Consider the following 122604-nt stretch of genomic DNA (forward strand, 5'->3'; position numbering starts at 1 on the left):
TACTTGTTATAGAAGGTTTGAAAAACCACTGGTTGAGTCGAAAGATCTGGTCTTTAACTGGAGTGTTCTTCAGTTTGAATCCCAACAGATCAAGGCCTTAGGTACCTCTGAGCAAGGTACCCATGGCTCCCCATTGATTAGCTTATTTGCTAAACCGTAAAGGCACTAATACTAACAATTTTCATAATAATTAACCAGTTCCCCTCTTGTGTTGGTAAACTAGGTCAAGTATAGTACAGTGATAATGATGAGATCTTGGTCTCAACGGGACTACCCGGTTAAATAAGTCTAATAAATAGGCGCTCATTTAAATGGAAACGTTAGCTCAACCTAACTAGAGACCTAATCTAGAGTTTGCGAGACAAAAATGCACCGAAAACGCTTCATTACCCTGCGTACGTGTGATCTGGAGAAAGTTCACAAACGAGGCCAACAAAAGAGAGACAGTGGGGGGGAACAGAAATGCAGATAGTTCTGCGTGTTGTATTCAAAGTTCTGTGAAAAGGCCCTCGTGGTAATGGGGCTGCGGCGGCTGGCAGAAAGGGGGCAGGTGTAGAGAGTGATAGGGCTGATGTGAGGACGAATGAGCGCGCAGGCAGGCAAAGATGGATGATGGATGGTGTTGATACAGGAGGCAGCCGCCCCTGCTTTATCTAGGCAGCACAAGCCAGACCTGCCGGGTTGATGGGTGAGCTGTCAGCCTTTTGTTTATGGACCACCACCCATCTCCCATCTCCCTTTATGCCCCCGGAAGCCGAGATCACTCAAAAATAGCTACCACTCTGTTGTGTTGTTGTCGCAAAATGTGGACGAAAAAAAACAAAAAAATATCAAAATTAATTGTAATCATTCTAAAAAATGTTGATGATTTTTTTTGTGAGAAAGAGAAGAGGAGACGCAGAGCGGAGGGAAGACGTGAACTTAATCCAACCATATCCCCACGAGTTGCATGCTTCCAATTAACGACCGGTTGGTTTATCAGTCTCCGACGATGATTGCTGTTTTTAATCATTTTCCCTTCTCTACACGGTTTCTTCCACTCTATCAGTTCTTTCCCGCTCTTATCATCTCACCCCCTTCCTCGGCGCTCGTCTCGCTTCCCTCCCCGCTCGTGTGTTCGGCGGCTGCCTCCCGTTTCATCACACGCGCCCGTGCAGCCACCGCACTCTCACGCTGTGTGTGCAGGCGTTAACACGGACGCCCGCGACGTCTCTACGCATAAATCGCAACTTGCACGGGGGAAAAGTTTTGAAATCTGCCGATAGGGTTGTTCTCGCACCGCTGAAACTTCCACCATAGATGATTCGATGTAGTGTTTTACAGAGCAAGCATGTGATCGGGAAGCAACCTTAGCCATATAACTCGTCCTAACCTTAAAGGGATAGTTCGGAATTTTGAACATAAGACCTATTTTCCAACTCAGCCGGTGTGATGGAGACGTCTGGAGACGTTTTCAAGATATTTCATTCAGTTCTTCTAGTTGCCGAGTTCGCTGATGCTATGGCTAGCGCAAGTCAATGATACAAGTTAGCATGGCATTAAAAACACTCATACCGACTCCACAGTGCACCCGAGGCAAATCGATTGTAACGGCGGACTATCGATGTACATATCTGTGTTGATAGAATAATATTTGAAACAAAACTAGCATTAATTTTTGAGGGACTACTTTCTCAGCACTATATTTCCGGCAGCGGAATCAGTCTGCCGTTCCCGGAAGTATGACGCGCTGCTGCTGAGACATAAATCCTTCAAATTGCAAGTTTGGTTTTATTTTAAACATTTTATCAACACAGATATGTACATCGATAGTCTGCCGTTACAATCGATGTGCCTCGGGTGCACTGTGGAGTCGGTATGAGTGTTTTTAATGCCATGCTAACTTGTATCATTGACTTGCGCTAGCCGTAGCATCAGCGAACTTGGCAACTAGAAGAACTGAATGAAATTTCTTGAAAACGTCTCCAGACGTCTCTATCACACCGGCTGAGTTGGAAAATAGGTCTTATGTCCAAAATTCCGAACTATCCCTTTAAGCTAACAACGTTAGGGCTAAGTCTAAGCTAATCAGTTCCTTAGACATTAGTTCTGCCTCGTTAGGCACTGGAGTTTTGGTCTCCATGAAGACCACAGTACGAGCTAAGTATGTCTGACTCCGCCTCCGTAGGTGGCGCTGTATCTATCTTTATAAGCTAGTGCGTATTGAATCAGTTTCCTGTTGACCTTTACGTCACACAAAAACAAACAGCGAATGGACGGTGAGATGGACCGTGCCGCACATGCTAATCGTGGTACAAATTAGATGGCGCATGTGGTCGATGTGTTGTTCGAAGAAAGACGTCGCCGCCGCCAGCACCGCCGTATGATATCCAGTTTGTGCGTCGTCTTCGCCAAAGGCTAACGCTAAGTCTGACTCCAGTCCAACTAAGTGTGAGTAATCAGACTATGAATCGGATTATCCAGATATATAGTATGGTATAATATACCATACTATATATCTGGATAATCCGATTATGTCCGACTAAGACTAACGTTTTGCGTGAGTCAAATCTCAGTGTTTTTTTCCAAGAAATGCTCCTAAAGAGGTAATAAAACAACACACACATATTGTTATGTGAGGACACTCATAGATGTAATGCGTTCCCATTCCAGTCTCCTAACCTTGACTGACACAACTACATCTGCCTAATCCTTAACCTAACCCTAATATAAACCAAATACTAAACCTAAACCAGCTTCCATTGGTTTATAAATCATTTTGGTAACACTGGAGCACATCATTTCACCATTAACTAGGTGCATGCAGGGTTAGGGGTAGCAGCATATAAATAGCATATTAGCCCTTTACTAGTAAATATTAAGCACGTATTAACACCTTATTAAGGAAAAATCTCAATTCATGTCGTAATAGAGTTAGAATAAGGTATTAATACATGTTTAATGTGTGTTGAAATAATGTTGTAAATGCTCGTCAATGAATGATGTTTTTATTTTGATAGTTGCTAATTTAATTGAAATGAGATAGAATTTTCGGTGCCACAGTTTCCTCACATAGTCCAGAAACATGCAGATTACGGAAAGGATTAGGTCAATTGGACACTGTAAATTAAAGGTGCCATATGTAAGAATGTGGCCAAAAAACGGTTACTACATTCAAATTCAAAATACCAAGGTCTTTAAGATTTCGTTTTCTGACGTAACTGGCAACCCGTGGTTTGCTCATCAGCTAAGACTCTACTGACTGCAATGATTCGTAGACGGTGGTAGGTGGCGCCACATGACGCCAAAACATGATTTCAAAACATAAACATGATTTGCAGTCTGCAAAATTTTTTAATGCAAATATTTTGTCTGTACTGTTGTTGTTGGTGAGTTCAGTTTGTTATATGAACATTATTCCTGAGTCTCTGTGACATATTAGTAGGATTTTACGGCCAGTTGATTTAGATTTATTACATAATGCACCTTTAATAATTACTAATAAAGGGCTTTTTGGGGTTTTCATGAATAATAACAGTGTACACACACACAGAGAGAGAGAGATTTGATCAGCCTAAACAAAGCACTATCCTAACCCTTAACCATAACCAGGTGATTCCTAACCCTAACCCTAACATAACCTAACAAATATTATCCGTAAACTAGTTCTGCCTCATTAGGACCAGGTTCTGGTCTCCACGAGGACTGCTTTTCCTGTCAAGGTCAGCGTTTATACCATAGAAGGTCCTAAAGAGGTAACAAATACAAATCCACACCTCACACACACACACGTCTCCACCCCCCCTCCCCTCCCTCTCTCCCTCCGCCCGACAAGAGGTGACTGAGCGTAACCATTATAGCGCCGTGTCACCTTGTTATGAGTCTCTGTCAGCGCGCGGCGTGGAGTAAATTAAAGAAGCTATAACCGCGGCTCCGTCAACCGCCCGTCACCCCTCATTTATTACGGTGCCAGCCGAGCGGAGGGATAAACCCCCTACATCAGGCGCACAGATCGATCAATGTGACACTTCAGGTCTCGGGAACAATCACGCGAACAAAGGCAGGTGAAAGGAAGACGTGGGTTTGGTTTACAGCTACAGTTGTTCCAGGATGAGTCATGATGAGAAAAGGCCTTGGACACACTGTCCCCGCCGGCGTGTGTCCTGAGCCAAAGACTTAAACTTCATCTAACTTCCTGTGCAGTGCGTTAGTGTATCGATCTCTGGCCCTGATGTTCAGCGTGATCGTAAGTGTCTCTATTAAGACACCAGAAGTAGCTGGTGTATCTGGGGAATTTACCCCTCTATTAATGGTGAATGGGTGAATTTATGGCACGGATAAAAAAGACGGCAAAGAATTCAGAATTTTGCCAAAATGAAGATATTGTCACGTTCATCCATTGAGTGAATGCTAATTACAAACCTTTTAAAGCCAGGTTTAATCACAGCCTTTTCTGCACCCAAACACTTAATATTAATTATGCACTATTAATGATTAGTTACGCATTCATAAATATTGAATTCATCATTTATAATAGTTTATAAACACAGTTGTGTCATCATTTATAAACATTACAGGACACGTTAAACGGCGTGAACATTAACGCACGACTTGTTTCCATGACAGCTGACCTGGAAAAGACGCTCGTGACGTCATGTTTTTGTGCCGCGCCACCGGAGTCCAGGCACCGTTTACCAGTTAGCTCCTTTAGCGCCGTTAGCGCCGTTAGCGCCATTAGCGCGCCTACAGTCAAACTGGAGCTGTCTGTTTATTAAAACAAAAAAAGCAGTGCTACAAATAAGCGCTAGCGTACCTGTGTACTGCGTATGTGCCTCTGTTTTTAAAGTTTAGCGCTACTTTAGCGACTCATTTTGACAATCGGGAGTAAACATGACGTCACGCGTGTCTTTTTTTCACGATCGATCGCCATGGAAACACGTCACATGTTAGCGCCTGTGTCGCCGTTAATGACCCGGCACTGGTTTTAATGATTTATTTGTTTATATGGAGCAAAGAAAGCAGAAAATAGTCACATTTCAGAACCTAGCTAGCTTTGGGCTCTAGGTCCGTGCGTCTTTTTCCGGTCAGTCGCCATGGAAACGCGTAATGCGCTAACGTGCATTAGCGTTGACACCGTCCAACACTATTTATAAAGCGTGTTTCTGACGTAAATACCCATTTTAAGATGAGTAAAACATTTATTACTGTGTTTATAAACTATATACTAATGAGTATTAAATGCATTATAAATGATACATTCAATGTTTATTAATGCTTAATAGTGAGTACTTAAAAAGGGAACTTTCCCCATAGGATTATTTTGTTTACATTCAAAAGGATTTCATTGATTCAACAAATGAACTCTGTACACAGTACATATTCCAGGCCTGTGTGTGGCGCTGTGGCGTTGCCACGGTAATACACCGATAACAGAGAGGAAGATGCTCATAAAAGCTCGTTTACAATAATCTCACATACAAACATAAGCGTAAGGGTCATAGAGGTGAAACTATGAAATCACTGTTGTCGCAAAGTTGTATACAGAAAAACACAAGGGTGGTGTTTGTTTGTGATGTTTGACCGTTGATAATAATAATAATAATATCAATAATAATAATGTGTTATTTTAAAGGTCAAGGTCGGGGGTTTTCTTGGCCTGACAGTGAAAATGAATGGAAGTCAAAGCGAGCGCTCGCCCTCACAAGAGTAGTTGTGCGTGTTTGCAAGACTCGCTGATTCGATGTTACCTCCCCGCCCACTGGTCAAGGTGTTATTGAGAGCGGGGGGAGAGGGGGCGGGGGGGGGGGGGGGGGGGGCGGGGGGGGGGCTGTGTTATCTCTGTCCACGAGGTTTTCACCCCCACCGACTCACCGTGCGGCGGCGGAGTACACCGGCACTTCCAATCCCTGCACGGCGAGCAGCCGCGTCCCCGTGGATTGTTGCTCGCCACCTCCTCCTGGGTGGGCTATAACTCATCTCCAGACTGGATGTGGAGAAGGAGTCTTATCTCAGTCCCCCCCCAACACCCCCCCCCCCCCCCCACCTCCACCTCTGCTGCTCTGTCTTAGGGGGGAAAAGATTTCGCGGTGGTGGCCCCGGTGTGTGAGTTATAGCTGGGGTTAAGGGGGAGTGAATGCGCCTGTCGGTTTGCGTTGTCTTTATAAATCTATGTCTGTGCGGCCAGAGGAATGTGTGTGTATTTATTTCTATACAGTACGTATTTGTGTGTCTGTGTAACTGAGATCTATTTAACATGCAAACAAAGCTCCGTCAGCTCATCTTAATGCGCCCTGTCCCATAAGGTGAAACACTATTGTCATAAGTTATTTAATCATGTGAAGGGCATCGTTACAGTTGCATCTCAGTATAACTCCCTCCTCCCACACACACACACACACACACACACCCCTCCACCCACCTACCCCATCCCTGCCGCCTCTCTCTGTCATCTTGGCCTATCAATCAAAAATGTATTAAGTCCAGAGTCGGGCCGATCAAAGGCAGAATTCCTGGGAGGAGAGCAGATAAGGCCTATCTCATTAATAAGTGCTTTACCATCGTCGGGGCCCCGCGCGCCCCCCCGCCCCCCCCCCCCGCCACACCCTGCCTGCCTCCCTTTGATATCTAATTATCCATCCGTTTCATTCTGTCAGAGAGAGGGAGGAGAAGGACGACTCGCGGTGTCATTACATGCAAATACCGTTGCGTGGCTGCGTGTACGGAGATCCGGGAAGAAAAAAAAAAAAAACTCGGTGACACGCAGCAAATCCGAAAAATGTGCAGAGAGTGGCACGTGTAAACAAATGCAAATAAGATGCTTTTTGGGGGGGGGGGGGTTCGTACGACACCCTCTACACCCCTGAAAGGCTGTCATGTGTAACAGTGCAAGCCTGAGGATGGAGATGGAGAGAGTGATCGTGTGTAGGAGCTGCAAAATCAACCTTTTTAGGCCTTCACCTATCATCGAAGACGTGTTCAACCAGATGACAACCCCCCCAATAACCACTCTAAAGGCTGCACATATGCCAGGCCTGTACGTGGCACTATAACACTGTTACGTAATGGTTGTATGCATAAAAACCCCAAAAATCCACTTCCATGTGGATAAAAAACTGAATTAGTTTGGAGGAATTAAGTCGAATATCGACTGATCCCAACCAACCTTCAGAGAATTACACTTGTCCATTTCAATTCGATTCAAATTAAATCACATTATTCGTCACCAAGGGCCAATTTCAAAGCTTGTTTTTACAACAGAGCCTAAATCCCCCAGTCAGCAGATCCATGTGGGCTCCGTAAGGGTCGTATTTGGGGCTGACGCTATATGGGTCCCAAGCAGGTTTACAGGACACTCATTGAAATACTTGCAAATTAAAAACGAGACCCTTTTCCTTGAATGAAAGTAACGTATGGTTCCTTGCCCATATAATGTACGTACAATAATATAGAAGGAAAACACACATAAAGTGAAAGGAACTTTATTTTAGAAGATTCTATAACAGTGTTTCTCAATCCTGGTCCTGGGCGACCACCGTCCTGCATGTTCTACCTGTTTTCCTGCTGACTTAATCAACTTTCTATCGTTGGTTTTTTGAGATATTGCTAATATATGACCTTACTTTTTGCCTTCTGGAACTGCACTTTTTGCACATTTTGAGCGTCGCAGGCCTCCAATGATCGGTCAAGTTTCATGGAAATGTAGTTTCTGGTGTTTCTAGAAGTTGCCACATACAGTTCTTTGCCCAAAATCCACTTTTTTATACATATTATGTGCTCCTGCATTGTCTAGTCGCTGTATAATATTTGTTGTTTCATTTTCGTAGTGTTTCAAAAAGTCATGTAAAATAACATGGTCGCGGGCCACGGTTGCATAGCCACTGTTAGCAGCGAGACGCCATGTTTCTACGGGAGCCTGTAAGGACAAACGCGAGAGAACAAATCAAGCGTCTCTTTACTTGTAGCGGAAGTCCCGCCTCCTCTCTCTCCGCTTCGTCTGCTACGGCCGCGGTAGCTCGCCCTCTCCCTCGCCTCACGAACCTCATCTGCTGACGCGGAGAAAGACGACGAGGACGACATTTGACCGGCTGCGGACACCGTAGCGCTCAGGGAAGGGAGGGGGTGAGCAGAGGAGCAGTTCTTTGTTGTAAATTTCAGCCTCTCCTCTAGATGGCACTATAAACTACTTACTTCACCTTTAATAGCGATGTCCAAGATCACGCCAAGGTTCCTCGCAAAAAAAAGACGCAAGTGAGGAGGGGACAGAAAATATTAAAACATCAAGGCGAGATAGCGAGGAAGACGTCGCGGACAATGGACGGAGAGCAAGGGTTAAGAGGATTTTTTTTCTTAAAGAAAGACTGATGGACAAAGGAAGAAGAAGAAATGAAGAAGGAAGGGGAGAGACAGACAGGAGAAATGAGAGAATGGGGAAACGGGAGGGGAGGGAAAGAGCGGGGCATTCTTTTGCCTTCTCTCCTTGGTTTTCTGTAAGAGTAGCTCGGGAAGATAAGGCTAAAAGGTCCGTCAGTCTGTTGTGGAACAATCACGTTCTGTGTCTCTCAGCCTTTTTTTTTCTCTTCTCTTTCTCGCTCTCGAGATACCGCCTTTTCTCTCCGTCTAATGGCACAACTCGGATTTCGAGCGATGCCTCGCCGCGATACGGCTCATCTCTGGTGGCGCGGTTTACTGACATCACTCCACATCAAAATAATACGACGTGGCCCCCGCGTGCCTCCGTAAAAGAGGCCCCCGAACAAGCCTCCGAGTCTAACGTGACCGAGTGGGGAAAAAGTCTGCAGAAACACTTTGGGGCTAATTGTCTCTCAGAGAGCAAAAAGCCTCTTCCACTGTATCTCATGTTCAAACCGGTGTCATTTATTGATATAAAGGAGCACGGGATTCAAAGCGGCAACAAAAGGGGGGACGGAATTATGTCTTCGTTTAACGGCGCCGTTCAAAAACCCCGTCGTTCCCTAATCGCTCAAAGCGCAGCGTTCGAGACAAACACAAAACCTCCGAGGAGGATTTAGAAGAACAAAAAAAATAAAAGGGAAAAAAAAGCACACATACGTAGGCCCGTGTGCCTCAAAGTCTGCCGTCCAATCCGGTGTCCTCTTTTAAAAAGAGACCTTCATCTCTTTCTAGAGACGTTCTTCAACGGGAGGAAGGCGGCGTGTCAAAGACACGGGTCACAGCGTTTACAAAGACTAATCCGAACACGGCGTCCGCGGCGCCCGTTTCATGGGATTAGAATTAAATAAAACATAATAATAAATACATTTGAAAAAAAGCAGAAAATTAATTTATGCTTGAATAACTTATTTTCTGTTTTTTTTTTTAAGGGATGGCTTTAACAACTCTACAGAGGAAATAATTAAAGTCAAAGCAGCAAATTAATTTGCTTGACTTTAAATTTCTTCCATTTTTTTTTCTTTCTCCCCTCGAGGAATTTTTTTCGACGCAATAACGGAACATTATCCCAAAAAAAAAGACGACACGGCGTCTCTGTTCTGTCTTTTCAAAGAGCAGCGGAGTCCATGCACGAGTCAAGATACGATTAAATCAGCCAATAATCAGCTGCTCCCTCTCTCTCTCTCTTTCTCTTTCTTTCTCACACTCACTCTCTCTACCTCTCTCCAGCTTTCCGTTTCTCTCTCTGACCTGTTGTTGTGAAGCCGCCTCAGGGTTTGAATAACTGTCTGGTGCCAGGCTGCCTCACCCCAAGGCCTTATGGGAGATGAAGAAGAGGTCACAGAGGTGGGGGGGGGGGGGTGTGTGTGTGTGTGTGTGTGTGTGTGTGTGTGTGTGTTTGTTGTCTCTTGAGGACCTTTAGGACCTGGCATAAACACTGAGCCAGAGTCTCATTTTCTAAGTGTAGGACTAAGATTTTTGAGTGATGAGTTGTGGTTGTGTAAAGGTTAGGGATAAGGCTTCGTTTGGTCGTCCGAATGAAAGGAAGTCGATGAACGTCCTCAGTAGGACATCCGTACAAAACCTGTGAGTGTGCGTACCTGTGTTTATGTCTTTGTGAGGTCCGCACAAACCCGTCTTTTATTTTGACGCCGCAATTTAGAGGTTTAAAGGTGCCATATGTAAGAATGTGGCCAAAAATGGTTACTGCGTTCAAATTCAAAATACCGAGGTCTTTTGGGTTTGGTTTTCTGACGTAACTGGCAACCCGTGGTTGCTCGGCAGCTGAGACTGCAATGATTGGTAGACAGCGGTAGGTGGCGCCACATGCCAAAAACATGATTTCAAAACATAAACATGATTTGCAGTCTGCAAAATATATATTTTTTAATGCAAATATTTTGTCTGTACTCTCTGTGACATGAACAATCCTACTAATATTATTAGGAGGATTTTATGGCCAGTTGCTTTAGATTTATTACATAATGCACCTTTAAGATTGGGTTTTAGAGTTAGCGTTAGCCATTTAGCAGTGTTCTCACTAAGATATAAAAATGTGTGTGTGTGTGTTGGTGCTTGTATTTGTGGCTTTTCCATACAGAGTGAGGACATTTTGGCTGGTCCTCACTTCTTTTAAAGGGCTTTTTCAGGGTTAAGACCTGATTTTAGTGCTTAGGGATAGAATTGGGTTTAGCTTAGCATTAGGGTAAGGGTTAAGCCAAATGTATACTCCTGCGTAAAGTGCCCTACGTCGCTTACGGAAACCCCTCTGCGTCGTCTCCGGCTGCGCGAAGACGACAGAAACAGAACGTGACTCGACAACTTGCTTCCTTATTGGCATCTCCAGAGTCACCTGACGTTTAAAGTCATTTGTTTTTTTTGCTCTATTGTTTGTTTGCTTGCTGCGTCCTTCATCTGAAAACTGAAAACGCACCTGACGGAGGGAGCGTTTGTGCGTATACAGCAGCAGCGCGAGAGTGGGCGGTGCGCGAAAAAGCATTGATCCCATCGATCAAATCAAATTTAAGTCGTCAATCAAATCGCACAACGCACGTTACGTCAATGCACTAAAATGACGAATCAAAGCCATAAGCCACATCTTTGTGCGCCTTGTACAGCAGTGTATATTTGTATGTCACAGCGCACCCTGCTGTTAAAGACTGGAAACTGCAGCCATTCGCATGAACTTTGAGCAAAACAGAAGTTGTTCTACCTTAATGGTTTTTTCATTTCTTACTTAGTTTTTATATTATTGTATATAAGGGCATATAGTGTTGTTTTAGAGATAGACTGATTAATTTGCCTTTTTTATTCAATTTAATTCAATTTAAAATTTGAATACATTTTTATTTAAAAATACATAAATAAATAAAACTAATTTTGTAGAAACTTTAATTAATAAATATTGCTAAGTAACAAAAACATTTTTTATGTTTCATGTATTTCAGATTTAGTGTATGCAGTATTTTTCATTTGAAATACTGTATAAATACACAAAATATTGGCAAAACTTGGTTACTGAGGTTGAGCAATTTTTAATCATTAAATCTGATTAAATCAGATGAAAATATGGGCCAAAATCAACTGTCCCTGATTTGTATAAATCAACCACAGAAAAAGTTCCATCAAAAGCAATTAAACATGGCTTCTGGATTTATATATATATATATATATATATATGTATATATATATATATATATATATATATATGTAATAATTTAAACTTCACTACTAAAATCCCGCGACAACAGTAAACAACATACGAATGAAAAAGGACAGCAGTTCTAAAGCCCAATTTATACTCCTGCGTAAAGTGCTCTGCGTAGCTACGCAGAGTCCTCTGCGTCGACGCAGAACCTGTCGAAGAGCCTCTGCGTCGTCTCCGGGTGCACGGAATATTTTTTAAGTGTCCGTCACTCCGTCAAGGGACTACGGAGACGGCAAGAGCTGCGATTGGTCCTCAGGACAGGCCGAGCTAAGCTGCTCTGTGCCGGCTCTCAGTGCGCTCCGGGCGTCCTGACAGAGGCGGAGCTGATCCCCGCCGATAACGCCGCTGCCGAACTATAAATACGTCATATCTTAACACACACAGCACATGTTTAGACTCTAAATGGCCAATTTCTCGCCTCAAATTATCTTAAAACTGCGTTCCGTGACACAGAAAAGTGAGAAACGGCCACTTTTTCAACAACAACAGTCTTTCTCTATCTTTCTTTCTCGGACGCCATTGCTCACTGTAGCCAGAAGCACAACAACCTTGCGCAGCGACCCCTACTGATCGGGCGGGAAATTGCAGCGAGTGTCCGTCACCACGACGCAGAAGTATAAATGCTCGAGGCGTCTCCGTGGTGACGCAGACGGATAACGCATACGCAGTCGGAGAAGTATAATGTGGCCTTTACAGTAAAAACACCTTTAGCCTGCAGCTCTGCTGAGGTGTCAGAGAACACCTTCAGACCCACAGGCAGATGAAAGAGAGGTCAAACTGCTGGGGATGAACCAGGTCCAGGTCTGACCAGGGCTGCAGGGGCCGCCTGCCTGGGTGGCTCTGCCCATAACCCCACGACGGATGAAGTTGGTCTGGTTGTGATTTGGTTCAGTAGACGCTAAGACACGAGGGGACTCTTCCTCCGTTTTCCTCTCTTTTTTAGCTATCAAAAGGGGGGTGACGGAGAGGTCAGGGGGGCTCCAGTCGACTGAGCCCTGAGGGGGAATCGTGGGGAGGGATAGTGGAGTGGTAGTTGGGAGGGTGTGGGGTGGTGGTGGTGGTGGGGGTGTCCCTCAGGAGCCTGGCCCGTCCCAAATCAAAACAAACAAACAGAGTGGTTCTCTGATCTAATCTGCTTGAACTAAAGCCCTCTCCAAACAGACTCCGACACACAACAGCAGCACATTGAAGACGCACCGTAACTGTTTCATTTGCACAACTGGAATGAGACTCATTTACATGGAGGACAATGAAGCTCGGGGGGGGGGGGGGGGGGATCCATGTTCTCTGCTTTGACCTGGAGTTTGGCCCCCAACCGATGATGTATTACACGATACTTTTTCGTATGACGTAGGAAATGTAATCGAATTATCGAGCGAGTCCAAGTAAAACAGGACATTTAAAGCAACACAATGCAGGATTTCGACGTTCAAATCGTGTCTCTGAGGTTGTTTTGATCAACTTAGGGTGAAGGTCACTTCTGGCATGATGGAACTTCTGGTTATGGGGTCTGTGCCACAAAAACAACAATGTACTAGTACAATGTAATCAAATGTGTATAAAATACAGTAACATAGGCTGTTGTACCTGGTCTGAAGACATGGTTGTACATTAGAAGTGTAGTGAAATAATACTGTTTATCAGCTGTGGGCATCACCCAGACAACAAATCCTACATTGTGTTGATTTGAAATACATGGAAACTAGTACTGGGAACGTTAAAGGGATAGTTCGGAATTTTGAACATAAGACCTATTTTTCAACTCAGCCGGTGTGATGGAGACGTCTGGAGACGTTTTCAAGAAATTTCATTCAGTTCTTCTAGTTGCCGAGTTCGCTGATGCTATGGCTAGCGCAAGTCAATGATGCAAGTTAGCATGTCATTAAAAACACTCATACCAGCGTCTCCAGACGTCTCCATCACACCGGCTGAGTTGGAAAATAGGTCTTATGTTCAAAATTCCGAACTATCCCTTTAACGCAATAAAGGCGTCAACGTTAACACATGATATGTTTCCATGACGAAAAAAGATGCACGTGACCTTGAGCCCAAAGCTAGCTAGCTTCTGAAATTTGACTTTTTTATGCTTTCTTTGCTCCATATAAACAAAGAAATCATTCAAACTAGTGCCGGGTCATTAACGGCGCTACAGACGCTATCATATGACACGTTTCCATGACGACTGATCGGAAAAAAAGACCTGCGCGACGTCATGTTTTACGTGACTCCAGATTGTTAAAATGAGTCTCGCTAAAGTAACGCTAAACTTTAAAAAACAGAGGCACACATATGCAGTACTGGTTATTTGTAGTGCTGCTGCTCTTTTCCTTTAATAAAAAGACCGTTCCAGTTCGCTAACAGCGCTAAAAGGAGCTAACGGAGCTGACTGGTAAACGGTGCCCGGACACCTAAAAATGATGTCACGCTGGGTTTTTTTCAGTTAGTCGTCATGGAAACGTGTCACACGCTAACGTGCGTTAACGTTGACGGCGTTAACGTGCCCAGCAGTAGCTGAAACATGTTAGCGCCACTGAAATTGGGTTGGATTACTTGAGTTTGAGTGCGAGCTCTGACACGAGAATCAATAAAATTAATAAATGCAGAGTTAAAAAGACGTAAAAGTCGTGGAAAAAAGATGCTTTAATCTCCGACATTTAGCAAAGACAATTTCAGGTTTTTTCCAGGTGTGTTTTCATAGTGCTGGGCACGTTAACGGATGACGCGTCGACGCGTAGCGTATCTCCTTGACGACTGACTAGAAAAAGACGCCCGTGTCGTAGTGTTTACGTGCCGCAGCAGTGTTTACCAGTTAGCTCCGTTAGCTGGGTTAGCTCCTTTAGCGCCATTAGTGTGCCTACAGTCGAACTGGAGCGGTCTGTTTATCAAAAGAAAAGAGCAGCGTTACTTTAGAGATTAATTTTAACAATCGGGAGGCACGTAAACATGGCATCACGCTCCTCTTTTTCCGGCCAGTCGTCATGGAAGCGTGTCATGCGTTAACGTTGACACCGCTAACGTACCCTAGTACTAGTTTTCCAGGATGCCAGTGTTTGGATCATGTCACCGGGAATCAAGAATTTTATTGTCAAGAAAAACCGCAACATTGCTCTAGTAAAGTAAAGACAGCAAACAGGTTGGCGTACGACTGAAAACACGAAGAATAACACGTTGGTTCATCAGTTTGACGACATCGACGTGTCTTGCCCCACCCGCCCTTTTTGCCGCTGGTGCATACGCACAAACGCTCCCTCAGTCAGGGTCTGATAGTTTTGCTTGACAGAGCCTGTTGTCAGACGAAGGACGCGGCTTAAACAGTCAGCCTTGCACCCTGTTTTTGTTCGTGAGAACCAAATCAGAGGGAGGATGATAACGGTGACGACAAAGGTTACGTACTGCGGCTTTAACTGTGCATACAGAAGCACACAGACTGTCAGCAGTGTAGTAAACACAATACGTGTGTGTGTGTGTTTGTGTTTACCGGCGTCCAGGCACGCTCGCGCACACCGAGAAGGGAACACAACAGGATTATTTTAAGGCCACTGCCTGGGAAAACCAACATGTTTGGCTCTTTGTTTTCTCGCCCTCGTGTTTCTGTGTGCTTTTTTTTCGGCCTGTAGACTAAACTCCTCGCCGCCCTTCGAACTGTTACCCAAACACAATGCTAAACAAAATCCCCTCTTCCTCAGCGCCGCTCTCTCTCTCTCTCTCTCTCCACCTCCACCCGCCAATCGCCGCGCTGCCTCTCCGTCAGCTGACCAAAAAACCCAGAGAAGATGTGGGCGAGATTAGACCAATCAGGGGTCAGGCCGAGGTTATCACAACCGCTCCAAAAACGAAAACAGATGGCGAGCGCGGAGAGCGCGGCACGTTCCGGCGTCTACTGTTGGACTCGTATCTCTTTTAGGTCGCTCGTATTCTCCCGCTCCGCTGGACTGGAAGAATGTCAGACTTAGTTTTTTGTTTGTTTGTTTGTTTTAATTCTGGGTGACGTTGCTTTAGCGAAATCGTGCGAGGATCGGCGAGTCAGCACGAGGTGCGCGATACTCGATAAGCTGTGCACTACCGGGTCACCTATGCAATTTTTGTTGTGTTTTCTATTAAAAGTCACACTTTTTTGCATCAAAAGAGTTGCAAAATGAATTAGAAAAAATCGAAAATACTGTTTTCAGCTGTTCTAACATCACTGCACAAGGGTTTTCTAATCATCCAATAGCCTTCAAACGCCAATAGCTAACACAATTAGCATTTGAACACTGGAAATGGGCCTCTATACAGCTAGAATAGTCGTTTACCACATTAACGATGTATAGAGTGTATTTCTGATTCATTTATTGTTATATAAGTGCTTTTCCTTCAGAAATAAGGACATTTCTAAGTGAGCCCAAACTTTTCTATATGAAGCGTAGCCTCCGTGCAGCCTTTTTGCCATTTTGTCACATGTACGACCGATAAAATATGTATATTTTCACCAGGGCTGACACACTTTCAAAGTTAGAGCAAGTTTTACTGCCCCCGATCATTATTTATAACCTTGTCAATGTCTTCACTCTATTTCCTATCCATCAGGGCCGGGCCCAAGGCACAAGCGAACTAAGCCACTGCTTTAGGGCCCTGTGACCACTAGAGGGCCCCCAAGAGCAATTAACTCAAACAAATAAATCAATAATAGTTTGTAGTTGCTGTAGTTTATTTAGAATTTTTCTCCCCATATTTTACCAAAGCTTTTTCACATAGTTGTCAGATGTGATTATTTCACTTTATATTGTATTTATAAACCATTTTTATGACCTTGTTCCGGGTGCCTCTGTTGATTTACATTATTATTGAAGTATTTGTTTGTTTATGTTAATTAAGATTGTGCACATTTTTAGATTTTCAGACCTTAATATCTTAATATTTTATTCATAAACAGTTTGGTTTTATGTATTGATTCTCTGTGTCGCCAGTAGGGGGAGTTGCTGAGTTTTGCAAATATTTGTTGAAAGATTTTTCTGGAAGTTTGCAAATCTGGTGTCTGCTTCCATGCAACAAAAAAGTTCTCACGTGTAGTTTTACAAGTGTATTTGTATTCGTGACAGAGTAGAATAAGTAGAATCCCTTTAGTATAGTAGGTGTGTGAATGATCAATAATCGTTATTATTGGCAGTAACAGAGGGGCCCATTTTGCTTAGGGCCCCATGGAGGCTTGGGCCGGCCCTGCTGTTCATTTTGCAACTCTTTTGATGAATAAAAGTGTGACTTTTAACGGAAAACACAACAAAAATTGTATAGGCGAGCCCACACTTTTGAACAGTAGTGTATATAAAAAAAAATAACTGCTGTTTACAGTCGTCCTATACTTGAACAAACTTATATTCATGTCTGTGATTGAAATAAACTTAAATACTGCGTAGGTAGCAGAGATTTAAATTATATTCCCTCTATTATCCTTCCAGACTTTCCCTCTCATTAACGCAGACCTGTATTAAACGTGGCCTTTTGCCCCACGGACGGCATCACCGTCGTCTGTTAGTCTGCTCTTTGTTTTTTTTTGTTTTTTCCACCAACGTTTGTCTATTTTTGCATAATTGTTTGCTTGTTTTGCTTATTATCGCTCCATCTGAAATCCAACCTCCCCTCTGTGGTAAACACCAGGCCCCTCTCAGTCTCTAGCTCGGTCTCTAACTCCCTGCACCTCCGCGAGATGTGATTGTGGCCAACGTCGCCGTGACAACGGGGACACGAGACTTTTCGTCACGACACGGAAAAACAAACAAGCAAACACAGGACGAGATAAAATGATTGAAATGTGTACAAACGTCTTATCACAGATGGTAATTGTTTCCGTGTGGGAGGGGAGGCTGAGGGAGGGATGGAGGGATGGAGGGATGGAGGGGGAAGAGGAACTTGAGAATATCCTCCCTCTGCCTTTGGCCTGCGCCTGACTTCAGAGCTAAGCCTTCTCTCAAGAGAAAGGTCAACACCAGGTTCAACTTTTCACCTCAGCAGCCCGAGAGAACACACTAAATACCAAGGATTACGCCACGGTGCGCTGCAATATCACGCGGCCCTTCCCTTCCCCTCTCCTCCCCTCCCTCTCCCTCTCCCTCCCTCTCTCTCTGTGCCTGCACGGCACTTTTCAATACCACGAAAAAATCCAATAAATGCAACTCTTCAATATGAAGTAAATGCCACAGCTGTGCGTGTGTTGCCATGTTGGGCTGTGGACACACGCTGGGTTTAGCTCAAATATATGAGAGAGAGAGCGTGTGAATGAATGTGCAACAGATGGAAATAAAAGTCGGGGTTAGTGTTAGGGGGAGTTATTCAGAGCTCTTTATTGTCCCTGGAGGTGAAGTGATGTACACAACAAACAAAGAAAAACTACGTTTACACAAAAGGCACAACCTGATTCAAAAATAATCCCAAATTAAATGTCAAGTTTGAGTAAAGAGCTGCGCATAAAGTGCAGTAAAACAATAACAGTGCAATCGATCTATAATGATATATATGTATGTATATATAGTGTATTTGTATGTATGTATGTATGCATATATATATGCATACATACATATATATATATACATATATATACAGTAAAACAATAACAGTGCAATCGATATATAATGATATATATATGTGTATATATAGTGTATTTGTACGTATGTGTATATACATATTGTATATACATATACATATATATGTATATATATGTATATGTATATATATGTGTATATGTATGTATATGTATATATAGGTGTATATGTATATGTGTATACATATATATGTATACATATATGTATGTATATGTATATATGTATACATATATGTATGTATATGTATATATGTATGTATGTGTATATATATGTGTATATGTATACATGTATATATGTATACATATATATATGTATGTATATATATGTATACGTATATATATATGTATACATATATATATGTATATATATATGTATACATATATATATATATATATATACATATATATGTATACATATATATATGTATATATATATGTATACATATGTATACATATATATGTATACATATATATATGTGTATATATATACATATATATATATTTAGTGTATATGTATGTATGTATGTATGAATATATGTATGTGTATATGTATATATAGTGTATATGTATGTATATATATATATATATATACACAATAAAACAATAACAGTGCAATCGATATATAATGATATATATATATATATATATATATAGTGTATATGTATATATGTATGTATAAATATATACATACATATATACTATATATATCATTATATATCGATTGCACTGTTATTGTTTTTATATGGACAGCTGTTGAAATTTAAATATATGTATATATATATATTTATATGTGTGTGTATGTGTACATACATACATATATATATATATATATATACATACATGTATGTGTGTATATATATATGTGTGCATATGTATATATATATATATTTTATAATGTTATAATATAGGTAACAACACTCAATATAGTAGTGATCATAAACTATCATAGTAAGTGTACAATAGTGGACTTTGGGTCCCATGTCCAATCAAAGTGTGTGTGTGTGTGTGTGTGTGTGTGGGCTCTGGTCAGGTGTAACCTAACATGGTGCCAGACACACAGACAGACAGGTAGGCGGCGGGCCCGGCGTCAGGGGCCACACGCCTGTCACGACACACCGCGCCACCACATACAGCAGCTCCAGCAGCAGCAGCAGCAGCAGCAACAGCAGCAGCTCCCACACTGCGTGTGCACAATGAGCGCTCAGTGCTCAGCATCACGCACCAGCGGCAGCAGCAATGTGAAATATTCACACAGGGAGAGACAGAGGAGGAGGAGGAGGAAAGTTGTATAAAGTACCTTAAATGTTTTTTTACTTCAGTAAAAGTACAAGTATGTTACAACAAAATGAAGTCAGTAAAAGACTTAAAGTATAAGATATGTCATGAACTTAAGTATCAAATGTCGTCTTCCCGATTTCAAATCTTGTCTAGTTGTTGCTCAGCTGGAAGGTTGTGTGTTCAATTCCTGCCTCTGCTATCGTCTCATATGTGTGCCCTTGAGCAAAGACACTTAACCCCATGTTGCAGCGCTGTGTATAAATACAGACCATAATACCAACTCCTCTTCTTCTACTGATTTTATTTGGTAGTAACGAGCAACAGACAGTTAGAGGAAGTAAAAGTAAAAAAATTATACAAATAACAAAGTAAAGTACAGATATGTGAGTTTTGTACTTAAGTACAGTAACAACATTGTCTTCATATAACGTGCTCATATTAGTTTGAATGATCTTAATTTGTCAACTTACTTATACTTCCTTACACTTATATTTACCCTTAAATCACTTAAGGTGTTTCTTACTAAAACATTTTCCTTTTTTTAAGTGGAATCTAAGTGATTTTTTATAAACCTTCTGCTTTTCTTTGAAGGAACTTTATTCATGTAAGTGTATTGTTTAAGTACCTTAACGGTTTTCCTTTGTTTTGTATAATATAATATAATATAAGTGTGTTCCCTTCATATAAGTTACTAACATTAGTTTTGAATTTCTTTTTTTTAGGGTCATGTAACTTATTAACATGAAGTTAATTCCTAAAGTCTCCTCAAATCAAGTCATTATTTTAAGTTTAAGTTCATTAAGTGTGTTTTTATTTTTTAAGTTTGTTTACCGTTGTCCTTTATTTTGTATAATATAGTAAGCAGTAAAGTTCCCTTCATATAACTTAAGATTAGTTTGAATTAACTTAATGTGTTGTTTGTTTGTTAAACAATTATAAGTAAGTTGTTTAACTATTCATTTGTTTAAGGTGTTCCTATTTTTAAAGTTAAACCTTTCCTTATATTTCAGTTCCCTTCATAAAACCTGCTAACGTTGGTTTGAATTCACTTCATTCGTTTAAGTTTAATCCTGTTCACCTTCAGTTTCCCTTAAATTTTAAAACACCTTAAAAACACCTAAATAAATCAAAGTTTATCAAACTAAAATAATAATTCAGTGTTGGTTCTTTTCTTATAACTTGCTCATATTATTTAGAATTAACTTGTTTACTTGAGTAGTGTAAGCACGGTTTAGTTAATTGTAGTTTATTAATAATAATAATAATAATAATAATAATAATAATAACAATAGTTTAAAGTCCTTAATAATAATAAAGAATATACAAAGACTTTGATTAAGTAAATCTATATTCCGTTAATACTGACCTGCAGTTAATGAATACTTGTATATTATTGCAGTGTTTTGTTTTTATATTCACTTTTTTAAGGTAAACACCTTTTCTTAAATAGTTTTTGTTTTTTTTGCACAATAATATCAAACTAATCCCCTCTGTCCTGTTGTGGGACAAAAAAGTAAATTCAATTCTTTTGATTTTGACTTTGAACACAGATGTTTCACGGCTCTCTCCTGCCCTCTGGTGGAGCAGGAGTAGACCTGCATTAAGCTCATGCTTGAACTGCACATTCAAATCCGTCAAATTCAAATGTGTACATACTCAAACATACTTACAGTATTTCTCGATTGTTTACACACATTTTCTGAAAGCATGCCTCATGCTCTCACAACTCTACACACAAATCCAAAAAACACAATGGGCAAAACCCCTCAATTCTCCTGCAAAATGAAACTTTACATTCAAAACAATGGTGTGAGAGTGTGAGTGAATGGTTGTTTGTCTCTATATGTGGCCCTGTGATGGACTGGCTAACTGTCCAGGGTGTGACCCCACCGATCGCCCTATGTCACCCTGCGACCCTCCAATGGAGGATGAAGCTGTAGATAATGAATGGATTGTTTTTATACTCAAAACACACAAAAACACAGTAACACATATATTTTATTCCTATTTATTTTCCACAAAAACAATGTACACACTGTACATCCCAACCAACACAAAGTTGCACATACAGTGGTCTACGTACAAAACAGAACCCTTTTATGCTAACATACTGATTGCAAATTGTAAACCTGTGTGAAAGGTGTTTTCCCATGTGATGAGTCAGTTTGCGTAGTAGGGAAATTAACTTTAGAATTTTGAATGACTGTGTGTTCCTTGTGAAAACAAGAGATTTTCTTCATGAAAATTGTGCCAAATGCAGAGAATTGTGTGTAGTGTTTTGAAAAAGGTGTGTTTTACAGCTGCAATTTGAGTGTAAAGCAGGAATTGTGCTTGTAGTTTAGCAGTGTTGGTTCAGGGGGTTGGTGCATGAGTTACCTGTTGTGGTCATAGTGTCTCAAGTACCAGAATTTGTGTGTAAACAATTGAGAAAAACTGTAATAATAATAATAATTTACATTTATATATATATGTATATATATATATATATATGTGTGTGTGTATAGTTACATAAAATTTCCCGAAACTTGGTGGGAAGATGTTATAGAGCGAGATGAACCAAAAAGTCGACCGTAACCATGGCCTGCGTTCAACAGGAAGTCGGCCATTTTGAATTTTGCCGTCCATTTTGGCGATTTTCACCCTACGTAAATGAGCGAACTCCGTTCGAGCGCGTTTGTCGTACCGATACGCCAAAATCATTTGTATTCGATGCATCAAAGATGTGAAAATTTGTCCAAAATGGCCACAGCTACCCTTGGCCTTTTTGGCGAATTTCGACCATTCGTCAATTTCGACCATTCGCCAAGAAACAGGAAGTGCCCTATGACCTCGGCATACATTGACTTCCGCAGAATTCCCCGAAATTTGGTGGGAAGATGTTAAAGACCAAGATGAACAAAAAAGTCCACCTCAACTCGATAGGAAGTCTGCCTTTTTAGAATTTTGGCCTCCATTTTTGCCATTTGCACCCTACGTTGATACCCATGAATTTTCAAACAAACTATAGTAAAGCACATTATTATTTTTATTATTGCCAAATTATAGTGGTTTACTTTACATTCCTGAACAGAAACATCACTTTCATGGTGGCTAAATAAATAACGGTAACATTTTTAGTTTTAAACATGTTTTGGAAAGATTTCTAAAATTCTTCTTGTTTTTAATGTATGACAGGTGGTCTAATATATACGTGTTAAGCACTGATATACACATATATATACTAGTATGTGTGTATTTGTGTGTGTATATATGTCCATGTATTACTGTCAACCATGTTTAAAGAAGACACCTCAGCATGTTCTGTGTAACCTGGGTTACGCGGAGTCGAGAGGAGGCCCCGTGAAAACTTTCACTGACACCCTGAGCCGCGCACATCTGCTGTTAATCAGCAAGTCTTACACACACACACAAACACACACACACACACATACACACACACACACACACACACACACACACACACACACACACACACACACTGCTGCAGAGGTCGCCCTCAAGAAAATCCCTCTCAACTCCTGAACTTCCGACATGACCGGGGTCAACACACTTGCCCTGGATCTATTAGTGCAAACGCCACAGCCGTGTAATAAGACGTGGTGACCTGTTCACACACACACAAACACAGGTTTGCACACCTATTCTTGTGAGGACACTGCACGTAAAGCTGTACCAAAGCCTTTAAATGGTAAAGCTGCAGTACGTAACTTTTGGCAATTTCTGTGTTAATAATGTTGTTGTTATCCTGCCTCTGTTTGTTTGTTTTTGGCCAAAAACAATGTAACATCACAGCCAGCACCCTGCCAGCAGGTGGCACTGTGCCCCTTGACGTGCCCCACTTCCTCTTACTTTTACCTGTCCTTGCCTAAAGTACATACACTATAAGGGATTTTTCTAATGTGACAAAAACCAAGCTACTTTTATTTTAAAGCAGTGTAAATGTTGTGTTTTCATTCAGGTGTGAATGTTCTTGTGTTTTCAAGTGGAAATGTTCTTGTGTTTTCAGGTGTGAATGTTCTTGTGTTTTCAAGTGTGAATGTTCTTGTGTTTTCAAGTGTGAATGTGCGTTTAAGTGTGAATGTTCTTGCGTTTTCAAGTGTGAATGTTCTTGTGTTTTCAAGTGTGAATGTTCTTGTGTTTTCAGGTGTGAATGTTCTTGTGTTTTCAAGTGTGAATATTCTTGTGTTTTCAAGTGTGAATGTTCTTGTGTTTTCAAGTGTTGAATGTTCTTGCGTTTTTAAGTGTGAATGTTCTTGTGTTTTCAAGTGTGAATGTTCTGGTGTGTTCAAGAGTGAATGTGCGTTCAAGTGTGAATGTTCTTGCGTTTTCAATTGTGAATGTTCTTGCGTTTTCAATTGTGAATGTTCTTGCGTTTTCAGGTGTGAATTTTCTTGTGGTTTCAGGTGTGAATTTTCTTGTGTTTTCAGGTGTGAATGTTCTTGTGGTTTCAGGTGTGAATGTTGTGTTTTCATGTGTGAATGTTCTTGTGTTTTCAAGTGTGAATGTTCTTGTGTTTTCAAGTGTGAATGTTCTTGTGTGTTCAAGAGTGAATGTGCGTTTAAGTGTGAATGTTCTTGCGTTTTCAAGTGTGAATTTTCTTGTGTTTTCAGGTGTGAATGTTCTTATGTTTTCAAGTGTGAATGTTCTTGCGTTTTTAAGTGTGAATGTTCTTGTGTTTTCAAGTGCGAATGTTGTGGTTTCAAATGTGAATGTTCTTGTGGTTTCAGGTGTGAATGTTATTGTGGTTTCAGGTGTGAATGTTGTGTTTTCATGAGTGAATATTCTTGCAGTTTCAGGTGTGAATGGTCTTGTGTTTTCAAGTGTGAATCTTCTTGTGTTTTCAAGTGTGAATGTTCTGGTGTGTTCAAGTGTGAATGTTGTGGTTTGAAATGTGAATGTTCTTGTGATTTCAGGTGTGAATGTTCTTGTGGTTTCAGGTGTGAATGTTGTGTTTTCATGTGTGAATGTTCTTGCGTTTTCAAGTGTGAATGTTCTTGTGTTTTCAAGTGTGAATGTTCTTGTGTTTTCAAGTGTGAATTTTCTTGTGTTTTCAGGTGTGAATGTTCTTATGTTTTCAAGTGTGAATGTTCTTGCATTTTTAAGTGTGAATGTTCTTGTGTTTTCAAGTGTGAATGTTGTGGTTTCAAATGGGAATGTTCTTGTGGTTTCAGGTGTGAATGTTATTGTGGTTTCAGGTGTGAATGTTGTGTTATCATGAGTGAATATTCTTGCAGTTTCAGGTGTGAATGGTCTTGTGTTTTCAAGTGTGAATCTTCTTGTGTTTTCAAGTGTGAATGTTCTGGTGTTTTCAAGTGTGAATGCTGTGGTTTCAAATGTGAATGTTCTTGTGATTTCAGGTGTGAATGTTCTTTTGGTTTCAGGTGTGAATGTTGTGTTTTCAAGTGTGAATGTTCTTGCGTTTTCAAGTGTGAATGTTCTTGTGTTTTCAAGTGTGAACGTTCTTGTGTTTTCATGTGTGAATGTTCTTGTGTTTTCAAGTGTGAATGTTCTTGTGGTTTCAAGTATGAATGTTCTTGTATTTTCAAGTGTGAATGTTGTTTTGTTTTCAAGAGTGAATGTTCTTGTGTTTTCAAGAGTGAATGTTCTTGCGGTTTCAAGTGTGAATGTTCTTGTGTTTTCAAGTGAGAATCTTCTGGTGGTTTTAGGTGTGAATGTTCTTTTGTTTTCAAGAGTGAATGTTCTTGTGGTTTCAAGTATGAATGTTCTTGTATTTTCAAGTGTGAATGTTCTTTTGTTTTCAAGAGTGAATGTTCTTGTGTTTTCAAGAGTGAATGTTCTTGCGGCTTCAAGTGTGAAAAACAAAACAAACATACCTATTTCTGTACAATAATCTCTCTTGAATGTAAATACACTCATTCCAGAGAATGAGTGTATGAGTGTGACAGATTATGTGGGAGTTTCTTGGGAGTATCTCCCCCCACATTTCCCAGCATAAAGACTTTGTTTATGCCAGACATTGGAGGACATTTGTGTTTTTTACCTATATCCTGACTAACATATGACAGTTGACTGACCGTCTGAAGTGCAAAGAGCAACCAGCCTTTGTTTGTTCACCAGGTTCACAGTGCAGTCAAAATTTGTATGTTTGTCAGTGTAATCTGTTTTTTTTAATCCCACCTACGTGTTTGTAAATACAGGCACCTTTATTTGTTTAAAGTTAAGTTTTTTGTTTTTTTTTCTGCTGAAAGTAGTCGACTGTTTATTGAAATGAAAGCAGCACAGACTGCTGAGGAAAAGAGTCCAGTGGAGGGGGCGCAAAATAAATACACAAATTATAGTGGTTTACTTTACATTCCTATTCCTTTACATTCTTGTGTTTTCAAGTGTGAATGTTATTGTGTTTTCAGGTGTGAATTTTCTTGTGGTTTCAGGTGTGAATGTTGTGTTTTCATGTGTGAATGTTCTTGTGTTTTCAAGTGTGAATGTTCTTGTGTTTTCAAGTGTGAATGTTCTTGTGTGTTCAAGAGTGAATGTGCGTTTAAGTGTGAATGTTCTTGCGTTTTCAAGTGTGAATTTTCTTGTGTTTTCAGGTGTGAATGTTCTTATGTTTTCAAGTGTGAATGTTCTTGCGTTTTTAAGTGTGAATGTTCTTGTGTTTTCAAGTGTGAATGTTGTGGTTTCAAATGTGAATGTTCTTGTGGTTTCAGGTGTGAATGTTATTGTGGTTTCAGGTGTGAATGTTGTGTTTTCATGAGTGAATATTCTTGCAGTTTCAGGTGTGAATGGTCTTGTGTTTTCAAGTGTGAATCTTCTTGTGTTTTCAAGTGTGAATGTTCTGGTGTGTTCAAGTGTGAATGTTGTGGTGTGTTCAAGTGTGAATGTTGTGGTTTGAAATGTGAATGTTCTTGTGATTTCAGGTGTGAATGTTCTTGCGTTTTCAAGTGTGAATGTTCTTGTGTTTTCAAGTGTGAATGTTCTTGTGTTTTCAAGTGTGAATTTTCTTGTGTTTTCAGGTGTGAATGTTCTTATGTTTTCAAGTGTGAATGTTCTTGCGTTTTTAAGTGTGAATGTTCTTGTGTTTTCAAGTGTGAATGTTGTGGTTTCAAATGGGAATGTTCTTGTGGTTTCAGGTGTGAATGTTATTGTGGTTTCAGGTGTGAATGTTGTGTTATCATGAGTGAATATTCTTGCAGTTTCAGGTGTGAATGGTCTTGTGTTTTCAAGTGTGAATCTTCTTGTGTTTTCAAGTGTGAATGTTCTGGTGTTTTCAAGTGTGAATGCTGTGGTTTCAAATGTGAATGTTCCTGTGATTTCAGGTGTGACTGTTCTTGTGGTTTCAGGTGTGAATGTTGTGTTTTCAAGTGTGAATGTTCTTGCGTTTTCAAGTGTGAATGTTCTTGTGTTTTCAAGTGTGAATGTTCTTGTGTTTTCATGTGTGAATGTTCTTGTGTTTTCAAGTGTGAATGTTCTTGTGGTTTCAAGTATGAATGTTCTTGTATTTTCAAGTGTGAATGTTGTTTTGTTTTCAAGAGTGAATGTTCTTGTGTTTTCAAGAGTGAATGTTCTTGCGGTTTCAAGTGTGAATGTTCTTGTGTTTTCAAGTGAGAATCTTCTGGTGGTTTTAGGTGTGAATGTTCTTTTGTTTTCAAGAGTGAATGTTCTTGTGGTTTCAAGTATGAATGTTCTTGTATTTTCAAGTGTGAATGTTCTTTTGTTTTCAAGAGTGAATGTTCTTGTGTTTTCAAGAGTGAATGTTCTTGCGGCTTCAAGTGTGAAAAACAAAACAAACATACCTATTTCTGTACAATAATCTCTCTTGAATGCAAATACACTCATTCCAGAGAATGAGTGTGACAGATTATGTGGGAGTTTCTTGGGAGTATCTCCCCCCACATTTCCCAGCATAAAGACTTTGTTTATGCCGGACATTGGAGGACATTTGTGTTTTTTACCTATATCCTGACTAACATATGACAGTTGACTGACCGTCTGAAGTGCAAAGAGCAACCAGCCTTTGTTTGTTCACCAGGTTCACAGTGCAGTCAAAATTTGTATGTTTGTCAGTGTAATCTGTTTTTTTTTTTAATCCCACCTACGTGTTTGTAAATACAGCCACCTTTATTTGTTTAAAGTTAAGTTTTTTGGGTTTTTTTCTGCTGAAAGTAGTTGACTGTTTATTGAAATGAAAGCAGCACAGACTGCTGAGGAAAAGAGTCCAGTGGAGGGGGCGCAAAATAAATACACTGATGTAATATTTGAGAATGATAAATGGGTCAGAAGTCCATTCTTTTCGCCAACATCTTGTACATGCAAGTTTTTACACAATTACGATATCTGAGATTCAATAAATGCTCGATAAATTGCACAAAACATCTAAAAATTGAGTTTGCTGATGGCATCCTTCATGCACTTGGTGAAATTAACAGTTTTCATACTCACGTCGCAGCAGATCAATAAACAAACTAGAGGGGTGATAGTCGATGACTACTAATGCCCCGCGCTGAGTCCATGCGCCCACATTTTAATGCCAAAATTTGCATAGGCAATGAAGGCCACTTTGGACATGTGGTGTGCAGCTGTGACCTTGGAAAGTAGGTCAAGGTCACCGATCTTCGAACTTGTTCAAGATACTTGTAAGAGGCATCCACAGTGCCAGTTTGGCAGCAATACAATAAATATTTGTCAAGTTATCGCGTTGACAAGCTTGAAAAGTGATGGTTTTTGGCTATTTTCTAGTTTCAAGTGCAGCTGTGACCTTGGAAAGTAGGTCAAGGTCACCCATCTTCGAAATTGTCCAAGATACTTGTAAGAGGCATGGACAGTGCCAGTTTGACATCAATATGTCGAATATTTGTCAAGTTATCGTGTTGACAAGCTCGTAAAGTGCCGTTTACACATTTCTCACATTTCCCCGCAAGAAAACCACGTAAAAATTCAGTAAAAATTCACGAAAAGAAAATGGAGATATTCATCCACTAAACAATCCTGCAAAATGTGAAGGACGTACGCTCACAGGAAGGTATTCATTTTAGTCCGGACGGACGGAACGGTGCGAACGCTATAAAGAATAATAATGTTAGAGGGCGCTAGCATAGAAGTTAAGTAGGTAGCAGTTTCTTTGGCAGCAAATTTTGCCACTACCAATGTTGTGCCAATAATATTGCGCATCCCTCATTTATATCGAGTTTAATACATTAAAAAAAAACTACTTGACGTATAGTGATACCCAGTGGTGAAACCTTGGTACTGCAATAAAAAACAAAACAAAGCGCAAACACATAAATGGCTGTTTAATCATGTTGCCGTCATTCTTTTGCTCTTTTTGGAAGTAATAATGTAACAATGGACTTGTTGTTGTGTTGTGAATCGTTTTATTGAATCCACGGTTGTTGTGCAATGATGTGTCAGCATTTCTACCTCAGGGTCTCCAGAGCACAGAGCACAGAGCTCAGGTCTGTATGTCAACATACACACACACTTTCTGACCCTCCCCCTGGACAGAGAGCTTTTCCCCCCCTCAGTACTGAAGTCAGTTAGTGTTCAGTGGACGTTTGGTCATGTCTGGACTGCTGCGTGTTCATCTGCTGCTGCTGCTGTCGGGCTGCGTCTGCCTCTGGCTGCCCAGTCTGAGCCGGGCAGCTCTGGTCATCTCTGAGGACCATGAAGCTCCACAGGTGAACTCACTCACTCTGGTACTTTTTATCTGTCTTTTTTTTATAAAGTAAATAATTCAGTTAAAGGCAGTGTGCGAAATATCCATTTGTTGGTCAATACTGTTTCACCACCGGTGCCACCCTGCAGTATCGGCTATCATCCCTGTCAGATGTGGGCTTGTGTAGGGCCTTTTTCCACAGCGCCATTTGGAAAGCAATTATTAAAACGTTAGAAATACACAATGCGAAATACAAGACCCCCCTGTGTTTCGCACAGTGGTTAAAGCTATAAAAGTGTATAAAATTTTGCATGATTTATTCAGGGTTCCCACACCTTGGTTGACATACATTGAAGGGTTTTTCAAGGACTTTCCAGGACCTCGTCCCTCAAAGTCAAGGACTTAAGATTTCACATCATAAGGCCACTTGTCAACAAGTGATTGCCTTTCAAGCAGCTGAAATATGAAAGAGCTTTTTTTCAAACAGTACTGATTAATTATCGATGAATCTTCAAGCAAAAATATTTCACAATGTTTGTTAAAGAGTTGTTTACTGCAGTTTAACTGTAGAGTGTGGGGGTGTGTTTGTCTTGTGTGGGGGCGTCATGGCCGTTGAACTCACTCAGCTGTGTTTGCGCTTCAGGAGACGAGAGGCGCTGCCAGGTCACTGCAGGTATTTGATAGAAACGTATTCGCACAATATTAAACCACAATACAAAACTGAAAAATACTCAAATACTTTGTTTTTCTTACAGAAAAGAAGCACCAATGAGGCTACGGTAAGATAATTATGCTTGTTGTGTCGGGTCTCTTGTGTCACGTGTGAAGTTTCGAGGCGATGGGTTTCATGGCGTTGTTAACCAAAATTCGGATGGTTGCCGTCGCCCTTTTGAATCTGAGAAACCTTTCTTACCTTTTAATGTTGGTATTTACGCATTTACGAAACCTGAAAATCGCCAAAAGATGGACACCCAAATTCAAAACTTCCTGTTGAGTTGAGTTGAGGCCATGGCCATGGGACTCGCAACTTTATTGATCAATCGCGTCATCGTTTGGTGCGGAAAATGTCAAAAGAAAAACGGTATTGATCGGTGTATGTCGAACCTGGAAACGATGACGTTCTCAAACGTCTTGTTTTGTCCTCAAACCAAAACGATTCAGTTTTTTATTAATTTTTTGTTCATGTGGAGCAAAGAAACCAGGAAATATTCACACTCAGAAGCTGAAACGATCAGAAATCCTGTTCAAATCCATCCATCCATCAAATACCGCTTTATCCTCCACCAGAGGGTGGATGTGCCCCCTGTAGACGGATTGTAGACCAGGCGCAACCACCGCGTTCGGGACCATCTGTAGTGGTTTCACAGCACAGGGCGTTGCAGTAGTCAAGGCAGGAAACGACCAAAGCCTGTGCTAGGATCTGGGTAGCCTGTTGAGTTCAGTACGGTCTGATTTGTCTTGTATTGAATGCTGCAACACGTGGTAGAAAGTCATCTCTAGTTAAAATGTACTGAGATTAATTTTATTAATAGATAATATAATATTATTTTGTCGGTCTTTCCATGTCCTTCTCCTTCTGCGTCAGGTGGAGGTTCACAGCGTCACCGTGGACTGCACTGTGACGTCTCGTTTCGCCCGCACCGTCATGACGTCCGTGGCTCTGAACAAAGCAAACACCTCGCAGGAAATCTTCTTTGAAGTGGACCTGCCCAAGACGGCCTTCATCACCAACTTCAGCATGTCTGTGCCTCTGCACACTCTCACTTCCACTGTCTCCACACTCAATATTTAAGCTCTGTGTCCTCCCAACAGCTCTAAAGCAGATCTTTTCTTCCTGGAAAACAAGCTGAATTTTATTGTCTTATGGCGTCTTTGTCCGTCTTTGTGCCTCGCAGGGAAATTGAAGGTCGGGTGTATGTTGGGGATGTGAAGGAGAAAGAAAAAGCCAAGAAACAATACGAGAAAGCTGTTTCCTCTGGACAGACTGCTGGACTGGTCAAGTGAGTCGGTCAAGATGAAAATACATAAAAATGAAACAACAAAATAGGGCCAATTCCTATCTTAACCCTCAAGCTCAACCCTTAATCTTAGCTGGCCCTCAAAACCAAGTGTTATTATTTTGTCACTTAGAAATGGGACACCCCTTAAATGCAGATATGTCTTCAGACTGTAGGGGGCAGAATAACGCGGAAGCTGCGTCGAGTCTGTCAACTCCAAAAAAGAAGAAGAAGAACACATTTACGTCACGATTATTTATAACGATCCGTTTGTCAGTCAAGTTATTAGGTTGTCAGTTAGTTATAAGATGATACTCATACAAATACCTTTACCTCTTTACTAAAACCGCTGTAATTTCACTCTGCTTCATTTCAACAGCATCAGACTTTGCACAGCTCATGTCCACATGTTGTTACATGACCTCCATGTGTTTTTAATGTCCTACTGCATATTTCAGGGCCTCTGGGAGAAAGATGGAGAAGTTTTCAGTGTCTGTCAACATCGCGGCTCAAAGTAACGTGACTTTCGTTCTGACCCACGAGGAGCTGCTTCAGAGGAAACTGGGCCAATATGAGATTCTAACACGAGTTAAACCCAAATCACGGGTGCAGAAATTCCAGGTGTGTCTCTGCTCGTGATTCAAATCTCACGCTGAATTCATTCACAATGGTCACTTTAAGACTTGATAGTGGGTGGACCTAACACTTGTTGCTAGTGGTAGCTAGCTAAGTTAGCAGGGCAGTGTCTGTCATGGCTAACTACCCAGCAAGAGTTGCTCACGTTGCTATAGTTGTTGGATACACATTTTCTGACAACAAACCTCAGTCATGGTGTTTTAGCATGATATTTATCGTGATTTGATTAACTTGACCTGATCAGCTGACACTCACTGGAAAGTTGTGCTAAACACAACGTGAGCAAAGCAAAACAACGGACCCACAAGTTTCTGGTTATACCGCCACTAAGCGTCACAGGGGTTTTATTTGTTTCTGTGTTGAAACAGATCATGGCAAACATCTACGAGCCACAGGGCATCTTGTTTGTTGATGCACACGCAACCTTCCTCAGCAATGACCTGCTCCCCCTGGTGGAGAAAACTGTCACAGACAAAAAGGTGAGCAATAAGAAAGGCCTTCAAATATTCATAGTTTCCTTTAATTTTGTCTTCACATTTACTACGTTTTGTGTTCATGTCCTCCTCAGGCACATATCTCCTTCTCACCAACGATGGAGCAGCAGAGGAAGTGTCCAGACTGTGATGGAACGCTCATCGATGGAGATTTCATCATCAAATACGACGTAAACAGAGGAAAGAGCTTTGGGGACCTTCAGGTCAGCTGTCAATCAACAATCTGTGATGACATGTAACTGTAGAGCGAGGTTTGCTGTCAGAGCCATGATGGCTGACAAAGCTCCTGAAAAAATTAATGGTACCAGTGCCAGTTTGAGGTTCTCTGTGCACTTTACATTGATAGAGATTGAGCAAAGTCTCACAGAACCTGACAAACTGAATATATCTGAACATTATTATATCTGACGTTATTCCAGACCTGCATCGCTGTGACATCTTCAGCTTTCTAATAAAATCTCCCTCATTCTACACTGGAGATCATCACAATAAAAGCATGCAAAATAAACATGCCCTGAACTTTGTCAAAAAACATTGAGGTTTTATTCAAGTGTAACTAAACCCGTTCTTCAGAGGCTAACTCCACCCAACGTCATTTTAATTCTTATATTTGGGACTCTGGAGGCCTCACTCATGTTTCTGTGGTCCGCCTCAGTCTAAGTACAGGAGATAAAACACTCGATATTGACTTCCGCACTCATTGTTAAGTCACAATGAGACATTCCTGGAATTGTTGTATCGCAGAGCTCCGCTTTGTCCCTAAAAAACGCGAGAGTGCAGGCGAGGGCAATAATATCCGGAAGATCTGAAGTCTGCAAAGTGTTCTATTCTTGTCTGCACAGTGCAGCACAGAGTTCTACACAAACTGTTTACGTAACCGGACCGGGTTTTTTCAGAGATCTCGATGAGCCCGAGATTACGATAAAACACAGCGTTCTCAGCAGTGGCTTAACTGTTGGTTTTGAACCTTCAGGGCTTCATAAACAAGGTAATGACGCAGACAACACTAAAAAACAGCGCTAATTGGAACGCGCGGTCTAGGTCCACTTTAAGGTATTTTTACCAAAGCATGTCACAGACATGTCCATTAGGACACCAGGGAACTCTGTTAACTTGTAGAAATAGAGTTTAATATGTCTACTTTAACCTCTTCTTCCCTGACCCGCTTTTTGGAGTCCCTGCTCGAAAATGACATGCCCAAACTAAATAGAGTAAACCTCTGCAGTTACAAGCTCAATGTGGTATCAGATAACACTTGTGAGATTCCACCAGAGGTGTACGTTTCACTGTAGATGCCACTGTGTCAGAGTAAATGCACATGGAACACAGCATAACTGAAGGACTTTTTTTTCTCTCTCGCCTAAAAAAATATTGCATTTTAAAGCAAATAACACCTTTAAAATATGCAGTAGGAGCTTAAAAACACATGGAGGTCATGTAACAACATGTGGACATGAGCTGTGCAAAGTCTGATGCTGCTGAAATTAAGCAGAGTGAAATTACAGAGGTTTTAGTAAAGAGATGTCTGGGCGTTCTCACTTTTGGCTCAGCTTGGCACCATCTGTGCCATTTGAGATTTCTTAGGTACCAAATTATTAAAAACCCATTTAATTTTATTTACATGTCAATATTGGTCTAAAAAGTACTTGTTTTAAAAAAAAAATAATAATAATCGAGTGTGCGGTGCGTAATAACAACTCTGTGGCTCTGCAGCACCTTCAGTTACACAGCGCCATAGCTCTGGCTTACCTTGGTCAATTAGGGTGATTGACAGCTCATTTTAAACCTCTAAACCGGTAGCTGAGTTTCTGACCTTTCTGTGGGTATGCAGCATGTCTGTGTTTGTTAAAGTTAGATATGGTTTTATGACGCTTTTGTCGCTGCGTCTGACGCTGCCCCCGATCCCGGGGGCAACCGTGAAGAAGAGGTTAAACAATTTGTTTGTGATTCTCTTTCCCTCAGATTGTGAACGGGTATTTTGTCCACTTCTTTGCGCCTCCTGACCTGCGCAGAGTCCCTAAGAATGTGGTATTTGTAATAGACATAAGCGGATCGATGCATGGGAGAAAGATGGATCAGGTGAGCGACTGCTGAGGCGACTGTAAAAATATCAACGCACACACTTGTACCTCTGACCTTTGATCTCTGACCCTTTCTAGACACGAGAGGCGATGTTGCAAATCGTCAAAGACCTCCACGAGGACGACCACTTTGCCCTCATCAAGTTTGATGACACCATTTACACCTGGAGGGACTCACTCAGCAAAGCAACCAAAGAAAATTTAACTGAGGCCATTAAATATGTGGAGGGCCTCCAGAGCTACGGAGGTCAGTTTAGAAATATGACTTGGGCTCCAAACGCTGTCCTTCTGTGTCACAAACAATATATTTTGACTCTCGATTGCATGTTTTACTTTCAGGGACCAACATCAACGACGCAGTGTTAAGAGCAGTGAACATGCTGATCAAAGACAGGCAGGAGAAGAAGCTCCCTGAGAGGAGCGTTGATATTATCATTTTACTGACTGATGGGATGCCAAATGTTGGTGAGTAACTGGAGTTTGTACGTGAATACTCACATTTTAATGATGAGCTTTATGGACCTTAGTTTAGAAGTAACTAAGTAAGGACTTTCTTATTTTTGTGTGGCACAACTAGCATTCACGTCCTTCACGTATCACAAAGGAACACTTTAAACTATTGCTCTTAAGCCACTTTGCTCGTGCTTTGCTTGTGGACGGTTTAATGAATTCAACGAAATAAAGAATGAATAAAAGTAGGCAATATCATAGGACTGCAATGATTAAACTCGAAAAACTCTGCCTCGAATATTATTTTAATTTCTATCTCGTGCAGCCTGTTCCACAGGCGCAGGGATCATTGTTCCACACGGGCCGTTTTAGCAGACGCACACCCGGATTTCAGCTGTCGCGATGGCGGAGACGGAGAGTGAAACAGGCCGTAAAACTGGCGTACCACAACAGCACGTCCTCAATGATTCAGCATCTGAGCCGAGAGTATCCAGTCGCTAATGCTAACGTAAACGTTGATGTTAGCCGATTTAATGTAGCTTACTAGGGCTGCAGTTATCGAATAGTTTCGTAATCGAGTATTCTGCCGAGTAATCAGATTTATTTATTTTTTTTATTAAAAGGAACAATAATAATAGTTTTGCATTTTCCATCTGCGATTAATCGAATAATAATTGTTCGAATACTCACATAACTATATCAACTGTAACTTGGGACACAAACTTAGACCAAAAACAACACTTGATCGTAATTAGCTGTGTGTTTACCAGCAGCATCGATCAGTCATCTTCTGTATCTTCTGTTATCTGTAGGTCGTACCTATGTTTCCCGGATCCTATGTTCCCCGGGTCCTATGTTCCCCGATCGGGGAGCATCGGACCTTTTTTTTAAAAAAGGGTCGATGTTCCCCACTTTGTGGAAGCCTGGGTGTGGAGCTCCAGGGTAAAGGGGTAGGTTAGGGTTAGGGTTAGGGTTAGGGTAAGGGTAAGGGTAAGGGTAAGGGGTAGGGTCCTATGTTCCCCGGGTCCTTTTGGGTGAACAGCGGGGAACATAGAACCCTTTTTTAGAGAAAGGGTCCTATGTTCCCCGCTTTGTATGAGACCGGGGAACATAGGACCCGGGGGAACGATTTTCGCGAGATGTTTTCTTCATCCAAAAGGGGGCATAACAGAAAATAATTGAGAAGCACTGGATTAGACCAAGTGCTGACTGCGCACAAGATGCCTGTTTCTCTAGAAGTTAGAGCTTAGATTGGGCCCAAAAAATCAGGCCCGACCCGAGCCTGTGCACGTTTTCTCCGAGCCCGACCCGGACCCGACACATTAACCGTAATTGAACGCATATGTTGCTAATGACGATACACTTCCTGGTTTTTAAATGACGCGTTCACGGCTGCAGGTTTTTACACCTTCACACAATACGACGTGCTATACCATACACACGGACACGACGAGGGAGAAAAAATACAAATGCTTGATCAAGGGCCTGACCCGAGGATAGTGGCGGGAAATATTGGTCGGGCTCGGGAACGGAATCTAAACTCTACTAGAAGTTGTGTTATCTTCCAAATGTGCTGTCCTAAACCTACCAAACAACTGACTTCAAGTGGAAGCCTTAGACAAATATACATATATATATATGTAAATGTCGGATTTTAAACCGTTGTATGTTGTATCTGTGACTTTAAAGGAGAGTCAAACACTCTTAATATCCAGGACAATGTGCGCTCTGCAACTGGAGGGAAAATGTCTCTGTTCTCTCTTGGATTTGGTAACAGCGTGGATTACGCTTTCCTGGACGTGATGAGCAAACAAAACAAAGGGCTCGCCCGCAGAATATACGAAGCTTCAGATGCAACGCTTCAACTCCAGGTGAAAGCTTTAGAATATGATTAATAGTTTTCTCTTCATTGTGGACAGTGCTTTATGAGTCACTTGTCAAGGTTGAAGCCTGTCAAGGAAACCGTTTGAAAGATGTGCAATAAACTGTATGTTACATTTCTACCAATAACTTATCCAAACACCATCAAGTGGGCACTGGCCTTAGTTATTTACCTGCTCATGTTGAAGCCTGTCAAAATTGTTGGACAGTTTTGCAAGTACAGGTACCTGGCCAATCACAAGACAGTTGAGAAAGCTGTCGTTGGCTGGCCAATCACAACACAGTCTGTCTTCTGGGGTGAGATTTCAGTCTGAAACAGCGCGGCTGACTAGAGCTTCAGTGAGGAGAGATTTTGATCGGCTCGTTTGAAGCAGCTAGGAGGTTTTTGACCATGAAAACAAGTTAATGTATGTAAGTAGACCTCCATAACTCACATATATGTGCGACAGGACCACTCTATGGGAGCTTTAATAAACACAGAGTTACCAAATAAGGAAGTAGCAGACCAGCAGTGAAATCTATATGTCAGTAAAAATACTTTATTATCTCTTTAAATCACATTGTACCAGCTTCGTCACCTTCATCCACAATTAAAAACATCTGTAAAAACCTGTGTACAAACTTTGTGTTTATTTCAGGGTTTCTATGATGAAGTTGCCAGTCCTCTGCTTCTGGAGGTGGACCTGCGTTATCCTGACAACACAGTGGATATGTTGACCACAAACCACTTCAGCCAGTTGTTTAACGGCTCAGAGATCGTGGTGGCTGGTCGGCTGACCGACAACGACCTGGACAACTTCATGGTGGACGTGATGGGTCAGGGGGTGAGAAGAAGAAGAAGACAACTGCAGAAATGACTGCTGTGTCTGTTATTTACTTTGGTGACGTCATTTATTCCCTGTAGTTTGAGGAGGAGTACAAAGCACAGGGTCTGGCCAATCCTGTGAACTGGACCGACATATACCCAGATGAGGAGTACATCTTTGGGGATTTCACAGAGCGTCTGTGGGCCTATCTGACCATCCAGCAGTTACTGGAGACGAGGTATTATTGAAATAATTTTACAAAGGTCTCTACCAATAAAATTTATGTCTGCTTGAGTCCATGATGGCTCACGAACGTGTCGCCACTTTCTTAAAAAATCAGACTCTCGTGCACCGAAGTCCACGGAGAAAATCAATGATTTTACATCAGAGCACAGAGGCATTATTGATCATGTCAAATTTTGGTCAAAAAACATTAAAACTTTTTGTCAAATGTTGGACGTGTTTTTTTTTTGACAAATTTGGGACAAAATTTTCTTTTTTTTCCTTTTGTCAAATTTTGGAGAGCGTATCAGTGTCTCAGGCTGGTTCACCGCTATTTCACTGCCATAACCTTTTGTTTTTACTTTTTTGTCAAATTGTATAAGTCATACTAATGTATACTTTTTTTGGTCAAATTATAGAAACATTTTTTTTTTACTTTTTTTGTCAGATTTTGGACAAAACATTTTTTTTTCTTTTACTTTGTTGTCAATTTTTGGAGAGAGCCTATCAGCGCCTCAGGCTATTTCACTGCCACTGCCTTTTGTTGCAACCTTAAACAGCCATATTTGTCACTCCTGCAGTAAGAGTGGTCCCTCAGATGAGAAGGAAAACGCCACAGCCAGGGCATTGGACATGTCTCTGAAGTACAGCTTCGTCACCCCTCTCACCTCCATGGTGGTCATCAAGCCTGAGACTGAGGATGGAACAGACAGCCCTCTTATTGCAGACAAGCTGACTGAAGGTGAAGATGGAAATGAACGTTATTAGTATTATTATTATTATATTATGAACCTGCACCACTGGCTGTTGAATTGATATTTTCCAACATTATTTCTCTTTGCTCGACTATAACAGTGGTGGTTCGTGCTTCACTGTGAACTGTGGAAAGTAATAAGCTGTTGTTTTCTTTTATTTGGCAGAACAAAGACAAGCGGCAGAAAGAAGAGGTGAAACGGTCATTTGTTTTTACCATAAAGCAAAAAAGATTTCTAGATTTATGTTAATGGACTGCACCAACTAACTTGGTTTTATCATTCCTGTATATAGGGTATTATACAAGCCCTCCAGTGTACAGTCACTATCTTCCACCATCACCAACATATTTTGGTCAGTCATTTTTTGTTTTTCTCATACTGTGTTATTTGAATGCTTTGTGAAAGTTTATTTACAGACATACATGTTCCTCAGAAGCTGACTTTAGTCATCCTCTGCGAAGGAGCTTGGCTGCTGTCTCTTAGCAGTGTTGTCTGTCCTCTACTGTTATTGTGATCATTTGCAGTGGATGGAGATCCTCATTTCATGATAGAGCTGCCAGAGAAAGAAGACGCTCTGTGCTTCAACATTAACGACAAACCAGGAACCATTTTCTCTCTGGTTAAAGACCCAGAATCAGGTCAGTCCTGAGTCCTGATCATCATCAAGACTACCTGGTCTCCTTCTTTTTGACCAATATTTGAATATTTATATGACTGAACATATCGTTTCCCTCAGGTATTTTGGTCAACGGCCAGATAATCGGAGACAAGAAAATCCCTCCTGATGGTCAAATTAACACGTATTTCTGGCGGTTTGGCATCGTCCACCAGACTCTGGGGGTGAGGCTGGAGGTGAGCACTCGTGACATCTCAGTGTTCCAGGACAGCAAATGGGTCAAACTGCTGTGGTCGGACTCTGCCTCTCTCAAAGGAGTCAAGTGAGCGGCTGCACCATCACTTTCTCTTAGTGAGAGAAACATTTTCCTTTAACCAGTTCAGAATAATCTCCTCCTCCTCCTCCTCCCACAGTGTGGATCTTCTTGTGACCAAGGATCGCAGCCTGACGGTGACTCTGAAAGATTCGGTCAAGTTTGTCATCCTGCTACACAAAGTGTGGGAGAAGCATCCGTACCATCGGGACTATTTAGGTTTCTACACAGTGGACAGTCATCTCCTCCCCTCTGGTGTTCACGGCCTGCTGGGTACAAACATGACACTCTTAGCAGGAAGTAGATCATCACATGGTTTAAGATTATAGCAGCTCAAGAGTTATCCTGGTTATTCTGACATCCCTTTGTCAAGCACGTCAGAGAACTACAGTGGCTCAGCCCTAAAAAAGATGTTGACCTTCTTTGTTTGGGTAGTTAGTTTCTGCTTTAAATACTAAAAAGCACACTCCGACTGGTTTGTCTGTTTGGGCGACTGTAGAAACATGGTGGTGCAAGATGGTGGCCTCCATAAAGCAAGAAGCTTAGACTTACGGACAGTAGATTTAAGTTCTGACAATACACACTACCAAATGTAGTTTCCCTTCAAAGGGTTCGAGAATATTTACTCATTTATGAATCGGCTTGTCCTACAGGTCAGTTCTACCACGGGATTGAATATGAGGTGTCTGAGCTGCGTCCAGGTGAAGTCCCAGAGAAACCGGACGCCACCATGTTTGTGAAAGGCCAGCAGCTCAATGTGACCAGGTACATGCCTCAGATTGGTGGTTCCCAAACACTGAGTCGAGACCCACAGATGGGTTGCAGGAGATTTAGCCAAAAGGTCGCTATATTCTGTTTTAATCCAGTTTTTTTCCGTCCACAGAGGCTGGCAGAGAGACTTCAGGAACGACGTGAAGAACGGGGAAAACGTTCCCTGCTGGTTCATTCACAATAACGGAACCGGCCTCATCGATGGAGACGCGACAGACTACGTTGTGTCAGGACTTTTCAAAACTGTCTAAAACCAGGTTAAACATCGTTACCTACCGAAGACGTCATCAAAATGTAATGAAATGAACATTTCATATGTCGATAAAATTTCTCCGTTATCCGAGTCATAATCTTCTTCAATAATTAGCTGTAGGCGACAGGACAGAACAGCACATTATGTAAAGAGAAACATTTTTGGAAATATGAGAATGGGAAGAATAGTGAAAGGCCCCATTCACACCTGGCATTAAACCCTAACCCATACCCATGCATTGAGAGCAGATTGTTATCCAATCTGCCAAACCACTTCGGGAGGTGGTTGAAGAACGGAAGTGTAAATACAACGATTCTCCGATGCTGGGGAAGATCAGATAGCAATCAGATCTTGATGTGGACACCGAACGACGCATGTTAATACCAAATTCAAACTCAATTCAAATTCATCTCATTGTCGGCTTCACGACAAAAAATCCTTGTTCTTCCTTTTCACATTTGTTGTGGGAATACTTGAATGTTTTGTGACAAATGCTGTGGCTCTGCTCTCGATGCTTACATTTAAATCCCTTTCTTTCGCAGTGTGGGCCAATGATTAAAACAACCACTGAAAGACAAATGCCAATGTAGTGGGAAACTCATTCCTCGATGGTCAAAGATAAAATTTCTCTGTGTTCCAGGTGTCTCTTTGTCACTCTTTTACTCCACAAACATTCTTCACGTGACGTGTCGAGAAGATGATTTGTGGAAATGTTAGCGGTGACGTGCTAAATGCATAACGTAGCGGGCAAGTCAGGACTGGCTGCACCCACACACACAATGTATGGGAAAACCACTTCACCCAAAATCTATCTGTAAGGCTGACCGTTAGTCAGATCGAAGATTTTGGATATGGGTTGAGCATGGCTCGATGGTGTGCATCCTTGATTTTCACTTTCGCTGATTTGTCACGCTACACCAGGCAGCAGCTCATCAGCAGTAGCTGCGCTGTGTGGAGCGAAGAGGGTGGGGGTGAAGAGGCTGTCGGCTCACGGTGGGTGAGACATTTTGACACGGTTCACCGCCGAACATGGTGTTATACTGAAACAACGAGGTGTCCAGTCACCAATACGCGAGCACATGTTTATTTTGCATTAGCATGCTACTACTTTTGCGGCTAACATGACGAACCTGTTTCCAAAGTTAAGCTAGCGAGGCCACAATTAGCATTAGCGTAACCCTGGATTTCCACTGGACGCGTTACGCGCGGTCGCCGTTGCTGATCGCTTCCGTTCTAATCAATGACAGCATTTCCACCGGACGCAAGAAGAAGAGTTAAAGAAGCGTCTTTCGATACATAGCAGTTCTATTCTTGCCGTTGCTGCTGCTGAACCGTGTAAAAATCTCAACAGAGCAGATCGCACCAGACAGGAAGTCCGACAGAGACTCAAAGTAAAACACTTCCGCCCCCCCCCCCTTTCGAAATAAAACACAATATGCAGGTCATATAGCCTATCACCACCTAACATCAACATTACGCCGTGACCGTTGCTACCAGGTCAACGGTCAGTTAATCAGAGCGTCTCGGAGAGTCATAATGTACGACGAGAGACCGTTAAAGTGGAGTTGAAGTGGGGAAACATAAAATCATTTATGACACCAGATCAACAGTTCTTCCACGTCGGAGAATGAATGTTGTTGTTTCCTTTATACGCTCAGTCTATCGTGGGATCTCACAAACTCGTTCGAGATTATCAGGCGATCTTCTGTGAATACCACTGGCTCCCAAGGCCGCTGCTGGAACGCGCCCGGTGGGGATTGACGCCGGGCAGAGGTCGAAGCAGAACCGCAGCACGTAACGTGTCCAGTGGAAATCCGGGGAAGTGCTAACATAATACAAACACTGTGCAACCTCATAGTGTAGCTAGATGTTGTGAGCGTCAGCCCGGTGGCGTGGCTAATCGAAAATGGAAACATTTGCGTTGTGCCTAATGAGGTTGCACAGTATTTATATTATGTTGGCCTTTACGTTCCTTATAATGCATGGGACCGTAACTATGTTCCCAGGTCCTATGTTCCCCGGGTCCTAGGTTCCCCGGGTCCTAGGTTCCCCGGGTCCTATGTTCCCCGCTTAGTTATGTGACCGGGGAACACAGGACCCTTTCTCTAAAAAAGGGTTCTATGTTCCATGTTCAATAAATGCGTTGTTTGCCAAATATCCGAAAAATACATTTTAAATCCAATATCTGCTGCCGACACCAATGTTGAGACGATAATATTGCGCATCTCTAATTTATATCGAGTTAAATGAATGAAAAAAATAATATTGACTTACAGTGAGTGGTTTAACCCAGTGGTGAAACCTTGGTACTGCAATAAAAAAAACAAAAAAAACAAAGCACAAACAGATAAATGGCTGTTTAATCATGTTACCGTCATCCATTTGCTCTTTTTGGAAGTAATAATGTAACAATGGACTTGTTGTTGTGTTGTGAATCATTTTATTGGATCCACGGTTGTTTTGCAATGATGCGTCAGCATTTCTACCTCAGGGTCTCCAGAGCACAGAGCTCAGGTCTGTATGTCAACATACACACACACTTTCTGACCCTCCCCCTGGACAGAGAGCTTTTTTCCCCCTCAGTACTGAAGTCAGTTAGTGTTCAGTGGACGTTTGGTCATGTCTGGACTGCTGCGTGTTCATCTGCTGCTGCTGCTGTCGGGCTGCGTCTGCCTCTGGCTGCCCAGTCTGAGCCGGGCAGCTCTGGTCATCTCTGAGGACCATGAAGCTCCACAGGTGAACTCACTCACACACACACACACACACACACACACTGATCTTTTTGTTCCCTGACTTTAATCCAAACCTTTTTCAGAAATTGAGTTTAACTCTGTCCCTATTTGTTTTTAGCGAGTACTTTCCAGGACCAATTCCCTCAAAGTCAAGGACTTAAGATGGGAGGGCGACTTGTCAACAAGTGATTGTCTTTCAAGCAGCTGAAATATGAAAGAGCTTGTTTTCAAACGCTACGATTCATTTAATTATCGATTAATAATTAATGAATCTTTACAGCCCATAATTACAATTAGTAAAATATTTCACTATTACATTTACTGCAGTTTAACTGTAGAGTGTGGGGGTGTGTTTGTCTTGTGTGGGGGCGTCATGGCCGTTGAACTCACTCTGCTGTGTTTGCGCTTCAGGCGACGAGAGGAGCTGCCAGGTCACTGCAGGTATTTGATAGAAACGCATTCACACACAGAAATTCAGTTGGCTTAAACCACAATATTGTAAATAAACTGAAAAATACTCAAATACTTCGTTTTTCCTTTGTTTTTCTTACAGAAAAGAAGCGCCAACGAGGCTACGGTAAGATAATTTTGCTTGATGTTCATGTCGGGACTCTTGTGTCACATATGAAGTTTCGAGGCGATCGATCAATGTATGGCGAAGTTATGGGGCGCTTCCTGTTTCATGGCGAATGGATGCAATTCACCAAATCTGAGAAAACCTTTGATGCATGGATAAAAAAAATTATGCATTTTTTATGTTGGTATTTACGAAACGTGCAAATCACCAAGATATATTGTGAGCTTTCCACTCACTGGGGTTCCGGAAGGACGACGAGATGGCTGAGAGTGAGTAAATTGACCAGTTTATTGCAACAGAAATAACCAAAACAAACAAAGGTAGACAGAGTTGCTGCGTCCGCGCTCTGCTGCGCTTTCTCCGCAAATGTTCACTTTTCTTCTCTCCGTCTCTCCGTCTCTCCGTCTCTCTCTCTCTCTCTTTCTCTCTGTCCGTGTGTGGACCCAGCCTACTGCAAGAGACCAGAACCAGGTTACAAACGTGCTTATATAGCTGACTGATTATCTGATTCTGTCCAGCTGTCTGATCACCGGCTGAGCCACTCCTCCCTTCTCTCCAGCAGCCGTCGCTCTAACCAAGCCCCACTGCCACATATATACATATATATATATATATATATATATATATATATATATATACATATATATATATATATATACATATATATATATATATATATATATATATATATATATATATATATATATATATATATATATATATATATATATATATATTCAATGGCTTTAATGGCTAGAAAAACATCTGTGTCAGACTCTGGTATCAGCACTGGTTTTTGCTGAAAGACACATTGACATTGAAGCATTTAGGATTTTCAGCTTTTACCCAAAGCGACTTCCAAACAGGAAGAAACTGCATAAAAGAAGTCTTGGAAAGAAATCCACTAGATAGGAAGTGAGTGGACTGACAGAGGGTGAGGGTGCCGGGGTGGATCCAAGTGCAGAAGGAGATAAGGGTTAAGGTAAGTGCTAGGACAGACAATGCTCTTGGGACACCCCTGTTCTGGTGGCACTCCGTAGGTCATTCTACCAGCGTGGAAAGACACATGAAGTAATCGAGGGGCAACATAAGCCTTTATACCCATGAAGGACTTTGTAGGCTAGCATCAGTTATTTGAATTGGACGCGGGCGGCTAACAGTAGCCAGTGGAGCTCAGTTAACAGAGGGGTGTGGCATGTGCCCTTGTAGGCCGATTGAAGACCAGGCGCGGCCACCACGTTCTGGACCATCTGTAGTGGTTTCACAGCACAAGTCAGGAGACCTGTTATCAGGGCGTTGTAGTAGTCAAGGCAGGAGACGATCAAAGCCTGTGCTAGGATCTGGGTAGCTTGTTGAGTTCAGTACGGTCTGATTTGTCTTATATTGAATGCAACACATGGTACAGAGTCCTCTCTAGTTAAAAGGTCCTGAGATTGACTGACCAGAATGCAAAATTGTCTTTGCTGAGCAGCCAACATGTTGTGTCCATGTCCTTCTCCTTCTGCGTCAGGTGGAGGTTCACAGCGTCACCGTGGACTGCACTGTGACGTCTCGTTTCGCCCGCACCGTCATGACGTCCGTGGCTCTGAACAAAGCAAACACCTCGCAGGAAATCTTCTTTGAAGTGGACCTGCCCAAGACGGCCTTCATCACCAACTTCAGCATGTCTGTGCCTCTACACACTCTAAACTTCCACTGTCTCCACACTCGCAGAACTTTTCTTCCTGAAAACAAGCTGAATTTTATTGTCTTGTGGCGTCTTTGTCCGTCTTTGTGCCTCGCAGGGAAATTGAAGGTCGGGTGTATGTTGGGGATGTGAAGGAGAAAGAAAAAGCCAAGAAACAGTACGAGAAAGCTGTTTCCTCTGGACAGACTGCTGGACTGGTCAAGTGAGTCGGTCAAGATGAAAATACATAAAAATGGAACAACAAAATATGAGTCAAAAGCAATAGGGCCAATTCCTATCTTAACCCTCAAGCTCAACCCTTAATCTTAACTGGCCCTCAAAACCAAGTGTTATTATTTTGTCACTTAGAAATGGGACACCCCTTAAATGCAGATATGTCTTCAGACTGTAGGGGGCAGAATAACGCGGAAGCTGCGTCCAGTCTGTCAACTCCAAAAAAGAAGAAGAACACATTTACGTCACGATTATTTATTACGATCTGTCAGTCAAGTTATTAGGTTGTCAGTTAGTTATAAGATGATACTCATACAAATACCTTTACCTCTTTACTAAAACCGCTGTAATTTCACTCTGCTTCATTTCAACAGCATCAGACTTTGCACAGCTCATGTCCACATGTTGTTACATGACCTCCATGTGTTTTTAATGTCCTACTGCATATTTCAGGGCCTCTGGGAGAAAGATGGAGAAGTTTTCAGTGTCTGTCAACATCGCGGCTCAAAGTAACGTGACCTTCGTTCTGACCCACGAGGAGCTGCTTCAGAGGAAACTGGGCCAATATGAGATTCTAACACGAGTTAAACCCAAATCACGGGTGCAGAAATTCCAGGTGTGTCTCTGCTCGTGATTCAAATCTCACGCTGAATTCATTCACAATGGTCACTTTAAGACTTGATAGTGGGTGGACCTAACACTTGTTGCTAGTGGTAGCTAGCTAAGTTAGCAGGGCAGTGTCTGTCATGGCTAACTACGCAGCAAGAGTTGCTCACGTTGCTATAGTTGTTGGATACACATTTTCTGACAACAAACCTCAGTCATGGTGTTTTAGCCTGATATTTATCGTGATTTGATTAACTTGACCTGATCAGCTGACACTCACTGGAAAGTTGTGCTAAACACAACGTGAGCAAAGCAAAACAACGGACCCACAAGTTTCTGGTTATACCGCCACTAAGCGTCACAGGGATTTTATTTGTTTCTGTGTTGAAACAGATCGTGGCAAACATCTACGAGCCACAGGGCATCTTGTTTGTTGATGCACACGCAACCTTCCTCAGCAATGACCTGCTCCCCCTGGTGGAGAAAACTGTCACAGACAAAAAGGTGAGCAATAAGAAAGGCCTTCAAATATTCATGGTTGTTCATTAGTTTCCTTTAATTTTGTCTTCACATTTACTACGTTTTGTGTTCATGTCCTCCTCAGGCACATATCTCCTTCTCACCAACAATGGAGCAGCAGAGGAAGTGTCCAGACTGTGATGGAACGCTCATCGATGGAGATTTCATCATCAAATACGACGTAAACAGAGGAAAGAGCTTTGGGGACCTTCAGGTCAGCTGTCAATCAACAATCTGTGATGACATGTAACTGTAGAGCGAGGTTTGCTGTCAGAGCCATGATGGCTGACAAAGCTCCTGAAAAAATTAATGGTACCAGTGCCAGTTTGAGGTTCTCTGTGCACTTTACATTGATAGAGATTGAGCAAAGTCTCACAGAACCTGACAAACTGAATATATCTGAACATTATTATATCTGACGTTATTCCAGACCTGCATCGCTGTGACATCTTCAGCTTTCTAATAAAATCTCCCTCATTCTACACTGGAGATCATCACAATAAAAGCATGCAAAATAAACATGCCCTGAACTTTGTCAAAAAACATTGAGGTTTTATTCAAGTGTAACTAAACCCGTTCTTCAGAGGCTAACTCCACCCAACGTCATTTTAATTCTTATATTTGGGACTCTGGAGGCCTCACTCATGTTTCTGTGGTCCGCCTCAGTCTAAGTACAGGAGATAAAACACTCGATATTGACTTCCGCACTCATTGTTAAGTCACAATGAGACATTCCTGGAATTGTTGTCTCGCAGAGCTCCGCTTTGTCCCTAAAAAACGCGAGAGTGCAGGCGAGGGCAATAATATCCGGAAGATCTGAAGTCTGCAAAGTGTTCTATTCTTGTCTGCACAGTGCAGCACAGAGTTCTACACAAACTGTTTACGTAACCGGACCGGGTTTTTTCAGAGATCTCGATGAGCCCGAGATTACGATAAAACACAGCGTTCTCAGCAGTGGCTTAACTGTTGGTTTTGAACCTTCAGGGCTTCATAAACAAGGTAATGACGCAGACAACACTAAAAAACAGCGCTAATTGGAACGCGCGGTCTAGGTCCACTTTAAGGTATTTTTACCAAAGCATGTCACAGACATGTCCATTAGGACACCAGGGAACTCTGTTAACTTGTAGAAATAGAGTTTAATATGTCTACTTTAACCTCTTCTTCCCTGACCCGCTTTTTGGAGTCCCTGCTCGAAAATGACATGCCCAAACTAAATAGAGCAAACCTCTGCAGTTACAAGCTCAATGTGGTATCAGATAACACTTGTGAGATTCCACCAGAGGTGTACGTTTCACTGTAGATGCCACTGTGTCAGAGTAAATGCACATGGAACACAGCATAACTGAAGGACTTTTTTTTTTCTCTCGCCTAAAAAAATATTGCATTTTAAAGCAAATAACACCTTTAAAATATGCAGTAAGAGCTTAAAAACACATGGAGGTCATGTAACAACATGTGGACATGAGCTGTGCAAAGTCTGATGCTGCTGAAATTAAGCAGAGTGAAATTACAGAGGTTTTAGTAAAGAGATGTCTGGGCGTTCTCACTTTTGGCTCAGCTTGGCACCATCTGTGCCATTTGAGATTTCTTAGGTACCAAATTATTAAAAACCCATTTAATTTTATTTACATGTCAATATTGGTCTAAAAAGTACTTGTTTTAAAAAAAAAATAATAATAATCGAGTGTGCGGTGCGTAATAACAACTCTGTGGCTCTGCAGCACCTTCAGTTACACAGCGCCATAGCTCTGGCTTACCTTGGTCAATTAGGGTGATTGACAGCTCATTTTAAACCTCTAAACCGGTAGCTGAGTTTCTGACCTTTCTGTGGGTATGCAGCATGTCTGTGTTTGTTAAAGTTAGATATGGTTTTATGACGCTTTTGTCGCTGCGTCTGACGCTGCCCCCGATCCCGGGGGCAACCGTGAAGAAGAGGTTAAACAATTTGTTTGTGATTCTCTTTCCCTCAGATTGTGAACGGGTATTTTGTCCACTTCTTTGCGCCTCCTGACCTGCGCAGAGTCCCAAAGAATGTGGTATTTGTAATTGACATAAGCGGATCTATGTCCTGGAGAAAGATGGATCAGGTGAGCGACTGCTGAGGCGACTGTAAAAATATCAACGCACACACTTGTACCTCTGACCTTTGATCTCTGACCCTTTCTAGACACGAGAGGCGATGTTGCAAATCGTCAAAGACCTCCACGAGGACGACCACTTTGCCCTCATCAAGTTTGATGACACCATTTACACCTGGAGGGACTCACTCAGCAAAGCAACCAAAGAAAATTTAACTGAGGCCATTAAATATGTGGAGGGCCTCCAGAGCTACGGAGGTCAGTTTAGAAATATGACTTGGGCTCCAAACGCTGTCCTTCTGTGTCACAAACAATATATTTTGACTCTCGATTGCATGTTTTACTTTCAGCGACCAACATCAACGACGCAGTGTTAAGAGCGGTGAACATGCTGATCAAAGACAGGCAGGAGAAGAAGCTCCCTGAGAGGAGCGTTGATATTATAATTTTACTGACTGATGGGATGCCAAATGTTGGTGAGTAACTGGAGTTTGTACGTGAATACTCACATTTTAATGATGAGCTTTATGGACCTTAGTTTAGAAGTAACTAAGTAAGGACTTTCTTATTTTTGTGTGGCACAACTAGCATTCACGTCCTTCACGTATCACAAAGGAACACTTTAAACTATTGCTCTTAAGCCACTTTGCTCGTGCTTTGCTTGTGGACGGTTTAATGAATTCAACGAAATAAAGAATGGATAAAAGTAGGCAATATCATAGGACTGCAATGATTAAACTCGAAAAACTCTGCCTCGAATATTATTTTAATTTCTATCTCGTGCAGCCTGTTCCACAGGCGCAGGGATCATTGTTCCACACGGGCCGTTTTAGCAGACGCACACCCGGATTTCAGCTGTCGCGATGGCGGAGACGGAGAGTGAAACAGGCCGTAAAACTGGCGTACCACAACAGCACGTCCTCAATGATTCAGCATCTGAGCCGAGAGTATCCAGTCGCTAATGCTAACGTAAACGTTGATGTTAGCCGATTTAATGTAGCTTACTAGGGCTGCAGTTATCGAATAGTTTCGTAATCGAGTATTCTGCCGAGTAATCAGATTTTTTATTTTATTTTATTAAAAAGAAACAATAATAATAGTTTTGCATTTTCCATCTGCGATTAATCGAATAATAATTGTTCGAATACTCACACAACTATATCAACTGTAACTTGGGACACAAACTTAGACCAAAAACAACACTTGATCGTAATTAGCTGTGTGTTTACCAGCAGCATCGATCAGTCATCTTCTGTATCTTCTGTTATCTGTAGGTCGTACCTATGTTCCCCGGGTCCTATGTTCCCCGATCGGGGAGCATCGGACCTTTTTTTTAAAAAAAGGGTCGATGTTCCCCACTTTGTGGAAGCCTGGGTGTGGAGCTCCAGGGTAAAGGGGTAGGGGTAGGTTAGGGTTAGGGTTAGGGTTAGGGTAAGGGTAAGGGGTAGGGTCATAGCGGGGAACATAGAACCCTTTTTTAGAGAAAGGGTCCTATGTTCCCCGCTTTGTATGAGACCGGGGAACATAGGACCCGGGGGAACGATTTTCGCGAGATGTTTTCTTCATCCAAAAGGGGGCATAACAGAAAATAATTGAGAAGCACTGGATTAGACCAAGTGCTGACTGCGCACAAGATGCCTGTTTCTCTAGAAGTTAGAGCTTAGATTGGGCCCAAAAAATCAGGCCCGACCCGAGCCTGTGCACGTTTTCTCCGAGCCCGACCCGGACCCGACACATTAACCGTAATTGAACGCATATGTTGCTAATGACGATACACTTCCTGGTTTTTAAATGACGCGTTCACGGCTGCAGGTTTTTACACCTTCACACAATACGACGTGCTATACCATACACACGGACACGACGAGGGAGAAAAAATACAAATGCTTGATCAAGGGCCTGACCCGAGGATAGTGGCGGGAAATATTGGTCGGGCTCGGGCACGGAATCTAAACTCTACTAGAAGTTGTGTTATCTTCCAAATGTGCTGTCCTAAACCTACCAAACAACTGACTTCAAGTGGAAGCCTTGCACAAATATATATATATATATATGTATATGTAGGATTTTAAACCGTTGCATGTTGTATCTGTGACTTTAAAGGAGAGTCAAACACTCAGAATATCCAGGAGAATGTGCGCTCTGCAACTGGAGGGAACATGTCACTGTTCTCTCTTGGATTTGGTAACAGCGTGGATTACGCTTTCCTGGACGTGATGAGCAAACAAAACAAAGGGCTCGCCCGCAGAATATACGAAGCTTCAGATGCAACGCTTCAACTCCAGGTGAAAGCTTTAGAATATGATTAATAGTTTTCTCTTCATTGTGGACAGTGCTTTATGAGTCACTTGTCAAGGTTGAAGCCTGTCAAGGAAACCGTTTGAAAGATGTGCAATAAACTGTATGTTACATTTCTACCAATAACTTATCCAAACACCATCAAGTGGGCACTGGCCTTAGTTATTTACCTGCTCATGTTGAAGCCTGTCAAAATTGTTGGACAGTTTTGCAAGTACAGGTACCTGGCCAATCACAAGACAGTTGAGAAAGCTGTCGTTGGCTGGCCAATCACAACACAGTCTGGCTACTGGGGTGAGATTTCAGTCTGAAACAGCGCGGCTGACGAGAGCTTCAGTGAGGAGAGATTTTGATCGGCTCGTTTGAAGCAACTAGGAGGTTTTTGACCATGAAAACAAGTTAATGTATGTAAGCAGACCTTCATAACTCACATATATGTGCGACAGGACCACTCTATGGGAGCTTTAATAAACACAGAGTTACCAAATAAGGAAGTAGCAGACCAGCAGTGAAATCTATATGTCAGTAAAAATACTTTATTATCTCTTTAAATCACATTGTACCAGCTTCGTCACCTTCATCCACAATTATATACATCTGTAAAAACCTGTGTACAAACTTTGTGTGCGTGCTTTTATTTCAGGGTTTCTATGATGAAGTTGCCAGTCCTCTGCTTCTGGAGGTGGACCTGCGTTATCCTGACAACACAGTGGATATGTTGACCACAAACCACTTCAGCCAGTTGTTTAACGGCTCAGAGATCGTGGTGGCTGGTCGGCTGACCGACAACGACCTGGACAACTTCATGGTGGACGTGATGGGTCAGGGGGTGAGAAGAAGAAGAAGACAACTGCAGAAATGACTGCTGTGTCTGTTATTTACTTTGTTGATTTGACGTAAACTCTTCCCTGTAGTTTGAGGAGGAGTACAAAGCACAGGGTCTGGCCAGTCCTGTGAACTGGACCGACATATACCCAGATGAGGAGTACATCTTTGGGGATTTCACAGAGCGTCTGTGGGCCTATCTGACCATCCAGCAGTTACTGGAGACGAGGTATTATTGAAATAATTTTACAAAGGTCTCTACCAATAAAATTTATGTCTGCTTGAGTCCATGATGGCTCACGAACGTGTCGCCACTTTCTTAAAAAATCAGACTCTCGTGCACCGAAGTCCACGGAGAAAATCAATGATTTTACATCAGAGCACAGAGGCATTATTGATCATGTCAAATTTTGGTCAAAAAACATTAAAACTTTTTGTCAAATGTTGGACGACATACTATAGGATGACTTTTCTGTCAAATTTTGGACAATTATTTATTTATTTATTTTGTTGTTTGTCAAATATTGGACATGTTTTTTTTTTGACAAATTTGGGACAAAATTTTCTTTTTTTTCCTTTTGTCAAATTTTGGAGAGAGCCTATTAGTGTCTCAGGCTGGTTCACCGCTATTTCACTGCCACTGCCTTTTGTTGCAACCTTAAACAGCCATATTTGTCACTCCTGCAGTAAGAGTGGTCCCTCAGATGAGAAAGAAAATGCCACAGCCAGGGCATTGGACATGTCTCTGAAGTACAGCTTCGTCACCCCTCTCACCTCCATGGTGGTCATCAAGCCTGAGACTGAGGATGGAACAGACAGCCCTCTTATTGCAGACAAGCTGACTGAAGGTGAAGATGGAAATGAACGTTATTAGTATTATTATTATTATATTATGAACCTGCACCACTGGCTGTTGAATTGATATTTTCCAACATTATTTCTCTTTGCTCGACTATAACAGTGGTGGTTCGTGCTTCACTGTGAACTGTGGAAAGTAATAAGCTGTTGTTTTCTTTTATTTGGCAGAACAAAGACAAGCGGCAGAAAGAAGAGGTGAAACGGTCATTTGTTTTTACCATAAAGCAAAAAAGATTTCTAGATTTATGTTAATGGACTGCACCAACTAACTTGGTTTTATCATTCCTGTATATAGGGTATTATACAAGCCCTCCAGTGTACAGTCACTATCGTCCACCATCACCAACATATTTTGGTCAGTCATTTTTTGTTTTTCTCATACTGTGTTATTTGAATGCTTTGTGAAAGTTTATTTACAGACATACATGTTCCTCAGAAGCTGACTTTAGTCATCCTCTGCGAAGGAGCTTGGCTGCTGTCTCTTAGCAGTGTTGTCTGTCCTCTACTGTTATTGTGATCATTTGCAGTGGACGGAGATCCTCATTTCATGATAGAGCTGCCAGAGAAAGAAGACGCTCTGTGCTTCAACATTAACGACAAACCAGGAACCATTTTCTCTCTGGTTAAAGACCCAGAATCAGGTCAGTCCTGAGTCCTGATCATCATCAAGACTACTTGGTCTCCTTCTTTTTGACCAATATTTGAATATTTATATGACTGAACATATCGTTTCCCTCAGGTATTTTGGTCAACGGCCAGATAATCGGAGACAAGAAAATCCCTCCTGATGGTCAAATTAACACGTATTTCTGGCGGTTTGGGATCGTCCATCAGACTCTGGGGGTGAGGCTGGAGGTGAGCACTCGTGACATCTCAGTGTTCCAGGACAGCAAATGGGTCAAACTGCTGTGGTCGGACTCTGCCTCTCTCAAAGGACTCAAGTGAGCGGCTGCACCATCACTTTCTCTTAGTGAGAGAAACATTTTCCTTTAACCAGTTCAGAATAATCTCCTCCTCCTCCTCCTCCCACAGTGTGGATCTTCTTGTGACCAAGGATCGCAGCCTGACGGTGACTCTGAAAGATTCGGTCAAGTTTGTCATCCTGCTACACAAAGTGTGGGAGAAGCATCCGTACCATCGGGACTATTTAGGTTTCTACACAGTGGACAGTCATCTCCTCCCCTCTGGTGTTCACGGCCTGCTGGGTACAAACATGACACTCTTAGCAGGAAGTAGATCATCACATGGTTTAAGATTATAGCAGCTCAAGAGTTATCCTGGTTATTCTGACATCCCTTTGTCAAGCACGTCAGAGAACTACAGTGGCTCAGCCCTAAAAAAGATGTTGACCTTCTTTGTTTGGGTAGTGAGTTTCTGCTTTAAATACTAAAAAGCACACTCCGACTGGTTTGTCTGTTTGGGCGACTGTAGAAACATGGTGGTGCAAGATGGTGGCCTCCATAAAGCAAGAAGCTTAGACTTACGGACAGTAGATTTAAGTTCTGACAATACACACTACCAAATGTAGTTTCCCTTCAAAGGGTTCGAGAATATTTACTCATTTATGAATCGGCTTGTCCTACAGGTCAGTTCTACCACGGGATTGAATATGAGGTGTCTGAGCTGCGTCCAGGTGAAGTCCCAGAGAAACCGGACGCCACCATGTTTGTGAAAGGCCAGCAGCTCAATGTGACCAGGTACATGCCTCAGATTGGTGGTTCCCAAACACTGAGTCGAGACCCACAGATGGGTTGCAGGAGATTTAGCCAAAAGGTCGCTATATTCTGTTTTAATCCAGTTTTTTTCCGTCCACAGAGGCTGGCAGAGAGACTTCAGGAACGACGTGAAGAACGGGGAAAACGTTCCCTGCTGGTTCATTCACAATAACGGAACCGGCCTCATCGATGGAGACGCGACAGACTACGTTGTGTCAGGACTTTTCAAAACTGTCTAAAACCAGGTTAAACATCGTTACCTACCGAAGACGTCATCAAAATGTAATGAAATGAACATTTCATATGTCGATAAAATTTCTCCGTTATCCGAGTCATAATCTTCTTCAATAATTAGCTGTAGGCGACAGGACAGAACAGCACATTATGTAAAGAGAAACATTTTTGGAAATATGAGAATGGGAAGAATAGTGAAAGGCCCCATTCACACCTGGCATTAAACCCTAACCCATACCCATGCATTGAGAGCAGATTGTTATCCAATCTGCCAAACCACTTCTTCCTTTTCACATTTGTTGTGGGAATACTTGAATGTTTTGTGACAAATGCTGTGGCTCTGCTCTCGATGCGTACATTTAAATCCCTTTCTTTCGCAGTGTGGGCCAATGATTAAAACACCCACTGAAAGACAAATGCCAATGTAGTGGGAAACTCATTCCTCGATGGTCAAAGATAAAATTTCTCTGTGTTCCAGGTGTCTCTTTGTCACTCTTTTACTCCACAAACATTCTTCACGTGACGTGTCGAGAAGATGATTTGTGGAAATGTTAGCGGTGACGTGCTAAATGCATAACGTAGCGGGCAAGTCAGGACTGGCTGCACCCACACACACAATGTATGGGAAAACCACTTCACCCAAAATCTATCTGTAAGGCTGACCGTTAGTCAGATCGAAGATTTTGGATATGGGTTGAGCATGGCCCGATGGTGTGCATCCTTGATTTTCACTTTCGCTGATTTGTCACGCTACACCAGGCAGCAGCTCATCAGCAGTAGCTGCGCTGTGTGGAGCGAAGAGGGTGGGGGTGAAGAGGCTGTCGGCTCACGGTGGGTGAGACATTTTGACACGGTTCACCGCCGAACATGGTGTTATACTGAAACAACGAGGTGTCCAGTCACCAATACGCGAGCACATGTTTATTTTGCATTAGCATGCTACTACTTTTGCGGCTAACATGACGAACCTGTTTCCAAAGTTAAGCTAGCGAGGCCACAATTAGCATTAGCGTAACCCTGGATTTCCACTGGACGCGTTACGCGCGGTCGCCGTTGCTGATCGCTTCCGTTCTAATCAATGACAGCATTTCCACCGGACGCAAGAAGAAGAGTTAAAGAAGCGTCTTTCGATACATAGCAGTTCTATTCTTGCCGTTGCTGCTGCTGAACCGTGTAAAAATCTCAACAGAGCAGATCGCACCAGACAGGAAGTCCGACAGAGACTCAAAGTAAAACACTTCCGCCCCCCCCCCCCCTTTCGAAATAAAACACAATATGCAGGTCATATAGCCTATCACCACCTAACATCAACATTACGCCATGACCGTTGCTACCAGGTCAACGGTCAGTTAATCAGAGCGTCTCGGAGAGTCATAATGTACGACGAGAGACCGTTAAAGTGGAGTTGAAGTGGGGAAACATAAAATCATTTATGACACCAGATCAACAGTTCTTCCACGTCGGAGAATGAATGTTGTTGTTTCCTTTATACGCTCAGTCTATCGTGGGATCTCACAAACTCGTTCGAGATTATCAGGCGATCTTCTGTGAATACCACTGGCTCCCAAGGCCGCTGCTGGAACGCACCCGGTGGGGATTGACGCCGGGCAGAGGTCGAAGCAGAACCGCAGCACGTAACGTGTCCAGTGGAAATCCGGGGAAGTGCTAACATAATACAAACACTGTGCAACCTCATAGTGTAGCTAGATGTTGTGAGCGTCAGCCCGGTGGCGTGGCTAATCGAAAATGGAAACATTTGCGTTGTGCCTAATGAGGTTGCACAGTATTTATATTATGTTGGCCTTTACGTTCCTTATAATGCATGGGACCGTAACTATGTTCCCAGGTCCTATGTTCCCCGGGTCCTAGGGGAACACAGGACCCTTTCTCTAAAAAAGGGTTCTATGTTCCCCGCTGTTCACCCAAAAGGACCCGGGGAACATAGGACCCTACCCCTTACCCTAACCCCTAACCCTTTACCCTGGAGCTCCACACCCAGGCTTCCACAAAGTGGGGAACATAGGACCTTTTTTTAAAAAAAAAAAAGGTCAGATGCTCCCCGATTGGGGAACACAGGACCCGGGGAACATAGGTACGACCCCTCAATGCATACTTCCTACTGGCACTGCACTAGTTGCATAAACAAAGCAAAAGGGACCCTCCTCCAGCAGCACGATGTGGGCGGGGTGTAAGTCTAACGGGACTCGGATTCTTTCCACACTTGTTTTCAGCCATGCCGGAGCAGGGGCTTTTCAATGTCGCAGGGATGACTGTGGTGTCACACACTTCTGTTCTCTGGGGTTCAATAAATGCGTTGTTTGCCAAATATCCGAAAAATACATTTTAAATCCAATATCTGCCGACAACCAATGTTGAGACGATAATATTGCGCATCTCTAATTTATATCGAGTTAAATGAATGAAAAAAATAATATTGACTTACAGTGAGTGGTTTCACCCAGTGGTGAAACCTTGGTACTGCAATAAAAAAAACAAAAAAAACAAAGCACAAACACATAAATGGCTGTTTAATCATGTTGCCGTCATTCTTTTGCTCTTTTTGGAAGTAATAATGTAACAATGGACTTGTTGTTGTGTTGTGAATCGTTTTATTGGATCCACGGTTGTTGTTGTGCAATGATGCGTCAGCATTTCTACCTCAGGGTCTCCAGAGCACAGAGCTCAGGTCTGTATGTCAACATACACACACACTTTCTGACCCTCCCCCTGGACAGAGAGCTTTTTTCCCCCTCAGTACTGAAGTCAGTTAGTGTTCAGTGGACGTTTGGTCATGTCTGGACTGCTGCGTGTTCATCTGCTGCTGCTGCTGTCGGGCTGCGTCTGCCTCTGGCTGCCCAGTCTGAGCCGGGCAGCTCTGGTCATCTCTGAGGACCATGAAGCTCCACAGGTGAACTCACTCACACACACACACACACACACACACACTGATCTTTTTGTTCCCTGACTTTAATCCAAACCTTTTTCAGAAATTGAGTTTAACTCTGTCCCTATTTGTTTTTATCGAGTACTTTCCAGGACCAATTCCCTCAAAGTCAAGGACTTAAGATGGGAGGGCGACTTGTCAACAAGTGATTGTCTTTCAAGCAGCTGAAATATGAAAGAGCTTGTTTTCAAACGCTACGATTCATTTAATTATCGATTAATAATTAATGAATCTTTACAGCCCATAATTACAATTAGTAAAATATTTCACTATTACATTTACTGCAGTTTAACTGTAGAGTGTGGGGGTGTGTTTGTCTTGTGTGGGGGCGTCATGGCCGTTGAACTCACTCTGCTGTGTTTGCGCTTCAGGAGACGAGAGGAGCTGCCAGGTCACTGCAGGTATTTGATAGAAACGCATTCACACACAGAAATTCAGTTGGCTTAAACCACAATATTGTAAATAAACTGAAAAATACTCAAATACTTCGTTTTTCCTTTGTTTTTCTTACAGAAAAGAAGCGCCAACGAGGCTACGGTAAGATAATTTTGCTTGATGTTCATGTCGGGACTCTTGTGTCACATATGAAGTTTCGAGGCGATCGATCAATGTATGGCGAAGTTATGGGGCGCTTCCTGTTTCATGGCGAATGGATGCAATTCACCAAATCTGAGAAAACCTTTGATGCATGGATAAAAAAAATTATGCATTTTTTATGTTGGTATTTACGAAACGTGCAAATCACCAAGATATATTGTGAGCTTTCCACTCACTGGGGTTCCGGAAGGACGACGAGATGGCTGAGAGTGAGTAAATTGACCAGTTTATTGCAACAGAAATAACCAAAACAAACAAAGGTAGACAGAGTTGCTGCGTCCGCGCTCTGCTGCGCTTTCTCCGCAAATGTTCACTTTTCTTCTCTCCGTCTCTCCGTCTCTCTCTCTCTCTCTTTCTCTCTGTCCGTGTGTGGACCCAGCCTACTGCAAGAGACCAGAACCAGGTTACAAACGTGCTTATATAGCTGACTGATTATCTGATTCTGTCCAGCTGTCTGATCACCGGCTGAGCCACTCCTCCCTTCTCTCCAGCAGCCGTCGCTCTAACCAAGCCCCACTGCCACATATACATATATATATATATATATATATATATATATATATATATATATATATATATATATATATATATATATATATATATATATATTCAATGGCTTTAATGGCTAGAAAAACATCTGTGTCAGACTCTGGTATCAGCACTGGTTTTTGCTGAAAGACACATTGACATTGAAGCATTTAGGATTTTCAGCTTTTACCCAAAGTGACTTCCAAACAGGAAGAAACTGCATAAAAGAAGTCTTGGAAAGAAATCCACTAGATAGGAAGTGAGTGGACTGACAGAGGGTGAGGGTGCCGGGGTGGATCCAAGTGCAGAAGGAGATAAGGGTTAAGGTAAGTGCTAGGACAGACAATGCTCTTGGGACACCCCTGTTCTGGTGGCACTCCGTAGGTCATTCTACCAGCGTGGAAAGACACATGAAGTAATCGAGGGGCAACATAAGCCTTTATACCCATGAAGGACTTTGTAGGCTAGCATCAGTTATTTGAATTGGACGCGGGCGGCTAACAGTAGCCAGTGGAGCTCAGTTAACAGAGGGGTGTGGCATGTGCCCTTGTAGGCCGATTGAAGACCAGGCGCGGCCACCACGTTCTGGACCATCTGTAGTGGTTTCACAGCACAAGTCAGGAGACCTGTTATCAGGGCGTTGTAGTAGTCAAGGCAGGAGACGATCAAAGCCTGTGCTAGGATCTGGGTAGCTTGTTGAGTTCAGTACGGTCTGATTTGTCTTATATTGAATGCAACACATGGTACAGAGTCCTCTCTAGTTAAAAGGTCCTGAGATTGACTGACCAGAATGCAAAATTGTCTTTGCTGAGCAGCCAACATGTTGTGTCCATGTCCTTCTCCTTCTGCGTCAGGTGGAGGTTCACAGCGTCACCGTGGACTGCACTGTGACGTCTCGTTTCGCCCGCACCGTCATGACGTCCGTGGCTCTGAACAAAGCAAACACCTCGCAGGAAATCTTCTTTGAAGTGGACCTGCCCAAGACGGCCTTCATCACCAACTTCAGCATGTCTGTGCCTCTACACACTCTAAACTTCCTCTGTCTCCACACTCGCAGAACTTTTCTTCCTGAAAACAAGCTGAATTTTATTGTCTTGTGGCGTCTTTGTCCGTCTTTGTGCCTCGCAGGGAAATTGAAGGTCGGGTGTATGTTGGGGATGTGAAGGAGAAAGAAAAAGCCAAGAAACAGTACGAGAAAGCTGTTTCCTCTGGACAGACTGCTGGACTGGTCAAGTGAGTCGGTCAAGATGAAAATGAATTTAAATTGATCATTATGTGTGAATGGTTGTTTGTCTCTCTCTGTTTTGGCCCTGCAATAAACTGGCAACCTGTCCACGGTGTGAGCCTTGCCTTTTGCCCGGTGTTCCCAGATGCCCTCGTGTGGAGGATGAAACGGTAGAAAATGAACGAATGAAACCGACACAGTGATCATGACTGTGTTTTATTTCAGGGCCTCTGGGAGAAAGATGGAGAAGTTTTCAGTGTCTGTCAACATCGCAGCTCAAAGTAACGTGACCTTCGTTCTGACCCACGAGGAGCTGCTTCAGAGGAAACTGGGCCAATATGAGATTCTAACACAAGTTAAACCCAAGTCACGGGTGCAGAAATTCCAGGTGTGTCTCTGCTTGTGATTCAAATCTCACGCTGAATTCATTCACAATGGTCACTTTAAGACTTGATAGTGGGTGGACCTAACACTTGTTGCTAGTGGTAGCCAGCTAGGTTAGCAGGGCAGTGTCTGTCATGGCTAATTACGCAGCAAGAGTTGCTAACGTTGCTATAGTTGTTGGATAAAACATTTTCTGACAACAAACCTCAGTCATGGTGTTTTAGCCCGATATTTATCGTGATTTGATTAACTTGACCTGATCAGCTGACACTCACTGGAAAGTTGTGCTAAACACAACGTGAGCAAAGCAAAACAACGGACCCACAAGTTTCTGGTTATACCTCCACTAAGCGTCACAGGGATTTTATTTGTTTCTGTGTTGAAACAGATCATGGCAAACATCTACGAGCCACAGGGCATCTTGTTTGTTGATGCACACGCAACCTTCCTCAGCAATGACCTGCTCCCCCTGGTGGAGAAAACTGTCACAGACAAAAAGGTGAGCAATAAGAAAGGCCTTCAAATATTCATGGTTGTTCATTAGTTTCCTTTAATTTTGTCTTCACATTTACTACGTTTTGTGTTCATGTCCTCCTCAGGCACATATCTCCTTCTCACCAACGATGGAGCAGCAGAGGAAGTGTCCAGACTGTGATGGAACGCTCATCGATGGAGATTTCATCATCAAATACGACGTAAACAGAGGAAAGAGCTTTGGGGACCTTCAGGTCAGCTGTCAATCAACAATCTGTGATGACATGTAACTGTAGAGCGAGGTTTGCTGTCAGAGCCATGATGGCTGACAAAGCTCCTGAAAAAATTAATGGTACCAGTGCCAGTTTGAGGTTCTCTGTGCACTTTACATTGATAGAGATTGAGCAAAGTCTCACAGAACCTGACAAACTGAATATATCTGAACATTATTATATCTGACGTTATTCCAGACCTGCATCGCTGTGACATCTTCAGCTTTCTAATAAAATCTCCCTCATTCTACACTGGAGATCATCACAATAAAAGCATGCAAAATAAACATGCCCTGAACTTTGTCAAAAAACATTGAGGTTTTATTCAAGTGTAACTAAACCCGTTCTTCAGAGGCTAACTCCACCCAACGTCATTTTAATTCTTATATTTGGGACTCTGGAGGCCTCACTCATGTTTCTGTGGTCCGCCTCAGTCTAAGTACAGGAGATAAAACACTCGATATTGACTTCCGCACTCATTGTTAAGTCACAATGAGACATTCCTGGAATTGTTGTCTCGCGGAGCTCCGCTTTGTCCCTAATAAACGCGAGAGTGCAGGAGAGGGCAATAATATCCGGAAGATCTGAAGTCTGCAAAGTGTTCTATTCTTGTCTGCACAGTGCAGCACAGAGTTCTACACAAACTGTTTACGTAACCGGACCGGGTTTTTTCAGAGATCTCGATGAGCCCGAGATTACGATAAAACACAGCGTTCTCAGCAGTGGCTTAACTGTTGGTTTTGAACCTTCAGGGCTTCATAAACAAGGTAATGACGCAGACAACACTAAAAAACAGCGCTAATTGGAACGCGCGGTCTAGGTCCACTTTAAGGTATTTTTACCAAAGCATGTCACAGACATGTCCATTAGGACACCAGGGAACTCTGTTAACTTGTAGAAATAGAGTTTAATATGTCTACTTTAACCTCTTCTTCCCTGACCCGCTTTTTGGAGTCCCTGCTCGAACATGCCCAAACTAAATAGAGTAAACCTCTGCAGTTACAAGCTCAATGTGGTATCAGATAACACTTGTGAGATTCCACCAGAGGTGTACGTTTCACTGTAGATGCCACTGTGTCAGAGTAAATGCACATGGAACACAGCATAACTGAAGGACTTTTTTTTTTCTCTCGCCTAAAAAAATATTGCATTTTAAAGCAAATAACACCTTTAAAATATGCAGTAGGAGCTTAAAAACACATGGAGGTCATGTAACAACATGTGGACATGAGCTGTGCAAAGTCTGATGCTGCTGAAATTAAGCAGAGTGAAATTACAGAGGTTTTAGTAAAGAGATGTCTGGGCGTTCTCACTTTTGGCTCAGCTTGGCACCATCTGTGCCATTTGAGATTTCTTAGGTACCAAATTATTAAAAACCCATTTAATTTTATTTACATGTCAATATTGGTCTAAAAAGTACTTGTTTTAAAAAAATAATAATAATAATCGAGTGTGCGGTGCGTAATAACAACTCTGTGGCTCTGCAGCACCTTCAGTTACGCAGCGCCATAGCTCTGGCTTACCTTGGTCAATTAGGGTGATTGACAGCTCATTTTAAACCTCTAAACCGGTAGCTGAGTTTCTGACCTTTCTGTGGGTATGCAGCATGTCTGTGTTTGTTAAAGTTAGATATGGTTTTATGACGCTTTTGTCGCTGCGTCTGACACTGCCCCCGATCCCGGGGGCAACCGTGAAGAAGAGGTTAAACAATTTGTTTGTGATTCTCTTTCCCTCAGATTGTGAACGGGTATTTTGTCCACTTCTTTGCGCCTCCTGACCTGCGCAGAGTCCCTAAGAATGTGGTATTTGTAATAGACATAAGCGGATCGATGCATGGGAGAAAGATGGATCAGGTGAGCGACTGCTGAGGCGACTGTAAAAATATCAACGCACACACTTGTACCTCTGACCTTTGATCTCTGACCCTTTCTAGACACGAGAGGCGATGTTGCAAATCGTCAAAGACCTCCACGAGGACGACCACTTTGCCCTCATCAAGTTTGATGACACCATTTACACCTGGAGGGACTCACTCAGCAAAGCAACCAAAGAAAATTTAACTGAGGCCATTAAATATGTGGAGGGCCTCCAGAGCTACGGAGGTCAGTTTAGAAATATGACTTGGGCTCCAAACGCTGTCCTTCTGTGTCACAAACAATATATTTTGACTCTCGATTGCATGTTTTACTTTCAGGGACCAACATCAACGACGCAGTGTTAAGAGCAGTGAACATGCTGATCAAAGACAGGCAGGAGAAGAAGCTCCCTGAGAGGAGCGTTGATATTATCATTTTACTGACTGATGGGATGCCAAATGTTGGTGAGTAACTGGAGTTTGTACGTGAATACTCACATTTTAATGATGAGCTTTATGGACCTTAGTTTAGAAGTAACTAAGTAAGGACTTTCTTATTTTTGTGTGGCACAACTAGCATTCACGTCCTTCACGTATCACAAAGGAACACTTTAAACTATTGCTCTTAAGCCACTTTGCTCGTGCTTTGCTTGTGGACGGTTTAATGAATTCAACGAAATAAAGAATGAATAAAAGTAGGCAATATCATAGGACTGCAATGATTAAACTCGAAAAACTCTGCCTCGAATATTATTTTAATTTCTATCTCGTGCAGCCTGTTCCACAGGCGCAGGGATCATTGTTCCACACGGGCCGTTTTAGCAGACGCACACCCGGATTTCAGCTGTCGCGATGGCGGAGACGGAGAGTGAAACAGGCCTTAAAACTGGCGTACCACAACAGCACGTCCTCAATGATTCAGCATCTGAGCCGAGAGTATCCAGTCGCTAATGCTAACGTAAACGTTGATGTTAGCCGATTTAATGTAGCTTACTAGGGCTGCAGTTATCGAATAGTTTCGTACTCGAGTATTCTGCCGAGTAATCAGATTTTTTTTTTTTTTTATTAAAAAGAAACAATAATAATAGTTTTGCATTTTCCATCTGCGATTAATCGAATAATAATTGTTCGAATACTCACACAACTATATCAACTGTAACTTGGGACACAAACTTAGACCAAAAACAACACTTGATCGTAATTAGCTGTGTGTTTACCAGCAGCATCGATCAGTCATCTTCTGTATCTTCTGTTATCTGTAGGTCGTACCTATGTTTCCCGGATCCTATGTTCCCCGGGTCCTATGTTCCCCGATCGGGGAGCATCGGACCTTTTTTTTAAAAAAGGGTCGATGTTCCCCACTTTGTGGAAGCCTGGGTGTGGAGCTCCAGGGTAAAGGGGTAGGGGTAGGTTAGGGTTAGGGTTAGGGTTAGGGTTAGGGTAAGGGTAAGGGTAAGGGTAAGGGGTAGGGTCCTATGTTCCCCGGGTCCTTTTGGGTGAACAGCGGGGAACATAGAACCCTTTTTTAGAGAAAGGGTCCTATGTTCCCCGCTTTGTATGAGACCGGGGAACATAGGACCCGGGGGAACGATTTTCGCGAGATGTTTTCTTCATCCAAAAGGGGGCATAACAGAAAATAATTGAGAAGCACTGGATTAGACCAAGTGCTGACTGCGCACAAGATGCCTGTTTCTCTAGAAGTTAGATTGGGCCCAAAAAATCAGGCCCGACCCGAGCCTGTGCACGTTTTCTCCGAGCCCGACCCGGACCCGACACATTAACCGTAATTGAACGCATATGTTGCTAATGACGATACACTTCCTGGTTTTTAAATGACGCGTTCACGGCTGCAGGTTTTTACACCTTCACACAATACGACGTGCTATACCATACACACGGACACGACGAGGGAGAAAAAATACAAATGCTTGATCAAGGGCCTGACCCGAGGATAGTGGCGGGAAATATTGGTCGGGCTCGGGAACGGAATCTAAACTCTACTAGAAGTTCTTCCAAATGTGCTGTCCTAAACCTACCAAACAACTGACTTCAAGTGGAAGCCTTAGACAAATATACATATATATATATGTATATGTAGGATTTTAAACCGTTGTATGTTGTATCTGTGACTTTAAAGGAGAGTCAAACACTCTTAGTATCCAGGAGAATGTGCGCTCTGCAACTGGAGGGAAAATGTCTCTGTTCTCTCTTGGATTTGGTAACAGCGTGGATTACGCTTTCCTGGACGTGATGAGCAAACAAAACAAAGGGCTCGCCCGCAGAATATACGAAGCTTCAGATGCAACGCTTCAACTCCAGGTGAAAGCTTTAGAATATGATTAATAGTTTTCTCTTCATTGTGGACAGTGCTTTATGAGTCACTTGTCAAGGTTGAAGCCTGTCAAGGAAACCGTTTGAAAGATGTGCAATAAACTGTATGTTACATTTCTACCAATAACTTATCCAAACACCATCAAGTGGGCACTGGCCTTAGTTATTTACCTGCTCATGTTGAAGCCTGTCAAAATTGTTGGACAGTTTTGCAAGTACAGGTACCTGGCCAATCACAAGACAGTTGAGAAAGCTGTCGTTGGCTGGCCAATCACAACACAGTCTGTCTTCTGGGGTTAGATTTCAGTCTGAAACAGCGCGGCTGACGAGAGCTTCAGTGAGGAGAGATTTTGATCGGCTCGTTTGAAGCAGCTAGGAGGTTTTTGACCATGAAAACAAGTTAATGTATGTAAGCAGACCTCCATAACTCACATATATGTGCAACAGGACCATCAGTGAAATTTATATGTCAGTAAAAATACTTTATTATCTCTTTAAATCACATTGTACCAGCTTCGTCACCTTCATCCACAATTATATACATCTGTAAAAACCTGTGTACAAACTTTGTGTGCGTGCTTTTATTTCAGGGCTTCTATGATGAAGTTGCCAGTCCTCTGCTTCTGGAGGTGGACCTGCGTTATCCTGACAACACAGTGGATATGTTGACCACAAACCACTTCAGCCAGTTGTTTAACGGCTCAGAGATCGTGGTGGCTGGTCGGCTGACCGACAACGACCTGGACAACTTCATGGTGGACGTGATGGGTCAGGGGGTGAGAAGAAGAAGAAGACAACTGCAGAAATGACTGCTGTGTCTGTTATTTACTTTGTTGATTTGACGTAAACTCTTCCCTGTAGTTTGAGGAGGAGTACAAAGCACAGGGTCTGGCCAGTCCTGTGAACTGGACCGACATATACCCAGATGAGGAGTACATCTTTGGGGATTTCACAGAGCGTCTGTGGGCCTATCTGACCATCCAGCAGTTACTGGAGACGAGGTATTATTGAAATAATTAAAGGTCTCTACCAATAAAATGTATGTCTGCTTGAGTCCATGATGGCTCACGAACGTGTCGCCACTTTCTTAAAAAATCAGACTCTCGTGCACCGAAGTCCACGGAGAAAATCAATGATTTTACATCAGAGCACAGAGGCATTATTGATCATGTCAAATTTTGGTCAAAAAACATTAAAACTTTTTGTCAAATGTTGGACGACATACTATAGGATGACTTTTCTGTCAAATTTTGGACAATTATTTATTTATTTATTTTGTTGTTTGTCAAATATTGGACATGTTTTTTTTTTGACAAATTTGGGACAAAATTTTCTTTTTTTTCCTTTTGTCAAATTTTGGAGAGCGTATCAGTGTCTCAGGCTGGTTCACCGCTATTTCACTGCCATAACCTTTTGTTTTGACTTTTTTGTCAAATTGTATAAGTCATACTAATGTATACTTTTTTTGGTCAAATTATAGAAACATTTTTTTTTTACTTTTTTGTCAGATTTTGGACAAAACATTTTTTTTTCTTTTACTTTGTTGTCAATTTTTGGAGAGAGCCTATCAGCGCCTCAGGCTATTTCACTGCCACTGCCTTTTGTTGCAACCTTAAACAGCCATATTTGTCACTCCTGCAGTAAGAGTGGTCCCTCAGATGAGAAGGAAAACGCCACAGCCAGGGCATTGGACATGTCTCTGAAGTACAGCTTCGTCACCCCTCTCACCTCCATGGTGGTCATCAAGCCTGAGACTGAGGATGGAACAGACAGCCCTCTTATTGCAGACAAGCTGACTGAAGGTGAAGATGGAAATGAACGTTATTAGTATTATTATTATTATATTATGAACCTGCACCACTGGCTGTTGAATTGATATTTTCCAACATTATTTCTCTTTGCTCGACTATAACAGTGGTGGTTCGTGCTTCACTGTGAACTGTGGAAAGTAATAAGCTGTTGTTTTCTTTTATTTGGCAGAACAAAGACAAGCGGCAGAAAGAAGAGGTGAAACGGTCATTTGTTTTTACCATAAAGCAAAAAAGATTTCTAGATTTATGTTAATGGACTGCACCAACTAACTTGGTTTTATCATTCCTGTATATAGGGTATTATACAAGCCCTCCAGTGTACAGTCACTATCGTCCACCATCACCAACATATTTTGGTCAGTCATTTTTTGTTTTTCTCATACTGTGTTATTTGAATGCTTTGTGAAAGTTTATTTACAGACATACATGTTCCTCAGAAGCTGACTTTAGTCATCCTCTGCGAAGGAGCTTGGCTGCTGTCTCTTAGCAGTGTTGTCTGTCCTCTACTGTTATTGTGATCATTTGCAGTGGACGGAGATCCTCATTTCATGATAGAGCTGCCAGAGAAAGAAGACGCTCTGTGCTTCAACATTAACGACAAACCAGGAACCATTTTCTCTCTGGTTAAAGACCCAGAATCAGGTCAGTCCTGAGTCCTGATCATCATCAAGACTACTTGGTCTCCTTCTTTTTGACCAATATTTGAATATTTATATGACTGAACATATCGTTTCCCTCAGGTATTTTGGTCAACGGCCAGATAATCGGAGACAAGAAAATCCCTCCTGATGGTCAAATTAACACGTATTTCTGGCGGTTTGGGATCGTCCACCAGACTCTGGGGGTGAGGCTGGAGGTGAGCACTCGTGACATCTCAGTGTTCCAGGACAGCAAATGGGTCAAACTGCTGTGGTCGGACTCTGCCTCTCTCAAAGGACTCAAGTGAGCGGCTGCACCATCACTTTCTCTTAGTGAGAGAAACATTTTCCTTTAACCAGTTCAGAATAATCTCCTCCTCCTCCTCCTCCCACAGTGTGGATCTTCTTGTGACCAAGGATCGCAGCCTGACGGTGACTCTGAAAGATTCGGTCAAGTTTGTCATCCTGCTACACAAAGTGTGGGAGAAGCATCCGTACCATCGGGACTATTTAGGTTTCTACACAGTGGACAGTCATCTCCTCCCCTCTGGTGTTCACGGCCTGCTGGGTACAAACATGACACTCTTAGCAGGAAGTAGATCATCACATGGTTTAAGATTATAGCAGCTCAAGAGTTATCCTGGTTATTCTGACATCCCTTTGTCAAGCACGTCAGAGAACTACAGTGGCTCAGCCCTAAAAAAGATGTTGACCTTCTTTGTTTGGGTAGTGAGTTTCTGCTTTAAATACTAAAAAGCACACTCCGACTGGTTTGTCTGTTTGGGCGACTGTAGAAACATGGTGGTGCAAGATGGTGGCCTCCATAAAGCAAGAAGCTTAGACTTACGGACAGTAGATTTAAGTTCTGACAATACACACTACCAAATGTAGTTTCCCTTCAAAGGGTTCGAGAATATTTACTCATTTATGAATCGGCTTGTCCTACAGGTCAGTTCTACCACGGGATTGAATATGAGGTGTCTGAGCTGCGTCCAGGTGAAGTCCCAGAGAAACCGGACGCCACCATGTTTGTGAAAGGCCAGCAGCTCAATGTGACCAGGTACATGCCTCAGATTGGTGGTTCCCAAACACTGAGTCGAGACCCACAGATGGGTTGCAGGAGATTTAGCCAAAAGGTCGCTATATTCTGTTTTAATCCAGTTTTTTTCCGTCCACAGAGGCTGGCAGAGAGACTTCAGGAACGACGTGAAGAACGGGGAAAACGTTCCCTGCTGGTTCATTCACAATAACGGAACCGGCCTCATCGATGGAGACGCGACAGACTACGTTGTGTCAGGACTTTTCAAAACTGTCTAAAACCAGGTTAAACATCGTTACCTACCGAAGACGTCATCAAAATGTAATGAAATGAACATTTCATATGTCGATAAAATTTCTCCGTTATCCGAGTCATAATCTTCTTCAATAATTAGCTGTAGGCGACAGGACAGAACAGCACATTATGTAAAGAGAAACATTTTTGGAAATATGAGAATGGGAAGAATAGTGAAAGGCCCCATTCACACCTGGCATTAAACCCTAACCCATACCCATGCATTGAGAGCAGATTGTTATCCAATCTGCCAAACCACTTCGGGAGGTGGTTGAAGAACGGAAGTGTAAATACAACGATTCTCCGATGCTGGGGAAGATCAGATAGCAATCAGATCTTGATGTGGACACCGAACGACGCATGTTAATACCAAATTCAAACTCAATTCAAATTCATCTCATTGTCGGCTTCACGACAAAAAATCCTTGTTCTTCCTTTTCACATTTGTTGTGGGAATACTTGAATGTTTTGTGACAAATGCTGTGGCTCTGCTCTCGATGCGTACATTTAAATGCCTTTCTTTCGCAGTGTGGGCCAATGATTAAAACAACCACTGAAAGACAAATGCCAATGTAGTGGGAAACTCATTCCTCGATGGTCAAAGATAAAATTTCTCTGTGTTCCAGGTGTCTCTTTGTCACTCTTTTACTCCACACACATTCTTCACGTGACGTGTCGAGAAGATGATTTGTGGAAATGTTAGCGGTGACGTGCTAAATGCATAACGTAGCGGGCAAGTCAGGACTGGCTGCACCCACACACACAATGTATGGGAAAACCACTTCACCCAAAATCTATCTGTAAGGCTGACCGTTAGTCAGATCGAAGATTTTGGATATGGATTGAGCATGGCCCGATGGTGTGCATCCTTGATTTTCACTTTCGCTGATTTGTCACGCTACACCAGGCAGCAGCTCATCAGCAGTAGCTGCGCTGTGTGGAGCGAAGAGGGTGGGGGTGAAGAGGCTGTCGGCTCACGGTGGGTGAGACATTTTGACACGGTTCACCGCCGAACATGGTGTTATACTGAAACAACGAGGTGTCCAGTCACCAATACGCGAGCACATGTTTATTTTGCATTAGCATGCTACTACTTTTGCTAACATGACGAACCTGTTTCCAAAGTTAAGCTAGCGAGGCCACAATTAGCATTAGCGTAACCCTGGATTTCCACTGGACGCGTTACGCGCGGTCGCCGTTGCTGATCGCTTCCGTTCTAATCAATGACAGCATTTCCACCGGACGCAAGAAGAAGAGTTAAAGAAGCGTCTTTCGATACATAGCAGTTCTATTCTTGCCGTTGCTGCTGCTGAACCGTGTAAAAATCTCAACAGAGCAGATCGCACCAGACAGGAAGTCCGACAGAGACTCAAAGTAAAACACTTCCGCCCCCCCCCCCCTTTCGAAATAAAACACAATATGCAGGTCATATAGCCTATCACCACCTAACATCAACATTACGCCGTGACCGTTGCTACCAGGTCAACGGTCAGTTAATCAGAGCGTCTCGGAGAGTCATAATGTACGACGAGAGACCGTTAAAGTGGAGTTGAAGTGGGGAAACATAAAATCATTTATGACACCAGATCAACAGTTCTTCCACGTCGGAGAATGAATGTTGTTGTTTCCTTTATACGCTCAGTCTATCGTGGGATCTCACAAACTCGTTCGAGATTATCAGGCGATCTTCTGTGAATACCACTGGCTCCCAAGGCCGCTGCTGGAACGCGCCCGGTGGGGATTGACGCCGGGCAGAGGTCGAAGCAGAACCGCAGCACGTAACGTGTCCAGTGGAAATCCGGGGAAGTGCTAACATAATACAAACACTGTGCAACCTCATAGTGTAGCTAGATGTTGTGAGCGTCAGCCCGGTGGCGTGGCTAATCGAAAATGGAAACATTTGCGTTGTGCCTAATGAGGTTGCACAGTATTTATATTATGTTGGCCTTTACGTTCCTTATAATGCATGGGACCGTAACTATGTTCCCAGGTCCTATGTTCCCCGGGTCCTAGGTTCCCCGGGTCCTATGTTCCCCGCTTAGTTATGTGACCGGGGAACACAGGACCCTTTCTCTAAAAAAGGGTTCTATGTTCCATGTTCAATAAATGCGTTGTTTGCCAAATATCCGAAAAATACATTTTAAATCCAATATCTGCTGCCGACACCAATGTTGAGACGATAATATTGCGCATCTCTAATTTATATCGAGTTAAATGAATGAAAAAAATAATATTGACTTACAGTGAGTGGTTTCACCCAGTGGTGAAACCTTGGTACTGCAATAAAAAAAACAAAAAAAACAAAGCACAAACACATAAATGGCTGTTTAATCATGTTGCCGTCATTCTTTTGCTCTTTTTGGAAGTTATAATGTAACAATGGACTTGTTGTTGTGTTGTGAATCGTTTTATTGGATCCACGGTTGTTGTTGTGCAATGATGCGTCAGCATTTCTACCTCAGGGTCTCCAGAGCACAGAGCTCAGGTCTGTATGTCAACATACACACACACTTTCTGACCCTCCCCCTGGACAGAGAGCTTTTTTCCCCCTCAGTACTGAAGTCAGTTAGTGTTCAGTGGACGTTTGGTCATGTCTGGACTGCTGCGTGTTCATCTGCTGCTGCTGCTGTCGGGCTGCGTCTGCCTCTGGCTGCCCAGTCTGAGCCGGGCAGCTCTGGTCATCTCTGAGGACCATGAAGCTCCACAGGTGAACTCACTCACACACACACACACACACACACACACTGATCTTTTTGTTCCCTGACTTTAATCCAAACCTTTTTCAGAAATTGAGTTTAACTCTGTCCCTATTTGTTTTTAGCGAGTACTTTCCAGGACCAATTCCCTCAAAGTCAAGGACTTAAGATGGGAGGGCGACTTGTCAACAAGTGATTGTCTTTCAAGCAGCTGAAATATGAAAGAGCTTGTTTTCAAACGCTACGATTCATTTAATTATCGATTAATAATTAATGAATCTTTACAGCCCATAATTACAATTAGTAAAATATTTCACTATTACATTTACTGCAGTTTAACTGTAGAGTGTGGGTGTGTTTGTCTTGTGTGGGGGCGTCATGGCCGTTGAACTCACTCTGCTGTGTTTGCGCTTCAGGCGACGAGAGGAGCTGCCAGGTCACTGCAGGTATTTGATAGAAACGCATTCACACACAGAAATTCAGTTGGCTTAAACCACAATATTGTAAATAAACTGAAAAATACTCAAATACTTCGTTTTTCCTTTGTTTTTCTTACAGAAAAGAAGCGCCAACGAGGCTACGGTAAGATAATTTTGCTTGATGTTCATGTCGGGACTCTTGTGTCACATATGAAGTTTCGAGGCGATCGATCAATGTATGGCGAAGTTATGGGGCGCTTCCTGTTTCATGGCGAATGGATGCAATTCACCAAATCTGAGAAAACCTTTGATGCATGGATAAAAAAAATTATGCATTTTTTATGTTGGTATTTACGAAACGTGCAAATCACCAAGATATATTGTGAGCTTTCCACTCACTGGGGTTCCGGAAGGACGACGAGATGGCTGAGAGTGAGTAAATTGACCAGTTTATTGCAACAGAAATAACCAAAACAAACAAAGGTAGACAGTGTTGCTGCGTCCGTGCTCTGCTGCGCTTTCTCCGCAAATGTTCACTTTTCTTCTCTCCGTCTCTCCGTCTCTCTCTCTCTCTCTTTCTCGCTGTCCGTGTGTGGACCCAGCCTACTGCAAGAGACCAGAACCAGGTTACAAACGTGCTTATATAGCTGACTGATTACCTGATTCTGTCCAGCTGTCTGATCACCGGCTGAGCCACTCCTCCCTTCTCTCCAGCAGCCGTCGCTCTAACCAAGCCCCACTGCCACATACCCCCACCGCCCGACTTAGGCCGGCACCCCGCCGGCCGCAAGCCCACTCCCCCCCCCCCTCCGCAGAGCGGGAGAGGAAGTCGGCCACGGCCATGCGGTTCCCCGGCCTATGGATCACCTTGAACCGGAAAGGCTGTAACGCCAGATACCAGCGAGTGATCGGCGCGTTGGCATCTTTCATGCGGTGGAGCCATTGGATCGGGGCATGGTCCGACCAGAGGGTGAATGGGCGTCCCAGGAGATAGTAGCGGAGGGCACCGACCGCCCACCGTATGGCGAGGCACTCTTTCTCCACCGTACTGTAGCTCACCTCCCGCTGAGCTAGCTTCCGGCTGATGTACAGTACGGGGCGGTCGACCCCCTCCACCTCCTGGGACAAAACAGCCCCCAGCCCGCTGTTCGAGGCGTCGGTCTGCAGGATGAAAGGGAGAGAAAAGTAAGGTGTATATAAAAGTGGCTCCCCACAGAGGGCTTGCTTTACCCTCTCAAACGCCAGCTGACACGGCTCCGTCCACTGGACCGGATCTGAGGCACCTTTTCGGGTCAGGTCGGTTAGGGGGCTGACCAGCTCCGAGAAGGCCGGGATGAACCTCCTATAGTAACCGGCCAGCCCCAGAAACCTCCTAACCTCTTTTTTGGACTTGGGTCTTGGGCAGGCTGCAACCGCTGCGGTCTTTTGTATCTGTGGCCGCACCTGCCCTCCCCCCAAGTGGTACCCCAAATACCGTACCTCCCTCCGTCCAACTGCACACTTCCTTGGATTGGCCGTGAGCCCCGCCTTCCTCAGGGACTGCTCCCACCTGCTGCATATGCTGCTCCCAGGTCTCACTATGGATGATGACATCATCCAAGTAGGCCGCAGCATATGCAGAGTGAGGCCGCAACACCCGGTCCATGAGGCGCTGGAACGTAGCTGGGGCCCCGAACAAACCAAACGGAAGCGTGACAAATTGGTACAAACCATACGGAGTGGAGAAGGCCGTTTTCTCCCTGGACTCTGGCGACAAGGGAATCTGCCAGTAGCCCTTGGTCAAATCCAGTGTCGTGAAAAAGCGAGCCGTGCCCAGCCGATCCAGGAGTTCGTCGACCCGGGGCATTGGATAGGCATCGAATTTGGACACCTCGTTGACTCTACGGTAGTCCACACAGAACCGTATTGACCCATCGGACTTGCGAACCAGTACAATGGGGCAACACCAGTCACTGTTGGACTCTTCTATTACCCCCATCTCTAACATGGCCTGAAGTTCTGCCTGAACAGTTTTCCTCTTGTGTTCTGGCAGCCGATAGGGTCGTGAACGCACTGTCACACCCGGGGAAGTTTCTATGTGGTGGTGTATGAGGTTCGTGCGCCCTGGCAGGGGAGAGAACACGTCGGCAAACTGCCGCTGCAACGAAGCCACGTCTGCTCTCTGGCCCGGCGAGAGATGATCGTCAACGGGGACCGGCGCCGACCTGTTTGATTTAGTCACCTCCGGTCCCAGTTCATCTCTCTCAATCACCGTGGTGGCCAGAGAAACAGACGCCACCTCCCTCCAGGCTTTGAGGAGGTTAAGGTGGTAAATCTGTGTTGCTCCGCCCCTGTCAGAACGCACAACTTCATAGTCGACATCCCCCACTCGCCGTGTGACCACAAAGGGCCCTTGCCACTTGGCGAGTAATTTGGAGCTAGACGATGGTAGCAATAGAAGCACTTTATCTCCCGGTGAAAACTGTCTAAGTTTAGCCCCTCTGTTGTACAGCCGCTGTTGACGTCCCTGGGCCTGGAGCAAATTCTCCCGTGATAACTGACCCAGTGAATGGAGCTTTCGCAGGTCCAGGACGTGCTGTACGTCGTTTTTACTGGTGCTTGGACCTGCCTCCCAGTTTTCCTTAACCAGGTCCAAGACACCCCGAGGTTTTCTGCCAAACAAGAGTTCAAAGGGCGAAAAACCCTTGGAGGCCTGGGGCACCTCCCTCACTGCAAACAACAGAGGGTCCAACCATTTATCCCAATTACGACTATCCTCGTGCACGAACTTACGAATCATGTTCTTTAGTGTTTTGTTAAACCGCTCCACCGGGCCGTCAGTCTGGGGATGGTACACACTAGTCCGAATTGAGCGGACGCCCAGTAATTCGTATAGTTCGCGTAGTGTACGTGACATAAACGATGTGCCCTGGTCAGTCAGGATCTCTTTCGGGATCCCAACTCGGGAGATGACCTGAAACAGTGCCTGTGCAACACTCTTCGCCGAGATGCTGCGCAGGGGCACTGCCTCGGGATAGCGCGTTGCATAGTCCACTAGAACTAATACAAAGCGATATCCCCGTGCGCTCCGGTCTAATGGCCCGATGAGGTCCATGGCAAGTCTATCAAAAGGGACCTCCATTAACGGTAATGGGCGCAAGGGCGCTTTTGGGGTGGCCGGAGGGTTGAGTAATTGACATTCGCGGCAGGATGCACACCACCGACTTACATCCGCCCGAATGCCCGGCCAATAAAATCGGGCCATGATCCGGTTCAGTGTCTTATCATATCCGAGGTGACCCGCCATGGGGTTGTGGTGAGCCGCCTGGAAAATAGTTTCTCGGCGGCTTTTTGGGACTAACAACTGGGAGAGCTCTTCCCCTGTTTGAGTGTCACGACTCACTCTGTATAATCGGTCTTTAACGACCACAAAGTAGGGGTGAGTGAGTGCTGCGTTAGGGTGAACCGGACAACCATCAATTTCCATCACTTGGTCAAAGGCGTGGCGGAGGGTCTCATCCCGAGACTGTGCAAGTGGAAAATCTTCCATGGGAGCCATCTGTGCCCCCCCCCCAGCAGCGTCGGGACGCGGCACCTCCGCCTCACCACAAAGGACAGCACATAACCCACATTTCCCTGACTTACGTGACCGCTCCCTCATGGTTTCCCCCGCTAAGCTCGTAAACCCCGGCCAATTTGTTCCCAAAATTAGAGGGTGCGTGAGGCGAGTACTAACTCCAGCCTTTACTCTATGTTTTTTTCCCTTAAAATAAATTTCCAGAGCCACCACTGGATAATCGTGAATATCCCCATGCACACACCTCACCCTCACCCACGATGCCTCCAACAATGCCCCGGGTCGAACCAAGCGCTGATGGATCATGGTCTGTTCACAACCAGTATCCGGCAGAGCTTGGTGTGTACCCCCTTGTATACATACCGGTATACGGTACGTCCCTCCCGAACCGGGGGAGGCGGCCGGCGGCCCAGCAACCCGAACCACTTGCCCCACTTCCATGAGTGGGCACTCAGCTCTGATGTGGCCGGGCTGCCCACACCGCCAGCACACCTGCCCTGGCGTCTGAGGAGCCCCCCGGGGTGCCAGGTGATCAGACACGTAGGCTGGGCCCTGTGGGAAAGACGGCAGAGAGTAATTAGTGGACCGGAGCGATGCATGCTCCGGCTGTGTGTGTGTGGGGTTGTGTGTGTGTGGGTGTGGGTGTGGTGCAGGAGCCACTGCCGCTGCCGCTGGGAACCTCCTCCTCGGGGCTGGGGTAGGACGGCCTGCAGGGGTCGTCGCTGGCTTGGTTTCCTCCCTCATGCTCCGCCGGGGAAGAGAGAGATGGTCCTCCGCGAGGACGATCGCTGCCTCGATGTTGGCGGGGCGGTGGCACTGGACCCAATTGGCCGTAGATGATGGTAATCCCGCGATGAACTGCTCCAGTGCCACCTGTCCAACGACGTCCTCGGCGGAGTGGGTCCCCGGCTGGAGCCAGCGCCTCGCTGCGTCCAGGAGCTGCTGCGCATATGCAAAGGGGCGCCCGGCTTCTTCAAACGAGAGCCCCCTGAACCGCCACCGGTGTCCCTCCGACGTACTGCCCAGCCGGTCCAGGATGGCTCTCCTCAGCTGTGTGTAGTTGTGGCGCGCGGCCGCCGGCAGGCTGTGCACGGCCAGCTGCGCCACGTCGGTGAGCAGTGGAAGAAGCCGGACCGCTCTCTCCTCCTCCGGCCACCCACACGCATCCGCCGTGCCATCAAATATGTCCAAATATGCCTCCGGATCATCTTCTGCGGTCATCCGCTGTAGGGCGATGGGCGGAGATCGGCCCCGACCGGGCTCCGGATCAGCGCTGTGGGCAGCCGGGCGTTGCAGCAGCTCCCGCAGGAGTGCACGATTGTCCCGATGTGATGCCGCAATGTCGGCGAGGAGCTGGGACTGCTGCTGCTGCAGCGTTGTAGTGCTCTCCTGCATTGCAGCGAGGTGCTGAAGGGCCAGCGACAGCGGAGATTGTCCTTCCATGGTCCCTGCTCAGGTGCCAATGTGAGCTTTCCACTCACTGGGGTTCCGGAAGGACGACGAGATGGCTGAGAGTGAGTAAATTGACCAGTTTATTGCAACAGAAATAACCAAAACAAACAAAGGTAGACAGAGTTGCTGCGTTCGCGCTCTGCTGCGCTTTCTCCGCAAATGTTCACTTTTCTTCTCTCCGTCTCTCCGTCTCTCTCTCTCTCTCTTTCTCTCTGTCCGTGTGTGGACCCAGCCTACTGCAAGAGACCAGAACCAGGTTACAAACGTGCTTATATAGCTGACTGATTATCTGATTCTGTCCAGCTGTCTGATCACCGGCTGAGCCACTCCTCCCTTCTCTCCAGCAGCCGTCGCTCTAACCAAGCCCCACTGCCATATATATATATATATATATATATATATATATATATATATATATATATATATATATATATATTCAATGGCTTTAATGGCTAGAAAAACATCTGTGTCAGACTCTGGTATCAGCACTGGTTTTTGCTGAAAGACACATTGACATTGAAGCATTTAGGATTTTCAGCTTTTACCCAAAGCGACTTCCAAACAGGAAGAAACTGCATAAAAGAAGTCTTGGAAAGAAATCCACTAGATAGGAAGTGAGTGGACTGACAGAGGGTGAGGGTGCCGGGGTGGATCCAAGTGCAGAAGGAGATAAGGGTTAAGGTAAGTGCTAGGACAGACAATGCTCTTGGTACACCCCTGTTCTGGTGGCACTCCGTAGGTCATTCTACCAGCGTGGAAAGACACATGAAGTAATCGAGGGGCAACATAAGCCTTTATACCCATGAAGGACTTTGTAGGCTAGCATCAGTTATTTGAATTGGACGCGGGCGGCTAACAGTAGCCAGTGGAGCTCAGTTAACAGAGGGGTGTGGCATGTGCCCTTGTAGGCCGATTGAAGACCAGGCGCGGCCACCACGTTCTGGACCATCTGTAGTGGTTTCACAGCACAAGTCAGGAGACCTGTTATCAGGGCATTGTAGTAGTCAAGGCAGGAGACGATCAAAGCCTGTGCTAGGATCTGGGTAGCTTGTTGAGTTCAGTACGGTCTGATTTGTCTTATATTGAATGCAACACATGGTACAGAGTCCTCTCCAGTTAAAAGGTCCTGAGATTGACTGACCAGAATGCAAAATTGTCTTTGCTGAGCAGCCAACATGTTGTGTCCATGTCCTTCTCCTTCTGCGTCAGGTGGAGGTTCACAGCGTCACCGTGGACTGCACTGTGACGTCTCGTTTCGCCCGCACCGTCATGACGTCCGTGGCTCTGAACAAAGCAAACACCTCGCAGGAAATCTTCTTTGAAGTGGACCTGCCCAAGACGGCCTTCATCACCAACTTCAGCATGTCTGTGCCTCTACACACTCTAAACTTCCACTGTCTCCACACTCGCAGAACTTTTCTTCCTGAAAACAAGCTGAATTTTATTGTCTTGTGGCGTCTTTGTCCGTCTTTGTACCTCGCAGGGAAATTGAAGGTCGGGTGTATGTTGGGGATGTGAAGGAGAAAGAAAAAGCCAAGAAACAGTACGAGAAAGCTGTTTCCTCTGGACAGACTGCTGGACTGGTCAAGTGAGTCGGTCAAGATGAAAATACATAAAAATGGAACAACAAAATATGAGTCAAAAGCAATAGGGCCAATTCCTATCTTAACCCTCAAGCTCAACCCTTAATCTTAACTGGCCCTCAAAACCAAGTGTTATTATTTTGTCACTTAGAAATGGGACACCCCTTAAATGCAGATATGTCTTCAGACTGTAGGGGGCAGAATAACGCGGAAGCTGCGTCCAGTCTGTCAACTCCAAAAAAGAAGAAGAACACATTTACGTCACGATTATTTATTACGATCTGTCAGTCAAGTTATTAGGTTGTCAGTTAGTTATAAGATGATACTCATACAAATACCTTTACCTCTTTACTAAAACCGCTGTAATTTCACTCTGCTTCATTTCAACAGCATCAGACTTTGCACAGCTCATGTCCACATGTTGTTACATGACCTCCATGTGTTTTTAATGTCCTACTGCATATTTCAGGGCCTCTGGGAGAAAGATGGAGAAGTTTTCAGTGTCTGTCAACATCGCGGCTCAAAGTAACGTGACCTTCGTTCTGACCCACGAGGAGCTGCTTCAGAGGAAACTGGGCCAATATGAGATTCTAACACGAGTTAAACCCAAATCACGGGTGCAGAAATTCCAGGTGTGTCTCTGCTCGTGATTCAAATCTCACGCTGAATTCATTCACAATGGTCACTTTAAGACTTGATAGTGGGTGGACCTAACACTTGTTGCTAGTGGTAGCTAGCTAAGTTAGCAGGGCAGTGTCTGTCATGGCTAACTACGCAGCAAGAGTTGCTCACGTTGCTATAGTTGTTGGATACACATTTTCTGACAACAAACCTCAGTCATGGTGTTTTAGCCTGATATTTATCGTGATTTGATTAACTTGACCTGATCAGCTGACACTCACTGGAAAGTTGTGCTAAACACAACGTGAGCAAACACAACGGACCCACAAGTTTCTGGTTATACCGCCACTAAGCGTCACAGGGGTTTTATTTGTTTCTGTGTTGAAACAGATCATGGCCAACATCTACGAGCCACAGGGCATCTTGTTTGTTGATGCACACGCAACCTTCCTCAGCAATGACCTGCTCCCCCTGGTGGAGAAAACTGTCACAGACAAAAAGGTGAGCAATAAGAAAGGCCTTCAAATATTCATGGTTGTTCATTAGTTTCCTTTCATTTTGTCTTCACATTTACTACGTTTTGTGTTCATGTCCTCCTCAGGCACATATCTCCTTCTCACCAACGATGGAGCAGCAGAGGAAGTGTCCAGACTGTGATGGAACGCTCATCGATGGAGATTTCATCATCAAATACGACGTAAACAGAGGAAAGAGCTTTGGGGACCTTCAGGTCAGCTGTCAATCAACAATCTGTGATGACATGTAACTGTAGAGCGAGGTTTGCTATCAGAGCCATGATGGCTGACAAAGCTTCTGAAAAAATTAATGGTACCAGTGCCAGTTTGAGGTTCTCTGTGCACTTTACATTGATAGAGATTGAGCAAAGTCTCACAGAACCTGACAAACTGAATATATCTGAACATTATTATATCTGACGTTATTCCAGACCTGCATCGCTGTGACATCTTCAGCTTTCTAATAAACTCTCCCTCATTCTACACTGGAGATCATCACAATAAAAGCATGCAAAATAAACATGCCCTGAACTTTGTCAAAAAACATTGAGGTTTTATTCAAGTGTAACTAAACCCGTTCTTCAGAGGCTAACTCCACCCAACGTCATTTTAATTCTTATATTTGGGACTCTGGAGGCCTCACTCATGTTTCTGTGGTCCGCCTCAGTCTAAGTACAGGAGATAAAACACTCGATATTGACTTCCGCACTCATTGTTAAGTCACAATGAGACATTCCTGGAATTGTTGTCTCGCAGAGCTCCGCTTTGTCCCTAAAAAACGCGAGAGTGCAGGCGAGGGCAATAATATCCGGAAGATCTGAAGTCTGCAAAGTGTTCTATTCTTGTCTGCACAGTGCAGCACAGAGTTCTACACAAACTGTTTACGTAACCGGACCGGGTTTTTGATGAGCCCGAGATTACGATAAAACACAGCGTTCTCAGCAGTGGCTGAACTGTTGGTTTTGAACCTTCAGGGCTTCATAAACAAGGTAATGACGCAGACAACACTAAAAAACAGCGCTAATTGGAACGTCCGGTCTAGGTCCACTTTAAGGTATTTTTACCAAAGCATGTCACAGACATGTCCATTAGGACGTCAGGGAACTCTGTTAACTTGTAGAAATAGAGTTTAATATGTCTACTTTAACCTCTTCTTCCCTGACCCTCTTTTTGGAGTCCCTGCTCGAAAATGACATGCCCAAACTAAATAGAGTAAACCTCTGCAGTTACAAGCTCTATGTGGATTATCTTGGTATCAGATAACACTTGTGAGATTCCACCAGAGATGTAAGTTTCACTGTAGATGCCACTGTGTCAGAGTAAATGCACATGGAACACAGCATAACTGAAGGACTTTTTTTTCTCTCGCCTAAAAAAATATTGCATTTTAAAGCAAATAACACCTTTAAAATATGCAGTAGGAGCTTAAAAACACATGGAGGTCATGTAACAACATGTGGACATGAGCTGTGTAAAGTCTGATGCTGCTGAAATTAAGCAGAGTGAAATTACAGAGGTTTTAGTAAAGAGATGTCTGGGCGTTCTCACTTTTGGCTCAGCTTGGCACCATCTGTGCCATTTGAGATTTCTTAGGTACCAAATTATTAAAAACCCATTTAATTTTATTTACATGTCAATATTGGTCTAAAAATTACTTGTTTTGAAATAAAAAAATAAATAATCGAGTGTGCGGTGCGTATAACAACTCTGCAGCTCTGCAGCACCTTCAGTTACGCAGCGCCATAGCTCTGGCTTACCTTGGTCAATTAGGGTGATTGACAGCTCATTTTAAACCTCTAAACCGGTAGCTGAGTTTCTGACCTTTCTGTGGGTATGCAGCATGTCTGTGTTTGTTAAAGTTAGATATGGTTTTATGACGCTTTTGTCGCTGCGTCTGACGCTGCCCCCGATCCCGGGGGCAACCGTGAAGAAGAGGTTAAACAATTTGTTTGTGATTCTCTTTCCCTCAGATTGTGAACGGGTATTTTGTCCACTTCTTTGCGCCTCCTGACCTGCGCAGAGTCCCAAAGAATGTGGTATTTGTAATTGACATAAGCGGATCTATGTCCGGGAGAAAGATGGATCAGGTGAGCGACTGCTGAGGCGACTGTAAAAAATATCAACGCACACACTTGTACCTCTGACCTTTTGACCTCTGACCCTTTCTAGACACGAGAGGCGATGTTGCAAATCGTCAAAGACCTCCACGAGGATGACCACTTTGCCCTCATCAAGTTTGATGACACCATTTACACCTGGAGGGACTCACTCATCAAAGCAACCAAAGAAAATTTAACTGAGGCCATTCACTATGTGGAGGGCCTCCAGAGTGAAGGAAGTCAGTGGCGAAATATGACTTGGGCTCCAAACGCTGTCCTTCTGTGTCACAAACGATATATTTTGACTCTCGATTGCATGTTTTACTTTCAGTGACCAACATCAACGACGCAGTGTTAAGAGCGGTGAACATGCTGATCAAAGACAGGAAGGAGAAGAAGCTCCCTGAGAGGAGCGTTGATATTATCATTTTACTGACTGATGGGATGCCAAATGTTGGTGAGTAACTGGAGTTTGTACGTGAATACTCACATTTTAATGATGAGCTTTATGGACCTTAGTTTAGAAGTAACTAAGTAAGGACTTTCTTATTTTTGTGTGGCACAACTAGCATTCACGTCCTTCACGTATCACAAAGGAACACTTTAAACTATTGCTCTTAAGCCACTTTGCTCGTGCTTTGCTTGTGGACGGTTTAATGAATTCAACGAAATAAAGAATGGATAAAAGTAGGCAATATCATAGGACTGCAATGATTAAACTCGAAAAACTCTGCCTCGAATATTATTTTAATTTCTATCTCGTGCAGCCTGTTCCACAGGCGCAGGGATCATTGTTCCACACGGGCCGTTTTAGCAGACGCACACCCGGATTTCAGCTGTCGCGATGGCGGAGACGGAGAGTGAAACAGGCCGTAAAACTGGCGTACCACAACAGCACGTCCTCAATCATTCAGCATCTGAGCCGAGAGTATCCAGTCGCTAATGCTAACGTAAACGTTGATGTTAGCCGATTTAATGTAGCTTACTAGGGCTGCAGTTATCGAATAGTTTCGTACTCGAGTATTCTGCCGAGTAATCAGATTTTTTTTTTTTTTTATTAAAAAGAAACAATAATAATAGTTTTGCATTTTCCATCTGCGATTAATCGAATAATAATTGTTCGAATACTCACATAACTATATCAACTGTAACTTGGGACACAAACTTAGACCAAAAACAACACTTGATCGTAATTAGCTGTGTGTTTACCAGCAGCATCGATCAGTCATCTTCTGTATCTTCTGTTATCTGTAGGTCGTACCTATGTTTCCCGGATCCTATGTTCCCCGGGTCCTATGTTCCCCGATCGGGGAGCATCGACCTTTTTTTAAAAAAAGGGTCGATGTTCCCCACTTTGTGGAAGCCTGGGTGTGGAGCTCCAGGGTAAAGGGGTAGGGGTAGGTTAGGGTTAGGGTTAGGGTTAGGGTTAGGGTTAGGGTAAGGGTAAGGGGTAGGGTCCTATGTTCCCCGGGTCCTTTTGGGTGAACAGCGGGGAACATAGAACCCTTTTTTAGAGAAAGGGTCCTATGTTCCCCGCTTTGTATGAGACCGGGGAACATAGGACCCGGGGGAACGATTTTCGCGAGATGTTTTCTTCATCCAAAAGGGGGCATAACAGAAAATAATTGAGAAGCACTGGATTAGACCAAGTGCTGACTACGCACAAGATGCCTGTTTCTCTAGAAGTTAGAGCTTAGATTGGGCCCAAAAAATCAGGCCCGACCCGAGCCTGTGCACGTTTTCTCCGAGCCCGACCCGGACCCGACACATTAACCGTAATTGAACGCATATGTTGCTAATGGCGATACACTTCCTGGTTTTTATATGACGTTCACGGCTGCAGGTTTTTACACCTTCACACAATACGACGTGCTATACCATAGCACACGGACACGACGAGGGAGAAAAAATACAAATGCTTGATCAAGGGCCTGACCCGAGGATAGTGGCGGGAAATATTGGTCGGGCTCAGGCACGGAATCTAAACTCTACTAGAAGTTCTTCCAAATGTGCTGTCCTAAACCTACCAAACAACTGACTTCAAGTGGAAGCCTTGCACAAATATATATATATATATATGTATATGTAGGATTTTAAACCGTTGCATGTTGTATCTGTGACTTTAAAGGAGAGTCAAACACTCAGAATATCCAGGAGAATGTGCGCTCTGCAACTGGAGGGAACATGTCACTGTTCTCTCTTGGATTTGGTAACGGCGTGGATTACGCTTTCCTGGACGTGATGAGCAAACAAAACAAAGGGCTCGCCCGCAGAATATACGAAGCTTCAGATGCAACGCTTCAACTCCAGGTGAAAGCTTTAGAATATGATTAATAGTTTTCTCTTCATTGTGGACAGTGCTTTATGAGTCACTTGTCAAGGTTGAAGCCTGTCAAGGAAACCGTTTGAAAGATGTGCAATAAACTGTATGTTACATTTCTACCAATAACTTATCCAAACACCATCAAGTGGGCACTGGCCTTAGTTATTTACCTGCTCATGTTGAAGCCTGTCAAAATTGTTGGACAGTTTTGCAAGTACAGGTACCTGGCCAATCACAAGACAGTTGAGAAAGCTGTCGTTGGCTGGCCAATCACAACACAGTCTGTCTTCTGGGGTGAGATTTCAGTCTGAAACAGCGCGGCTGACTAGAGCTTCAGTGAGGAGAGATTTTGATCGGCTCGTTTGAAGCAGCTAGGAGGTTTTTGACCATGAAAACAAGTTAATGTATGTAAGTAGACCTCCATAACTCACATATATGTGCGACAGGACCACTCTATGGGAGCTTTAATAAACACAGAGTTACCAAATAAGGAAGTAGCAGACCAGCAGTGAAATCTATATGTCAGTAAAAATACTTTATTATCTCTTTAAATCACATTGTACCAGCTTCGTCACCTTCATCCACAATTAAAAACATCTGTAAAAACCTGTGTACAAACTTTGTGTGCGTGCTTTTATTTCAGGGTTTCTATGATGAAGTTGCCAGTCCTCTGCTTCTGGAGGTGGACCTGCGTTATCCTGACAACACAGTGGATATGTTGACCACAAACCACTTCAGCCAGTTGTTTAACGGCTCAGAGATCGTGGTGGCTGGTCGGCTGACCGACAACGACCTGGACAACTTCATGGTGGACGTGATGGGTCAGGGGGTGAGAAGAAGAAGAAGACAACTGCAGAAATGACTGCTGTGTCTGTTATTTACTTTGTTGATTTGACGTAAACTCTTCCCTGTAGTTTGAGGAGGAGTACAAAGCACAGGGTCTGGCCAGTCCTGTGAACTGGACCGACATATACCCAGATGAGGAGTACATCTTTGGGGATTTCACAGAGCGTCTGTGGGCCTATCTGACCATCCAGCAGTTACTGGAGACGAGGTATTATTGAAATAATTTTACAAAGGTCTCTACCAATAAAATTTATGTCTGCTTGAGTCCATGATGGCTCACGAACGTGTCGCCACTTTCTTAAAAAATCAGACTCTCGTGCACCGAAGTCCACGGAGAAAATCAATGATTTTACATCAGAGCACAGAGGCATTATTGATCATGTCAAATTTTGGTCAAAAAACATTAAAACTTTTTGTCAAATGTTGGACGACATACTATAGGATGACTTTTCTGTCAAATTTTGGACAAATATTTATTTTGTTGTTTGTCAAATATTGGACATGTTTTTTTTTTGACAAATTTGGGACAAAATTTTCTTTTTTTTCCTTTTGTCAAATTTTGGAGAGAGCCTATTAGTGTCTCAGGCTGGTTCACCGCTATTTCACTGCCACTGCCTTTTGTTGCAACCTTAAACAGCCATATTTGTCACTCCTGCAGTAAGAGTGGTCCCTCAGATGAGAAGGAAAACGCCACAGCCAGGGCATTGGACATGTCTCTGAAGTACAGCTTCGTCACCCCTCTCACCTCCATGGTGGTCATCAAGCCTGAGACTGAGGATGGAACAGACAGCCCTCTTATTGCAGACAAGCTGACTGAAGGTGAAGATGGAAATGAACGTTATTAGTATTATTATTATTATATTATGAACCTGCACCACTGGCTGTTGAATTGATATTTTCCAACATTATTTCTCTTTGCTCGACTATAACAGTGGTGGTTCGTGCTTCACTGTGAACTGTGGAAAGTAATAAGCTGTTGTTTTCTTTTATTTGGCAGAACAAAGACAAGCGGCAGAAAGAAGAGGTGAAACGGTCATTTGTTTTTACCATAAAGCAAAAAAGATTTCTAGATTTATGTTAATGGACTGCACCAACTAACTTGGTTTTATCATTCCTGTATATAGGGTATTATACAAGCCCTCCAGTGTACAGTCACTATCTTCCACCATCACCAACATATTTTGGTCAGTCATTTTTTGTTTTTCTCATACTGTGTTATTTGAATGCTTTGTGAAAGTTTATTTACAGACATACATGTTCCTCAGAAGCTGACTTTAGTCATCCTCTGCGAAGGAGCTTGGCTGCTGTCTCTTAGCAGTGTTGTCTGTCCTCTACTGTTATTGTGATCATTTGCAGTGGACGGAGATCCTCATTTCATGATAGAGCTGCCAGAGAAAGAAGACGCTCTGTGCTTCAACATTAACGACAAACCAGGAACCATTTTCTCTCTGGTTAAAGACCCAGAATCAGGTCAGTCCTGAGTCCTGATCATCATCAAGACTACTTGGTCTCCTTCTTTTTGACCAATATTTGAATATTTATATGACTGAACATATCGTTTCCCTCAGGTATTTTGGTCAACGGCCAGATAATCGGAGACAAGAAAATCCCTCCTGATGGTCAAATTAACACGTATTTCTGGCGGTTTGGGATCGTCCACCAGACTCTGGGGGTGAGGCTGGAGGTGAGCACTCGTGACATCTCAGTGTTCCAGGACAGCAAATGGGTCAAACTGCTGTGGTCGGACTCTGCCTCTCTCAAAGGACTCAAGTGAGCGGCTGCACCATCACTTTCTCTTAGTGAGAGAAACATTTTCCTTTAACCAGTTCAGAATAATCTCCTCCTCCTCCTCCTCCCACAGTGTGGATCTTCTTGTGACCAAGGATCGCAGCCTGACGGTGACTCTGAAAGATTCGGTCAAGTTTGTCATCCTGCTACACAAAGTGTGGGAGAAGCATCCGTACCATCGGGACTATTTAGGTTTCTACACAGTGGACAGTCATCTCCTCCCCTCTGGTGTTCACGGCCTGCTGGGTACAAACATGACACTCTTAGCAGGAAGTAGATCATCACATGGTTTAAGATTATAGCAGCTCAAGAGTTATCCTGGTTATTCTGACATCCCTTTGTCAAGCACGTCAGAGAACTACAGTGGCTCAGCCCTAAAAAAGATGTTGACCTTCTTTGTTTGGGTAGTGAGTTTCTGCTTTAAATACTAAAAAGCACACTCCGACTGGTTTGTCTGTTTGGGCGACTGTAGAAACATGGTGGTGCAAGATGGTGGCCTCCATAAAGCAAGAAGCTTAGACTTACGGACAGTAGATTTAAGTTCTGACAATACACACTACCAAATGTAGTTTCCCTTCAAAGGGTTCAAGAATATTTACTCATTCATGAATCGGCTTGTCCTACAGGTCAGTTCTACCACGGGATTGAATATGAGGTGTCTGAGCTGCGTCCAGGTGAAGTCCCAGAGAAACCGGACGCCACCATGTTTGTGAAAGGCCAGCAGCTCAATGTGACCAGGTACATGCCTCAGATTGGTGGTTCCCAAACACTGAGTCGAGACCCACAGATGGGTTGCAGGAGATTTAGCCAAAAGGTCGCTATATTCTGTTTTAATCCAGTTTTTTTCCGTCCACAGAGGCTGGCAGAGAGACTTCAGGAACGACGTGAAGAACGGGGAAAACGTTCCCTGCTGGTTCATTCACAATAACGGAACCGGCCTCATCGATGGAGACGCGACAGACTACGTTGTGTCAGGACTTTTCAAAACTGTCTAAAACCAGGTTAAACATCGTTACCTACCGAAGACGTCATCAAAATGTAATGAAATGAACATTTCATATGTCGATAAAATTTCTCCGTTATCCGAGTCATAATCTTCTTCAATAATTAGCTGTAGGCGACAGGACAGAACAGCACATTATGTAAAGAGAAACATTTTTGGAAATATGAGAATGGGAAGAATAGTGAAAGGCCCCATTCACACCTGGCATTAAACCCTAACCCATACCCATGCATTGAGAGCAGATTGTTATCCAATCTGCCAAACCACTTCTTCCTTTTCACATTTGTTGTGGGAATACTTGAATGTTTTGTGACAAATGCTGTGGCTCTGCTCTCGATGCGTACATTTAAATCCCTTTCTTTCGCAGTGTGGGCCAATGATTAAAACAACCACTGAAAGACAAATGCCAATGTCGTGGGAAACTCATTCCTCGATGGTCAAAGATAAAATTTCTCTGTGTTCCAGGTGTCTCTTTGTCACTCTTTTACTCCACAAACATTCTTCACGTGACGTGTCGAGAAGATGATTTGTGGAAATGTTAGCGGTGACGTGCTAAATGCATAACGTAGCGGGCAAGTCAGGACTGGCTGCACCCACACACACAATGTATGGGAAAACCACTTCACCCAAAATCTATCTGTAAGGCTGACCGTTAGTCAGATCGAAGATTTTGGATATGGGTTGAGCATGGCCCGATGGTGTGCATCCTTGATTTTCACTTTCGCTGATTTGTCACGCTACACCAGGCAGCAGCTCATCAGCAGTAGCTGCGCTGTGTGGAGCGAAGAGGGTGGGGGTGAAGAGGCTGTCGGCTCACGGTGGGTGAGACATTTTGACACGGTTCACCGCCGAACATGGTGTTATACTGAAACAACGAGGTGTCCAGTCACCAATACGCGAGCACATGTTTATTTTGCATTAGCATGCTACTACTTTTGCGGCTAACATGACGAACCTGTTTCCAAAGTTAAGCTAGCGAGGCCACAATTAGCATTAGCGTAACCCTGGATTTCCACTGGACGCGTTACGCGCGGTCGCCGTTGCTGATCGCTTCCGTTCTAATCAATGACAGCATTTCCACCGGACGCAAGAAGAAGAGTTAAAGAAGCGTCTTTCGATACATAGCAGTTCTATTCTTGCCGTTGCTGCTGCTGAACCGTGTAAAAATCTCAACAGAGCAGATCGCACCAGACAGGAAGTCCGACAGAGACTCAAAGTAAAACACTTCCGCCCCCCCCCCCTTTCGAAATAAAACACAATATGCAGGTCATATAGCCTATCACCACCTAACATCAACATTACGCCGTGACCGTTGCTACCAGGTCAACGGTCAGTTAATCAGAGCGTCTCGGAGAGTCATAATGTACGACGAGAGACCGTTAAAGTGGAGTTGAAGTGGGGAAACATACAATCATTTATGACACCAGATCAACAGTTCTTCCACGTCGGAGAATGAATGTTGTTGTTTCCTTTATACGCTCAGTCTATCGTGGGATCTCACAAACTCGTTCGAGATTATCAGGCGATCTTCTGTGAATACCACTGGCTCCCAAGGCCGCTGCTGGAACGCGCCCGGTGGGGATTGACGCCGGGCAGAGGTCGAAGCAGAACCGCAGCACGTAACGTGTCCAGTGGAAATCCGGGGAAGTGCTAACATAATACAAACACTGTGCAACCTCATAGTGTAGCTAGATGTTGTGAGCGTCAGCCCGGTGGCGTGGCTAATCGAAAATGGAAACATTTGCGTTGTGCCTAATGAGGTTGCACAGTATTTATATTATGTTGGCCTTTACGTTCCTTATAATGCATGGGACCGTAACTATGTTCCCAGGTCCTATGTTCCCCGGGTCCTAGGTTCCCCGGGTCCTATGTTCCCCGCTTAGTTATGTGACCGGGGAACACAGGACCCTTTCTCTAAAAAAGGGTTCTATGTTCCATGTTCAATAAATGCGTTGTTTGCCAAATATCCGAAAAATACATTTTAAATCCAATATCTGCTGCCGACACCAATGTTGAGACGATAATATTGCGCATCTCTAATTTATATCGAGTTAAATGAATGAAAAAAATAATATTGACTTACAGTGAGTGGTTTCACCCAGTGGTGAAACCTTGGTACTGCAATAAAAAAAACAAAAAAAACAAAGCACAAACACATAAATGGCTGTTTAATCATGTTGCCGTCATTCTTTTGCTCTTTTTGGAAGTAATAATGTAACAATGGACTTGTTGTTGTGTTGTGAATCGTTTTATTGGATCCACGGTTGTTGTTGTGCAATGATGCGTCAGCATTTCTACCTCAGGGTCTCCAGAGCACAGAGCTCAGGTCTGTATGTCAACATACACACACACTTTCTGACCCTCCCCCTGGACAGAGAGCTTTTTTCCCCCTCAGTACTGAAGTCAGTTAGTGTTCAGTGGACGTTTGGTCATGTCTGGACTGCTGCGTGTTCATCTGCTGCTGCTGCTGTCGGGCTGCGTCTGCCTCTGGCTGCCCAGTCTGAGCCGGGCAGCTCTGGTCATCTCTGAGGACCATGAAGCTCCACAGGTGAACTCACTCACACACACACACACACACACACACACTGATCTTTTTGTTCCCTGACTTTAATCCAAACCTTTTTCAGAAATTGAGTTTAACTCAGTCCCTATTTGTTTTTATCGAGTACTTTCCAGGACCAATTCCCTCAAAGTCAAGGACTTAAGATGGGAGGGCGACTTGTCAACAAGTGATTGTCTTTCAAGCAGCTGAAATATGAAAGAGCTTGTTTTCAAACGCTACGATTCATTTAATTATCGATTAATAATTAATGAATCTTTACAGCCCATAATTACAATTAGTAAAATATTTCACTATTACATTTACTGCAGTTTAACTGTAGAGTGTGGGGGTGTGTTTGTCTTGTGTGGGGGCATCATGGCCGTTGAACTCACTCTGCTGTGTTTGCGCTTCAGGAGACGAGAGGAGCTGCCAGGTCACTGCAGGTATTTGATAGAAACGCATTCACACACAGAAATTCAGTTGGCTTAAACCACAATATTGTAAATAAACTGAAAAATACTGAAATACTTAGTTTTTCCTTTGTTTTTCTTACAGAAAAGAAGCGCCAACGAGGCTACGGTAAGATAATTTTGCTTGATGTTCATGTCGGGACTCTTGTGTCACATATGAAGTTTCGAGGCGATCGATCAATGTATGGCGAAGTTATGGGGCGCTTCCTGTTTCATGGCGAATGGATGCAATTCACCAAATCTGAGAAAACCTTTGATGCATGGATAAAAAAAATTATGCATTTTTTATGTTGGTATTTACGAAACGTGCAAATCACCAAGATATATTGTGAGCTTTCCACTCACTGGGGTTCCGGAAGGACGACGAGATGGCTGAGAGTGAGTAAATTGACCAGTTTATTGCAACAGAAATAACCAAAACAAACAAAGGTAGACAGTGTTGCTGCGTCCGTGCTCTGCTGCGCTTTCTCCGCAAATGTTCACTTTTCTTCTCTCCGTCTCTCCGTCTCTCTCTCTCTCTCTTTCTCTCTGTCCGTGTGTGGACCCAGCCTACTGCAAGAGACCAGAACCAGGTTACAAACGTGCTTATATAGCTGACTGATTACCTGATTCTGTCCAGCTGTCTGATCACCGGCTGAGCCACTCCTCCCTTCTCTCCAGCAGCCGTCGCTCTAACCAAGCCCCACTGCCACATACCCCCACCGCCCGACTTAGGCCGGCACCCCGCCGGCCGCAAGCCCACTCCCCCCCCCCCTCCGCAGAGCGGGAGAGGAAGTCGGCCACGGCCATGCGGTTCCCCGGCCTATGGATCACCTTGAACCGGAAAGGCTGTAACGCCAGATACCAGCGAGTGATCGGCGCGTTGGCATCTTTCATGCGGTGGAGCCATTGGATCGGGGCATGGTCCGACCAGAGGGTGAATGGGCGTCCCAGGAGATAGTAGCGGAGGGCACCGACCGCCCACCGTATGGCGAGGCACTCTTTCTCCACCGTACTGTAGCTCACCTCCCGCTGAGCTAGCTTCCGGCTGATGTACAGTACGGGGCGGTCGACCCCCTCCACCTCCTGGGACAAAACAGCCCCCAGCCCGCTGTTCGAGGCGTCGGTCTGCAGGATGAAAGGGAGAGAAAAGTAAGGTGTATATAAAAGTGGCTCCCCACAGAGGGCTTGCTTTACCCTCTCAAACGCCAGCTGACACGGCTCCGTCCACTGGACCGGATCTGAGGCACCTTTTCGGGTCAGGTCGGTTAGGGGGCTGACCAGCTCCGAGAAGGCCGGGATGAACCTCCTATAGTAACCGGCCAGCCCCAGAAACCTCCTAACCTCTTTTTTGGACTTGGGTCTTGGGCAGGCTGCAACCGCTGCGGTCTTTTGTATCTGTGGCCGCACCTGCCCTCCCCCCAAGTGGTACCCCAAATACCGTACCTCCCTCCGTCCAACTGCACACTTCCTTGGATTGGCCGTGAGCCCCGCCTTCCTCAGGGACTGCTCCCACCTGCTGCATATGCTGCTCCCAGGTCTCACTATGGATGATGACATCATCCAAGTAGGCCGCAGCATATGCAGAGTGAGGCCGCAACACCCGGTCCATGAGGCGCTGGAACGTAGCTGGGGCCCCGAACAAACCAAACGGAAGCGTGACAAATTGGTACAAACCATACGGAGTGGAGAAGGCCGTTTTCTCCCTGGACTCTGGCGACAAGGGAATCTGCCAGTAGCCCTTGGTCAAATCCAGTGTCGTGAAAAAGCGAGCCGTGCCCAGCCGATCCAGGAGTTCGTCGACCCGGGGCATTGGATAGGCATCGAATTTGGACACCTCGTTGACTCTACGGTAGTCCACACAGAACCGTATTGACCCATCGGACTTGCGAACCAGTACAATGGGGCAACACCAGTCACTGTTGGACTCTTCTATTACCCCCATCTCTAACATGGCCTGAAGTTCTGCCTGAACAGTTTTCCTCTTGTGTTCTGGCAGCCGATAGGGTCGTGAACGCACTGTCACACCCGGGGAAGTTTCTATGTGGTGGTGTATGAGGTTCGTGCGCCCTGGCAGGGGAGAGAACACGTCGGCAAACTGCCGCTGCAACGAAGCCACGTCTGCTCTCTGGCCCGGCGAGAGATGATCGTCAACGGGGACCGGCGCCGACCTGTTTGATTTAGTCACCTCCGGTCCCAGTTCATCTCTCTCAATCACCGTGGTGGCCAGAGAAACAGACGCCACCTCCCTCCAGGCTTTGAGGAGGTTAAGGTGGTAAATCTGTGTTGCTCCGCCCCTGTCAGAACGCACAACTTCATAGTCGACATCCCCCACTCGCCGTGTGACCACAAAGGGCCCTTGCCACTTGGCGAGTAATTTGGAGCTAGACGATGGTAGCAATAGAAGCACTTTATCTCCCGGTGAAAACTGTCTAAGTTTAGCCCCTCTGTTGTACAGCCGCTGTTGACGTCCCTGGGCCTGGAGCAAATTCTCCCGTGATAACTGACCCAGTGAATGGAGCTTTCGCAGGTCCAGGACGTGCTGTACGTCGTTTTTACTGGTGCTTGGACCTGCCTCCCAGTTTTCCTTAACCAGGTCCAAGACACCCCGAGGTTTTCTGCCAAACAAGAGTTCAAAGGGCGAAAAACCCTTGGAGGCCTGGGGCACCTCCCTCACTGCAAACAACAGAGGGTCCAACCATTTATCCCAATTACGACTATCCTCGTGCACGAACTTACGAATCATGTTCTTTAGTGTTTTGTTAAACCGCTCCACCGGGCCGTCAGTCTGGGGATGGTACACACTAGTCCGAATTGAGCGGACGCCCAGTAATTCGTATAGTTCGCGTAGTGTACGTGACATAAACGATGTGCCCTGGTCAGTCAGGATCTCTTTCGGGATCCCAACTCGGGAGATGACCTGAAACAGTGCCTGTGCAACACTCTTCGCCGAGATGCTGCGCAGGGGCACTGCCTCGGGATAGCGCGTTGCATAGTCCACTAGAACTAATACAAAGCGATATCCCCGTGCGCTCCGGTCTAATGGCCCGATGAGGTCCATGGCAAGTCTATCAAAAGGGACCTCCATTAACGGTAATGGGCGCAAGGGCGCTTTTGGGGTGGCCGGAGGGTTGAGTAATTGACATTCGCGGCAGGATGCACACCACCGACTTACATCCGCCCGAATGCCCGGCCAATAAAATCGGGCCATGATCCGGTTCAGTGTCTTATCATATCCGAGGTGACCCGCCATGGGGTTGTGGTGAGCCGCCTGGAAAATAGTTTCTCGGCGGCTTTTTGGGACTAACAACTGGGAGAGCTCTTCCCCTGTTTGAGTGTCACGACTCACTCTGTATAATCGGTCTTTAACGACCACAAAGTAGGGGTGAGTGAGTGCTGCGTTAGGGTGAACCGGACAACCATCAATTTCCATCACTTGGTCAAAGGCGTGGCGGAGGGTCTCATCCCGAGACTGTGCAAGTGGAAAATCTTCCATGGGAGCCATCTGTGCCCCCCCCCCAGCAGCGTCGGGACGCGGCACCTCCGCCTCACCACAAAGGACAGCACATAACCCACATTTCCCTGACTTACGTGACCGCTCCCTCATGGTTTCCCCCGCTAAGCTCGTAAACCCCGGCCAATTTGTTCCCAAAATTAGAGGGTGCGTGAGGCGAGTACTAACTCCAGCCTTTACTCTATGTTTTTTTCCCTTAAAATAAATTTCCAGAGCCACCACTGGATAATCGTGAATATCCCCATGCACACACCTCACCCTCACCCACGATGCCTCCAACAATGCCCCGGGTCGAACCAAGCGCTGATGGATCATGGTCTGTTCACAACCAGTATCCGGCAGAGCTTGGTGTGTACCCCCTTGTATACATACCGGTATACGGTACGTCCCTCCCGAACCGGGGGAGGCGGCCGGCGGCCCAGCAACCCGAACCACTTGCCCCACTTCCATGAGTGGGCACTCAGCTCTGATGTGGCCGGGCTGCCCACACCGCCAGCACACCTGCCCTGGCGTCTGAGGAGCCCCCCGGGGTGCCAGGTGATCAGACACGTAGGCTGGGCCCTGTGGGAAAGACGGCAGAGAGTAATTAGTGGACCGGAGCGATGCATGCTCCGGCTGTGTGTGTGTGGGGTTGTGTGTGTGTGGGTGTGGGTGTGGTGCAGGAGCCACTGCCGCTGCCGCTGGGAACCTCCTCCTCGGGGCTGGGGTAGGACGGCCTGCAGGGGTCGTCGCTGGCTTGGTTTCCTCCCTCATGCTCCGCCGGGGAAGAGAGAGATGGTCCTCCGCGAGGACGATCGCTGCCTCGATGTTGGCGGGGCGGTGGCACTGGACCCAATTGGCCGTAGATGATGGTAATCCCGCGATGAACTGCTCCAGTGCCACCTGTCCAACGACGTCCTCGGCGGAGTGGGTCCCCGGCTGGAGCCAGCGCCTCGCTGCGTCCAGGAGCTGCTGCGCATATGCAAAGGGGCGCCCGGCTTCTTCAAACGAGAGCCCCCTGAACCGCCACCGGTGTCCCTCCGACGTACTGCCCAGCCGGTCCAGGATGGCTCTCCTCAGCTGTGTGTAGTTGTGGCGCGCGGCCGCCGGCAGGCTGTGCACGGCCAGCTGCGCCACGTCGGTGAGCAGTGGAAGAAGCCGGACCGCTCTCTCCTCCTCCGGCCACCCACACGCATCCGCCGTGCCATCAAATATGTCCAAATATGCCTCCGGATCATCTTCTGCGGTCATCCGCTGTAGGGCGATGGGCGGAGATCGGCCCCGACCGGGCTCCGGATCAGCGCTGTGGGCAGCCGGGCGTTGCAGCAGCTCCCGCAGGAGTGCACGATTGTCCCGATGTGATGCCGCAATGTCGGCGAGGAGCTGGGACTGCTGCTGCTGCAGCGTTGTAGTGCTCTCCTGCATTGCAGCGAGGTGCTGAAGGGCCAGCGACAGCGGAGATTGTCCTTCCATGGTCCCTGCTCAGGTGCCAATGTGAGCTTTCCACTCACTGGGGTTCCGGAAGGACGACGAGATGGCTGAGAGTGAGTAAATTGACCAGTTTATTGCAACAGAAATAACCAAAACAAACAAAGGTAGACAGAGTTGCTGCGTTCGCGCTCTGCTGCGCTTTCTCCGCAAATGTTCACTTTTCTTCTCTCCGTCTCTCCGTCTCTCTCTCTCTCTCTTTCTCTCTGTCCGTGTGTGGACCCAGCCTACTGCAAGAGACCAGAACCAGGTTACAAACGTGCTTATATAGCTGACTGATTATCTGATTCTGTCCAGCTGTCTGATCACCGGCTGAGCCACTCCTCCCTTCTCTCCAGCAGCCGTCGCTCTAACCAAGCCCCACTGCCACATATATATATATATATATATATATATATATATATATATATATATATATATATATATATATATATATATATTCAATGGCTTTAATGGCTAGAAAAACATCTGTGTCAGACTCTGGTATCAGCACTGGTTTTTGCTGAAAGACACATTGACATTGAAGCATTTAGGATTTTCAGCTTTTACCCAAAGCGACTTCCAAACAGGAAGAAACTGCATAAAAGAAGTCTTGGAAAGAAATCCACTAGATAGGAAGTGAGTGGACTGACAGAGGGTGAGGGTGCCGGGGTGGATCCAAGTGCAGAAGGAGATAAGGGTTAAGGTAAGTGCTAGGACAGACAATGCTCTTGGTACACCCCTGTTCTGGTGGCACTCCGTAGGTCATTCTACCAGCGTGGAAAGACACATGAAGTAATCGAGGGGCAACATAAGCCTTTATACCCATGAAGGACTTTGTAGGCTAGCATCGGTTATTTGAATTGGACGCGGGCGGCTAACAGTAGCCAGTGGAGCTCAGTTAACAGAGGGGTGTGGCATGTGCCCTTGTAGGCCGATTGAAGACCAGGCGCGGCCACCACGTTCTGGACCATCTGTAGTGGTTTCACAGCACAAGTCAGGAGACCTGTTATCAGGGCATTGTAGTAGTCAAGGCAGGAGACGATCAAAGCCTGTGCTAGGATCTGGGTAGCTTGTTGAGTTCAGTACGGTCTGATTTGTCTTATATTGAATGCAACACATGGTACAGAGTCCTCTCTAGTTAAAAGGTCCTGAGATTGACTGACCAGAATGCAAAATTGTCTTTGCTGAGCAGCCAACATGTTGTGTCCATGTCCTTCTCCTTCTGCGTCAGGTGGAGGTTCACAGCGTCACCGTGGACTGCACTGTGACGTCTCGTTTCGCCCGCACCGTCATGACGTCCGTGGCTCTGAACAAAGCAAACACCTCGCAGGAAATCTTCTTTGAAGTGGACCTGCCCAAGACGGCCTTCATCACCAACTTCAGCATGTCTGTGCCTCTACACACTCTAAACTTCCACTGTCTCCACACTCGCAGAACTTTTCTTCCTGAAAACAAGCTGAATTTTATTGTCTTGTGGCGTCTTTGTCCGTCTTTGTGCCTCGCAGGGAAATTGAAGGTCGGGTGTATGTTGGGGATGTGAAGGAGAAAGAAAAAGCCAAGAAACAGTACGAGAAAGCTGTTTCCTCTGGACAGACTGCTGGACTGGTCAAGTGAGTCGGTCAAGATGAAAATACATAAAAATGGAACAACAAAATATGAGTCAAAAGCAATAGGGCCAATTCCTATCTTAACCCTCAAGCTCAACCCTTAATCTTAACTGGCCCTCAAAACCAAGTGTTATTATTTTGTCACTTAGAAATGGGACACCCCTTAAATGCAGATATGTCTTCAGACTGTAGGGGGCAGAATAACGCGGAAGCTGCGTCCAGTCTGTCAACTCCAAAAAAGAAGAAGAACACATTTACGTCACGATTATTTATTACGATCTGTCAGTCAAGTTATTAGGTTGTCAGTTAGTTATAAGATGATACTCATACAAATACCTTTACCTCTTTACTAAAACCGCTGTAATTTCACTCTGCTTCATTTCAACAGCATCAGACTTTGCACAGCTCATGTCCACATGTTGTTACATGACCTCCATGTGTTTTTAATGTCCTACTGCATATTTCAGGGCCTCTGGGAGAAAGATGGAGAAGTTTTCAGTGTCTGTCAACATCGCGGCTCAAAGTAACGTGACCTTCGTTCTGACCCACGAGGAGCTGCTTCAGAGGAAACTGGGCCAATATGAGATTCTAACACGAGTTAAACCCAAATCACGGGTGCAGAAATTCCAGGTGTGTCTCTGCTCGTGATTCAAATCTCACGCTGAATTCATTCACAATGGTCACTTTAAGACTTGATAGTGGGTGGACCTAACACTTGTTGCTAGTGGTAGCTAGCTAAGTTAGCAGGGCAGTGTCTGTCATGGCTAACTACGCAGCAAGAGTTGCTCACGTTGCTATAGTTGTTGGATACACATTTTCTGACAACAAACCTCAGTCATGGTGTTTTAGCCTGATATTTATCGTGATTTGATTAACTTGACCTGATCAGCTGACACTCACTGGAAAGTTGTGCTAAACACAACGTGAGCAAACACAACGGACCCACAAGTTTCTGGTTATACCGCCACTAAGCGTCACAGGGGTTTTATTTGTTTCTGTGTTGAAACAGATCATGGCCAACATCTACGAGCCACAGGGCATCTTGTTTGTTGATGCACACGCAACCTTCCTCAGCAATGACCTGCTCCCCCTGGTGGAGAAAACTGTCACAGACAAAAAGGTGAGCAATAAGAAAGGCCTTCAAATATTCATGGTTGTTCATTAGTTTCCTTTAATTTTGTCTTCACATTTACTACGTTTTGTGTTCATGTCCTCCTCAGGCACATATCTCCTTCTCACCAACGATGGAGCAGCAGAGGAAGTGTCCAGACTGTGATGGAACGCTCATCGATGGAGATTTCATCATCAAATACGACGTAAACAGAGGAAAGAGCTTTGGGGACCTTCAGGTCAGCTGTCAATCAACAATCTGTGATGACATGTAACTGTAGAGCGAGGTTTGCTGTCAGACTGACTATATCTGAACATTATTATATCCAACGTTATTCCAGACCGGCATCGCTGTGACATCTTCAGCTTTCTAATAAAATCTCCCTCATTCTACACTGGAGATCATCACAATAAAAGCATGCAAAATAAACATGCCCTGAACTTTGTCAAAAAACATTGAGGTTTTATTCAAGTGTAACTAAACCCGTTCTTCAGAGGCTAACTCCACCCAACGTCATTTTAATTCTTATATTTGGGACTCTGGAGGCCTCACTCATGTTTCTGTGGTCCGCCTCAGTCTAAGTACAGGAGATAAAACACTCGATATTGACTTCCGCACTCATTGTTAAGTCACAATGAGACATTCCTGGAATTGTTGTCTCGCAGAGCTCCGCTTTGTCCCTAAAAAACGCGAAAGTGCAGGCGAGGGCAATAATATCCAGAAGATCTGAAGTCTGCAAAGTGTTCTATTCTTGTCTGCACAGTGCAGCACAGAGTTCTACACAAACTGTTTACGTAACCGGACCGGGTTTTTTCAGAGATCTCGATGAGCCCGAGATTACGATAAAACACAGCGTTCTCAGCAGTGGCTTAACTGTTGGTTTTGAACCTTCAGGGCTTCATAAACAAGGTAATGACGCAGACAACACTAAAAAACAGCGCTAATTGGAACGCGCGGTCTAGGTCCACTTTAAGGTATTTTTACCAAAGCATGTCACAGACATGTCCATTAGGACACCAGGGAACTCTGTTAACTTGTAGAAATAGAGTTTAATATGTCTACTTTAACCTCTTCTTCCCTGACCCTCTTTTTGGAGTCCCTGCTCGAAAATGACATGCCCAAACTAAATAGAGTAAACCTCTGCAGTTACAAGCTCTATGTGGATTATCTTGGTATCAGATAACACTTGTGAGATTCCACCAGAGGTGTAAGTTTCACTGTAGATGCCACTGTGTCAGAGTAAATGCACATGGAACACAGCATAACTGAAGGACTTTTTTTTTCTCTCGCCTAAAAAAATATTGCATTTTAAAGCAAATAACACCTTTAAAATATGCAGTAGGAGCTTAAAAACACATGGAGGTCATGTAACAACATGTGGACATGAGCTGTGTAAAGTCTGATGCTGCTGAAATTAAGCAGAGTGAAATTACAGAGGTTTTAGTAAAGAGATGTCTGGGCGTTCTCACTTTTGGCTCAGCTTGGCACCATCTGTGCCATTTGAGATTTCTTAGGTACCAAATTATTAAAAACCCATTTAATTTTATTTACATGTCAATATTGGTCTAAAAATTACTTGTTTTGAAATAAAAAAATAAATAATCGAGTGTGCGGTGCGTATAACAACTCTGCAGCTCTGCAGCACCTTCAGTTACGCAGCGCCATAGCTCTGGCTTACCTTGGTCAATTAGGGTGATTGACAGCTCATTTTAAACCTCTAAACCGGTAGCTGAGTTTCTGACCTTTCTGTGGGTATGCAGCATGTCTGTGTTTGTTAAAGTTAGATATGGTTTTATGACGCTTTTGTCGCTGCGTCTGACGCTGCCCCCGATCCCGGGGGCAACCGTGAAGAAGAGGTTAAACAATTTGTTTGTGATTCTCTTTCCCTCAGATTGTGAACGGGTATTTTGTCCACTTCTTTGCGCCTCCTGACCTGCGCAGAGTCCCAAAGAATGTGGTATTTGTAATTGACATAAGCGGATCTATGTCCGGGAGAAAGATGGATCAGGTGAGCGACTGCTGAGGCGACTGTAAAAAATATCAACGCACACACTTGTACCTCTGACCTTTTGACCTCTGACCCTTTCTAGACACGAGAGGCGATGTTGCAAATCGTCAAAGACCTCCACGAGGACGACCACTTTGCCCTCATCAAGTTTGATGGCAGAATTTACACCTGGAGGGACTCACTCAGCAAAGCAACCAAAGAAAATTTAACTGAGGCCATTAAATATGTGGAGGGCCTCCAGAGTGAAGGAAGTCAGTGGCGAAATATGACTTGGGCTCCAAACGCTGTCCTTCTGTGTCACAAACGATATATTTTGACTCTCGATTGCATGTTTTACTTTCAGTGACCAACATCAACGACGCAGTGTTAAGAGCGGTGAACATGCTGATCAAAGACAGGCAGGAGAAGAAGCTCCCTGAGAGGAGCGTTGATATTATCATTTTACTGACTGATGGGATGCCAAATGTTGGTGAGTAACTGGAGTTTGTACGTGAATACTCACATTTTAATGATGAGCTTTATGGACCTTAGTTTAGAAGTAACTAAGTAAGGACTTTCTTATTTTTGTGTGGCACAACTAGCATTCACGTCCTTCACGTATCACAAAGGAACACTTTAAACTATTGCTCTTAAGCCACTTTGCTCGTGCTTTGCTTGTGGACGGTTTAATGAATTCAACGAAATAAAGAATGGATAAAAGTAGGCAATATCATAGGACTGCAATGATTAAACTCGAAAAACTCTGCCTCGAATATTATTTTAATTTCTATCTCGTGCAGCCTGTTCCACAGGCGCAGGGATCATTGTTCCACACGGGCCGTTTTAGCAGACGCACACCCGGATTTCAGCTGTCGCGATGGGGGAGACGGAGAGTGAAACAGGCCGTAAAACTGGCGTACCACAACAGCACGTCCTCATTGATTCAGCATCTGAGCCGAGAGTATCCAGTCGCTAATGCTAACGTAAACGTTGATGTTAGCCGATTTAATGTAGCTTACTAGGGCTGCAGTTATCGAATAGTTTCGTAATCGAGTATTCTGCCGAGTAATCAGATTTTTTTTTTTTTATTTATTAAAAAGAAACAATAATAATAGTTTTGCATTTTCCATCTGCGATTAATCGAATAATAATTGTTCGAATACTCACACAACTATATCAACTGTAACTTGGGACACAAACTTAGACCAAAAACAACACTTGATCGTAATTAGCTGTGTGTTTACCAGCAGCATCGATCAGTCATCTTCTGTATCTTCTGTTATCTGTAGGTCGTACCTATGTTTCCCGGATCCTATGTTCCCCGGCTCCTATGTTCCCCGATCGGGGAGCATCGACCTTTTTTTAAAAAAAGGGTCGATGTTCCCTACTTTGTGGAAGCCTGGGTGTGGAGCTCCAGGGTAAAGGGGTAGGGGTAGGTTAGGGTTAGGGTTAGGGTTAGGGTTAGGGTTAGGGTAAGGGGTAGGGTCCTATGTTCCCCGGGTCCTTTTGGGTGAACAGCGGGGAACATAGAACCCTTTTTTAGAGAAAGGGTCCTATGTTCCCCGCTTTGTATGAGACCGGGGAACATAGGACCCGGGGGAACGATTTTCGCGAGATGTTTTCTTCATCCAAAAGGGGGCATAACAGAAAATAATTGAGAAGCACTGGATTAGACCAAGTGCTGACTGCGCACAAGATGCCTGTTTCTCTAGAAGTTAGAGCTTAGATTGGGCCCAAAAAATCAGGGCCGACCCGAGCCTGTGCACGTTTTCTCCGAGCCCGACCCGGACCCGACACATTAACCGTAATTGAACGCATATGTTGCTAATGACGATACACTTCCTGGTTTTTAAATGACGCGTTCACGGCTGCAGGTTTTTACACCTTCACACAATACGACGTGCTATACCATACACACGGACACGACGAGGGAGAAAAAATACAAATGCTTGATCAAGGGCCTGACCCGAGGATAGTGGCGGGAAATATTGGTCGGGCTCGGGCACGGAATCTAAACTCTACTAGAAGTTGTGTTATCTTCCAAATGTGCTGTCCTAAACCTACCAAACAACTGACTTCAAGTGGAAGCCTTGCACAAATATATATATATATATATGTATATGTAGGATTTTAAACCGTTGCATGTTGTATCTGTGACTTTAAAGGAGAGTCAAACACTCAGAATATCCAGGAGAATGTGCGCTCTGCAACTGGAGGGAAAATGTCTCTGTTCTCTCTTGGATTTGGTAACAGCGTGGATTACGCTTTCCTGGACGTGATGAGCAAACAAAACAAAGGGCTCGCCCGCAGAATATACGAAGCTTCAGATGCAACGCTTCAACTCCAGGTGAAAGCTTTAGAATATGATTAATAGTTTTCTCTTCATTGTGGACAGTGCTTTATGAGTCACTTGTCAAGGTTGAAGCCTGTCAAGGAAACCGTTTGAAAGATGTGCAATAAACTGTATGTTACATTTCTACCAATAACTTATCCAAACACCATCAAGTGGGCACTGGCCTTAGTTATTTACCTGCTCATGTTGAAGCCTGTCAAAATTGTTGGACAGTTTTGCAAGTACAGGTACCTGGCCAATCACAAGACAGTTGAGAAAGCTGTCGTTGGCTGGCCAATCACAACACAGTCTGTCTTCTGGGGTGAGATTTCAGTCTGAAACAGCGCGGCTGACTAGAGCTTCAGTGAGGAGATATTTTGATCGGCTCGTTTGAAGCAGCTAGGAGGTTTTTGACCATGAAAACAAGTTAATGTATGTAAGCAGACCTCCATAACTCACATATATGTGCGACAGGACCACTCTATGGGAGCTTTAATAAACACAGAGTTACCAAATAAGGAAGTAGCAGACCAGCAGTGAAATCTATATGTCAGTAAAAATACTTTATTATCTCTTTAAATCACATTGTACCAGCTTCGTCACCTTCATCCACAATTATAAACATCTGTAAAAACCTGTGTACAAACTTTGTTTGCGTGCTTTTATTTCAGGGCTTCTATGATGAAGTTGCCAGTCCTCTGCTTCTGGAGGTGGACCTGCGTTATCCTGACAACACAGTGGATATGTTGACCACAAACCACTTCAGCCAGTTGTTTAACGGCTCAGAGATCGTGGTGGCTGGTCGGCTGACCGACAACGACCTGGACAACTTCATGGTGGACGTGATGGGTCAGGGGGTGAGAAGAAGAAGAAGACAACTGCAGAAATGACTGCTGTGTCTGTTATTTACTTTGTTGATTTGACGTAAACTCTTCCCTGTAGTTTGAGGAGGAGTACAAAGCACAGGGTCTGGCCAGTCCTGTGAACTGGACCGACATATACCCAGATGAGGAGTACATCTTTGGGGATTTCACAGAGCGTCTGTGGGCCTATCTGACCATCCAGCAGTTACTGGAGACGAGGTATTATTGAAATAATTTTACAAAGGTCTCTACCAATAAAATTTATGTCTGCTTGAGTCCATGATGGCTCACGAACGTGTCGCCACTTTCTTAAAAAATCAGACTCTCGTGCACCGAAGTCCACGGAGAAAATCAATGATTTTACATCAGAGCACAGAGGCATTATTGATCATGTCAAATTTTGGTCAAAAAACATTAAAACTTTTTGTCAAATGTTGGACGACATACTATAGGATGACTTTTCTGTCAAATTTTGGACAATTATTTATTTATTTATTTTGTTGTTTGTCAAATATTGGACATGTTTTTTTTTTGACAAATTTGGGACAAAATTTTCTTTTTTTTCCTTTTGTCAAATTTTGGAGAGCGTATCAGTGTCTCAGGCTGGTTCACCGCTATTTCACTGCCATAACCTTTTGTTTTTACTTTTTTGTCAAATTGTATAAGTCATACTAATGTATACTTTTTTTGGTCAAATTATAGAAACATTTTTTTTTTACTTTTTTGTCAGATTTTGGACAAAACATTTTTTTTTCTTTTACTTTGTTGTCAATTTTTGGAGAGAGCCTATCAGCGCCTCAGGCTATTTCACTGCCACTGCCTTTTGTTGCAACCTTAAACAGCCATATTTGTCACTCCTGCAGTAAGAGTGGTCCCTCAGATGAGAAGGAAAACGCCACAGCCAGGGCATTGGACATGTCTCTGAAGTACAGCTTCGTCACCCCTCTCACCTCCATGGTGGTCATCAAGCCTGAGACTGAGGATGGAACAGACAGCCCTCTCATTGCAGACAAGCTGACTGAAGGTGAAGATGGAAATGAACGTTATTAGTATTATTATTATTATATTATGAACCTGCACCACTGGCTGTTGAATTGATATTTTCCAACATTATTTCTCTTTGCTCGACTATAACAGTGGTGGTTCGTGCTTCACTGTGAACTGTGGAAAGTAATAAGCTGTTGTTTTCTTTTATTTGGCAGAACAAAGACAAGCGGCAGAAAGAAGAGGTGAAACGGTCATACGTTTTTACCATAAAGCAAAAAAGATTTCTAGATTTATGTTAATGGACTGCACCAACTAACTTGGTTTTATCATTCCTGTATATAGGGTATTACCACACGCCTTCAAGCCCTCCAGTGTACGGTTTCTATCGTCTACCATCACCAACATATTTTGGTCAGTCATTTTTTGTTTTTCTCATACTGTGTGTTATTTGATGCTTTGTGAAAGTTTATTTACAGACATACATGTTCCTCAGAAGCTGACTTTAGTCATCCTCTGCGAAGGAGCTTGGCTGCTGTCTCTTAGCAGTGTTGTCTGTCCTCTACTGTTATTGTGATCATTTGCAGTGGATGGAGATCCTCATTTCATGATAGAGCTGCCAGAGAAAGAAGACGCTCTGTGCTTCAACATAAACGACAAACCAGGAACCATTTTCTCTCTGGTTAAAGACCCAGAATCAGGTCAGTCCTGAGTCCTGATCATCATCAAGACTACCTGGTCTCCTTCTTTTTGACTAATATTTGAATATTTATATGACTGAACATATCGTTTCCCTCAGGTATTTTGGTCAACGGCCAGATAATCGGAGACAAGAAAATCCCTCCTGATGGTCAAATTAACACGTATTTCTGGCGGTTTGGCATCGTCCACCAGACTCTGGGGGTGAGGCTGGAGGTGAGCACTCGTGACATCTCAGTGTTCCAGGACAGCAAATGGGTCAAACTGCTGTGGTCGGACTCTGCCTCTCTCAAAGGACTCAAGTGAGCGGCTGCACCATCACTTTCTCTTAGTGAGAGAAACATTTTCCTTTAACCAGTTCAGAATAATCTCCTCCTCCTCCTCCTCCCACAGTGTGGATCTTCTTGTGACCAAGGATCGCAGCCTGACGGTGACTCTGAAAGATTCGGTCAAGTTTGTCATCCTGCTACACAAAGTGTGGGAGAAGCATCCGTACCATCGGGACTATTTAGGTTTCTACACAGTGGACAGTCATCTCCTCCCCTCTGGTGTTCACGGCCTGCTGGGTACAAACATGACACTCTTAGCAGGAAGTAGATCATCACATGGTTTAAGATTATAGCAGCTCAAGAGTTATCCTGGTTATTCTGACATCCCTTTGTCAAGCACGTCAGAGAACTACAGTGGCTCAGCCCTAAAAAAGATGTTGACCTTCTTTGTTTGGGTAGTGAGTTTCTGCTTTAAATACTAAAAAGCACACTCCGACTGGTTTGTCTGTTTGGGCGACTGTAGAAACATGGTGGTGCAAGATGGTGGCCTCCATAAAGCAAGAAGCTTAGACTTACGGACAGTAGATTTAAGTTCTGACAATACACACTACCAAATGTAGTTTCCCTTCAAAGGGTTCGAGAATATTTACTCATTTATGAATCGGCTTGTCCTACAGGTCAGTTCTACCACGGGATTGAATATGAGGTGTCTGAGCTGCGTCCAGGTGAAGTCCCAGAGAAACCGGACGCCACCATGTTTGTGAAAGGCCAGCAGCTCAATGTGACCAGGTACATGCCTCAGATTGGTGGTTCCCAAACACTGAGTCGAGACCCACAGATGGGTTGCAAGAGATTTAGCCAAAAGGTCGCTATATTCTGTTTTAATCCAGTTTTTTTCCGTCCACAGAGGCTGGCAGAGAGACTTCAGGAACGACGTGAAGAACGGGGAAAACGTTCCCTGCTGGTTCATTCACAATAACGGAACCGGCCTCATCGATGGAGACGCGACAGACTACGTTGTGTCAGGACTTTTCAAAACTGTCTAAAACCAGGTTAAACATCGTTACCTACCGAAGACGTCATCAAAATGTAATGAAATGAACATTTCATATGTCGATAAAATTTCTCCGTTATCCGAGTCATAATCTTCTTCAATAATTAGCTGTAGGCGACAGGACAGAACAGCACATTATGTAAAGAGAAACATTTTTGGAAATATGAGAATGGGAAGAATAGTGAAAGGCCCCATTCACACCTGGCATTAAACCCTAACCCATACCCATGCATTGAGAGCAGATTGTTATCCAATCTGCCAAACCACTTCGGGAGGTGGTTGAAGAACGGAAGTGTAAATACAACGATTCTCCGATGCTGGGGAAGATCAGATAGCAATCAGATCTTGATGTGGACACCGAACGACGCATGTTAATACCAAATTCAAACTCAATTCAAATTCATCTCATTGTCGGCTTCACGACAAAAAATCCTTGTTCTTCCTTTTCACATTTGTTGTGGGAATACTTGAATGTTTTGTGACAAATGCTGTGGCTCTGCTCTCGATGCTTACATTTAAATCCCTTTCTTTCGCAGTGTGGGCCAATGATTAAAACAACCACTGAAAGACAAATGCCAATGTAGTGGGAAACTCATTCCTCGATGGTCAAAGATAAAATTTCTCTGTGTTCCAGGTGTCTCTTTGTCACTCTTTTACTCCACAAACATTCTTCACGTGACGTGTCGAGAAGATGATTTGTGGAAATGTTAGCGGTGACGTGCTAAATGCATAACGTAGCGGGCAAGTCAGGACTGGCTGCACCCACACACACAATGTATGGGAAAACCACTTCACCCAAAATCTATCTGTAAGGCTGACCGTTAGTCAGATCGAAGATTTTGGATATGGGTTGAGCATGGCTCGATGGTGTGCATCCTTGATTTTCACTTTCGCTGATTTGTCACGCTACACCAGGCAGCAGCTCATCAGCAGTAGCTGCGCTGTGTGGAGCGAAGAGGGTGGGGGTGAAGAGGCTGTCGGCTCACGGTGGGTGAGACATTTTGACACGGTTCACCGCCGAACATGGTGTTATACTGAAACAACGAGGTGTCCAGTCACCAATACGCGAGCACATGTTTATTTTGCATTAGCATGCTACTACTTTTGCGGCTAACATGACGAACCTGTTTCCAAAGTTAAGCTAGCGAGGCCACAATTAGCATTAGCGTAACCCTGGATTTCCACTGGACGCGTTACGCGCGGTCGCCGTTGCTGATCGCTTCCGTTCTAATCAATGACAGCATTTCCACCGGACGCAAGAAGAAGAGTTAAAGAAGCGTCTTTCGATACATAGCAGTTCTATTCTTGCCGTTGCTGCTGCTGAACCGTGTAAAAATCTCAACAGAGCAGATCGCACCAGACAGGAAGTCCGACAGAGACTCAAAGTAAAACACTTCCGCCCCCCCCCCCTTTCGAAATAAAACACAATATGCAGGTCATATAGCCTATCACCACCTAACATCAACATTACGCCGTGACCGTTGCTACCAGGTCAACGGTCAGTTAATCAGAGCGTCTCGGAGAGTCATAATGTACGACGAGAGACCGTTAAAGTGGAGTTGAAGTGGGGAAACATAAAATCATTTATGACACCAGATCAACAGTTCTTCCACGTCGGAGAATGAATGTTGTTGTTTCCTTTATACGCTCAGTCTATCGTGGGATCTCACAAACTCGTTCGAGATTATCAGGCGATCTTCTGTGTATACCACTGGCTCCCAAGGCCGCTGCTGGAACGCGCCCGGTGGGGATTGACGCCGGGCAGAGGTCGAAGCAGAACCGCAGCACGTAACGTGTCCAGTGGAAATCCGGGGAAGTGCTAACATAATACAAACACTGTGCAACCTCATAGTGTAGCTAGATGTTGTGAGCGTCAGCCCGGTGGCGTGGCTAATCGAAAATGGAAACATTTGCGTTGTGCCTAATGAGGTTGCACAGTATTTATATTATGTTGGCCTTTACGTTCCTTATAATGCATGGGACCGTAACTATGTTCCCAGGTCCTATGTTCCCCGGGTCCTAGGTTCCCCGGGTCCTATGTTCCCCGCTTAGTTATGTGACCGGGGAACACAGGACCCTTTCTCTAAAAAAGGGTTCTATGTTCCATGTTCAATAAATGCGTTGTTTGCCAAATATCCGAAAAATACATTTTAAATCCAATATCTGCTGCCGACACCAATGTTGAGACGATAATATTGCGCATCTCTAATTTATATCGAGTTAAATGAATGAAAAAAATAATATTGACTTACAGTGAGTGGTTTCACCCAGTGGTGAAACCTTGGTACTGCAATAAAAAAAACAAAAAAAACAAAGCACAAACACATAAATGGCTGTTTAATCATGTTGCCGTCATTCTTTTGCTCTTTTTGGAAGTAATAATGTAACAATGGACTTGTTGTTGTGTTGTGAATCGTTTTATTGGATCCACGGTTGTTGTTGTGCAATGATGCGTCAGCATTTCTACCTCAGGGTCTCCAGAGCACAGAGCTCAGGTCTGTATGTCAACATACACACACACTTTCTGACCCTCCCCCTGGACAGAGAGCTTTTTTCCCCCTCAGTACTGAAGTCAGTTAGTGTTCAGTGGACGTTTGGTCATGTCTGGACTGCTGCGTGTTCATCTGCTGCTGCTGCTGTCGGGCTGCGTCTGCCTCTGGCTGCCCAGTCTGAGCCGGGCAGCTCTGGTCATCTCTGAGGACCATGAAGCTCCACAGGTGAACTCACTCACACACACACACACACACACACACACTGATCTTTTTGTTCCCTGACTTTAATCCAAACCTTTTTCAGAAATTGAGTTTAACTCTGTCCCTATTTGTTTTTAGCGAGTACTTTCCAGGACCAATTCCCTCAAAGTCAAGGACTTAAGATGGGAGGGCGACTTGTCAACAAGTGATTGTCTTTCAAGCAGCTGAAATATGAAAGAGCTTGTTTTCAAACGCTACGATTCATTTAATTATCGATTAATAATTAATGAATCTTTACAGCCCATAATTACAATTAGTAAAATATTTCACTATTACATTTACTGCAGTTTAACTGTAGAGTGTGGGTGTGTTTGTCTTGTGTGGGGGCGTCATGGCCGTTGAACTCACTCTGCTGTGTTTGCGCTTCAGGCGACGAGAGGAGCTGCCAGGTCACTGCAGGTATTTGATAGAAACGCATTCACACACAGAAATTCAGTTGGCTTAAACCACAATATTGTAAATAAACTGAAAAATACTCAAATACTTCGTTTTTCCTTTGTTTTTCTTACAGAAAAGAAGCGCCAACGAGGCTACGGTAAGATAATTTTGCTTGATGTTCATGTCGGGACTCTTGTGTCACATATGAAGTTTCGAGGCGATCGATCAATGTATGGCGAAGTTATGGGGCGCTTCCTGTTTCATGGCGAATGGATGCAATTCACCAAATCTGAGAAAACCTTTGATGCATGGATAAAAAAAATTATGCATTTTTTATGTTGGTATTTACGAAACGTGCAAATCACCAAGATATATTGTGAGCTTTCCACTCACTGGGGTTCCGGAAGGACGACGAGATGGCTGAGAGTGAGTAAATTGACCAGTTTATTGCAACAGAAATAACCAAAACAAACAAAGGTAGACAGAGTTGCTGCGTCCGCGCTCTGCTGCGCTTTCTCCGCAAATGTTCACTTTTCTTCTCTCCGTCTCTCCGTCTCTCTCTCTCTCTCTTTCTCTCTGTCCGTGTGTGGACCCAGCCTACTGCAAGAGACCAGAACCAGGTTACAAACGTGCTTATATAGCTGACTGATTATCTGATTCTGTCCAGCTGTCTGATCACCGGCTGAGCCACTCCTCCCTTCTCTCCAGCAGCCGTCGCTCTAACCAAGCCCCACTGCCACATATATATATATATATATATATATATATATATATATATATATATATATATATATATTCAATGGCTTTAATGGCTAGAAAAACATCTGTGTCAGACTCTGGTATCAGCACTGGTTTTTGCTGAAAGACACATTGACATTGAAGCATTTAGGATTTTCAGCTTTTACCCAAAGTGACTTCCAAACAGGAAGAAACTGCATAAAAGAAGTCTTGGAAAGAAATCCACTAGATAGGAAGTGAGTGGACTGACAGAGGGTGAGGGTGCCGGGGTGGATCCAAGTGCAGAAGGAGATAAGGGTTAAGGTAAGTGCTAGGGCAGACAATGCTCTTGGTACACCCCTGTTCTGGTGGCACTCCGTAGGTCATTCTACCAGCGTGGAAAGACACATGAAGTAATCGAGGGGCAACATAAGCCTTTATACCCATGAAGGACTTTGTAGGCTAGCATCAGTTATTTGAATTGGACGCGGGCGGCTAACAGTAGCCAGTGGAGCTCAGTTAACAGAGGGGTGTGGCATGTGCCCTTGTAGGCCGATTGAAGACCAGGCGCGGCCACCACGTTCTGGACCATCTGTAGTGGTTTCACAGCACAAGTCAGGAGACCTGTTATCAGGGCGTTGTAGTAGTCAAGGCAGGAGACGATCAAAGCCTGTGCTAGGATCTGGGTAGCTTGTTGAGTTCAGTACGGTCTGATTTGTCTTATATTGAATGCAACACATGGTACAGAGTCCTCTCTAGTTAAAAGGTCCTGAGATTGACTGACCAGAATGCAAAATTGTCTTTGCTGAGCAGCCAACATGTTGTGTCCATGTCCTGCTCCTTCTGCGTCAGGTGGAGGTTCACAGCGTCACCGTGGACTGCACTGTGACGTCTCGTTTCGCCCGCACCGTCATGACGTCCGTGGCTCTGAACAAAGCAAACACCTCGCAGGAAATCTTCTTTGAAGTGGACCTGCCCAAGACGGCCTTCATCACCAACTTCAGCATGTCTGTGCCTCTACACACTCTAAACTTCCACTGTCTCCACACTCGCAGAACTTTTCTTCCTGAAAACAAGCTGAATTTTATTGTCTTGTGGCGTCTTTGTCCGTCTTTGTGCCTCGCAGGGAAATTGAAGGTCGGGTGTATGTTGGGGATGTGAAGGAGAAAGAAAAAGCCAAGAAACAGTACGAGAAAGCTGTTTCCTCTGGACAGACTGCTGGACTGGTCAAGTGAGTCGGTCAAGATGAAAATGAATTTAAATTGATCATTATGTGTGAATGGTTGTTTGTCTCTCTCTGTTTTGGCCCTGCAATAAACTGGCAACCTGTCCACGGTGTGAGCCTTGCCTTTTGCCCGGTGTTCCCAGTGGCCCTCGTGTGGAGGATGAAACGGTAGAAAATGAACGAATGAAACCGACACAGTGATCATGACTGTGTTTTATTTCAGGGCCTCTGGGAGAAAGATGGAGAAGTTTTCAGTGTCTGTCAACATCGCAGCTCAAAGTAACGTGACCTTCGTTCTGACCCACGAGGAGCTGCTTCAGAGGAAACTGGGCCAATATGAGATTCTAACACGAGTTAAACCCAAATCACGGGTGCAGAAATTCCAGGTGTGTCTCTGCTCGTGATTCAAATCTCACGCTGAATTCATTCACAATGGTCACTTTAAGACTTGATAGTGGGTGGACCTAACACTTGTTGCTAGTGGTAGCCAGCTAGGTTAGCAGGGCAGTGTCCGTCATGGCTAATTACGCAGCAAGAGTTGCTAACGTTGCTATAGTTGTTGGATAAAACATTTTCTGACAACAAACCTCAGTCATGGTGTTTTAGCCCGATATTTATCGTGATTTGATTAACTTGACCTGATCAGCTGACACTCACTGGAAAGTTGTGCTAAACACAACGTGAGCAAAGCAAAACAACGGACCCACAAGTTTCTGGTTATACCGCCACTAAGCGTCACAGGGGTTTTATTTGTTTCTGTGTTGAAACAGATCATGGCAAACATCTACGAGCCACAGGGCATCTTGTTTGTTGATGCACACGCAACCTTCCTCAGCAATGACCTGCTCCCCCTGGTGGAGAAAACTGTCACAGACAAAAAGGTGAGCAATAAGAAAGGCCTTCAAATATTCATGGTTGTTCATTAGTTTCCTTTAATTTTGTCTTCACATTTACTACGTTTTGTGTTCATGTCCTCCTCAGGCACATATCTCCTTCTCACCAACGATGGAGCAGCAGAGGAAGTGTCCAGACTGTGATGGAACGCTCATCGATGGAGATTTCATCATCAAATACGACGTAAACAGAGGAAAGAGCTTTGGGGACCTTCAGGTCAGCTGTCAAGCAACAATCTGTGATGACATGTAACTGTAGAGCGAGGTTTGCTGTCAGAGCCATGATGGCTGACAAAGCTCCTGAAAAAATTAATGGTACCAGTGCCAGTTTGAGGTTCTCTGTGCACTTTACATTGATAGAGATTGAGCAAAGTCTCACAGAACCTGACAAACTGAATATATCTGAACATTATTATATCTGACGTTATTCCAGACCTGCATCGCTGTGACATCTTCAGCTTTCTAATAAACTCTCCCTCATTCTACACTGGAGATCATCACAATAAAAGCATGCAAAATAAACATGCCCTGAACTTTGTCAAAAAACATTGAGGTTTTATTCAAGTGTAACTAAACCCGTTCTTCAGAGGCTAACTCCACCCAACGTCATTTTAATTCTTATATTTGGGACTCTGGAGGCCTCACTCATGTTTCTGTGGTCCGCCTCAGTCTAAGTACAGGAGATAAAACACTCGATATTGACTTCCGCACTCATTGTTAAGTCACAATGAGACATTCCTGGAATTGTTGTCTCGCAGAGCTCCGCTTTGTCCCTAAAAAACGCGAGAGTGCAGGCGAGGGCAATAATATCCGGAAGATCTGAAGTCTGCAAAGTGTTCTATTCTTGTCTGCACAGTGCAGCACAGAGTTCTACACAAACTGTTTACGTAACCGGACCGGGTTTTTTCAGAGATCTCGATGAGCCCGAGATTACGATAAAACACATCGTTCTCAGCAGTGGCTGAACTGTTGGTTTTGAACCTTCAGGGCTTCATAAACAAGGTAATGACGCAGACAACACTAAAAAACAGCGCTAATTGGAACGTCCGGTCTAGGTCCACTTTAAGGTATTTTTACCAAAGCATGTCACAGACATGTCCATTAGGACACCAGGGAACTCTGTTAACTTGTAGAAATAGAGTTTAATATGTCTACTTTAACCTCTTCTTCCCTGACCCTCTTTTTGGAGTCCCTGCTCGAAAATGACATGCCCAAACTAAATAGAGTAAACCTCTGCAGTTACAAGCTCAATGTGGTATCAGATAACACTTGTGAGATTCCACCAGAGGTGTACGTTTCACTGTAGATGCCACTGTGTCAGAGTAAATGCACATGGAACACAGCATAACTGAAGGACTTTTTTTTTCTCTCGCCTAAAAAAATATTGCATTTTAAAGCAAATAACACCTTTAAAATATGCAGTAGGAGCTTAAAAACACATGGAGGTCATGTAACAACATGTGGACATGAGCTGTGTAAAGTCTGATGCTGCTGAAATTAAGCAGAGTGAAATTACAGAGGTTTTAGTAAAGAGATGTCTGGGCGTTCTCACTTTTGGCTCAGCTTGGCACCATCTGTGCCATTTGAGATTTCTTAGGTACCAAATTATTAAAAACCCATTTAATTTTATTTACATGTCAATATTGGTCTAAAAATTACTTGTTTTGAAATAAAAAAATAAATAATCGAGTGTGCGGTGCGTATAACAACTCTGCAGCTCTGCAGCACCTTCAGTTACGCAGCGCCATAGCTCTGGCTTACCTTGGTCAATTAGGGTGATTGACAGCTCATTTTAAACCTCTAAACCGGTAGCTGAGTTTCTGACCTTTCTGTGGGTATGCAGCATGTCTGTGTTTGTTAAAGTTAGATATGGTTTTATGACGCTTTTGTCGCTGCGTCTGACGCTGCCCCCGATCCCGGGGGCAACCGTGAAGAAGAGGTTCAACAATTTGTTTGTGATTCTCTTTCCCTCAGATTGTGAACGGGTATTTTGTCCACTTCTTTGCGCCTCCTGACCTGCGCAGAGTCCCTAAAAATGTGGTATTTGTAATAGACATAAGCGGATCGATGCATGGGAGAAAGATGGATCAGGTGAGCGACTGCTGAGGCGACTGTAAAAATATCAACGCACACACTTGTACCTCTGACCTTTGATCTCTGACCCTTTCTAGACACGAGAGGCGATGTTGCAAATCGTCAAAGACCTCCACGAGGACGACCACTTTGCCCTCATCAAGTTTGATGACACCATTTACACCTGGAGGGACTCACTCAGCAAAGCAACCAAAGAAAATTTAACTGAGGCCATTAAATATGTGGAGGGCCTCCAGAGCGACGGAGGTCAGTTTAGAAATATGACTTGGGCTCCAAACGCTGTCCTTCTGTGTCACAAACAATATATTTTGACTCTCGATTGCATGTTTTACTTTCAGCGACCAACATCAACGACGCAGTGTTAAGAGCGGTGAACATGCTGATCAAAGACAGGCAGGAGAAGAAGCTCCCTGAGAGGAGCTTTGATATTATCATTTTACTGACTGATGGGATGCCAAATGATGGTGAGTAACTGGAGTTTGTACGTGAATACTCACATTTTAATGATGAGCTTTATGGACCTTAGTTTAGAAGTAACTAAGTAAGGACTTTCTTATTTTTGTGTGGCACAACTAGCATTCACGTCCTTCACGTATCACAAAGGAACACTTTAAACTATTGCTCTTAAGCCACTTTGCTCGTGCTTTGCTTGTGGACGGTTTAATGAATTCAACGAAATAAAGAATGAATAAAAGTAGGCAATATCATAGGACTGCAATGATTAAACTCGAAAAACTCTGCCTCGAATATTATTTTAATTTCTATCTCGTGCAGCCTGTTCCACAGGCGCAGGGATCATTGTTCCACACGGGCCGTTTTAGCAGACGCACACCCGGATTTCAGCTGTCGCGATGGCGGAGACGGAGAGTGAAACAGGCCGTAAAACTGGCGTACCACAACAGCACGTCCTCAATGATTCAGCATCTGAGCCGAGAGTATCCAGTCGCTAATGCTAACGTAAACGTTGATGTTAGCCGATTTAATGTAGCTTACTAGGGCTGCAGTTATCGAATAGTTTCGTAATCGAGTATTCTGCCGAGTAATCAGATTTTTTTTTTTTTTATTAAAAAGAAACAATAATAATAGTTTTGCATTTTCCATCTGCGATTAATCGAATAATAATTGTTCGAATACTCACACAACTATATCAACTGTAACTTGGGACACAAACTTAGACCAAAAACAACACTTGATCGTAATTAGCTGTGTGTTTACCAGCAGCATCGATCAGTCATCTTCTGTATCTTCTGTTATCTGTAGGTCGTACCTATGTTTCCCGGATCCTATGTTCCCCGGGTCCTATGTTCCCCGATCGGGGAGCATCGGACCTTTTTTTAAAAAAAGGGTCGATGTTCCCCACTTTGTGGAAGCCTGGGTGTGGAGCTCCAGGGTAAAGGGGTAGGGGTAGGTTAGGGTTAGGGTTAGGGTTAGGGTAAGGGTAAGGGGTAGGGTCCTATGTTCCCCGGGTCCTTTTGGGTGAACAGCGGGGAACATAGAACCCTTTTTTAGAGAAAGGGTCCTATGTTCCCCGCTTTGTATGAGACCGGGGAACATAGGACCCGGGGGAACGATTTTCGCGAGATGTTTTCTTCATCCAAAAGGGGGCATAACAGAAAATAATTGAGAAGCACTGGATTAGACCAAGTGCTGACTACGCACAAGATGCCTGTTTCTCTAGAAGTTAGAGCTTAGATTGGGCCCAAAAAATCAGGCCCGACCCGAGCCTGTGCACGTTTTCTCCGAGCCCGACCCGGACCCGACACATTAACCGTAATTGAACGCATATGTTGCTAATGACGATACACTTCCTGGTTTTTAAATGACGCGTTCACGGCTGCAGGTTTTTACACCTTCACACAATACGACGTGCTATACCATACACACGGACACGACGAGGGAGAAAAAATACAAATGCTTGATCAAGGGCCTGACCCGAGGATAGTGGCGGGAAATATTGGTCGGGCTCGGGAACGGAATCTAAACTCTACTAGAAGTTGTGTTATCTTCCAAATGTGCTGTCCTAAACCTACCAAACAACTGACTTCAAGTGGAAGCCTTAGACAAATATACATATATATATATGTATATGTAGGATTTTAAACCGTTGTATGTTGTATCTGTGACTTTAAAGGAGAGTCAAACACTCAGAATATCCAGGAGAATGTGCGCTCTGCAACTGGAGGGAAAATGTCTCTGTTCTCTCTTGGATTTGGTAACAGCGTGGATTACGCTTTCCTGGACGTGATGAGCAAACAAAACAAAGGGCTCGCCCGCAGAATATACGAAGCTTCAGATGCAACGCTTCAACTCCAGGTGAAAGCTTTAGAATATGATTAATAGTTTTCTCTTCATTGTGGACAGTGCTTTATGAGTCACTTGTCAAGGTTGAAGCCTGTCAAGGAAACCGTTTGAAAGATGTGCAATAAACTGTATGTTACATTTCTACCAATAACTTATCCAAACACCATCAAGTGGGCACTGGCCTTAGTTATTTACCTGCTCATGTTGAAGCCTGTCAAAATTGTTGGACAGTTTTGCAAGTACAGGTACCTGGCCAATCACAAGACAGTTGAGAAAGCTGTCGTTGGCTGGCCAATCACAACACAGTCTGTCTTCTGGGGTGAGATTTCAGTCTGAAACAGCGCGGCTGACTAGAGCTTCAGTGAGGAGAGATTTTGATCGGCTCGTTTGAAGCAGCTAGGAGGTTTTTGACCATGAAAACAAGTTAATGTATGTAAGTAGACCTCCATAACTCACATATATGTGCGACAGGACCACTCTATGGGAGCTTTAATAAACACAGAGTTACCAAATAAGGAAGTAGCAGACCAGCAGTGAAATCTATATGTCAGTAAAAATACTTTATTATCTCTTTAAATCACATTGTACCAGCTTCGTCACCTTCATCCACAATTAAAAACATCTGTAAAAACCTGTGTACAAACTTTGTGTGCGTGCTTTTATTTCAGGGTTTCTATGATGAAGTTGCCAGTCCTCTGCTTCTGGAGGTGGACCTGCGTTATCCTGACAACACAGTGGATATGTTGACCACAAACCACTTCAGCCAGTTGTTTAACGGCTCAGAGATCGTGGTGGCTGGTCGGCTGACCGACAACGACCTGGACAACTTCATGGTGGACGTGATGGGTCAGGGGGTGAGAAGAAGAAGAAGACAACTGCAGAAATGACTGCTGTGTCTGTTATTTACTTTGGTGACGTCATTTATTCCCTGTAGTTTGAGGAGGAGTACAAAGCACAGGGTCTGGCCAATCCTGTGAACTGGACCGACATATACCCAGATGAGGAGTACATCTTTGGGGATTTCACAGAGCGTCTGTGGGCCTATCTGACCATCCAGCAGTTACTGGAGACGAGGTATTATTGAAATAATTAAAGGTCTCTACCAATAAAATTTATGTCTGCTTGAGTCCATGATGGCTCACGAACGTGTCGCCACTTTCTTAAAAAATCAGACTCTCGTGCACCGAAGTCCACGGAGAAAATCAATGATTTTACATCAGAGCACAGAGGCATTATTGATCATGTCAAATTTTGGTCAAAAAACATTAAAACTTTTTGTCAAATGTTGGACGACATACTATAGGATGACTTTTCTGTCAAATTTTGGACAATTATTTATTTATTTATTTTGTTGTTTGTCAAATATTGGACATGTTTTTTTTTTGACAAATTTGGGACAAAATTTTCTTTTTTTTCCTTTTGTCAAATTTTGGAGAGAGCCTATTAGTGTCTCAGGCTGGTTCACCGCTATTTCACTGCCACTGCCTTTTGTTGCAACCTTAAACAGCCATATTTGTCACTCCTGCAGTAAGAGTGGTCCCTCAGATGAGAAGGAAAACGCCACAGCCAGGGCATTGGACATGTCTCTGAAGTACAGCTTCGTCACCCCTCTCACCTCCATGGTGGTCATCAAGCCTGAGACTGAGGATGGAACAGACAGCCCTCTTATTGCAGACAAGCTGACTGAAGGTGAAGATGGAAATGAACGTTATTAGTATTATTATTATTATATTATGAACCTGCACCACTGGCTGTTGAATTGATATTTTCCAACATTATTTCTCTTTGCTCGACTATAACAGTGGTGGTTCGTGCTTCACTGTGAACTGTGGAAAGTAATAAGCTGTTTTCTTTTATTTGGCAGAACAAAGACAAGCGGCAGAAAGAAGAGGTGAAACGGTCATTTGTTTTTACCATAAAGCAAAAAAGATTTCTAGATTTATGTTAATGGACTGCACCAACTAACTTGGTTTTATCATTCCTGTATATAGGGTATTATACAAGCCCTCCAGTGTACAGTCACTATCTTCCACCATCACCAACATATTTTGGTCAGTCATTTTTTGTTTTTCTCATACTGTGTTATTTGAATGCTTTGTGAAAGTTTATTTACAGACATACATGTTCCTCAGAAGCTGACTTTAGTCATCCTCTGCGAAGGAGCTTGGCTGCTGTCTCTTAGCAGTGTTGTCTGTCCTCTACTGTTATTGTGATCATTTGCAGTGGACGGAGATCCTCATTTCATGATAGAGCTGCCAGAGAAAGAAGACGCTCTGTGCTTCAACATTAACGACAAACCAGGAACCATTTTCTCTCTGGTTAAAGACCCAGAATCAGGTCAGTCCTGAGTCCTGATCATCATCAAGACTACTTGGTCTCCTTCTTTTTGACCAATATTTGAATATTTATATGACTGAACATATCGTTTCCCTCAGGTATTTTGGTCAACGGCCAGATAATCGGAGACAAGAAAATCCCTCCTGATGGTCAAATTAACACGTATTTCTGGCGGTTTGGGATCGTCCACCAGACTCTGGGGGTGAGGCTGGAGGTGAGCACTCGTGACATCTCAGTGTTCCAGGACAGCAAATGGGTCAAACTGCTGTGGTCGGACTCTGCCTCTCTCAAAGGACTCAAGTGAGCGGCTGCACCATCACTTTCTCTTAGTGAGAGAAACATTTTCCTTTAACCAGTTCAGAATAATCTCCTCCTCCTCCTCCTCCCACAGTGTGGATCTTCTTGTGACCAAGGATCGCAGCCTGACGGTGACTCTGAAAGATTCGGTCAAGTTTGTCATCCTGCTACACAAAGTGTGGGAGAAGCATCCGTACCATCGGGACTATTTAGGTTTCTACACAGTGGACAGTCATCTCCTCCCCTCTGGTGTTCACGGCCTGCTGGGTACAAACATGACACTCTTAGCAGGAAGTAGATCATCACATGGTTTAAGATTATAGCAGCTCAAGAGTTATCCTGGTTATTCTGACATCCCTTTGTCAAGCACGTCAGAGAACTACAGTGGCTCAGCCCTAAAAAAGATGTTGACCTTCTTTGTTTGGGTAGTGAGTTTCTGCTTTAAATACTAAAAAGCACACTCTGACTGGTTTGTCTGTTTGGGCGACTGTAGAAACATGGTGGTGCAAGATGGTGGCCTCCATAAAGCAAGAAGCTTAGACTTACGGACAGTAGATTTAAGTTCTGACAATACACACTACCAAATGTAGTTTCCCTTCAAAGGGTTCGAGAATATTTACTCATTCATGAATCGGCTTGTCCTACAGGTCAGTTCTACCACGGGATTGAATATGAGGTGTCTGAGCTGCGTCCAGGTGAAGTCCCAGAGAAACCGGACGCCACCATGTTTGTGAAAGGCCAGCAGCTCAATGTGACCAGGTACATGCCTCAGATTGGTGGTTCCCAAACACTGAGTCGAGACCCACAGATGGGTTGCAGGAGATTTAGCCAAAAGGTCGCTATATTCTGTTTTAATCCAGTTTTTTTCCGTCCACAGAGGCTGGCAGAGAGACTTCAGGAACGACGTGAAGAACGGGGAAAACGTTCCCTGCTGGTTCATTCACAATAACGGAACCGGCCTCATCGATGGAGACGCGACAGACTACGTTGTGTCAGGACTTTTCAAAACTGTCTAAAACCAGGTTAAACATCGTTACCTACCGAAGACGTCATCAAAATGTAATGAAATGAACATTTCATATGTCGATAAAATTTCTCCGTTATCCGAGTCATAATCTTCTTCAATAATTAGCTGTAGGCGACAGGACAGAACAGCACATTATGTAAAGAGAAACATTTTTGGAAATATGAGAATGGGAAGAATAGTGAAAGGCCCCATTCACACCTGGCATTAAACCCTAACCCATACCCATGCATTGAGAGCAGATTGTTATCCAATCTGCCAAACCACTTCTTCCTTTTCACATTTGTTGTGGGAATACTTGAATGTTTTGTGACAAATGCTGTGGCTCTGCTCTCGATGCTTACATTTAAATCCCTTTCTTTCGCAGTGTGGGCCAATGATTAAAACAACCACTGAAAGACAAATGCCAATGTCGTGGGAAACTCATTCCTCGATGGTCAAAGATAAAATTTCTCTGTGTTCCAGGTGTCTCTTTGTCACTCTTTTACTCCACAAACATTCTTCACGTGACGTGTCGAGAAGATGATTTGTGGAAATGTTAGCGGTGACGTGCTAAATGCATAACGTAGCGGGCAAGTCAGGACTGGCTGCACCCACACACACAATGTATGGGAAAACCACTTCACCCAAAATCTATCTGTAAGGCTGACCGTTAGTCAGATCGAAGATTTTGGATATGGATTGAGCATGGCCCGATGGTGTGCATCCTTGATTTTCACTTTCACTGATTTGTCACGCTACACCAGGCAGCAGCTCATCAGCAGTAGCTGCGCTGTGTGGAGCGAAGAGGGTGGGGGTGAAGAGGCTGTCGGCTCACGGTGGGTGAGACATTTTGACACGGTTCACCGCCGAACATGGTGTTATACTGAAACAACGAGGTGTCCAGTCACCAATACGCGAGCACATGTTTATTTTGCATTAGCATGCTACTACTTTTGCGGCTAACATGACGAACCTGTTTCCAAAGTTAAGCTAGCGAGGCCACAATTAGCATTAGCGTAACCCTGGATTTCCACTGGACGCGTTACGCGCGGTCGCCGTTGCTGATCGCTTCCGTTCTAATCAATGACAGCATTTCCACCGGACGCAAGAAGAAGAGTTAAAGAAGCGTCTTTCGATACATAGCAGTTCTATTCTTGCCGTTGCTGCTGCTGAACCGTGTAAAAATCTCAACAGAGCAGATCGCACCAGACAGGAAGTCCGACAGAGACTCAAAGTAAAACACTTCCGCCCCCCCCCCCCTTTCGAAATAAAACACAATATGCAGGTCATATAGCCTATCACCACCTAACATCAACATTACGCCGTGACCGTTGCTACCAGGTCAACGGTCAGTTAATCAGAGCGTCTCGGAGAGTCATAATGTACGACGAGAGACCGTTAAAGTGGAGTTGAAGTGGGGAAACATAAAATCATTTATGACACCAGATCAACAGTTCTTCCACGTCGGAGAATGAATGTTGTTGTTTCCTTTATACGCTCAGTCTATCGTGGGATCTCACAAACTCGTTCGAGATTATCAGGCGATCTTCTGTGAATACCACTGGCTCCCAAGGCCGCTGCTGGAACGCGCCCGGTGGGGATTGACGCCGGGCAGAGGTCGAAGCAGAACCGCAGCACGTAACGTGTCCAGTGGAAATCCGGGGAAGTGCTAACATAATACAAACACTGTGCAACCTCATAGTGTAGCTAGATGTTGTGAGCGTCAGCCCGGTGGCGTGGCTAATCGAAAATGGAAACATTTGCGTTGT

The 122604-nt window shown here is 44.0% G+C and overlaps 6 protein-coding genes across 6 annotated transcripts; all 6 read left to right on the top strand.

The window, feature by feature from the left end:
• Positions 1 to 28966: 28966 nt before the first annotated feature.
• Positions 28967 to 40334, top strand: LOC310929841 (inter-alpha-trypsin inhibitor heavy chain H3-like; the record flags this gene model as incomplete). The annotated part of the gene is made up of 22 exons (XM_083892701.1): positions 28967 to 29083; positions 29705 to 29734; positions 29817 to 29840; positions 30647 to 30801; positions 30957 to 31061; positions 31517 to 31679; positions 32063 to 32173; positions 32263 to 32391; positions 34151 to 34267; positions 34348 to 34516; positions 34609 to 34734; positions 36409 to 36590; positions 37239 to 37424; positions 37505 to 37644; positions 38210 to 38370; positions 38549 to 38575; positions 38697 to 38735; positions 38908 to 39021; positions 39120 to 39321; positions 39413 to 39585; positions 39966 to 40077; positions 40196 to 40334. 22 exons carry the CDS (start codon positions 28967 to 28969, stop codon positions 40332 to 40334), a joined length of 2721 nt encoding a protein of 906 aa, XP_083748827.1.
• A 2621-nt stretch (positions 40335 to 42955) lies between these two features.
• On the top strand, positions 42956 to 54686 carry LOC310929843 (inter-alpha-trypsin inhibitor heavy chain H3-like; the record flags this gene model as incomplete). The annotated part of the gene is made up of 22 exons (XM_083892703.1): positions 42956 to 43072; positions 43480 to 43509; positions 43622 to 43645; positions 45156 to 45310; positions 45430 to 45534; positions 45999 to 46161; positions 46545 to 46655; positions 46756 to 46884; positions 48644 to 48760; positions 48841 to 49009; positions 49102 to 49227; positions 50855 to 51036; positions 51693 to 51878; positions 51964 to 52103; positions 52562 to 52722; positions 52901 to 52927; positions 53049 to 53087; positions 53260 to 53373; positions 53472 to 53673; positions 53765 to 53937; positions 54318 to 54429; positions 54548 to 54686. The coding sequence occupies 22 exons, from the start codon at positions 42956 to 42958 to the stop codon at positions 54684 to 54686; spliced, it is 2721 nt and encodes a 906-aa protein (XP_083748829.1).
• Positions 54687 to 57472: 2786 nt separating this feature from the next.
• Positions 57473 to 69057, top strand: LOC310930021 (inter-alpha-trypsin inhibitor heavy chain H3-like; the record flags this gene model as incomplete). Its single annotated transcript, XM_083892909.1, has 22 exons — positions 57473 to 57589; positions 57997 to 58026; positions 58139 to 58162; positions 59605 to 59759; positions 59879 to 59983; positions 60201 to 60363; positions 60748 to 60858; positions 60959 to 61087; positions 62842 to 62958; positions 63039 to 63207; positions 63300 to 63425; positions 65098 to 65279; positions 65882 to 66067; positions 66153 to 66292; positions 66933 to 67093; positions 67272 to 67298; positions 67420 to 67458; positions 67631 to 67744; positions 67843 to 68044; positions 68136 to 68308; positions 68689 to 68800; positions 68919 to 69057. The coding sequence occupies 22 exons, from the start codon at positions 57473 to 57475 to the stop codon at positions 69055 to 69057; spliced, it is 2721 nt and encodes a 906-aa protein (XP_083749035.1).
• Positions 69058 to 71663: 2606 nt separating this feature from the next.
• LOC310930022 (inter-alpha-trypsin inhibitor heavy chain H3-like) lies at positions 71664 to 87966 on the top strand (the record flags this gene model as incomplete). The annotated part of the gene is made up of 22 exons (XM_083892910.1): positions 71664 to 71780; positions 72186 to 72215; positions 72328 to 72351; positions 78406 to 78560; positions 78680 to 78784; positions 79249 to 79411; positions 79791 to 79901; positions 80002 to 80130; positions 81886 to 82002; positions 82085 to 82253; positions 82346 to 82471; positions 84143 to 84324; positions 84981 to 85166; positions 85252 to 85391; positions 85842 to 86002; positions 86181 to 86207; positions 86329 to 86367; positions 86540 to 86653; positions 86752 to 86953; positions 87045 to 87217; positions 87598 to 87709; positions 87828 to 87966. 22 exons carry the CDS (start codon positions 71664 to 71666, stop codon positions 87964 to 87966), a joined length of 2721 nt encoding a protein of 906 aa, XP_083749036.1.
• A 2439-nt stretch (positions 87967 to 90405) lies between these two features.
• Positions 90406 to 106826, top strand: LOC310929289 (inter-alpha-trypsin inhibitor heavy chain H3-like; the record flags this gene model as incomplete). Its single annotated transcript, XM_083892012.1, has 21 exons — positions 90406 to 90522; positions 90930 to 90959; positions 91072 to 91095; positions 97160 to 97314; positions 97434 to 97538; positions 98003 to 98165; positions 98545 to 98655; positions 98756 to 98884; positions 100538 to 100654; positions 100737 to 100905; positions 100998 to 101123; positions 102799 to 102980; positions 103637 to 103822; positions 103908 to 104047; positions 104692 to 104852; positions 105031 to 105057; positions 105400 to 105513; positions 105612 to 105813; positions 105905 to 106077; positions 106458 to 106569; positions 106688 to 106826. 21 exons carry the CDS (start codon positions 90406 to 90408, stop codon positions 106824 to 106826), a joined length of 2682 nt encoding a protein of 893 aa, XP_083748138.1.
• A 2608-nt stretch (positions 106827 to 109434) lies between these two features.
• Positions 109435 to 120845, top strand: LOC310929633 (inter-alpha-trypsin inhibitor heavy chain H3-like; the record flags this gene model as incomplete). The annotated part of the gene is made up of 22 exons (XM_083892450.1): positions 109435 to 109551; positions 109957 to 109986; positions 110099 to 110122; positions 111535 to 111689; positions 111809 to 111913; positions 112131 to 112293; positions 112678 to 112788; positions 112889 to 113017; positions 114775 to 114891; positions 114972 to 115140; positions 115233 to 115358; positions 117026 to 117207; positions 117864 to 118049; positions 118130 to 118269; positions 118724 to 118884; positions 119060 to 119086; positions 119208 to 119246; positions 119419 to 119532; positions 119631 to 119832; positions 119924 to 120096; positions 120477 to 120588; positions 120707 to 120845. The coding sequence occupies 22 exons, from the start codon at positions 109435 to 109437 to the stop codon at positions 120843 to 120845; spliced, it is 2721 nt and encodes a 906-aa protein (XP_083748576.1).
• Positions 120846 to 122604: the final 1759 nt, after the last annotated feature.

Source organism: Microchirus variegatus (genome assembly GCF_963457635.1).
Source record: "Microchirus variegatus genome assembly, chromosome: 7".
NCBI lineage: Eukaryota > Metazoa > Chordata > Actinopteri > Pleuronectiformes > Soleidae > Microchirus > Microchirus variegatus.